Raw genomic sequence first — 138,064 nt, forward strand, 5'->3', positions numbered from 1 at the left:
GAGTGGCATGCTCAGATTTGCTTGTTAGAAGGATCAATCAGCCTGTAGTGTGGAAGATGGAATGAAGAAGGGCAAACTGAAGTCAGAGAGATCAATTTGGAAGCTGTTGCAAGAGACTTTGCAAAGGATGATTAAGACCTGTACTGGGGTGCAGCAGGAGGGATGGAAAGAATTTTTGAGTATTCAAAATATGCATTTTTTAAATTCTACAAACCAATAAGAAAAACACAGGGGCTTATAAAATGGGTGAAATATAGAAATAGGCAATTAACAAAAGAAGAATCCAAATGACCCACTCCCAAATGTATGAAGAGATACCCAATTAGGGGAATGCAAAATGAAACAATGAGAAACCATTTTCACCTTTCAGATTAGCAAAAATAAAAATGGATGACAATATCAAATATTTGAGCAGACATGAGGAAAACAGTGCTCTCATATATTTCTAGTGGGACTGCAAATTAACTCAGTCATTCATGGAAAGCAATTTGGCAGCATACAATAAACTTGATAATGCAAATACCCTATGACCCAGCAATTTCCCTTGTGATTATATAACCCATAGAAATTCTTGCACGTGGGTGAAAAGAAACATGTACAGAGATGTCTGTGACAGTACTGTTTGTAATGGACAGATAAAATGTGATGTATGGACTGCATACATAAATAAAATGTAAATGTGTGCATATTTTTTAAAAAACGTATACAAAATAATCCTCTATATTCTTTATGACGAGCTATACATGTATGTAAAAACTGAAGAATCTGAGGCTTGTGGACTTGAAAAACCACAGGAGTAGGGGAGAAGGGAATTAAACTGGAGTGTCAATAAAAAGAGACTTAGGTACTCCTGTAATGTTTATTATAAAAATAAAGAAAACCAGAAAAGAGAAGTAACTGGTTAAAATTTTAACAGTCAGTTGTGAGTTCAGAATGGTGAATATGTGTTTGTAATATTATTCTTTGTATTTGTCTATATCTTTTACATTTCTACAAAGAATCAAATATGGGTGGATGGGTAGGTGTGAACATGTGTTTTTAAGAGAAAAGAAAGCATACATGTGATATTTAGCAAAACCATTGACTTGGTGACATAACAGGTGGGGGTTGAGGGTGACGGAGGGGAGAGATTAGTAAGACTCCCAGGTTTCTGGTTGGAGTGACAGGTGAGAGAAGATGATGACACCATTCACTGAGATAAGAAATACAGGAGGAGAGAACATCAAATCTGGAGGTCAGGGAGGGAAGATAATTAGTTCTATTTAAGACATGTTGAGTTTGAGAACCCAACAACAAATGTTTGTACTACCAAATCCCTGGTCAGGCAACATAACTTAATAGGCTCCACGCTGCCTGAAAGGGGCAGGTAGGAATAGGGGTGTCAGTGGCAAGGTTCCACAGGAGGGAGACAAAGGAGAAATGAGCAGATGCTAACAGAAATAGTGGAACATATCTGGTGAAGTCTTCATGGAAAGCAATTAATGTAACACTGTGTAATTTTTCATCAAAAACCATTGACCTTTTATTTTATGATAGATAGATAGATAGAGATAGACATATGTGTTTCTTTGGAAAAGTAATATATGCACCGGGTAAAATATAAATTTCACAACTAGGGGAAAACCTCTCTCCAGAGGCAACTGCTGTTATGAGCTTATTTACCTATGCTCAAGTTAGACACTTAAAAGGGCCAATGGCTGAGGTCTATCAAAATATAAAATGTATATGTCCTTTGACCCAGCAATTCCCTTCCCAATGTATCTTAGAGATATGTTTCTATGTTCACAAAGGTGGATGTATAAAGGTATTTGTTGCATCATTATCAGTAACATAAGGCTGAAAGGAAACTAACTAGGCCAGCAGTGGGGGACTAGTTAAGTAAATTATGGCGGATCCATACAGTAGAATACTATGTTGCATTAGGAAGTTATTTGGAAAGCACAGCATCCTTCCAGAGATATTCTTGGCATATACACGCAAATAACCCCTTTTATTTATACAAGCAATAACATAATATATATATACACTGTAGCATACACTGTTCTGCAACTTAATTTTTCACTTAACATATTTTAGAGATTATTCCATACCAGTTTATATTGTTTACAAGTGTTGAGAGTTCAGCTAAATTACTCCATATATTGCTGCCTTGGCATCCATTCTGTGTGGCCAAGCAGCCTGCAGGGGCCTTGAACTGACCTGATTCACATACTTATATTGTCTACCTAGCCCCTGTGGACATAAATGTGAGACCGCTCTTTATAATTCTTGAAGCCAGAAATCTAGAATTTTGTGGGAAATCTCTTGAGTTTTAAATGTTACCCCACATCTTTAAAAAAATAAAAAACCTCTTTGGGAGCTAAAAGAAGGAGATGAAGGATGGCTCCTTCAGGAGGCCATTTTATCATGCCTGGCATAGAGGGTTCAGTATTTTGGTGCTCTGGAAGTTTACAGCTTAAGGACAGTGGTGGTAGAATGACTCCGAAGAGGCAAGTCTGAGCCCGATAAAGAAAGGTTTTATGGGTCATGATAGGTGTGATGAATTCTGGGAAGAGCATTGCAAAGGTGTGAGATCACATGTACTATCCTCAACAGACTCTCTTCTTTCCAGGGTGGTGGGGTTTTATGTGAGGGGCAAGTTGGTAAGGGATATAAGGTTTTTCCACCTCTTTTGTATCATTCTCCCTTCTCTCCCATTTCTCCCTCGCAGTCTCAAGATTACTGAGGACAAGGAGGGATCTGATAGGACCACTTCAGCCGCTCCTCCCCATCTTGAAGCTATTACAGCCCGGGAGGGGTAAAGGAAAGCTTCTTTGGAGAGACAGTCTGCCTCTCTCTACAATCCTCTCCCACTCCTGGAGGGTATGGCCTTAAAAGGGCATAAGGAGGGCTTCCCTGGTGGCGCAGTGGTTGAGAGTCCGCCTGCCGATGCGGGGGACACGGGTTCGTGCCCCGGTCCGGGAAGATCCCACATGCCGTGGAGCGGCTGGGCCCGTGAGCCATGGCCGCTGAGCGTTCGGAGCCTGTGCTCCACAACAGTGAGAGGCCCGCATACCGCAAAAAAAAAAAAAAAAAAAGGGCATAAGGAGAGCCGGAGTTATGTCTCCCCACCAGCAGGAGTGACCAAAGAAAGCCCATCTTTTGCCCCCCAAGCAGCTTCTGCTGTTCATTGCCACCAATACCCAGAAGTGTGAAATATGAATACAAATTACAGCAACAACTTTCAAAAGTTTATGCCACCACCTACAGTAGGGCCACAGGAATACCTTTTACATCACTGCCATATAAAATATATATGTACAACTGAATAAGTAAAAGTCTTGCAAAACACATACTCATACACTGTATGCAGTGCATCAATACTCTCTATCCCATTCTCTCTCTTTCTTTTTTCTTTTAATGTGGTCTGTGACCCATTACACCAATTTCAAAACCTAATGGGTTGTTAACCCAGAGTGAAAAACACCTGATTCCAGGCTGGATTTCCCAAAACCAATATTTCCCAAAGAGTCTTTTATATTTCAGATGTATGGGTAATATCTGTACCTACCACCAATAGAAAACAAGATGTCTCTAGAAGAAACATGGAGACTTTTTTCTAGTTATTATTCAGTGATTTGTTAGTTTTTAGAGTTAGCTTCCATTTGAAAAGATATCCCTTTCCAAGTGATACTGATTTTCCACTTGTGGAAATGATTTTAAGTTTTCTTCTAAAATAAATGTATTTAAGTTTAAAAAGTGATTTACAGAAAAATATTAATTAACTATTAATATAGGAAACATTCAGGTATGTCAAAATTTACAAATATGTTACTCGTGTTCTAAAGTGTGGGAAACTCTATCTTGCACCATTCCATAATGAAATAACAAGAAACTTACTTTCCTTAACATTAGATCTGCTTCTGCACAGTTTTACTAATTACTCCCAGGAAGTTTAGGTTTCATGACATGACATTATGTTATATTACATTTGGCTTTTCCCAAGCAGCCCCTAAGACCCAAGCTAGTGCTTTTTCCAAGCACTTGTTAGGCAGTTTTGAGTTCAGCATCCATTCGCAAAGTGATTTGTGCAGATCTTGAGATGCTGGAGCTCGCCTTCCCTCCTTCAGATCATCACGTGGTCTTTCTCTGTCAGGCTTTCAAGTTAATTATTTCCTGTTTTTCTGAGTCTGTTCCTTATCCCCTTTCCCAGGTCACCCTCTACCCTCCCCTCCACACACACATTCTTGGCCACCATCAAGGCAGCTCTGCAGCAAACCCATCATTGTCTCTCGCCTGCCATGGAGCACCCTCCAACAAGAGCCTTGGGGTTTATTCCAGAGTGCAGCAATCTCAGAGCAAAAGTATGTCATTACTGTTGAATCAAAAGGTAGAGTTCCCTGCTTATTAGTAACATTCTGCGCAATTTACTGACCTTTTGTTCTCTTAGCCCCTGCCTGCTAAGGTACAGCGTGAGCCAATCTCCCTAAATAGTTTTCTCTCTGTGACTGCTGGGATCTCTGGCATCAGCTATACTGTCACTCCTCTCAGGACTCCCACGTTGGGCTTGAGGCTCCCAGCAGATTTGATCTGTCGTGCAAGTAACATTGTTTCTGTGGCTGCCCCATCCCTTCCCATCAAGGCCAGAGTCTGTGCTCCTCCTATTGTCTTTAACAGCTCAGGGTGCTAAACTGAGCTGAGGGGTACCCCATAGAAGCCTCAGGCCTAGAAGCCACTCCATTCCTGTGATCTTTGCTTCCTCATCCCCATGCCCAGAAATCTTCTCCAACTAGCCTTTTATGGTCATCCAGCCTTCATTTCTCTAAATTACTTTTCCAATCCTGGCTGATGTTTTGTCTTAAGTCTCTAATTCAGTCTTGTCTACTTTATTCATCATTTTCTTCCCCCAGCCCCACCCCAGTTTTTCTCTCCCCTGGTCTCCTCACGTGCAAATACCTGGCTCTTTCACATCTTTCACCTAGTGTACAGCTTCCAGGCCATCTATTTCCAGCCCACTACAAAGTAATGTGTAAAAATCCCTTACATTAACCATGTGTGTGCACACAGTGTATGTATGTGTTTGTGTATACACATACACAAACACACACACACACAAATTCAAAGTGAGAGAAGGGATATAAACACATAATAGACTGACCAGCACTATTTTGGGGGGGGGGGGGTCGGGAAGAGCCTTAGAGGCTCCCGGCAGTTCTGGTTGATATGTTGAGTATATTTCACCCCGCAACCCAAATCTGTATCATTCTCAAACACAGTTTAAACAAAGAAGAGCCTTGATGCTTATTGAGGATTTGGATAACTACTTCACTGTTAAGAAGAGATTTTTTAAATTGTGTTTTCATTATGACTCCATATCCATTTATTGATCTAGGGATTTCTTGCCTCACTTAACTCCATAATCTGTTGCTCAGATTAAGAAAATCCAAAAACTACTGTTTGGTATCATGAGTATAGACTTTAAAGCGACACCTTGGAAGCTGGATGATTCAAATACTATAATCCAAGAAAAGCAACTAATTGATTATGCAGAACGTGTTTTTATGCATTACTCTTTTTTATGATCCAAGCATGCAATGAAATGAATCAGATTAAATGTTTTGTAGATGTGCTGTTATAGAAACAGGAGCTTGCTAGTGTAGTAACATCCAACAGAACACAATAAGAGGAGATGGGAAATAATATGTGTGAAAAGCCCTTAATAAACAAACATATAAGGCACTATTCATTCAACACATTTTGAGCATTTATTATATTCTTTTTTTATCTAAGAAACAATGCTAGGTACAGTAACTTCTCAAGTATTAGGAGGAGAAAAATGCCTCTTATTTCAGTATTTCCTTTCTTGCATCCCTGCTACCTAGTATATACCTATGGATATATACTTTGGGGATGAATGAGAGACCTGTACATTCAGTTTACCTTCTATTCTCCACTTTGCCACCCTGTTAGCCACTTTGTTCCTCATTAATTCTTCCTCCTGAAGGCTAACAGGGAAGGGAAGGTGAACTTGAGGCCAGTCAGGCATGCTTAGCTCGCAAAGCAGTTAAATCTGAGTACAATAAACTTTAAAGACCGTCTAAATTCTGTGTCATTTAAGATTTTGTTCCATCCAACTGATTGAACAGGTCTGACAGTTAAGGCTTGAACAAACTTGAGATTGATATTTTGGTTAATAGTTATTATAATATCTGACCTGTCTCTGGAAGATTTTGTAGTAAGTTAAAGTGTTAAGAGTCTGTCTAGGTCTTCCCTGGTGGCGCAGTGGTTGAGAGTCCGCCTGCCGATGCAGGGGACACGGGTTTGTGTCCCGGTCCGGGAAGATCCCACATGCCGCGGAGCGGCTGGGCTCCGTGAGCCATGGCCGCTGAGCCTGCGCGTCCGGAGCCTGTGCTCCACGACGGGAGAGGCCACAACAGTGAGAGGCCCGCATACCGCAAAAAAAAAAAAAAAAAGAGTCTGTCTAAAGAACAAGGGAAGGGAACACTAATTTGCCCAGTACTTATTACATGAGAGACTCTGAGCTGTGCACTTTGCATTGCTTACCATTTTTATGGTTTACAATTGCCCAGAAAAGTAGAATGCCCATTTTATAGATGTGGAAACAAGCTCAGAGATACTCTGACCAGCCTCTCAGTTTGTAGGGAAAATGCTAACAGCCTCCAAAGCACAAGCCCTTTGCAAAGGGGGATTGGAGGCTGCTGGCAGTTTTCACTAACCTATGCTCTCCACACTTAACATGGGTAATTGAAAGCTGAGCCTATGTTCCTTTCAGAAATCTCCCAGGAATCTGGCTGCAGAGGTTTTATGGATAACTCATTTCAGCAACTGAGAAACAAAATGCGTTTGTGGAATAAAACGTCTTTATTTCAATGAGGTTTTTTTTCTTCTTTAAAAGAGAAAAAGGAGCCACCCCCAGCACTTAGCAAGAACCCTCACAGAATGAACAAGTCTTCAGATTGGGCTGAGCAGACTACCGAGGAAATGGTGACAGCATCAGGGCACTTTGGCCTAAGATGTTAAAGAGACGATGTAATGAACAGCTGGGGATTTCTGAGGCACAACTGTGTGACACTGGAAGCCCAACTGTTGGCCATCTTCATTGAGGTCAGCTACCAAGCTCGGGGTTTGACTCGCCCTTCGCCCTCTTCAAGATGGGTGTCGCCAGCTGCCGCAGCGCGCTCTGCTGCCCGCGCCTGCCCGCCCGCCCGACCCCACGCGCCCGCCGAAGCCGAAGCGACCCGGAGGCTGCGGCGCCCCCACCCCACCCCCCGCGCCCCCGTCCCTGTGCACGTGACGAGGGGCAGTTTTCCTTCTCTCCTCCCCCTCACCGAAACCCCGCCTTCTCCTGAGAGGCTGCGGCTTTCTATTGCGCTACAACAGGAATGACCGACGTGCAAGCCAATCAGAACGCGACGCTTCAAGTAAGACCCGCCCCCTGTTGGTCCTCAGGTTCCTTCCCGCTCACACCGGAGTCACTTCCGAAGAGAGAGAACCGCCATGAAGAGAGAAGGGGGTGCCGCCCACCTCTGCTCCGACAGCCTCCCCGAGTCCCAGCAGCAAGACGGCAACCACGCACCCAACTTCTCCAGCCACAGCACATGCCGCCGTCGCCAGCGGCGCCGACATGACAAGGCGCTGCATGCCCGCTAGGCCAGGTTTCCCCTCATCCCCAGCCCCGGGGTCGTCGCCCCCGCGCTGCCATCTGAGACCCGGTAGTACCGCCCCTGCTGCAGCGGGAAAGAGAACAGAGAGTCCTGGGGACAGGTACCGTGCAGAGGGCTTGAGAAGGGGCCGGGTCGCGGGGGCAAGGGTATATGAGGGAGGACTGCGGACGGCCGCTCTTCCAGTTCCCGCCATCCTCCGCGAGCTCAGGCCTCCGCGTCCGGGGCCTGGCAAACCACCGCCCCGCCTCCGCGCGGGGGCTGCTGGGAGCTGGAGTCTTCTTTTCTGTAGTTGGGACGCTGTTCTTGGTCTAGTGACCACAACCTGGATGGCTACGGACCACCCGCCTTAGGTAGAATGTGATTTTTGTCCTTTACTTTAGCTGGACCCGGGGCCCTGGCTGCTAAGTGCATAATTAAGTGGTTTTCTGTACGCTGTCAGTTTTACTGATCCTAGTGGTTGAATAGTATAAGCCTTTTCTGTATTGTGGGTGATATTATGTAAGATGTGATGAGGAAAATCCTTCCACGAATTGCTTTAAAGTCCACTACGCACGATAAGTCTTAATTTAAAAAACATGCAGATTTGGAATGTGATATGTTTTCTCCTTCAGTAACTTTACGCCTCTCCAAGAGGCCAGATTTTTTTGTAAAGATTTTGTGGGAGCTATGTAATGAGATGGGGAGTTTAATCAAATGACATCCTCTGACAATAAAACATGTTTAAATTCTCTACGCACTTGGTACTGTCTTTTTTATTTTAAGTTTGAAAGCTTGTAACGTAAGTTTAACAGTAAATTTATCTTCAGATATTGTTGTACAGGTCCACAACCCCTTATCTTAATTCAGAAAGCTATGAAAATCCAAAGTTTTCAGTAAGTTTGGCACCACATCTAACTTGGCAGCCAAACCTGACCAGAACTAATGGAAGGCTATAGATGGTCTTTATCTCATTAGGTGTGAGTGTTCGTAAGTTTTTTGTTTTTTGTGTGTTTTTTTTTTTTTTCCGTAAGTTTTGCTGGAGAAATACTAATGTGTTTGCTTATAGGGTGCAGTCTCAGACCCCACTGGGGGCTTTACATAATGCATCCAAAAAAAAAAAAATTTAGAATTCTAAAGCACATTTGGCCCCAAAAGTTTCAGATAAGGGTTTGTGTGCTGTTACAAATAATTTTTTAATTAGTTATAATTAGTTTAGTTATAAATAAGTAATGGACCTTTCTGTGCATATGAACTTAGGGGACTGTTCTTTCTTGAAAGTCACATTCCTGGTTATTTTACAGGTTTCTTGTATGTTTTACCCAAAGCCATTTTTCTCTCAGGTGTATTAACCAAAAAGATGTAATACTTTAGGGAAGAGATACAGTGTTACTTTTAGTAATTAACATAAAAACATTCAGTATTGTTTTGAGTTAATTAGCTGCTTTTTAGTCCTTTCTCATGTCTGTCTATTCAACCAGTAACTGAAGGCATCATCCTTCTCCCCTTTGCAGACCTCTAGTATTTCTTCTTTTACCCTCTGATATAATTTATTTTATGAAAAAAATGCATAGATTCCCACTCATTCATTTCATAGCTGCTTAGCTTTTCTACCAGCATCTCAAACAGACATTGTGGACTCTCACTAAACCATTAAGAATGGGCATTGCTATTCTAATGTGGCAAGTAAAGAGTACAAGATGTAGAAGAAGAATAACCTTCAAAGGACTTGGATTGTTCAAGTTTCCTCTGAGCATTCCAAGCTCATAGTGGATAAATATTTAGGGAAATTCATCTACTGCTTATTTTCTTTCAGCTAAAATGAATACATTTTAGCAAAATTTGCCAGAAAGGTGATTTGTTGCTCAACATATAATAACATCCCTCTATGCAGTTGACAACTCTAAACACATGAACAAATCAGAATACAAATTATGGTAATATGGTCCTACTTCACTTTGTGTTCATTGTAGGATGCAGAAATCCTTAAAAATTAAAAGTTTGGTTTTTGTTATTCTTGTTAACTTACTCCTTTTTCTCTGTTTTGTGTTTTTCCCAGGCAACGCATTATTTTCGTAAATATCTTAAGAATTCTTAGTAAAAAATTAAGATTTTGAAACACGATTCATTCCAGTTTTTGCTGTTACTTAGATTAACATTAACTGTATTGTATAAAGAGTATAATATAAGGTTAGAACTTGATCCTTTCTTTCTTTTGCCCAGCACACTCTTCATCTGCCTCTCCAGACCAGCAAAATCACCCATATTTGCCATTCTACCATCTACTCTTGTTATGAGTCTGTTCAGGTTTTACTTAGTTTTTATAATCTCCATTATTCGTTCAGCAAACATCTATTGAGCATTATTTTGTACCTGGCACTGGAGATATGAAGGAATAGGATCAGATCCCCTCAAGTTCTTTTCTTCTCCCACATAGCAACAAGCTTTTCAGTCCTAGGAAATACTCTACCAATTCCTTAGATCCACACTGTAGTCTTATCATTTTAGTACAATAGAGTGTATAAACCTCAATACTGCTTTTATAAATTTACTCCTACAGGAAGTGCTGAATTTAATTTTTAAAATTTTTTATAATCAGTTTAGCAAAGCATTATTGTCATTGTCAGAACTTGATTAAACCAGATAGTGAAATTCAGCCTATAGTCTATAAATCTACTGATATTCTCCACTTAATCTGAATTATTGAAGTTTTAATATTTGCTAATGTGATCCCATATTAGTTATGCTTTTATTTTCAGGAAGCAGTCAATTATAGATTTCTTCAAACCAGCTTCAAAACAAGGTATGTATACTGTTAATGCATTTTTTGTGGGATCTTTTGGGGAGGAAGATGGAGTCAATTTTTAAATCTACTCTAAACTTATTAATTTGATTAAACATGGTGTTCAAAATAGAAAATATAAAGAAGATGCAGTGTTGTTTACAAAGATAAACAAGTTCTAAACATCATGAAGAAACTTTTTGCTGTTATGCTTTCTTAATTGAAAATATTCCAGTTAATAATGTTCATAATGTATACTATTTCGATTCTGTATTAAATTAACTTATTTCATAAGTGGAGCTATAGGGAGCTTACATGATGTAACAAAAGGGAGATTTGTGAAAGTAAGGCTATTAAATCATGTCTTAAATTCCCCCCCCAATAATATGTGTATCATTTAATTATCAATTTGAAAACTTTTGTGATAGTTTAATATTTTAAGTATAATAATTTATAATAAATATACAAGTGTAATAGTTTGTGCTATTTTTAATAACATACAATGTGTATGTGTTTTAATTGGCTATTTAGATAGACATATGTTGGATTCTCCACAAAAATCGAACATCAAATATGGAGAAAGTGGATTGTCCATCAGTGGGACAGAGCAGTTTGAAAGGAAACTATCCTCACCAAAAAGATCTAAACCCAAAAGGGTGCCATCAGAAAAGAGCCCCGTCTTAGAGGCATTCATGAAAGGTGTTAAAGAGCACCATAGAGATCATGGTGTACATGAGTCACGTCAGCCTTGTGTGTCACTGGCCACCAAATGTCCAAAGGCAGTTACAAAATACGTTCCTCCTTCATATCTCTTGTCAAAAGAGACGAAGAAAAAACATCAGTCTCCAGAGGGAAGGAAGTCACATTTCATTCATGAAAATAGCAGGGAGAAGAATGATGGAGATCGAGGCAAAATCAGTGCAGATTCTAAAAAGCAGGCCGCGGTGACAGAAGCTGACATCTTCAAGAACAGCTCCAGAAGTCTTAGCAGCAGGAGCAGCCTGTCCAGGCACCACCCAGGAGAAAGCCCACTGGGAGCTAAGTTCCAGTTGTCTCTAGCTTCTTACTGCAGAGAAAGAGAACTAAAGAGGTTGAGAAGGGAGCAAATGGAGCAGAGAATCAACTCAGAAAATTCTTTCTCAGCAGCAAGCACTCTTTCCTTAAAATCCTCTAGTATAGGAAGAAGATGCAAACCAAGGCAGGAACAGAGTAAACAGAATGATGTCACAGCCGGAAATAGTAATCTTTCAAACCTGGTATGTGCAATAAATGCTGAATTAGCTTGGCTACTATTTTATCATATTTAGATACTAAATCTAAAAATGTTTGATAATTGTTAAACAGTTTGGTACGTTTTGTTAGGGAAATACTGATACACAGTTTGTATAGAAGCTAGTTTCATTAAATTCCCTCCAACTGTCCTTCAAACTTAGTAAAGCATTGTTTTTTGCCCATAATTTTTTTCAGACCAGGAACAAAGATCTTTCTTAATCAGGAAAGTAAGCATTTTTTTTGTAGACAAGTGCAGTCATTTTTAAGTTAGGCTACACTGAAGGGAGATTCTTGAGGGAATGGAAAATCTAAAACAACAGGAAATGGTTTAGAACAGAGGTTCTCAGAACGTTCCTTGGACTAGCAACATCAGCATCACCTAGGAACTTGTTAGAAATGTAGATTCTCAGGCCCCACTCCAAACCCAATGAACCAGAAACTGAAGTAGAGTCCAGCAATCTGCAATTAACAAGCCTTCCAGATTATTCCGCTGCACTTTAAAGTTGAAAATCACTAGTTTAGGTTATATGTCTTAAGTAGTTGAGTATGGGTCTTAGAAAACTTAGAATATGATGAAAACTATCCAGATACATCTTAAGCTCATCAAACTTCTGTTTTGAGAATTAGCATAAAAGCTGTTCCTGTCCCCTGGAAAGTCAAGTTGTTAAGTACATCTGTTTCAGAAAGCTTTTCTACATACAGAGCAACTAAAGGAAGATGAGATATCAAGAAAGTGCTATGTTGATAAGATACTATGAGATTTTAAAATCAGATGGACCAAAAATAAACCAAACTATGACATTCTAAGAGTGAATGGAGTTGTATTTTATACTGCTGGAAAATTATATTTGTAAACTCATGGGTTTGTTTGCAAGGAAGTTGGTGCCTTTACCAGTGAGATTTGCTAATGATCAATAGAAGTTAGTAACATTTGGTCCATTTTCATAACATTTCAGTGTTTGGTGGTGTATCAGTACGTAAACAGAAGTGTTGAAGAGTTGTAGCTATTTGATAGGCAAATATTAGGCTATTTCTTTATTAAAATAATAGTACAGTACAGTGCTCTAATATTAATCTTGAGCTATTAATAAAAATTTCTAAATTTACATTATGAAAACTGACATTTTTACATATGATACAAATGTACTTCATTTTTATGAAAAGACTTAGGAATTTAAAATATTTTATTATAGAAGTTTGGGTTTACCTCCAAATTTGGTGCTTGTTTTATTCAGAGTAGAAATCTGTGTTTAAATATTATGAAGAAAAGTTCACATTCTTGACTGCTCCCAACTCCTAATTATTTTTTTCTCATTTTGCTAATAGGAAAATGGACCTCTCTCAAGAAAAAGATCCTCTTCTGATTCATGGGAACCTGCCTCAGGTAGAATCAAAATTAGATTTCAGAATTTTAAATAAATTTGCATCTTAATGGAACTGTTTTTTACTTAAATTTGTTTAAATATGCAGTTTCCTTCCTAGAGGTAAATTCGGTGTCTCAGATTAGTTAAAAGTTTGGTAATGTTATATTCAGAAGGAATAGTTCTTGAATTCAGTATGTGTAAACAGTGGTTTGTCTTGACTCTTCTCTGCCTTCTTCAAGAGTTCCTAACAATGTGCTTTTCATATTGGTACTCAGTGTTCTACTTCTGAATCCTTGGCTACATTAAGAAGCATAATCTTAAATTCTTGGAATTATGGACTGAGGTCTTGATATTATAGATGCTTTGTTTAAGTTTGAAACTTATCAAGGTCTAAAACTGTTTCTTAATTTTTCAAATACAAAGGTCCCTTTTTAATATCAAATTCAAGGACACCTACATGATATTAATTTGTACTTTCAGTAACTGTTGATTGAGAAAATACATAATAACAAACAGCTACTGTTAACTCAGTAATTCTTAAAGTATTCTTTTTAACTAGAAGATAGAACAGTGTAAAATTCAAACACCGCAGAAATGTATAACATAGAAAATGAAAGGCCCCCAGAAATGCCAACTGTTCAGAATAGTCTGGTGTATCAAATTTCTTTTTCTGCTATAACTGCAGACTTTGAAAAATGGGCTTTACAAATTTCCACAATCAGTAAGATACATTGGACATACTGATAATAGCCAACATTTATTGAGCACTTACTGTGCGCCATGCTTTTAATCATTTGATTCACATCCTTATAAGGTGGTTACTTTTAGAGATGAAAAAGCAGGTACAGAGAGACAGTTCTGACTCATTCTTCTTCAGGTTTCATGTAAAACTCTGTTTTTTATACATTCTAGAGGTATACTGCATTTTGACCAAGTGATCTTGAGTCTTAAAATCCATCTGCAGCCAAGGCTGAAATCATATTTTACTATTGTAGAAGGACCTTCTAGGATAAAAGAATAAATTTGAGGTTTTATGTGTTGTTTTTTAATTTTAAAAAATTTTACAGTATTGTTGGTTTTAGTGATCAAATTTTAGTGGATTTTGACATTATAGTACAAGAACAATAATTTCTCAGCCATGAGCCATGAGATTGCTCCTGTACTGTGTTACATATTTGTAACACTAAATAAATGATCACTTTGCACTGAGGTGAATGGAAAACAAAATATCTTTAGGCTAGCTCTGCTAGTATAAGGGACCACTGGTGGTGGTGTTGCCACCCAGCTGTTCAGCATTTTTTTCTCTGATAATGACTAAGATAAAAATTCTCTTCAGTTCATGGGTTTGCAGATTTCATCAGTGGTGACTAAAGTAGTTTCCCATATACTGTTTCCCACATTCTCGAACACTGCTTGAAAAGGATGCTTTCTACATATTTTCAGAGGCAGGTTTAAGATAATTGCCTTCACTTGTATTTTTATTTCTAATATGTTTGCATGTTTTCATAATCCTCATTAATAATTATGGTGGTGTAATCTTAGTAAACATACATTTATACTTCAGTTGAATATCAACAGAATATAAAGGGCATAAGGGGATTTTTCACTCTAGATAACATGAAGAATGTTTATCTTTATCTGATAGATAAATAATGAATAGATATTAATAATCCAAATATTACGTTTTATTTATATTACTGCTAATTACACTTAACAGTTGTGGTGATATACATAATCACACATTCATTAATCACACACAAGTTCAGGGATTTCAAAAATGTTGGTAGTGTAGGCATTTAGCTCTTTGGTCTTCCAGAGCCCTGTCCTTCGGCTGAATTCTGAGGACCAACTTAATCCCTCCCTAGTTTATTCCATGATTTATTAATAACCAATCCCCTATTGAGCATGTGGAGTTTTCCTTTTTTTCTTTTTACAAATTCAGTCCCTATCTTATCTGAGTATTTTATATATTAATAGATATTTGAAGTGTTGTAAAACAAACATTCAGCCTACAAGTTGTACAAGAAGTATGAAAAGAATCATGAAACGTTTACAGTTACATTACTGCCCTAGAGAGCTTGCAAAAGGAGACCTGTAGTACCAGTTCACTCTCCTCTTAACACTAGATGTTAAAAGCTCTTAATAAGCTGATTTTTCGGGCTCCCCTGGTGGCGCAGTGGTTAAGAATCCGCCTGCCAGTGCAGGGGACACGGGTTCGAGCCCTGGTCTGGGAAGACCCCACATGCTGCAGAGCAACTAAGCCTGCGCGCCACAACTACTGAGCCTGCACTCTAGAGCCCGCGAGCCACAACTACTGAGCCCGCGCACCTAGAGGCTGTGCTCTGCAACAAGAGAAGCCCGTGCATGGCAGTGAAGACTAGCCCCTGCTCGCTGCAACTAGAGAAAAGCCCGCACGCAGCAACAAAGACCCAATGCAGCCAAAAATAAAATAAATTAATTAAACAAAAAAACACCGTCCACTTTAAAAAAATAATAATAAGCTGATTTTTCCTAAACTTTGCCCACAGTTTTTCTTTCCTCCTAGGTAAGTCTTTACTTCTTAAACAAAGCAGGAATTTCCCCTCATTACTAGCTGTGTATAAATTGACTTCTCTAAGGAAATGGAGCAAAACTCAAATTAGCAGCTCTGTAGCTTTTTTGTAACCCCCAAACTTAAGATAATCAATGTAAGTCTTCTCTTTTTCTTAGTTATCTGATTTCTCATCCTGCCCTATAAGGGACCTCTGTCCTTTTTTATAAGACATTTAACCCCAGAAAACTTAGTGGGCATGGAATGATTTCTCAGGTAATAAAAATATCTGTAGAAGAATGTAGATAGGAGCATTTGTTTATTAATTGATTTTTCATTCTTATAAATGGAGTTTTCCAGAGTATATATTGATCAGGTTATGCAAATAATTGCTTAACTCTTGAGGTTTTTTTTTGGTTTTTGTTTTTTAAATCAAGCTGTTAAGAATTTGGGGACATCTGTCCATGTGCAGAAAGAACTTGATTTAGGGAAATTTGATTTTGAGAATACTAGTTATATAAATAGTGAATTTTTAATGAATAATAAATTTTAGGAGTGAATTAATGAAACATCACATTTTTAAACACAGAAATTTAAAAAAACTGGTTAACTCAAATATATGTGCTTCTGGATGGTATACATGCTTCTGGATGGAGCTCCTAACACAGAGACAGGTTGTATTAGTTTCCTAGGGCTGCCATAACAAAGTACCTAAACCTGAGTGGCTTGAAACAACAGAAATTTATTGTCTCATGATTCTGGAAGCTAGAATTCCCAAACTAAGGTTATCAGCAGGACCATGCTCTCTCTTAAAAACTATAGGGGACACTCCTTTTACTTGCCCTTCCAGCTTCCGGTGTTTGTCTACAATCCTTAGCGTTCCTTGACTTGTAGGTGCATCACTCCAGCCACGTGGCATCTTCTTCCTATGTGTCTTCATATTATCTTCCTCCTGCATGTCTTTCTCCATGTCCAAATTTCCTCTTTCTATAAGGACACCAGTTGTATTGGATTAGGACCCACCCTAATGACCTCATTTTAATTTGATTGCCCCTATAAAGACCCTATTTCTAATTCAGGTCACATTCTGAGGTTCTGGGAGTTAACACTTCAACATATCATTTTGGGAGCTACAATTCAACCCATAACACAGCTGAAGACTGGAGGGATATATGGGAAAGAATAAAAAATTTAATAGTAGGGAAAAAGACTTAGGGGAATTTTTTTAATTGAGAAATTAAAATTTTTCTGCCTTCAACTAGTTATTGTGTATGTGTTTTAAGGTACTATAAATTTAGATGTAAAAGTGTTACATTTCTAGAACCAGGTAGGCTTTAGTCTAAGAAAGAGTATATGCACTTTGAGGAAAAGTGCCTTTAGGATCCTTTCCTTGATACAGATATGCAGTTTTTTAGTGTTTTGGGGTGTAACACCTCTAATTCTATTTAGGTGGTAAACTTTTAATAGCTTTTGAATGAAAATGAGCATTTGTCATTAGCTTTGGACTAAATTTCATGGACACTAGCATTTATCAGTTAATAAATAAAATATTAACTCTGTTTCCTCATTCCATATGTGGTTAATAATCTCAGCCTAAACTTTTAGAATTTAAACATTTTGTCAGGGTATTCTAGACACTTACTGAATAAACTTTAATAAGATAGGAAAGTATACTTTTCACTAATCTGGCAAAAATTAAATTTTAGCAGGCTCTAAGCAGAATAAATTCCCTGACAAAAGAAAAAGGAACTCTGTGGACTCAGATCTGAAAAGCACAAGAGAATCTATAATGCCAAAAGCAAAAGAGTCCTTCCTTGAGAAGCGTCCTGATGGACCACATCAGAGAGAAAAATTTATAAAACATATTGCACTGAAGACACCTGGTGGTGTATTGCGCTTGGAAGATATATCCAAGGAACCGAATGAAGAAGCTGATTGCTCCTCTGCAGGCTTGGCACCTTCAAATACTGGGCACCATTCTTCCAGGAATAGTGACCAAATTCGTGTGGCAAGTACCAAAGAGACTAAGATGCAGAAACCCCACTTACCTTTACCTCAGGAAAAGTCTGCAGTTAAAAAAGCTAGCAACCTTCAGAAAAATAAAACTGCTAGCTCTGTGGCATCACAGGAGACAAAACTTCTACCTTTACTTTCCCATGTTCCAAGTGCTGGTTCCTCTCGGGTTCCATTAAATGCTAAAAATTGCACTCTTCCAGTTCCTAAAAAAGATAAAGAGCGTTCCTCATCTAAAGAATGTTCTGGGCATTCTACAGAGTCCTCCAAACACAAGGAACACAAAGCAAAGACTAATAAGGCTGATTCTAACGTATCTACAGGGAAAATTTGTGGGGGATCTTTGCGTTCAGAATATGGCACTCCTACAAAGTCTCCCCCGGCTGCTTTGGAAGTTGTGCCATGTATTCCGAGCCCAACAGCACCTTCAGATAAAGCCCCTTCAGATAAAGAGAGTTCAGGAAATTCCAATGCAGGTAGCAATGCACTGAAAAGAAAACTAAGGGGTGATTTTGATAGTGATGAAGAAAGTTTAGGTTATAACCTAGACAGTGATGAGGAAGAGGAAACATTAAAATCACTGGAAGAAATAATGGCTTTGAACTTCAATCAGACTCCTGCAACTACAGGAAAGCCTCCTGCTCTTTCTAAGGGGCTTAGATCTCAGTCATCAGACTATACAGTAAGTAGTTTTATGATATTTATCTTTACTTGAAGAGAGAAAGATGGATTGACTAGTGAACGAGGGATAGATTGTTAGAACTTACTTTAAAATTCACTGTTTGTTACAACTTATAATTAGACTGAAAGTGGTATAGTTCTTTTTTGGTTAATGGATTTCCCATATCTTCAGCTTTATAACTGTAAATCAGTGGTCTCCAAACTTTTTTTGATCACACACACTTTTATTAGTAAAAAAAATTTTGAGCATGTACCCCAATATATATGTATACCTATAGATTATATACCTGTACTACTATACTACTATGTACTTTCTGAAGCATATGAAGAAAACAGAATTTGAAAGGAAGAAGAAAAAAGTATTTTCCTATATAAGTTATATAGAAGTTACAATAGAGTAAGTTCTACTGGAGTTTCTATAGAAGTTCCATATAAATAGAAGTTCTATTATTTTCTTCCTGCACCCCAATGGATCACCTTGCACACCCCCTGCTTTGGAGACCACTGCTGTAAATGAAGGTAGAGTGTAGAAATGTTGTTAATTGTGGTGTGCAATTTTATTTATAAAGTGCTTCATTCTATCTTGGGAATAAGCTGAATTAAATTCTCATGTGTGTAAAATTTGGTGGGGAAGGTGTTAATGTTTCATGGTAACACCTAAAAATTAGTAGTTTAATTCCACTAAAATAGAATTTAAAAATAAAGACAGGGTAGCTATGGAGCCCTTGGGTGTTAACAGTCAGTTCCTAAGGCTAGCAGGGTTTTTATAAGTAGTGCCTTTCCTAATAGATGGTAAAATCAAATTGCCTGCAGTACAAAATTCTAGATTTAAAGCATGATGGTGAAAATTATCTTTTTAAGAAAGATATCCTCCTGGCCCAGGTTATTGAAATAGAAAATATTTTTTAGTCTTCTGAATAATTTAAAACATCCCAATTCTTCTACTAAGATATGTTATAAAGTATTCCCAAATTTTCTTCTTGTTTTAGGAACATGTTCATAGTGGAACTTACACAAATACTTTAGAGCGTCTAGTGAAGGAGATGGAAGACACACAAAGGTAGGTTGGCATCGTGACTGTCTTGCTAAATTTAACATACTGTTTGTTTGTATGGCTGGCTTTTAATTTACCTTAAAAAAACATGAGAAATTAGCATGTATTTTGTGCTAGTGCTATTATAATAGTTTTGCTGTCAACTATGTTAGAAATAAGGTGTTCTTATTTACAGGCTGAATCAAAAGATCCTGGTTTTTATGGCATACTGCATTAATTAATAGTATGAATTCCTTTCTACTTATCACAGCTGGTATCTGGTAGCTGAAGTTCTTGATCAAAAGCATGGGTAGAAATTTTTTTTGTATTTTTTTTATTGTGACAAAAATATATAACATAAAATTTACCATTTCAATCATTTTTAAATGTATAGTTCACTGGCATTACCATACATTCGCATTGTTGTGCAACCATCATCACCATCCATCTCCAGAACTTTTATTTTCCATCTTCCCTAACTGAAATTTTATACCCATTAAACAATAACTCCCTATTCTCCCCTTCCCTCTAGCCCCTGGCAACTACCACTCTTTCTGTTACTATGAAATTGACTATTCTAGGTACCTCATATAAATGGGATCATACAGTATTTGTCCTTTTATGACTGGCTTATTTCACTTAGCATGATGTCTTCAAGGTTCATCCATGTTGTAGCATGTGTCAGAATTTCCTCTTTGAATTTTTGAATTTATTTTTTTATACAACAGGTTCTTAAGAGTTATCTGTTTTATACATATTAGTGTATATATGTCAATCCCAATCTCCCAGTTCATCCCACCACCACCACTCCCCCCGTCATTTTCCTCCCTTGGTGTCCATATGTTTGTTCTCTACATCTGTGTCTCTATTTCTGCTCTGCAAATGGTTCATCTGTACCATTTTTCTAGGTTCCATGTATATGCGTTAATATACAATATTTGTTTTTCTCTTTCTGACTTCACTCTGTATGACAGTCTCTAGATCCATCCACATCTCTACAAATGACCCAATTTCGTTCCTTTTTAAGGCTGAATAATATTCCACTCTATGTATATACCTCGTTTTATTTATCCATTTATCTATTGATGGACGCATTTGGGTTGCTTCTGTTTTTTGACTACTGTAAATTTTGCTGCTATGAACACGGGTGTACAAATTATCTCTTCAAGTACCCACTTTAAGTTCTTTTGGGTATATACCCAGAAGTGGAATTGCTGGATCATATGGTAATTCTATACATAATTTTTTGAGGAATTGCTGTACTGTTTTCCATAGTGGCTGTACCATTTTATATTCCTACCAGTAGTGCACACAGGTCCAGTTTCTCTACCTCCTCACCAGCACTTGGTTTTTCTGGTTTTTTAGTGATAGCCATCCTAACAGGTATGAAGTGGCATCTTCATACTTGTTAAACATTCGTATGCCGTCCTAGTACAAGTTTTGAAATGAGTATAACCAGAAGTGGTATTTCTACGTCAAATTACTCTTTTGAAGAAGTTGTTTAGAATTATTACTGATAACCCCACCCCCCCCACACACATACAGAAATCAAAAAGTTTGGGCATTATAATAACCCCAATGAAATTTATGTAACTAGTTGCAAACTGCTTTTGCTTATGAAAGGGGAAAAATAATATTCCTTATTAGTTCAAAGACTATCCTTGAAACTAATGCAGAGAAATTCACTGAAAACTCAGTTGGCTTGAAGTTGGTATATATGTGTCTTTAAGTAGCTAAGCATAGGAATTGCAGACAGTAAGTGAGGAGTATTCCCCTTTCTGAATTTAACTGGAGAAATTTGTCTCTACTATAAAATTCTTTTTTTTTTTTTTTTTTTTTTTTAGCTGCACTGTGCGGCATGTGGGATCTTAGTTCCCCAACCAGGGATGGAACCCGTGCCCCCTGCAAGGGAAGCATGGATTCCTAACCACTGGACTGCCAGGGAATTCCCGTCAACTGTAAAATTCTTTAAAAGTTTCATGAATTCATGTGTTTTGTGATGTCAGATCTGAAGTTGCTTATTTAAAATTGAACATTGCACAGACCAAAGGCAGAGGTTCTAGTTCTTTTTTGTTGTTGTTCTTTTGAGGTACGCGGGCCTCTCACTGCTGTGGCCTCGCCCGTTGCGGAGCACAGGCTCCGGACGCGCAGGCTCAGCAGCCATGGCCCACGGGCCCAGCCGCTCCACGGCATGTGGCATCCTCCCGGACCGGGGCACGAACCCGTGTCCCCTGCATCGGCAGGCGGACTCCCAACCACTGCGCCACCAGGGAAGCCCAGAGGTTCTAGTTTGATGTGATGATTAACTCTTTCCTGTAGTGATAGAGCAGTGCCTTTACTGGTCATTTACTGTTGTATTATACTCATCTACTGTGGGGCTGGAGCTGGGAATAAGGACCTTGGTTAAAGTAAGTTAATCTTGGCAAGCAATATAAGCAAGGACTCCAGAGCTAAACTCTCTTTCTTTGAATCCCAGCTCCTTACATTGTGAGCTTGAACAAGTTAGCTTTTCTAATGCCTGTTTCCTCGTGTATGAAATGGGTAATAATCTACCTCATGGAATTGTTGTGAGGGTTAAAAGAGTTAATACATGAAGTCCTTGGTACAGTGTCATAGTAACTGCTTAGTAAGTGTTGGGTGTTGTGATAATCACAGTGACAATGGTGATGACTGCTGCTTCTAGAAAGCCTAGTTAACATTATCAGGTTGTTGGTCTACTGGAAGTCCAATGAGCATTAAAGATTAGAGGGATAATCAAATCAGTGGTGTTTATTCTTTGTGATTTTTCCTCCCCCGATCTCTAAATGATTTGGACATCATTCTTGAAGTCCTAGCCATAAAGAAATATTCAGATCTTTTAATGAGAGTTTTCTTTGGTGCTGCTTTTAGACAGACCCTAGAAATAAAAAAATCTTTAAGCCATTTATTATAACATTCTTTCGATTCTCAGGCTAGATGAACTGCAGAAGCAACTACAGGAAGACATAAGGCAGGGCCGAGGCATTAAATCTCCAATCAGAATTGGCGATCAAGACAGTACAGATGACGAAGATGGCCTCTTAGAAGAGCACAGGTATGTGGGGAATATAGTAAATAACTGTATAATATCTTTGTAAACAGTGGTGTATCATAACTAGACTTATCATGACGATCATTTTACAATGTATAGAAGTACAAAATCAATATGATGTTGTGTAATAGGAACTAACAGTGTTGTAGGTCAGTTATACTTCAAAAAACAAACTCAAAGAAAAAGATCAGATTTGTGGTTACCAGAGGCAGAAGGTTTGGGGCAGGGAGGGATTGAATGAAGGTGGTTAAAATGTACAAACTTCCATTTATAAGATAAATAAGTACTAGGGATGTCATGTACAACATGAGAAATATAATTAACACTGCTTTATGTTGTGTATGAAAGTTGTTGAGAGAGTAAATCCTAAGCGTTCTCGCCACAAGAAAAAGATTTCCTGTTTCTTTAATGTTGTATCAATATGAGATGGTGGATGTTCACTAAACTTGTGATAATCATTTCATGATGTATGTAAGTCAAATCTTTATGCTACATATTTTCAACTTAAACAGTTCTGTATGTCAGTTATACCTCAATAAAACTGGATAAGTAAATAAATAAAATCAGAGGAAAAAAGAGCACAGGTACAGCATTTTTCATGATGTATGCTGTATTAAAAATACATTTTAAAATTTTGTTTTCGTAAAATAAATGAGCCATTGACGGTTATTTACTCTGTGAATAATCTATGATGGGTTTTTAATCCATCTGGGTGGAGTTGAAAGGCAGATTTTAAGGCCAAGTTAGATTTTTTGTCTTTTCTCCTTTTCACACAGACACATTTAGTGGCTTTGGACTATAAATATTCAATACTAGCAAAAAGTGGGAGAGCAGAACATGTGTTCTCATGTTCATCTTCTAATGTGGGATTAATAGTGGTCCTAAGAAAAGGGTTTTTTGCACCCAATCTTCAAATACAAAATTATATGCAGTATAACTGTTCAGTATTCAATAACTTCTTTTTTTCAGAGAATTTCTAAAGAAATTTTCAGTTACAATTGATGCTATTCCTGATCATCATCCAGGCGAAGAAATATTTAATTGCCTTAATTCTGGAAAAATTTTCAATCAGTATACCTTGGATTTAAGAGACTCTGGTTTTATCGGACAAAGTGCTGTAGAAAAGCTTATTCTTAAGTAAGTAGGAAAATAGACATTTAACTTTTTCTTGTATAAAAATTGAAAGGTTTCTGACTGATGTAATCTTCTGAAAGGTTGATTTCTATTCTGACCTATCCAGTTTCCTCATCCTCTTACTTATTACTGTTGCTCTTTGTGTTTTATTATTTAGTTATAGGAAGCCGTGTAAGATAGTCGCTTGGCATATTACATGCCTTTATTAGTTAGGGTTAAGATCAGTATCTAGTAACAGTGACTGTCAAAATAACAAGGCTTAGGGAGGCGCAAGAGGGAGGGAATATCAGGATATATGTATACATATAGCTGATTCACTTTGTTATACAGCAGAAACTAACACAACATTGTAAAGTAATTATTATACTCCAATAAAGATGTTAAAAATAAATAAATAAAATAACAAGGCTTAAACAAGAAGTATATTTCTTTCTGATGTGGAAGAAGTTCAGAGGTAGGAAGTCCAGGGCTGGTGTTTCACCATATAATCTTTCTTCCCCACCATCCTTAGCACCTGGTTGCTTCAGGTGCTACTGGAGCTCCAGCCTTTAAATTCCCAGAAACCCCACACAACATTTCTACTTATGGTTAGTTGGGTAGAACTTAGTCAACATGGCCACACCTAGCCACAAGGAAGGCTGAGAAGTGATTTTCATTTCAGGCAGCCAGTGTGCCCAGCTAAAAACCCCAGGGTTCAGTTACCAAGAGGAAAGACAAGAATAGATGTTGGGATTAACAGTCTCTACCACAGTACCCAAACTGGTCTAATTTCTCTCAGTACGTGATAGCTCAGATCCAGACAGATCACATTAATTGTGGTGCTAAGTTTTATGGAAGTACAAACCCAGTCTGGCAAAACCAGATGATGCTCTGAGACTTGATAGGCTCTTCGACACTGCCAGCTACTGTAGATTTGTCCACCAGATAAATCTGGAGCCAAGCCAACAGATTGGTTCAGCTTTAGGCCACTGATTGAATTTCTAATGAGTAACCCATCCACATTGGGGTAGAGTCCACCTCCACGGACTACGATGGTTTGCTTGCTCATTTCCCTGATTATGTCAGATGTGGTGGTGGTAGAAGTTTCTTGCCATGAAGATAACAGTCATACTGATTTCACTGTATTTTTTCAGATCAGGAAAAACAGATCAGATTTTTTTGACAACACAAGGCTTCCTTACCTCTGCTTATCACTATGTCCAGTGTCCTGTACCTGTGTTAAAGTGGCTGTTTCGGGTAAGAGAAATATTTGGGGGGTATAGTTGCCTCTTTCTATATTTCCCAGTCAAAAATAAACTTTTAAAATATAATCTTATTTGCACATTACTAGAGAAAAAAATCTAGCATATCAAACCCATGATTTTAGTGGGCTAGAATGAAGCAAAAAGAGTCAGTATAAAGAGATTATAAAAGAAATGCTGGGCTTCCTTGGTGGCTCAGTGGTTGAGAGTACGCCTGCCGATGCAGGGGACACAGGTTCGTGCCCCGGTCTGGGGAGATCCCACATGCCACGGAGCGGCTGGGCCCGTAAGCCATGGCTGCTGAGCCTGTGTGTCCAGAGCCTGCGCTCTGCAACAGGAGAGGCCACAACAGTGAGAGGCCCGCGTACTGCAAAAAAAAAAAAAAAAAATGCTGGGGGGCTTCCCTGGTGGCACAGTGGTTGAGAGTCCGCCTGCCGATGCAGGGGACACGGGCTCGTGTCCCGTCCGGGAGGATCCCACATACTGCAGAGCGGTTTGGCCCATGAGCCAGGCCACTGAGCCTGCACGTCCGGAGCCTGTGCTCCGAACGGGAGAGGCCACAACAGTGAGAGGCCTGCGTAACGCAAAAAAAAAAGAAATGCTAATGCAGATAGTGTGCAGGATAGGCAATAATGCTAGTTGTGCCTAAGTCGTTTCATCACACTGGTAAATCACTATTGTAGTTTGCTTAGAAGAAGTCTTCTAATGCTTGTGTACCTGGGGGGATTTTTTTCTACCTTTTCCCCCCTATTTTTGTGGAGGTGCCTACATACATTTTTAGGATTTGACTTGTATACTGATATTTCCCCATTCATAACTGGGTGCAGGGAGTGCAAATCCAATTGAATATTTCTTTTCCCCATTTGTATTTAACTTTTAAATGCACTTAAATAAATAATTTTGTATTATCTACATGGTAACTTTATAAATATCAGTGGTATCAGAGAACTGTAACTACTCTATATATGTGAAGTGAGAAGTGGGAAAAATATATGCAGTTTCTATTCTGGGCTTTAAGGTTACATTTCAAAGAATCTCATATTTGCAAGAGCTATATATTCCAATATAGTTTTTCATTCATTTTTCATATAGCTGCCATGTTTGAGTGCCAACTGTGCCAGGTGCTGGAGAGAACAGCAATTTAAAAAATCAGTGTTTCTGATTTCATGAAACCCACATTCTAGTATAGAGGAGATAGACAATAAACAGGTGTGTGTACGTTTATAGATATGTCAGATGGTAAATGGGAGAAGGGCATTCTAGGCAGAGAGAATAACAGGTGGGACAGACTGTGGGGCAGGAGCATTTGCTTCCAGTTGTTAGGAGCTCACTACTTGGATCCCTGTGATTTTTTTTTTTTTAAACAGTCCTAATTAAATCAAAATTTGCCTCCAAATGGTTTTTTAAGTAGTAGTACTAATTATCTTTTCTATAGCTTCCCACAGTATGCCTCATCTGTCTAACAGTCCTTCAGTTAAACAACTATCATGACCCTCATTACTCCCCACACTAAACTTTCTCGAGTCGCTAAATATCCAGTCCCTTTACTGATCACCTTTCTGAATGACCTTTAGCTTGTCAGTTTCCCTCCTAAAGTGTTCCTCCTTCCCCCCAGTAAATGAATATATGCTCCAGATAAGGTCTTTGCTACCAGCAGTTTCCAGCAAGGCTCTTACGCATCTACCCCCGCCCCCACATATTTGTTTATTGTGATTCAAAACTTCATTTGTTGTCACACCAGGACTTCATTATTCTCTAATTATGTAATATATCTTTTCTTAAACTTACAAGTAGGACTTTGCATTTATCTGTTTTCATCTTGTTGGTGAGGGCCCATCATTATAGCCTTTAAAACCCTAATGATGACATACAAGCATATCTTGATGTAAGCAGCTTTTTATACTCTTTATATTCTTTGAAAAGCAAACTAATAATCATTTGTTAAGTGCTTTTTCTGTGTAAGACACTTTGTCTCATTTCTCCTTTTCAATTCCAACTCCATTTTTCATGATGGAGAGACTTACCAACTTACAAGTTTTTTTTTTTTTATAAAATATATCACAATTCATTTTAATGCTATAATCCTGATAATTTGAAATTTAATTGTAATGTAATTGAAATGTTTGCATCTTAATGATTTTATCATGTGTCTAAACATAGTTGACCAGAAAGACAATGTGAACAGAATATGTGCTGTTTTATAACTTTTTTTTTTAGGTAACAATAAATTATTGAGTATTTTCATCTCAGTATAGACATGTTATCATTCTTTTTAATGGCTTTATATTGTATACTATATTGTAATAGTAATAGTATTCCTTTGTAGTGCTGTACCATGATTTATTTATTTAACCCAATCTCAATTGACAGACATTAGATTGTTTTATATGTATGTATGTATGTCTTCACATATTTATTTAGCTTTACGTACTGTAATGCCCACCTTAAAATTCATCACCCCCCACAAAAAGATTCTTATGCAGAACTTGTCCTGTGTCCAACATGGCTTTGAATGGTGCTGCCCCTAGTGGCAGAGTGTAATGACTCAAACATCATAGCAAAGACATTTTTTCACATAGGTTGACTTGGAAATGACTCAAGTTATATGCCTGATTGAAACCAGAGTTTGGGCTATTCACCCTTATATTTTAGATTTAAATTTATTATAATCATAATCCATGGTTTCACAAGAAAAGAGAAATAGAAATACACCATGTTTTCTCTATAAAACCACTTTAAAATAACTTTCAACATGTTATGATTTTTTAACGTCTTTTAAACTTGAGATTTTGTTCCCAAAAAGTTGTCCTGTAAAATTACATTCATTATATGCTTCTGTATATAAATTCCTGTACGTTAAAAAGGCTGAGTAGGGCTTCCCTGGTGGCACAGTGGTTGAGAGTCTGCCTGCCGATGCAGGGGACACGGGTTCGTGCCCCGGTCTGGGAAGATCCCACATGCCGCAGAGCGGCTGGGCCTGTGAGCCATGGCCGCTGACCCTGCGCGTCTGGAGCCTGTGCTCGGCAACGTGAGAGGCCACAACAGTGAGAGGCCCGCGTACCGCAAAAAAAAAAAAAAGGCTGAGTAGATCAAAGTGTAAGGACAATGATTTTGCATAAATATTACCAAATGACTTTACAGTTTTTACCAAATTACACTCATACTGGACATACTCCCTCTTTCCTAGTACTCTTGTGAACACTGGGTATTATGAAAACTCTTAATCTTTACCAGTCTTGAAGTCAGCTGATGATATCATGTCATTTTTCTTTGCATTTCTTTGATTACTAGTGATACTGAATAGCTCTTAAAAATATACATTGGTCTATTAATTTGTATATTTGTATCTTTTCAAATATTTTTACTAGTTTGTGGTTTGATTTTTGCCTGTGATATGATCAATTTAGTAGCCTTCTCCTTTATGGTCTTTGGGTTTCATGGCATAATATGAACTAGAAAGGTATTTTTGATAGTTTTTAAAGTTATATTTATCTAATTGTAGATGAAAGTTGTAAAAAAGAAAAATCAGCATGTTAGAATGGAAAGGGCTCTGACTTACAAATCAGACCTGGATTTAAATTCCAACTCATGTATTATGTTGGGTGGAGTATGTTCATCTCTCTGAGCCTCTTTGCTCTTTCTTCTCTCTTAATACTCTATCATTTATCTACTTTGGCAGATGATGTCAGTTCATACAGACTGTATTGTGTCTGTGCAGATTTTAAGTACATTAATGGAAATAACAATAAGAAATGGTGAGTAGATAAATTTATTGAGATTAACAGTGTGAATTATTGGTTGCTTTGTACATGAACTCTTTTGTATTACTAAACAATTAGGATATTTGGACATATAGAATAAAAAATTATTTTTGTAATATAAAGTCTTTAATAATGAAATGAAACTCCAATAAAAAATGAGTGCATTTTTCTAGTTGCATTGAGAAAAAGGGTATAAGATCTTGCAAGTGGCATCCCTTACCTAATTTTTACCAAGACATAGCTTACTGTGCTGAATAAGTGGAAATAGTTGCAAGTTTATTTAGCCAATTAACTTTGATGGCTTTTTGGTGAGCAACAGTATTGTACTGATTATGCACTGAGAAGATTGAAAGTATCCACTGCAAAACTATGACACTTGCATTCTTACCTTTGAGATCCCTTATAATGAAACAAGCATTGTGATTTACCTTTTTCACTTGTTTTAAGGCTTGGGACTGTATAGGCACTGAACATGGTAAAATCTTTGTGTTAGCAGTAGTTGGCTTTTTACTGTTGTTATTTTCCAGTCTTCTGAAAATGTTCCTCCTGAGTTACACCCTTTTATCCATCACTTGCAGATATTTTGTTCATAAATGTCATTTCCTTCACATTTATTTGAAAATCTGTAATTCCTATATGATCATTCTAAATACCTATATGGTTAACATATCATTACCAGCTGCCATTTCTATAAAATCATAGTAATAATCCATGTTTCATGTGCAGACTGTCATCTTGCAACTATGGGTTTGTGAACCCAGGATTTGGGATAACATATTTTCTTCTGTTAACTAGATACCTTCAGTGATTCACCAGTTTGGCCTTGGATCCCATCATTGTCTGATATAGCTGCTGTGTTTTTCAATATGGGAATTGATTTTAAATCTTTGTTCCCTCTGGAGAATCTTCAGCCAGACTTTAATGAAGATGATCTAGTGTAAGTGTTCTTTTCATAATTAACTCCAAAAATTGTCTTTTAAACAATTTATATATAAACAGTTAATATTCATTTGATAAATTCAGTATTCATGCTTGATTTTTTTTAAAACTTAAAGTTGAAACGGATCTTGAATTAGATATATTCTTAACATCTAACTTAATCTAAATGCCATCAGCATGTTTAACAGGGAAAAAATGGGGACATTTTTTAAATTAAAAAAAATTTTTTTAAATAAGACTGCCTATTGTTATTTACCATTATTTTGGAGCTACTGGCCAAAACAATTAGACAAGAAAAAAAAAGAGATATAAAGATAGGAAATGAGTTGGTGAAAGATTCATTATTTGCAGAAAAAGTGATTTAATGTATACATAGAAGCCTAGGAATCAACTGAAAAGCTATGGCAAAGCAGTAAGAGAATTTGGTATGGATGCCAGGGTACAATGTTAATAAAGAGAAATTAGTAACCTTAAGGTATATGAATTGTAGCTAGTTAAAAGATACACTTCATTTGCAATAGTAAGAAAAATATATTAAATACCTTGGAATAAACTTAAATAGGTTGTGTGTGTGTGTGTGTGTGTGTGTGTGTGTGTGTGTGTAAACATTACCAAGAGACAAAAAAGAAGACCAGATAGGAAAATTCAGCATCATAAATACATTAGAGCTACCCCTGAGGTAAACTGTGAACTTGATGAGATCCTAATAAGAAATGAAACTAACACAACATTGTAAATCAACTATACTCCAATAAAATTAAAATAAAATAAAGAAATGCCAGTCAGATTTTTGTGGGGACGAGGGGAGTTGGGACTCTACAAGTGATTCTAAAGCCATATAGAAAAAATACCCAGGAAAGTTTTGAGAAAGAAGAGTTATGAGGTGGGACTGACCTTAGCAGATAATAACATGGGACAAATGCAGATATTCATAGCTCCATCAGTGGAACAAAATAAGTCCAGGGCCAACTATACTTTATACGAGGATTTTGACTTTGCGGCAAGTGGGTGCCCCGACCCCTGCATTGTTTAAGGGTCAAGTGTAGGGACTTCCCTCGTGGCACAGTGGTTGAGAATCCACCTGCCAATGCAGGGGACACGGGTTCGATCCCTGGTCTGGGCAGATCCCACATAACACGGAGCAGCCAAGCCCGTGCACCACAACTACTGAGCCTGCACTCCTAGAGCCTGTGAGCCACAACTGCTGAGCCCGCATGTCACAACTACTGAAGCCCACGCACCTAGAGCCCTTGCTCCGCAACAAAAAGAAGCCACCACAGTGAGAAGCCCGTGCACCGCAATGAGGACCCAACACAGCCAAAAATAAATAAATACATATATTCATACATACTAAAAAAAGGGCAAAAAAGGGTCAACTATATAAGAATGGAACTCTGGTCACAGACAAAGGCTTAATTTCAAATTAATAAAAAGATCAATAACCTATTAGAAAAATGGACAAATGGACAAAATGGAAATAGGCAGAAAAAGAAAAATTAAAACAGTTCTTAAACTGTATGAGAATATTCTCATCTTCACTTTTTCAAAAAAAAAAAAACAAATTTTTGTTACTTGGTATATCCAGAACCAAACTCTTCATCTCTCCGTTTCTTTCCACCCCATACAGGATCCCTCCTTGTTGCTCAGATATAACCTGTATCTGAAAATATGTTGGATAGCAAATTTTCACATAAAGACTGTATTCCATCATCCATCCTATTCCATTTAAATAGGAAAAATAATGCTTTCTCAGACCATTCAAAAACCCCAAACATGACCAAAATACTCAAATACCTATATTTAGAAAGTTAAAATACTATTTTATTATTTAACATTTAATGAACTGAATAGTGTGTGGTGAATTTTTATGTTGTATGCAACAGATTTGTTTTCCTTTCTTCACTGTAGTGAACAGGTACTGTAGTGGAAATAGTGAAATAAAGATATATAATTATTTCATTAAGACATAATAAATGCAAATAATATTTAGCAAAATTGTTTTTTTGATTGATTATTTACCAACTGAAGAGTTGCCTCAGTCAGGTTTGGGAGCCGGGATATGGTGGCTGTTAAGTCACCACCATTGCTGTGTAGTGGTAGGCAAAGATGAACACAGGTAAGCAAGAGTAAGCTGGTGAAGGAATCAGCGAAACATAATCAAATACCTGTTTAAACAACATGAGCACGAGAGTGAATTCTGTTGAAATATCACAACTGACTCTTCTCACTAGGACTCACATGCAGCTTATCCATTTTTGCTGGTATATATGTGTATGTTCACAGTAGCAAGTTGCTATCCAAATGGGAGGTTTGGAGTGAAAAATGTTTAAAGGTTGTTAGAGTAAATATTCAGGTGGGGAGAGTAAGATGTTAAAGGATACTAGGACAGTTCTTTTCTTTACCATTATTCTGCAGGAAATACAGACCTAGTCCTAACCTCTTTCTAGTCTGTATTCCATCAGTTGTCACATCCCTGTGTTCCTCTTCCTCTACCTATCTCACAACTATTCTTGCCTTTTCGTTCCCGGTGTCAGTCTAACTCAGATCCTCGTTTCATGCCTAGCCTGGCAAAAATCTCCTTTTCTGTGGGGGCTTTCCACCTCCAAGATATTTATTCCTTTCGTTGTTAGAGGATTCCTTTTATGAGAGCTTTTTTCTCCACTATTAAACCTTTACACCTGTATTTAAGACTCTACAGTTGACTCTGACCTGTTTTCTGTTTTGTTCACCCTGTTGTTCTAACCAAATTGATTCTGTTGCTGTTCCTCCACATTAGCCATTGCTGCATGGGATCTTCCTCATGCTAGTCCCGCACCTCCATCCTCAGTGTCTGCTCACCAAAATTATCTGTCTCACTTGTTGAAGCACTGGTTATAAGAGTAGAATTACCAACATTACATATTGTTTACTATGTGCCAGACATGGTTCTGGGGGCTTAATATAGAGTACTTCATTTAATAGTCACTACAACTACTAGATAGTTTTTTCATTCCCATTTACAGGTGAGTGAGGCACAGAAAGATTAAGTAACTTGCCTGAGGTTGTATAGCTAGGAATGGACACAGGAGTACTGAGCAGATATTTTAAAAAATAAAGTTCTTCCCATGTAGTTATAGGAGTATCTCTAAGACATATTAAGTGAAGAAAGAGAGGTGCACAACAGAGTGTATAGTATGCTACTATTTGTATTAAAGCAGTGGGGAGTGTATTCATATTTATTTATATGTATATGAAATGCCTGTGGGAGGAAGGACTAAAACTAGTAGTGATTGTCTGTGAGGAGGGGAAATGAGTGGCTGAAGGCCTAGACTGGGAGGACAATTCTCTTCAGCACACTGTGCCTTAATTTCTTTCAACTTTTTTTTTAAACCATATGAAAGGGTTATTTATTCAAAAAAAAATAAAACAAGAAAATATTATCTATGTTTTGAAGGCCAAATTCATGTGTCTCCTCTTCCATGAACCTTCACTGATTCCTCAACCAAAATTGGGGTGCTTAGAATTGTTTATATTGCTGTGGAAGTTTTGTTGGGCCACTTATGAGGCCTTTAAATATTATGAGTTCTTTGTAGTCAGAGCCACCTTCTACATAGCTCTCTGACACCAAGAGCAACAGAGAGAACGCCTCATAAAAAGTAGCTGTTTGGCCTTTCTCACCTTCTGAGATGGCCCCCACTCTGTCTGTGGAGTGTGTTTCTCTCTAAATAAATCCATTTCTTACCTTTAAAAAAAAAAAAAGTAGCTGTTCAAGGGAAAACTAATGCATAGAAATAGAAATCAAATTTACCTGGAGTGGAGATAGCCGATTGACTCGGATCTGACATGAAGGGACTTTTGAGGTATTATAGAAATGTTCTGTTTCTTGATTTGGATGGTGGTTACACTAGTATACATATCATCAAAATTTTAAATGTGTGTATTCCTTTTATTGTATGTAAATTATACCTCAGTAAAACTTTTGTTGTTCAGTACTTCTCACAGTTTTGTGCATAATTTCACATTGTTTTTATTCACTCTTCCATAGTTCTGAAACACAGATGACACTGGGGGTGACAGGAAGTGAAGATTCTTCTTGTAAGCCAATATTTTCATCTCTCCCTGAAACCAACATTTTAAATGTGGTCAAGGTAGGAGAAAACTCTTTTTTGTATGTCTTTAGCACAGAGCTGGAACCACTTAGTTTTTTGCTTAATGGTTTTAAAACAAAATCAGGGACTTCCTTGGTGGTCCAGTGGTTAAGACTCCACGCTCCCAATGCAGGGGGCCCAGGTTCGATCTTAGGGAACTGGATCCCCTCAGGACGCATTGAAGATCCCGCACGCAGCAACGAAGATCCCGTGTGCCACAACTAAGACCCAGCACAGCCAAATTAAAAAAAAAAAAAAAAAATTCATTAGTGTTTTACCATGGGATTTCTAGTCTCTGAAATTTCTTAGCAATAATGTTCATATTAAAGGTTGTTTTTGCTGTTTTATTTATTTATTTTTTGTTTTGTTTTTTGGCCGCACTGTGCGGCATGCGGGATCTTAGTTCCCTGCGTGGAGTCTTAACCACTGGACCACTAACCCTAACACAAACCAAGGAAGTCCCTTATTTTTGTTTTAATATTAGGAACGAAAGGGAACTTTGAATCAGAGTTATGTGATTAAAATAGTTCCAGGAATACCTTTACCAAGAAGCTTTTTGCTACTAGTAGTTTTGAAACCAGTAATTTTTTAGAATTAGAATATATGAAGAAAAAAATTGTAACTTACAGTATAACTTAGTGACCAAGAATTAATAACAGTGTTAAAACATTTTTAGTGGCTGAATCAAATCAATGATATTGAACTGTTAAGAAAATTTTGAAAATTAAAAATGGGGAAGAAGATACTTATCAAGTCAACTATTAACATGAGTATTTCTTGCCTTTTTCCTAGACAACTGATGTTTCAATTTCTATATAGTTCTCTTTTGCATTTTTTGTTAAAAAGTTTTTATAATTAAACTCTTCAAGCAAAATATATCTCCTTAAGTTGTTTTGTCTCTGATATGTGTCAAAGTTTCTAGGCTTGTGTACATCTATACATCCGGAAGGTTACCAGGATTGTGAAATAATGTTACTGATTTTAATGTTGTTTAAAATGAGTCTGGAAAAACAACTGAAACAGATTCCTCTAGTAGACTTTCAAAGCCTCCTGATAAACCTGATGAAAAACATCAGAAATTGGAATACAAAGGTAACATTACTTAAAATTTTAATATTGTTTTTGTATAGCATCACAATTTGACTTTCATAGTGCATGCAGAATTGAAAGTTTGTAACCTCAGTTAAGGTGCTCAGCAGATGAAAAATAAACTGAAGAAACGACTGTCTGTGCTAGCACTGTATTTAAATTCATGAAACTGAATCTTTTCTAAAACTGCAGTTAATTCATTCCACAAAAAATGTGTTATGTTTACTGGGGATTTACTGTGGGCCAAGCATTAATGCAGGTGCTAGAGATAAAGCTGTGAAGAAGACAAAGCCCTTGCTCTCCCAGCACTTCTATTCTAGTCAAAGGGTTAGGTTATAAACAATGTAAATGTAGATTATAATATCATGTTAAGTTGTAATAAGTGCTACAAATTACAATAAAGCAGGACAAGGCAGGGATGCTCTACTATTTCATATGAGGCAGTCAAGGAAACCCTTTCTGAAGTGACCTTTGAACAGAGACCTAAATGAAATGATAGAGTGAATCATACATAACAGCAAGAAGTTGAGTTGAATTTCTGCAGCCATTGGTGGTAAACATGTATAGTTTTTGTTAGGTTTTTTTAAATTATATTTTTCAGCCTTTTTTGGTGGAAAATGTCAAACATGCAAAAGTAGAGAGAAGAGTTTAATGAACCCCTAAATACTTATCACCCAACTTCAACAATTATCAAGACATAATCAATCTTATCTCATCTCTTACCCTCATCCCATACTTCCCTTCCCTACTCACGGATTATTTTGAAGCAGTTCTGTTAGACTTTAAATACTGGAATCGTTGATTCCTAAAATTCAAGAAATCCCAAGTCAGGAACATGTATTATCTTGTGCAACTCTCATTATATACCTTTGGAAACTGGTATGTGTACTTAGACTTCATTCTTCGAAGGACTGTTTAAATACAGATAGATATGATGTAGCACAAAACACAAAAGCCAAATGAAATTCTGGTAAATGTATCTATTCAGTCTATTCTAGAGTTTAAGATAAAACTGAATATGTGGGGGCTTCCCTGGTGGTGCAGTGGTTGGGAGTCCGCCTGCCGATGCAGGGGACGCGGGTTCGTGCCCCGATGCGGGAGGATCCCATATGCTGCGGAGCGGCGGGGCCCGTGAGCCATGGCCGCTGGGCCTGCGCGTCCGGAGTCTGTGCTCCGCAACGGGAGAGGCCACAACAGTGAGAGGCCCATGTACCGCAAAAAAAAAAACACTGAATATGTGTACTCCATGCTATTTCTAAAAATGAATGCTCTTTTTATAATCTTCATTAAGAAGGGATGTGGGTGATCTGTTAGATATTTGATTCCACTGACCTATTTGAAAAATCTTGCTCACTGTTTGTTTTCAGGTGCCTGAACTCTGTCTGGCCATAAATGAACTCTCCAGTCATCCCCACAACCTTCTGTGGTTGGTACAGCTGGTCCCTAACTGGACATCACGTGGAAGGTATTGAAAAGTGAGAATTAGGGCTTCCCTGGTGGCGCAGCAGTTGAGAGTCCGCCTGCCGATGCAGGGAACACGGGTTCATGCCCCGGTCTGGGAAGATCCCACATGCCGCGGAGCGGCTGGGCCCGTGAGCCATGGCCGCTGAGCCTGCGCGTCCGGAGCCTTGCTCCGCAACGGGAGAGGCCACAACAGTGAGAGGCCCGCATACTGCAAAAAGCAAAACAAAACAAAACAAAACAAAACAAAAAAAAAAGTGAGAATTAAACACTAAGAAAAATGTATGTTTACATTAATGAAATGCTTTTAGGTCCTTTATTTCCTTTAATCATTCCTTGAATGTTAAATCAGAGTCTTTTATTTCATTTCGTATTCAGTTGTGGGAAAAGGCATTGACAGCCTGATTCTGATACTTAGATCAGTTTGTAATATTCTTGATGTTTAATTTTAGCTTATCTGATAACTTAATATAGATGGCATATACCATGAAAATGAATCAGTTTGCTTTTTTTTTTTTTTTTTGGCTTTAGTAAAAAGAAATCCCAGGGCTTCCCTGGTGGCACAGTGGTTGAGAGTCCACCTGCTGATGCAGGGGACGCAGGTTTGCGCCCTGGTCTGGGAAGATCTCACATGCCGCGGAGCAGCTGGGCCCGTGAGCCATGGCCGCTGAGCCTGCGCGTCCGGAGCCTCCTGTGCTCCGCAAAAAAAAAAAGAAATCCCGGCAGTAAAATAGATTTTCTAACAGTAAATCATCAGGGTCAAAGATAAAGGCTCTTAATGGTTTTCCTGTGCTTCAGGCAACTTTAACTTTGTGTACAAATATTTTACATGAAAATTTTACTGTTCTAGTATAGCTTTTATATTCTTGTATAGCCTTCTTTTGAAACATTAGCTATGTTTCGAATTAGAAGAACTTCTTTTTGCAAACTTCATTTGCTTCTTAAGCAGTATTCATTAAACACATTCTAAATACTTTAAAATTCTAATTCCAGGCAACTGAGACAGTGCCTCAGCCTAGTGATTATTTCAAAGCTTTTGGATGAGAAACATGAAGATATCCCAAATGCGAATAATCTGCAGGTATAAATAACATTTTTGTTTTCTTTTAATAAATGGGAGAGCTAGTGACGTGTAGAGAAAATTGATGGATCCTACGTCAAAAGTACTGAGGTTATAGGCTTCCCTGGTGGCTCAGTGGTTGAGAGTCCACCTGCCGATGCAGGGGACATGGGTTCGTGCCCCAGTCCGGGTAGATCCCACATGCCGCGGAGCGGCTGGGCCCGTGAGCCGTGACCGCTGAACCTGCGCGTCCGGAGCCTGTGCTCCGCAACGGGAGAGGCCACAACAGTGAGAGGCCCGCATATCGCAAAAAAAAAAAAAAAAAAAAAAATAGATCCTAACTCAGGCATAATACTATTCATGTAATCTTTAGCATGGTACTTAACTAATGAGACCCAGTTTCTTTATGTGTGAAATAGAGACAGTATCACACCCTCTACCACATAGGATGGTTGTGGACAATTAGATGAATTAATGTATAAAAAGTACTGGGAAAGGGCTTCCCTGGTGGCACAGTGGTTAAGAATCTGCCTGCCAATGCAAGGGACACAGGTTTGAGCCCTGGTCCGGGAAGATCCCACATGCCACGGAGCAACTAAGCCTGTGCACCACGACTACTGAGTCTGTGCGCCGCAACTACTGAAGCCCGCACACCTAGAGCCCATGCTTTGCAGCAAGAGAAGCCACCGCAATGAGAAGCCCACGCACTGCAACGAAGAGTAGCCCCCGCTTGCTACAATTAGAGAAAGCCTACGCGCAGCAACGAAGACCCAATGCAGCCAAAAATAAATTAAAAAAAAAAAAAAAGTACTGGGAAAATCGTAATGTGCTATATAAATATGACATTATTTAATTAGTTCACCTTGTCAATGTTAGTAATTTTATCACAAGATTAGAAATTGTAGAACTATTAAACATTAATTTCATCTTGTACCTATTTTAATATTAAAGTCTTTAAATTATAGAGCTTAAAATGTGGTTGCCCAGTAGTGAATATATCATGTATGAGTGTGTATATGAGTGTGTATAAACATGTCCTATAGAAACCCCACTCTGAGAAGTCCTGAAGGCTTTTTACAAGCATAATAACACTAATGGGGTTATTCATAGTTGAATCTGAAAACTCAACACAGAACCTGATCTAGATGTGGTGTTCTTGTTTGAACTGCAGTTCAGTACAAGATAATCCGTTAGGTCCTACAGATTAAGAAAAAAAAAATGAATAAGATAGAGACTCTGACCTTGAAAATATAATGTAGTGGTCAAAACAGAATTAAGCAACCATTGTGGTACAGTGTAGCAAGAACTGTGATGGAAGTATGCACAAGGTGCTGTGGGACAGAGAGATTGAAAGGACAGCTGGTTTCTACATTAGTAGAGTTGACGTAGATTTCATTTTAGATTTTTGGGGGGACCACACCTGAGCCACGAGGGTAATTAGCAAATAGCTCTCAGTCCTTTCAGTGATATTTACTGCCATCAAGAGAGAATTCTTGGACTTCCCCGGTGGCATAGTGGTTAAGAATCCGCCTACCAATGCAGGGGACACGGGTTCAGGCCCTGGTCCGGGAAGATCCCACATGCCGCGGAGCAGCTAAGCCCATGCTTCACAACTACTGAAGCCCGCGTGCTTAGAGCCCATGCTCCGCAACAAGAGAAGCCACCTCAATGAGAAGCCCCACGCACTGCAACGAAGAGTTGCCCCGACTCGCCGCAACTAGAGAAAAGCCCGTGTGCAGCGACAAAGACCCAACGCAGCCATAAATAAATAAATAAATAAATAAATTTATTTTTAAAAAGAATTCTTTTCAGAATTCAATAATGCTACTCAGAGGGAGGAAGATTCAACTCTGCTGCCTTTCAAATAATTTCTCAAAGAAAGTCCTCCCTTTGACCTCTATTGTAATGCCATTTGGTCTCCTCAAGTTTTCATCCTCAATTACAAGTACTAAATCTTTAATATCCCTTTTAGGGAATTCCCTGGTGGTCCAGTGGTTAGGGCTTAGCACTTTCACTGCTGGGGCCTGGGTTCAATCCCTGAACGAAGAAATAAGATCCTGCAAGCTGCATGGCACAGCCATAAAAATAAAATAAGATCCCTTTAAAGCAATTGGGGACTTTTTTTTACTCTCATTTTATTGCAGTGAAGTTTAATAGTACAGAAAAGTCACATGACCTTGGTGGGTCATTTGGGGACTTTTAAGTTAAGTGAATATCACTGGACTTTAAGAAGCTAAAGGGGCAAAATTAGAGAAGGCAAAAATTATTCAGTGTCTCCTCTTTCTTTTGATAGATATCAGTCTTGCATCGCTATCTTGTGCAAATGAAGCCTTCAGATTTGTTGAAGAAAATGGTCTTGAAGAAAAGGGCTGAACAACCAAATGGCACTATTGATGATAATCTTCATTTGGAACTTGAAAAGCAGGTATCCACGGCTAGATCATCTCAAAAGATGATCTTAACCATGGACGTTTCTGGGTTTAGAGACTAGATAACATTCTAGCAAACAATTATATAGTGAATGATATTTTTGTTTATTGCTGTCATGAAATTCTTCAGTTGACTTGAGGATTGAGGTAAAAGGATGGTTGTTGGTAATTTAATACTGGGAGTATTTTTTGTAGCCCTTTACTAGGGCAGTCGTGAGGTGGTAAAAGGAATGCACTTGAGTTAGAAATCAGAAACCTGGGATAAATGCTTGGCTTTTCCTTACTAACCAGCTCAGTTAACTTGAGCAAATCCTTAATCCTTCCTAGGCAGCTTTCCTAATGTATAAACTGGGATGACATGTATTCTAGCTAATTCATGGGTGTTGATTTTATTCATTTCTCTACCAGGCATATTACCTGACCTACATTCTTCTTCATTTAGTCGGTGAAGTTAGTTGTTCTCACTCTTTTTCTTCTGGACAACGGGTAGGTATTTTTTAGTGTTTTTTGTTTTTAATAAGTGTCACTATTGATGGAATAAATGAACATTCTTTATATAGGAGAAAACTTAATAAAATAACTTTTATCAAGTTACCTTTGGATTCACTATAGAAATCCGAGTGTACACTGGAAAGAGAGAAGTAATAGTAACCTTGCAGCCATGTCACTGACAAAAATTATTTGTCTACACATGTTAGTTCTGTTTACTGGAGTGGGACTTAACTGTGATAACTTGGCAGTAGTGTAATACATTAATAAGATATCAAGATCACCAAATACCAAATGGGCTAGCTCTTAGCTGGTTTCTTCCCATCTCTGCTCCCACTCCACTTCCTTTTTATTTAGAAATAATGTTTGCCTTCAAAATTAAACTGATGGTAAGTCAGGCTACTTCAGATATGCATTTCTAAATTATCTCACCATGTTAAGATTTTCATTTTGAATTATTTTATTCTTCCTATCCTATCATGTTCCATACTCCTGGGGAAAGTTCTTGTTTAATTCTTCATGTTTCACACCTTAGGTAATCCAACCCCTGTTTAAAACTTCGTATCTCCTTAGGTCTGATCAGAAGGACACAAGACTGGTTCATGTCTTTTTATAAACACTGCTGTACATAGAACTATTGTTTGCTCTCCTGATTGGAACCTAACATAGTCATCTATCTGTTCTTATATATGTTCTTTACATTTTTAAATTATTTTTTTCTGATTAGAAAACAATCAATAATTATTGCTTTAAAATTCAATTATTATAAAACCATATAAGGTAGAAAGTGAAAGACTTTATAATCCAGTGCCCTCCTATAAATTTCTCCATAATTTATGCATATACTAACATTTTTTAATGAGGTCATGTTATTCATATTATTTGCAACTTGTCTTTCTTTTTCCCCCACTGTAAATTACTGGCACGTCTATCTAATAACTGTAGTATTTCAAAACGTTTATTGATGAACATTCCTTTCTGTGTGGTTACACACAGTGCTAACACAAACCTTTGGAAGCATTTCTGTAGGGTAAATTCCTAGAAGTAGAAATGCTAGATCAAAGGTTATAAATTTTTCAAATTTTAATTATTTAAAAATGGTTGTTATCACATTTCCCTCCCAAAAAATGTTCATTTACATTCTCACCTTAGTATATTCAACCTTAGTGTATATATATGAGTGTGACTGTTTTGGACTATACACTTCTAAAACTTAAGGCACTTAATTTTTCGAGGAACTACCACTAAACCTCCTTTTGTTCATAGAGAAAAAAATAGGTTAGCTGTTACTTGAATATTTCATTAGAGAATGTGTTAATGGAAAGACTCTTAAATTTCTAGGCACTACTTCACAGTCTGAATTCTAGGGTTAATTTTCATTAATGTGCCTTAATACATAGCAAAACAACCTTTATTTTTGTGTATATTTTATGCATTAACTAGCAATAAACTATAACAGTCTTATTGTTGTGTCAGTTAGTACTTTTTACTGATATGACTGCTATTATGTTGGATAGTTAATATCAGAAATTGCTAAGGTAGATTTTTTAAAATGATTGTTAGCTGTCCTAGCTACATGATCTTTTCTTTGTTAATTTGTAATGCTTTAGAGTTGTTTTCATCCCTTGCATTTGTTTTACACAGAAACACTTTGTGCACCTCTGTGGGGCTTTAGAAAAGCATGTTAAGTGTGATATTAGGGAAGATGCAAGACTGTTTTATAGAACTAAGGTAAGTGTGTGTTTTTCTTATTGTTAGCTTTTTGTTTGTTTGTTTAACCTTGGTTTCGTTAATACTTGAGTAATACGTATAAGCCTCTCTTTAAGAAGGAACATATAAGATTAGAACTATGACTTTCTCCTTTAATAACAAAGTAACTTCTACTAAGTACCTCTAGCTAGATCGAAAGTAAAGCAGGGGGGGAATCTCAAAGCAAATACATTTTAAGACAAGCTGAATATATGAGTATGGAGTTAGGAAAGCAACTTCGGTATTAATAAAACAATTTGACGATGTTTCCTGAAACATAACAGGATTTTCTGGAAACATTTTCTTCTAAGGATTTTTGTTATTCTAAATCATCTTTTAGCTTTTGTAGTGTAGAGCCGATCCATTCTTGCCATTTGTGTTTGGATAGTCATTGAATGTGAGGTTTCAGCTTTGTAACTTTATATTTTACATTAATTAGCTGTAAAGGTTAGATATTTCAACAATTCCCATTTAGATTTAGTATCTGTATTTAAATAGATTTAAGTTAAATACAAAAATGAGCAACTAATGAAATTGTATCAGATTGCAGATTTTCAAATACATGTAGGGGATAGCTCTTTGCCTTAGAGTGGAAACTGTAGTTTCAGAAGCACATTCTTTTGAACATTAACTAGAGTTACTGGCCCATAGAACTTGGTGGTAGTGGCTACTGCTGACAGACATGCTAAGGAGGACCACCCAAGGTTTTTGTTTCTTAAAGCCAAGAGGCTGGGCATAGACTGGTGCCAGGGCTCCTCTTACTTAGAGCAGAGAATGACACAGAGGTCTGTGGCAGTTGCTTTCAGGGGATGGTCTTGCTGAAATAGATGAATTGCATGCCTCTCCACAAGCCTCTGGTAGAAAAAGGTGGTGCTTGTTTTAGAGAAACTGAATCTGCTGAACTCTAAATGGAGAAAAAAGCAGACCTTGAAATAACTTAAAGCAACTATAAAATTCCTGACCTGTTTAAAACACTTTGTTGGGACTTCCCAGGCAGTCTAGCGGTTAAGACTCTGTGCATCCACTGCGGAGGGCGTGGGTGCGATCCCTGGTCAGGGAACTAAGATCCCACATGCTGTGTGGCACGACCAAATAAATTAATTTAATTAAATAAAACATTTTGTCAAGCAATTATGTCCAGGAACTAACTGAGAATCTCTAATATGGTAGGAGTTTCACACAGAGACTTGCTAAACCTCCAAATACAGGAATAGATCAGGTATTTAAAGAGGATTCATAGGGGCTTCCCTGGTGGCACAGTGGTTGAGAGTCCACCTGCCGATGCAGGGGACACGGGTTCGTGCCCCGGTCCGGGAAGATCCCACATGCCGCGGAGCGGCTAGGCCCGTGAGCCATGGCCACTGAACCTGCGCGTCCGGAGCCTGTGCTCTGCAACGAGAGAGGCCACAACAGTGAGAGAGGCCCGCGTACTGCTAAAAAAAAAAAAAGAAGAGGATTCATAGTGTAGTCTACCTTTGAACAACACAGATTTGAGTACTGATTCTGTCCAAACCATTTCAGCTTCCTGCCCTTGGGTAAGTCATTTATCACTTTCTTTGTTTTTGAGACAGACAGAGCAGTATGATTTTCTGCTGTGCGGGGTCTTGGCACCACTAACCCCCGCGTTGTTCAAGAGTCCACTGTACTTTGCAAAAACCTAGAGAGGCTTAACATTGAATTTTGGATCTTGTAATAGGGTGAAAAGGAACAGATGACAACCCTTTTTTTGTGGCCTTGAGTCTTTCAAATAGAACTTGGAAGGCAGGGAACAGCCAAAGCTTTGGGTCCTGTAACAAAGGCCACTCTTCAGCTTCCCTTTGTGGGTGTTCAAAAGACAGCAAGTTGAAAATATAAGTGTCTTGAAGGCAGGGAGTGTGTTTTTCTGGATGATCGTTAGTAACTAATGGGAAAATGGAGTCCTAAGCATTCAGTATTTTAGATATGGTGATGAAGGAAGGTCTTAGTAATCACTATGACTTGAAAGCCCCTCCAGAAGTTGAGGAGTTTATTCTCTCCTTCTTAACAGAAACCACATTGAGTTGTTGGGTGTGGGTCTGTCACAGCTATCAGGTCTTTTGTATCAAGCATTAAATTGTTTTGCTCTGATCCCTTTTCCCCTTCTTGATATTTTTAAGGTAAAAGACTTGGTTGCCAGGATACATGGAAAATGGCAGGAAATAATCCAGAACTGTCGACCTACTCAGGTGTCGTTTTATTAAACAGTTTCATTTATTCTTTGTAGTTTTGCTAAATGTTATTTCTTCATACTGTTCAAAAAAAATCATGACAGAGCACTTGCTTCTAGGTATCCTAAAATGAACTGAAAACCCCAGTATAATATTTTATGTATGTTTTTAAATTTCTGTTTGCTCTTATATTCATTAATTTATTTCCAAAGTTGTTTGACCCCATTTTAAAATGTTACACTGCATCAAATGGAGGTTATTTCTCGTGGAGTATTTTTCTTAATATCTTTATTAAGATAAAATTCACATATCATTCATTTCACCCAAAGTGTACAGTATTTTTTAGTATATGCAGAGTTGTGCAGTCATCACCACAATCTAACTTTAGAACATTTTTGTCACTCCAAAAAGAGATCACATACCTATTAGCAGTCACTTCTCATTCCCAACCACCTGCACTCCCGTCCCCACTCCACGCCCTAGGCAACCACTAATCCACTTTCTGTCCGTATAGAATTGCCTGTTTTTTATATTTCATACAAATGGAATCATATATGATGTAGTCTATGACTGGCTTCTTTTATGTAACATAATGTTAAGTTAATCCATATTGTAGCATGTTGTATGTCCTTTCTATTGCCAAATAATATTTCATTATGGATATACCACATTTTATATATCTACTTATTAAATGGACATCTGAGTTGTTTCCACTTCCTGGCTGTTATGAGTAATGCTTCCATGAACATTTGTGTATAGGTTTTGGTGTAAATGTATGATTTCAAATGAAAACATTTTGGGCATATACCTGGGAGTGGGATTGTTGGATCATATAGTAATTCTGTGTTAAATGTTTTGAGGAACTGCCAGACTGTTTTCCAAAGTGGCTTCACTGTTTTACATTCCCACCAGAATGTGTGAGGTTTCTGATTTCTCCACGTTCTTGCCAACACTTGTTATTATCTGTCTTTTTGATATAGTCATAGTAGGGGGTTGGACATGGAATGTCATTGTGATTTTAATTTGCATTTCCCTAATAACTAATGATGTTGAGCATCTTTTTATGTGTTTATTGGCCACTCATATAGCTTCTTTGAAGAAATGTCTGTTCAAATCCTTTGCCCATTTTTAAATTTTCTAATTGTAAGAATTTTCCATGTGTTCTAAATATAAGTCCCTCATTAGGTATATAATTTGCAAGTATTTTCTCCCATCCTGTATGTTGTCTTTTATTGTTTTGATGATATTATTTGTAGAACAGAAGTTTTTCGTTATGATGAAGTTCGGTTTTATCTTTTTTTTTCTTTTGTCACTTAGGGTTTTGGTGTTATATCTAAGGAGACTTTCCTTAAGAGGAGCATTGTTTAAACACCTGATATTAAGTTTGCCATCCTGCTTATTTACAAACCAACTAATATGGGATTGTCGAAAATGCTTCTCAAATTTTATTTATTTATTTTTAATTTGGCCATGCCATGTGGCTTGTGAGATCTTAGTTCCCAGACCAGGGATTGAACCTGTGCCTTCAGCAGTGAAAGCACAGAGGCCTAACTGCTGGACTGCCAGGGAATTCCCTGCTTCTCAAATTTTAATGTACATAGACTTCAATAAGGAACTTGTTGAAATACGGATTTTGATTTAATAGATCTGGAGTGTAGCCTGAGATATTCTGCATTCCTAACAGGTTCTCAGACTGATGCCAATGCTGCTGATCCGGGGACCATACTTTCATTAGATAGGGCCTAGAAGTTGCTTATATTTTATATAAAAGTAGCAGGAACACTGAAGATTAGTTAAGAAAAGCAGTCTCACTGTGTTATGACACTTTGACTCTTTTGCTGTTGGTGTTCTTCATAAGATAGAGAAGTCTTTGAGAAATCTTAAGTTAACATTTTGTTGTTCTTGTTTTAGTTTTTAATCTCAGTAGACTTTTTTTTAGGCCTGCCATTTTTGTTCATGTAACATTAAAACAGAAAAGAATTTAATACCAAAACTTTATATTAATCAGCTTAACAGGGACTTCCCTGGTGGTCCAGTGGTTAAGACTCCACACTCCCAATGCAGGGGCTCCGGGTTTGATCCCTGGTCAGGGAACTAGATCCCGCATGCCACAACTAAAAAAGATCCCACATGCCGCAACTAAGACCTGGCACTGCCAAATAAATAAATATTTTAAAAATCAGCTTAACTTTTTACTTAATCTTTTTAAATATGTCGCTCCACATGTGTGTGTTACTGAGGAAAACATCTTGTACTTATTTATACTTTTTAAAAATTTTTAGACTATAAAATGTGAAACTTGAATCTGATTACTGTAAATTTTCAGAGCAATTTATACTATCAAAACTTTATTACTTTCATTATCAAAGCGCATTGTCTGATGATTAGTGGTTTTATAAGGATTAATTCATAATCTGATTTTCCTCTATTCTGTTTTTTTCCCCCTTCCCTTTTCTAGGGGCAGCTTCATGACTTCTGGGTACCAGATTCTTAACAGGAGTTGCAGCAGCAAAATTATGAACCAAGAGAAATTCAATAAGAGTCTTTCCTAAAGGAGTAGAAAGTAGTACAGAACCCAGTGGAAGGCCAAGAAAATGTTCAGCAAATGTGCTACTTGAATATCTAGTATGAAGCTGGTAATGAAGAAATTGCCATTTCTGAAGCAGATACGAAATGCGATCCGCTTAAAAAGGCAACCAGCCTTTTAAAAGAGCAGAATCCCATAACAAGAAGGGAGGGGTGGAAGCAGCTGATAGTTGCATGTCTAACCTTCCCCTGTTAACTCTTGTTAAATTTTAAGCCAGTTATCTTTTTTGTTTGTTTGTTTGGATTGTATTTGCGGCACTTGGATAATCACAGAAAGGATGGAAGAAAGGGTTTGGATGAACTTGAGGAGATGGACATGGAAACCAAGATCAAGTTCCAGTTTGGTTTAATTTTCCATCTTGGTTATTTTACGACTCAAAGGGAACACTTAGAACTGAGTTTACTAATAGAAAGGATAAATCTCTTCTATTACTCCTGCAAACCACTGGCGGGTTTTAATCCATGCATTTTTCTTGGCTATTCAAGATTATAAATCTGTTGGGTTTTTAAAATACATCAAAACAAACAGTTGAGAAACAGAAGTTTGGTATATTGTCAGATCCCCTTAAGGGGAAGAGTTTAAGCTATAAAATAGTGGCTCTGTTTTTATTCCAAAACATACATATGCAGTTTGTTTTGGATTTTCTTTAAGTGCATATATATATATATATATATATGTGTGTGTATATATATATATATATATATATATATTTTTTTTTAATACTGGTTAAATTTTAGAATCTTGGCTAAATCTTAGAATTCTGGCCCTTTGTAGCCATATTACAGAAGTCTATATTGTAAAAGCTTAAAGATCTGGACAAGTTTCCAAAAACCTTACTTTCATGAGTATATAACCTTGGCAGAGACCTGAATGGCATTTATTCTTTGGTACACTACGCACGCGTGTGTATTTGTGTGCACATGTGTGCTTGTATTTTAAATTTGTTGCACTTGAAAACCACAGCTGCTCTAAATTCTTAAACACTGGAAAGCCATCCTTTGGTTTAAATGGTGGAGGGTTAGTAGAAGTGCACATGCTGGTCTTAGCCTAAGGGCCTTTTGAAGCCTTTGGTAGTAATAGCCTCTTACTAGCTAACTGAAAAATTCTTTTGTTGACTGTCCCTTTTAGGAGGGTTTGTTTCTTGAAAGATAATGCCAGCTTTGTTTTCCTTTCTTTCAATATTGACTTGGATGACACTGCTCTCCTGAGCACTCTGCTTCCTCCAATTGTGGGGGAAGGATGATGGAGGGGAAGGGAATTGGGCTTGACGTTTAAATGGGTTTGAGAGGGGAGAAAATAAATTTTGAAAACTAGCTTTCTACCTCTAAATTGAGGCTTAGGAGTAAAAACCATTTTATCTTAAATTTATCATTTAAAATAGTATCAGTAACTTTTGAGCCCATGTCAAGCATTGAGCAGTTAGAGATTTTATAGGGAAGACTAAGTTAATCCAGTTCCCAAGAACCCAGGCTGAATGAGGCTTCAAGAGTCAGACCAACAAAAGTTTTATTCTGTGTTGAGTTTACTGGTAAGAATATTATTATCTTGATACTACCTCTCAAGGGTATTGTTAGAAAATGCCACTTATGGTTAATGAGATAGATACAAAGAGTTATATTGACAGAAGCTTGAAACTCTGGCATCTATCTGCCCAACAATGGGGGCTTTCACTCTCTGTAATTTAATACTTTGTAGATACATTATTTGTGTGTAATTTTATAAGTGTCCATATTTTTCTCATTTTGCATTGTGTAAAGTGTACAATATCTCAAAGTATAAAATACTGCTTATATTGCTTGTAATTACAGTGTGTAAATATTTTCTAATTGTGTACATTGACAGGGGGACAAGTGGGTTATTCAGGTTTTTTTTTTTTGAGTGACCCTTTTGTATTGCAGTTTCAACAGATAACTGCCCATCAAATTTAAAACCACTTTGATACATTTTTATTTAGCAGTTCCAATAAGAAAAGTCTCTATTTTTAATTGTCTTTCTCCATTAGAGAAAAATACTTCATCTGTCCCTTTAAAATCAATGGCCAAACATCAGTTGGGACCCTTGTATTTATGACTTTGGTAGGTGTCTTTAGTCTCCAGGTCATATTCCAGCCAGTATTTGCATTGGGGTTCTCAAAAATTTTTGTGAGTCTCTTTAGCACAATTAGCCCATGGTTTTTCTCCCAAATTAAGTATTATCCTTCTCCCTCTGAGTCCCCATGCTTTGTCTCCCTCCTGCTGCTGTTGCCCAGTGAATGGGATGGTAGTGGGGGAGAATATGTTCATTGCACAGAGAATGTCAGGCCACTTTTTTGGACTTGGCAAACAAAGCTTGCACTGAGTGGTGGTGTGTTTGGCAATATTACTGTGCCAAAAATCACCTTGTCTAATTTTCTGGATATGTATGTCAAACTTATTACCCTTATTGCAAGCTGAAAAATAAGGTACTTGTGTTTATGCTTCTGTGTGTAACTGTTTGCCTTTTCTAAACTGCTTTTCTTGTTATCCTAAAATATAATTCTGTTGGGTATATCAAGTTAAATGAAGAGGCTTTCCATGCACAAAATGCATCTATGTAGCAGTAAAGTAACAGCATTTGTACATTTTCTGTCTATCTCCTGAGGGCAGTGGTGCCTTTGTCACCTTTTAGAAGGCTGGCATTGTGTTTTTGTTTTGAAGTACAAGTAATAGCTTGCTTTGGACTTCACAAAAATCTCCCCAGATGTAGAAGAAAATGGTGTGTTGTCATCCAGGCTCAGTTGGAGCATTTGTATTTTTATTTCTGTCAAAACAAGTATAGTTGGTGGGGACTGGCCAGTAATAATGTGTGGAGTCTTTAAACCAAGAGTAGTTTTCAAATTTAAAAAAACAAAAATTTAAGAGGTGACCCATTAACAAGTGACTGAGTTGGAGAATTAGGGGAGGACTGTTCTGGTTTGTCTCTAAGGAGACAAGTTAGGGTACAGGTGGCTTGGGCATATAGAGCATGATCTGCAGTTATTTCTTATTCATTAACAGTGTTGGTGCACCTCCTTATCTGTGTGTTTGTTTTCCCTGGGCAATCCTATCAGCCAGTTAATCCACCAGCTTTTATGAAGTTTACAAGTAAATGCAGATTTCCTTTTTCTTTCCTCTTTTTTTTTAATTTTATACTATTTACATCTTGTTTTAAGTCCTATGAATGTATGTGTCTGTTATTAAAATGGCTTTTTCTTCATTTTGGACATGTGTTTAGTAATATTTGTTTGGGAGTGGGGATGGTTAAGTATCTGGAATGTCCTGATTCTTCCCCTGCCCCACCTAGGTTGTTTTTTTTTGTTTGTTTTTGTGGGTTTATTTTTGCCGTACGCAGGCCTCTCACTGTTGTGGCCTCTCCCGTTGCGGAGCACAGGCTCCAGACGCGCAGGCTCAGTGGCCATGGCTCACGGGCCCAGCCGCTCCGCGGCATGTGGGATCTTCCCGGACTGGGGCACGAACCCGTGTACCCTGCATCGGCAGGCGGACTCTCAACCACTGTGCCACCAGGGAAGCTCTAGTTTTTTAAACTGATTTCTTCCTTTCTTCCTCTTGCATTGAATTCTCCAGTCAGGTTTTTAGCTTGATGTTTCCTGTTTCTGGAATACATAAAGCCATAGTTGTACATAGTTCACTTTTATATAACCCAATTAATAATTTGCTGCATCTTTTACAGTCAGGAATTTGGTAATCTCATTTTTAGATTACCTCATTCACTATGTCCATTCAACAACTGTTTAGTACCTACTGCATGCTAAGCACTCTTTTTAGGATTTGGTGGTAAACAACACAAACAGAGCTCTCATGAATCTTACTTTCTGAAATCCAGGTGAAAATATTTTCGGTTATTAGGCAAAGGGGACTGGAAAAGAATTCCCTTGACCTGGCTCCCTTGTTCTAGAGCTCAGGGCAAAGAAAGGGGAAGCCATACAGTGCAGAGGCAGAGCTTAGGACCACTTCCAACCTGCCAGGCAGATACAGCTCTGGATATGCCACCTGAGAGGAGACATAGGTTGAGACCTCCTTAGAGGAGAAAGGCTTGCCTCGTAGAGTGTACACAAGTGGGATGACCACCAGGTCACTTTGGCCTTCTTGCCACCTCCTGAGGTATCTGAGGTTGGCACTGAGTTCTGTGAGAACATGAGGAGCTGTGTCCCTTAGCCCACTGGGCCCCTGCAGTTTAATTTCTCTCCTGTCTGGTACCATGGGGCTAGCAGTCTTCCTGCCTTCCCTCTACTGTCCCCCAACCCACTTTCCCACAAGGACTGCAGATTTATTTTTCATAGCCATGTCTCTCCTGGTCTTCCCAGTTTGGACTTCCTTACTCAATCCGTCAACTCTTTTTGAGGATTTTTTTCTGTAGTCTTTTCTGCACTACTTGCTGACTTTTCCCTTCTGTTTCTTACTAGGAACCTTCTCATCTCATCAAATCAAACTCACTTTCCTCTTTCATGCCCCTTCCCTTCTGCCTACTCCCCCAACACTCATCTGTGCACAGACTTGCACACTTCTGCATTTGCTTTGACAATTCCCCTTCAGATTTACCCTGCTTCCCTCTTCTCAGGCTTTTCCAGTCCTGATTTCAAGGCAAGTTGCTTAACCCCTTAGAGCCTGTTTTCCAATCTATAAAATAGGGCTATTAATCCCTCAGGGTGGAATGAGGCTACGATGAAAGAAAGAAGTTGGACACTCTGTAAAAGTTTGTGTACATTTTATTTATTTATCTTGGAATCTTAGTTCCCCAACCAGGGATGAAACCTGTGCCCCCTGCAGTGGAAGTGCAGAGTCCTAACCACTGGACTGCCAGGGAATTCCCTGTGTATACTTTAATATAAACATCTCTCCCCAGCTATCTCCCCTTCCACATATACACACATCCTATTTACAGAGTGCTGGGGTGGTGGAAGTGTGACGTGGGCCCTGCTGTCTAGTGGTCTGCAGTCACACACAACCGCACAAACTACGAGACTGTATATGATGAAGTGCCAAGCTGAGCTTTGGGGAATTCTGAGAAGAGGGATGACACGTCTTTCCCAGGGTCCCTTCAGTTAAATAATAGCTACTTTAATCCTGTTCACTCTCAGGCCAGTGCTCATCTGCCTATTCCCCCACCCCCTGCTCCTCCAGAGCTCAGATTCTTAGGCACATGTGATACTCAGTTACCTATGACCCTGTGGCCCTCATCATTTTGATCTTATTCTTGGGCCCGTATCAATACTGTCACGGATGAGAGAGGGAGGATCAGGCCAGATGATGGCTAGAGCTCAGGTTTGATTCAAACCCTAGAGGTGGTTTTAATAGGTGGTGGGAAGGAAGCATGGCCTGAGTTGAGGGGAAATTGCAAGGCCAGATGGCATGGAAGGACTTCCCTAGCTGAGTTTAAGGGAGTTGGGGAATTGATTCTGAGGAGGCTTCCTAGGTTGTTGCTGGGTACGACGATTAAGCCTAGGCAGAGCAGGATATTTGCCTAGGAGGAGCTCACTGTAAGATCTGGAGTAAGAATGATATTCAAGATGAGCTGGAAGGGAAGGCAGGTGTCTGAGTGACCCAGTCCCCGAGGAGGTGAACCCCAGTTACATCTAAGATTTGGTTGAGTGGACGGGTGCAAATGGTTGTGGCTTATTTAATCAGAAAAACAGCATTTTCTGTGTGCGCTTCTGGTCAAGCTGTTACTTCATCCCTCCAAGCCTGACCCCCTTCACCTCCTCAGACCTCGGCTGGAGACCCTTGAGCTAGGAATCAAGACACTGTTCTGTGGTGAGAGCTGCCCCAACTCTTGGTCTCCACCTACTCTGGCCCTCTGCCCTAGGCAGAGAGCAGAAGGAGGTGGCAGGAGCACAAGAAGTGAGCTCCAGATTAGAGGACTGGCCAGAGGGCCTTCGGAGAGTTAAGCCCCGAGAAAAGACGTGTGCACATCCCCAGGAGCAGTCAAGTCCAAGGGGTTCTAGGGCTGAGGGGTGGGAAGGTAGGATCAGCCCTTCGAGGGCGCACGGGGTGGTGAAGCCACTACCAGGGGGCGTTACCGGGGCCGCGGCCCTAGGGGGCGGGGCACGCCAGACACCCGAGGGCTGTTTGTGAGCCCTGACCTATAGTGTAGGGTGGGAAGCGCCCTTCCCTGCAATTCACCCTGTTGGCCCCGCCTCCCAGGCTCCCGCCCCACCCCCCGGCTCCGCCTCCACCCCGCCCCTCCTCCGGCCGCGGCCCCTTCCTCCAGCCGCTGGTGCTGTGGTGCTGTGGGGCCGCGGAGCCGCGCACCAATGTCTCTATGGCCGGGGATCTGAGCGCAAAGGTGAGAGAGGCGTGGAGTGCGGGCGGCGGCGGTGCCCGGACCGGGGGGGCGGGGGCCAGGCCTTCCCACGTCTGTTAAACCCGCCAAGCTAGGCCAGGCCTTCCTCACCGCCAAGTCCCCTGGTCCCGAGTAAAGGCTCTAGAGGGGCGCGGGCCAGGCCTCGGGCCGCGCTGGGCGCAGACCCGCCACCGCAAAGTCGGGAACTGGCGTGGGGCGGGGGCCCGCGTGGCGAACAGTGTTCCCTGGGATCTGGGTCACGTCTCCCAGCATCTGGCTGCATCGAAGGAGAGCTTGTCCTCGAGCTGCAGCAGTAGAGACTGAGGTTAGACCTGAGGAGAGGAGAGAACCGCGGACTGTCCGGGATGGAGGAGGGAGGGGGTAGCGGGGGAGGGGCTCTCAGGCCTGGAGGGACCGCCATCCTACTGGGCAGAGGGAGATACCACCTACACTAGGCAGGTGGACATCTGGGATGAAGGTCGAGAGCCTGCCCATCCTACACTGATCCTGTTTGCAGGGTGGCTCCCCTCCTCAGTTCCCTCCGCCCTAAGATCTAATAGAGGGAAGGTGGTCAGAGTTCAGGGGGCTGGCCTTGGGAGAGGAACCCAAGCTGTGGAACCGGGGGTGGAGTGTGGGATGTGGACTGGAGACCTTGAAGCCTCGTTGCCACTGGGGGAGGGGGTTGGCAGCTCCGCCCCCCCCTTTAGCCCCATCCTCCCTCCCAACAAGTTAAATGGGGGCTGAGAGCTCCTGCCCAACTCCCATATCTAGAACTGCAGTATACATGGGAGTAGAGGAGGACTAAGTTACACATTCCATTGCATCTTTACTTTGCTAAAACTAGGGGCCTCCTCCTGCCTGGGTTAGGTAGCCCCTCCCTCCCTTACAGAGCAGCCTTGACCCATGCACCCATCCTATTTGAGCATGCGAGGTCAGAAACTTCCCCCATCACTACACACACACACACACACACACACACTCACAAACACATACTTGGATTCTGGCCTTAGAATTGGGACTTTCGGGAAAGGAGGCAGGGTTCTGCTCTGCATCTCACCCCCAGTGGACACTGGCAGCCTCCAAGCCTGCAGTGAAAACTGGACCCCTGTATGTACATATGCTTGTCTCTGCGTAGATGTAACTGTGTGTTTGAGGACTGTGTGCGTACGCATGTAGTTGATCCTTTTGCAAACATGATGGTGCCTGACCCACTATATCTATGGGTTTGTGTGCATGTCCCTACATGTACATGTGTATGTGCAGGACCCTCCTGTGAATAGGTGTACAATCCTTCATAGGGACATGTGTGGGTTTATAACCCTCCTTGTTAACACCATAGGCTGGGTGACTTGCTGAACAAATGGGCATGTAAATACAACTTTACATGTAAGTATGTATAAACATGTGGCAGGCCCTTTAGGTGAACATATGTGTGCACAAACCTCCCTGTGAATGTGTGTGTGCATGACTCTCCTGCAAGTACACGTGCTCACAGCCCTCTGATGAATATGTATGTATGTGTGTACCTATGTGCACGCACATCACCCTCCTCTGGACATATGTGACTCGTTTAAACCTGTGTAAGTGTGCCATGCGCCACACTCTGACCTGGGGTGTGTTCCTCTTGCCCAATTCTAGAGGCTGATCCCTCCTAGCCATAGGGCTCCCCCACACCCCCGCTTCTGCACTAAGCAGACAGGAGGCCCAAAGGTAAACAGGTGTGCCTCCACAGTGAGAGGTGGGGCATGCGCTGTTTGCCTGGGGCCTCTTGCTGCCCCAGCCCCCACACCAGGGGCCCATGCCCCTTCTGTGAGCCCGGCACTCTCCTCAGTCTACTCATACTCCATTCTCTCCTCTCTGGGCTCTGCCCACCACAGTGGTGACCTTTACCTCTTGAAAAAACCCTCCAAGTTCCTGTTCTCCCTCTGGCCAGTTCCCAGTCCCTCCTCTCTCTTCGAGGCCACATAGTTAATATTTGACCTGGAAGGAAAGGAAGAGGCCAGTTGCCCCCCTGGCCTTGTCTGATGAGATTGGGTGGGTCAGGTTTTTCTCCACACCTAGCCCAGCCAAGCCTCAGGAACTTCAGAGATCAGGCCTATTACAGGGACCACATCAGACCTGCCACCTATCCCAACCCCACCCCCAGCTGGTTGGCGTGAGGGAGGGTCCTGGTGTGGGAATAGTCTCCAAGATGTGCCAGGAGAGGTGGCCGAGAGCTCAGGGATCCTATCGTTCACCTTTTACATGTTGCTTATGTCTCAATTAAGTGACCTTGCACACTAGAGACTCCTGTACAGGTATTACAACTGTACAGTGGCGGGGGGTGGAGAGCAGAGGGAGGCAGATACACCCCGAGGTGCCTGTGAGTGCCTGTTTGCAGGTAGGGGCACGTGTGGATGCTTAGCCAGAGGGTATAGTACAGACTCGCATGGGCAGGGCAGAGATGTGCACCCCCTTGTAGAGGAATGCCGAGGAGGAGAAGTATCTAATTAAAGACAAATTCCAAAGGGAGCTTTCAGGTCAGGGAAAAGAAAAAACAAAGGGAAAACAGAACAAAATAAACAAAGGCCCATTAAGCATCTCTGCCCAGGCCTTCCTGCATAAGGCACCCCCGCAGGCGGCAGGGGCAGCTGCTGCCTGAGTTGGGTCTCCCTGTTGGGAAAAGGCACTCTCCCTAGGAACCCGAGCTCCACCAAGATGGAGGCCTAGCCAAGCTTCTGACTCGGTCAGAGGAGGGCTATTACCTTGGGTTTGGGTTGAAGGGAGTCTAGGGTCTTGAAAGTGGACAAGTTCCACCCAACTTCCTGCATCAGAACACCGAGGGGGACAGAATGGCTGAATCCATCCTCTTGTGGGAGTTTCGTAGATGCTGGGCCTCCTCCCTTTGGTACCACCTGAAGTCTGAGGGTAATGCTATCTACTTTCCACAGATGAAAGGGCTTTTTTTCCTGTTTTTTTCCTTCAGAAAACAGACCTCAGAGAACCAGGACCAGCCCTGCTGTTGGGGCAGGGTGACCCCATCAGTGACCTACAACCCCTCTGTGACCCCACAACTCCCTCTCACCATGGCATTTGTATTTGATGCCGACAGGCAGCATGTAATCCATTTCTCCTCTTGACCTCTTACCTGGGATTCCATGGCCACACAACCCTGTGATTCCATGTCTCCCCAATTCCAGGACCCCCCCTGGCCCCATGACTCCTGACCTTCTAAGTCACCTCCCTGGACTTTAACCCCTGTGACTCTTCTTCCCATCATCCCCTTAACTCTGGCCCTGGCTCCCCTTGGGGGTCTTGTTGGTCTGGGCCTCCCCAGGAAGATGTGGGGGAGGCTCTGGCCCCTCCTCCTGAGCTTCCTCACAGCAACTGCAGTCCCTGGACCTTCGCTGCGGAGACCATCCAGAGAACTAGATGCCACCCCGCGGATGACCATCCCCTACGAAGGTTAGACATCCCCAACCTCGAAAGGCAGCAGGAGCCAGGGCTGGGCCTGGGGAGGCAGCCCCAGAGCTGGGCTTATAGCTTCCCCTCTCCCCAGAGCTCTCCGGGACCCAGCACTTCAAGGGCCGAGCCCAGAACTACTCAACGCTGCTGCTGGAGGAGGCCTCAGCAAGGCTGCTGGTGGGAGCCCGAGGCGCCCTGTTCTCTCTCAATGCCCACAACATAGGAGACGGGACTCACAAAGAGGTCAGCCCCTGGAATTTGGACCACCAGAGGGTCTCCAGCTTCATCCAGCTCCTTGGGACCTCAACTTCCTGGAAACCCTGTCAGCCTTCCATAGCCTCCTGGTCAGACAGCACTGCCCTTCCTGGCCCAGGTCTCCCTTACCTCCAATACTCTTCCTGAAACTTACCCCACCCTGGGGTCCTATCACCTTGTCCCACAGGTAGTGGGGAAAGGCAAAGGCATTGGGTTCAATGCATCAGCCAATTCCCTTTACTGCCCCCTCCAGATTCACTGGGAGGCCTCCCCAGAGATGCAAAGCAAATGTCATCAAAAAGGGAAAAACAACCAGGTATGTGGTTCGCCCTCACCCCAGCTCCTTTCCTCTTTCTTTTCAGTGGGGGATGTCAGGGTTGGTGGGGACACAGATGGAGAGGTACGGATCAGCCAGTCTGTTGCAGCAACCACAATAAGCACTGTAAGTGCCACTGGAGTGGCAGGCCCTGGGAGCAGTATTTTTAATCCAAACATCTGGTGACCTACTAGCTTGGTCTGAGACAGCATCTTAATCTCCTCTGGGCTCCCCAATAATAATCATGTTAACAATAAGTAATCTCTAGTAAGTGCTGACTTAGCTATTATCTCATTTAATTCTAAAATAACCCTATGAAATAGTATTATCCTCCATTTTACAGATGAGAAAAATGAGGCTTTGGTCAAGGAATAGCTCAAGTACCCAGTTTTCTGTGGAAGGTGTATTAGTGAAGTGTCAGCCCTTTCTGGCTAAAGAACAGGGTGTCTGCAGGGGTCCTGTGTCTGGCTATGTAACAGATCCATCTGGAGAGCTTTTTACACAGTGGGGGTTTTTTTTTGTTTGGTTTGGTTTTTTTTTTTTTGGTTTTTTTCCTTGGCCATGACCAGGGATCAAACCCACGCCCTCTGTAGTAGAAGCACAGAGTCTTAACCACTGGACCACCAGGGAGATCCCTGGAGAGCTTTTTAAAAATACACATTCCCAAGGCCCACTGGCCTGGGGATTCTGATTCAGTGGGTCTGTGGTGGTGCTGAGGCAGCTGCATTTAAAGAGGCGTCTCCAGGAGATTCCATCAAGGGCTGCCTCTTAGTATAACATGGGTAGAAAATGGGGCTGGTGAGGCAGATGGAACCCAGTTTATGGAGGGCTGTAAACACCCAGCTCGGGGTTTGGATTTTATTCTAGGACAATGGGCACCCTCACCATTTGACACTTTAGAGAGTCTCAAACTTTAATGTGCAGTGAATCACCTGGGTGTATTATAAATGCAGATGCTAACACAGTACGTCTGGGGAAGGGCCTGAGATTCTGCAATTCTAACAAGCTCCCAGATGAAGCTGACACTGCTGGTCCCGAACCACACTTTGCCTTTAGAACATTTCCCAAAGCATGTTCTGAGGAGCATTAATTTTCAAAAGAGATGTTTAATAGTTAGATGAGTTTGGGAAATGCTGTGTGCTCAATCCCACAATGCACAGCAATACCCTTAAGGCTTTGAGGAGTCCTCAGTAAAGGTAGGTTTTACCTGTGGTTTCCTACTTATTTGACCACAGAATTCCCCCTCCCAGCTCCATTTTTTTAATGTAAACATCTTGGGGAAACACTATTATAAGAATATTTATTTGGTCCCAGGCACTAGGTGGCTTAAAATAGAGTGAGTCTGGAGGCACGAAAGGCAGTGAGGAGGCTGGGGGCATCATATGGGTCAGAGGAGGGAGGCCTGAGCAGGCTTGTGGAGAGGAGGGATGGATGCCAAAGTACTGCACCTGGTGAGGGAGTGGGATGAGACAAAGAGGCCTGCATGGACTCAAACCCTGGGTAATAGGCAGGAGGAGAAATCATTAACAAGGCAAAGAAGTCAAGAGGGTGGCAGCTTAGGGCATTTGATGGGCAGAGGAGGCCAGGGTAGCTGCAGTAGGGTGAATTAGGCCACAGGAAGGGGTAGGGCCCTATCATGTAGGGCCGGGAGCATATGGGACCCTATGTTCAGGACTCTGGTGAGTCACTGAAGGGTTTTTAAATACAGCAGTGACATGATCTGGTTTACATTTTTTAAATATGCCTTGGAAAGTGGGTTGCAAGACGGTGCTGACTGGTAGAATCTCTCTGGAAGGAAAATCCAGACAATGGTAACAGCAGTCTCCTTTGAAGGCAACGAGGATAAAAAGGAAACTGTTTACAACATATCCCTTTCTACCTTTTGAATTTTACACTGTGTGCATGTATTCCTCATTCACTGAATAAATAAATGGTTTCTGTAAAGAGTGGCAGAGTTGGGAGAGCTGCCAGGTGGTCGCATAGCTGCCCAGGGAAGAGGTGATGGTGGTAATTTGGACTAGGGTGGTGGTAGTGGAGGGGGAGTAGACCAAGTCATGAAACATGTAGGACAAAGACTTAATCACAGAGAGAGACTGAGTGTGAGGGTGAGGGAATGGGAAGCAGCAAAGATGACGCCTGGTTTCTGGACTGAGTGATGGGATGGACTGATGAAGTCGGAAAGACTGGATGAACAGTTTTAAGAGGGAGGATGCAGGTGAGGGAGGGGAGGGGATGAGCTTGGTTTCTGACAGCATGAGTGTGATGTGTCTGTGGGATATCAGGTGGAGCAATGGCTAGAACTTGGGGGTAGATTTGGTAGTGCCACCCCGAAGCAGGTGTGGGAGCTCCATGACTGGGGGACAGTGCTGAGGAGATGTAAGAGAGAAGCATCTTAGGGTGGTGAGAGCCCTTGGAGCCCCCGAACTGGGGGGTGCAGGGGACTACAGAAGATGCAGGAGAAGCCAGCCAAGTGTGTCAGGCAATCTAAGAGATAGCCAAGGGAAAAGGGGTCATGCCCCTGGGAGACCAAAGGACAGTGAGTTCCAGGGAATAGTCTGTGTTCTGGGCAGTGAGAAAGCCCACCAGGCTCTTGGAAAGAACTATTTGTCCTGTGGGTGGGGGCAAGAGCCAGACCACAAAGCTGGCCTAATGGAAGCAGTCTCTAAGGAGGCCCAGGGCTCACAGCCCTCCCCCACCTATCCCACAGACCGAGTGCTTCAACCACGTGCGTTTCCTGCAGCGCCTCAATGCCACTCACCTCTACGCGTGCGGGACTCACGCCTTCCAGCCTCTCTGTGCAGCCATTGTGAGTATTCCTGTCCCTGCCCTGATTGCTGGTCCCTGACCCTGGACTGGTCTGATCTTCGGCAACAACCCTGGCCTATCCTCAGGATCAATGACCTCTGGCCCTTCCTTCATTCCCCCAGGATGCTGAGGCCTTCACCTTGCCAACCAGCTTTGAGGAGGGGAAGGAGAAGTGTCCTTATGACCCAGCCCGTGGCTTCACAGGCCTCATCATTGGTAAGCATGCCCTCCTCCCCACATCGGCCCCTCATCCACAAGCATGCTGTTTGCGGACACTATCTCATTGCTAGGACTTGCCACCCATGTGTTATGTGTCTTGTTTTGTGTGACATGTCTCATGGCTGGCATGTCCCTGCCTCAGATGGAGGCCTCTACACAGCTACTCGGTATGAATTCAGGAGCATCCCTGACATCCGCCGGAGCCGCCACCCGCACTCCCTGAGGACTGAGGAGGCACCAATGCACTGGCTCAATGGTTAGGAGGACGAGGCACAGGATGATGGGGGGCAGGGGACTATTTCTTCATCTTTACTCCCTTGGGCAGTTGACCATCCCATCCCCATATCCCCAGGTGATCGTGTCTATTCCTGTGTGTTGTTGAGTGAGGGCGGTTGGGGGAGATCCCAGCCTAACTCAGAAGCCACCTGAACTGCCTGACCCACAGATGCTGAGTTTGTGTTCTCTGTCCTGGTGCGGGAGAGCAAGGCCAGTGCAGCGGGTGACGACGACAAGGTTTACTACTTCTTCACAGAGCGTGCTGCTGAGGAGGGCTCTGGAAGCTTTGCTCAGAGCCGCAGCAGCCACCGTGTGGCCCGTGTGGCCCGTGTGTGCAAGGTGAGGAGGACTGAGGGAAGGGCCAGGGTGTAGAGGCTGAACCTCTGATCCTGGCCCCTGACCCCATGCCCCTACCTCCCCAGGGAGACCTGGGAGGGAAGAAGATCCTGCAGAAGAAGTGGACCTCCTTCTTAAAGGCGCGTCTCATCTGCCACATTCCACAGTATGAGACACTACGTGGTGTCTGCAGTCTGGAAGCTGACACCTCGGCCCGCACGCACTTCTATGTGGCCTTCACGCTGACCACACAGTGGTCAGTGCAGGGACAGTGGGGAGGCAAGGAACGGGGACAGCATAGGGGCTGGAGCAGAGTTCAGTGAAGATGAGATAGGATCCACTGGGGGGAGGCTGGCTACAGACAGAGAACTTCAGGCACGTCCAGTGGCCTGCTCACCCTCAGGAGAGGCCCTGTGGGCCTGGAGCAGGGATTGGTCAGGGTAACAGTGGGCTCCAGGCCATGCAAGTGGGCAGGCTCCATTCAGTGTGACTCAGCCCCCTCCCCTATGTCCCATCTCTAGGAAGACCCTGGAGGCCTCAGCCATCTGCCGCTATGACCTGGCCGAGGTGCAGGCTGTCTTCGCAGGCCCCTACATGGAATACCAGGATGGTGTCCGACGCTGGGGCCGCTACGAGGGAGGGGTGCCGGAGCCCCGGCCTGGCTCGGTGAGTGCCCAGGCCTGGGGTCAGTGCTGAGCAGACGGGACCCCTGAGAGGGGCAGGAGGTCTAGCCTTGTGGGGAGGACGGGCAGGTGGCAGAGTCCTGAGGTTCACCACCCCGTCCCCCACCACAGTGCATTACAGATTCATTGCGCAGACGAGGCTACAACTCATCCCAGGACTTGCCATCTCTGGTCCTGGACTTTGTGAAGTTACACCCACTGATGGCTCGGCCCGTGGTACCCACACGCGGACGGCCCCTGCTGCTCAAGCGCAGTGTGCGCTACACACACCTCACGGGGACACCTGTCACCACGCCAGCTGGACCCACCTATGACTTGCTCTTTCTGGGCACAGGTGCTTCTGACCCCTGGCCTGAGCCCTTTGGTGACTGCTGGCCTGAGTCCTTGATCCCTGTTGACCTCTAGCCCCCTGGATGACCCCTGATCACAAAACCCTGATGACCACTGATGTTGATTCTTCAATAAACACTACTGGTCCCCAATGACCACTAGCTCTTGGTGATTGCTGACTCCTGTCACCAACCACAGTGACATTTGACCCTAGTCACTAATGCTTCTAAATCCAATACTTCTTGTCATGACTAGCTTGGAGTTCCCAATGTCCAGAGGGCCCACTGCTACTGGCCGAATCCTTGTCCCTGACCTCATGACTCCAAGCTGCTCCCATTAGGCTATTGCAGGGGGCTGAGAGTAGATTCCACTGTTGGAGTCTGACCTTCTGCCATTCCCATACCAGCTGATGGCTGGATCCACAAGGCAGTGGTCCTGGGCTCTGGGATGCACATTATTGAAGAGACACAGGTGTTCAAGGAACCCCAGTCTGTGGAGAACCTGGTCATCTCTCCGACACAGGTAGCCCCTGACTTGTGACCCTCAATATTCTGGCCTTGCCAGAATAAGTGGAGGGAGTGGGGAGGCTGGGCAGTGGCTGTGTGTGTGTGTCTGTAAGTGGGAGTGGGGTGTTGCCAACCAGCTGTCCTCTCTGGCTCCTAGCATAGCCTCTACGTGGGGGCCCCTAGTGGAGTCATCCAGCTATCACTGTCCAGCTGCTCCCGCTACCGCTCCTGCTACGACTGCATCCTGGCCCGGGACCCCTACTGTGGCTGGGACCCCGGCACCCATACCTGCGTGGTGACCACAACCGGAGCCAACAGGTCCCAGGGTAGCAGGTGGGAGGCCATAGGGGTGTGTGAGGGTCCCCTTTGCCCAGGGGATCGGGCCTGAGGGGTGGAGGAGGGCCTGCCAGCTGCAGGGAGTTGGGACCAGTTGTTGGTAACAGCTTTACTGACCCTTCCACTGGGGAAACTGAAGCCCAGTTCTCCTTGTTCATAAATCCCAATCTTCTATCTCCAGGACAGCACTGATACAAGACATCGAGAGAGGAAACCGAGGCTGTGAGGGCAACAGGGACACAGGTAAGTGACGTCACAGATGTGTGTGCATCTGGCTGCATAGCCTGTCCTCTTTACCATTTGATGCCACTTGTATGTGCATGTATGATTCTGAATGGCTGTGTCTGTGCTTTCAGCGAGAATGACCCAGCACAGAGTAAGTACTCGACAAATATTTGTTGCAAAAAAAAATTGTAAATAAGGAAACAGGTTCAAGATGTGAAGTTTTTTGTCACTTCTGGAGCTTACAGCCAAGTATATGCACAGGCAATCAAATGATCACACAACCAATTAATTACAATTATTTTCTTTGGTTTTTGTTACAAAAGGAATAATTACAACTATGACAAGGGCTTGCCCCAAGGAAGATCAGATGACCGAGCTGATAACTGAAGCAAGAGCAATAATCATAATAATAATCATAGCTAATATGTACTGAGTACTTACCATGCGCCAAGCACTGATCAAACACTTACATGAACAATTTCATTTATTCTCAGAGCATTCCTATGAGAAAGGTGCCATTATTACCATCTCCATGAGGGGCAATCTCTGGGGCACAGAGAGAATAAGTAAACTACCCAAAGTTAAATCAGCTATTAAGCAGTAGGGTCTGAATTTGAACCTGACCCTAAGCAGGCTGCCTGGAGTTTGTGCTTTTGATCACTGTTATGCTCTCTCCCCCAAGTTAACCGGGCAAATAGAGGGCATGGGGAGGGGGATGACACCCAAGTAGAGGGAAGAGCAGGCAGAGCAAGCTTGGTGTTTGAACAACAAGAGAAGAGGCTGGGGAAATGGGCGGGACTGTGTTGAGGCAGCGGAGTGGCATGATCAGCATAGTGTTTTTAAAAGGTCACCCCACTGCTGCATGCAGAATGGATTAGATGGGGGCCAGCAGTTGGGGAAGGAGAGACGTGAACAGGTCTAAGATAGATTCTGGAAGCAGAATCTTAGTGAGGGTTAGATAGAAAGATGAGGGGGAGAGAGAGCCAAGGGAAACTCAGGTTTCTGGGAAATGGCTGGTAGCCATACAGCCATTTGGTGTATGGTGATGACAATTCAAGAAAAATACCTGGTGTAGGCTGGGAGGGAGATTTTGGCCTTAGTTCCTGTGACATGTCCAAGAGATGCCCAGCATGTGGAAGATATTCAAATCTGATCCTCAGAAGAAGAGAACTCTTTGTTGGAGGTAGAGATGAGGAATCATTGGCAGATGTCAGGAATTGAAACCACTGAGAAGGGCCAACGTGAACCTTATGTGGGAGCATGAGCACAGAGAGCTTAGTCAGTTGTCACCGTAATTCCAGATTCTGTGCTTGGTGCTGGGGACCTAACAGTGGACCACCTGGCTTGCCATCTCCAATGCCTTCCCAGGACAGGCAGGCAATGACCACTTCTCCTGTCCCCCACTCCCTCCAGGGCCACCACCACCACTGAAGACCCGTTCTGTGCTCCGGGGTGATGATGTCCTACTGCCCTGTGACCAGCCATCCAACCTGGCCCGGGCCTTGTGGATGGTCAATGGGAGCATGGGCCTGAGTGATGGGCAGGATGGCTACCGCGTGGGTGTGGATGGGCTGCTGGTAACAGACACACAGCCTGAGCACAGTGGCAACTACGGCTGCTATGCTGAAGAGAATGGCCTCCGCACCCTGCTGGCCTCCTACAGCCTCACAGTGCGGCCAGCCACTCCTGCCCCTGCTCCACAGGCCCCTGCAATGCCTGGGGCACAACTGGCGCCTGATATGCGGCTGCTCTATGTGTTAGCCATTGCTACACTTGGTGGCCTCTGCCTTATCCTGGCTTCCTCCCTCTTCTACGTTGCCTGTCTTCGGAGAGGTGGACGAGGACACCGACAGAAATACTCACTGGGTCGGGCCGGCCGGGCAGGGGGCTCTGCTGTGCAGCTGCAGACAGTGTCAGGCCAGTGTTCCGGAGAGGAAGATGGTGATGATGGGGAGGGGGCTGGGGGCCTGGAGGGTGGCTGCCTCCAGATCATCCCCGGGGAGGGGGCCCCAGCCCCACCACCCCCGCCACCCCCACCACCACCGGCTGAGCTGACCAACGGGCTGGTGGCACTGCCCAGCCGGCTGCGCAGGATGAATGGCAATAGCTACGTGCTCCTGAGGCAGAGCAACAATGGAGTGCCGGCAGGGCCCTGCTCCTTCACAGAGGAGCTCAGCCGCATCCTGGAGAAGAGGAAGCACACACAGCTTGTGGAGCACCTGGATGAGAGCTCTGTCTGAGCCCAGCCTCCCAGGACAAATGCTCTTCCAAACCAGCCTGTCTGCCCCAGGCTGGGCCGCTGCCTCCCCAGCACAGACACCCTACCTTCATCCCTACAACTCCAGGCCCTTCTCCCAACTTTTTGATGTCCCTGTAGGGCTGGCCAGAGTCAGGCCCAGCCAAAGCCCCCTTCTCAGTCTCCATGGACCCATCTGTGAGCAGCCCAGGCCAACCGGTGCTCCTCAGAGGTAGGTGCTCCCTCAGGCTCTGCAGACCCAGAGCCAGCTCCTGTTCCCTTTTAACCTAAGCACTTGGGAGGAGAGGATGCCATCCTCCTGCCCCATTCATCTGCTCAAACCCTTCTTTCTCCCAGGCAGGGCTCTGCAGGTCCAGATGGCCTCAATGTCACCACCCTCTGCATGGCCCTATGTGCTGGATGGTCCTGAAAACAGACAAGACCTCTGCCAGCCACCAGAACCACCTGAGCCCTGTGTACATTCACGTGTGCACATGGAAGAATGTCTTATCAGCTGGGCTGCAGGGCCCCCACGCCCACCTCCTGGTGCATTCTTGTTTCATCCCTTCTGGACTTTGGGTACCCTCCCAATTTGCCACATCCCATCCTACCTAGTCCTCTCCTGTAGTCCCAGCCCCGTGTGATGACCTCTTTGGCAAGAGCTTGGGAACAGGCCAGCCTGGGGAGGTAAGACTACTGCATCATTCACTCTTCTTCCTTAATGTGCAGCCCTTGTAAGTCAGCCTCCTTACCCCCTTAGTCACTCTCAAGAGTGACAGAGACAGTTCCAGGCATGGTGTTCCTCATGAACATGTGCTTACATTTCCACTCACGTGCACCTTCTGAGCCTCCCCTTGCTGCGCTGGACCTGTGTCTGTTGGGTTTGATCCATGAACATTTCAGAGGGAGAGCTCTCTCCCATTTAGCTGTCCTCACAGACACTTCCTTAGGATGGGTGACCAACACTGCACTCAATGAGCCAGCCTCCCTTTTGTGGACCAAACATTTGCTACCCCTAGACCAGAGCAGGGGGAGAAGAGATCTGATGTCTCACCTGGCACATGAAGCCCGTTCTTGGAACTATGCAAAGGATAAGAGGCTGGGAGTTTGGATGCTTGGCTCCCACCCCTGTCCTACCTCACCGGGGCACTTTCAGGGTCCAGGGGCCTCTGAAGTCTCCAGGCCCATATGGGACAATCAAAACCTGACTGAGCTCCCCCATTCCCCTTGGGTGAGGGTGACTGTTATTTTTGTAGCTGAGAACGTGGAGTCCCACGGGATTTTTACTGCCCTTCACCCAGCCTCTCCCCCCTCTACCCCACAATGAATGTATTTATTGTAAACCGGCTACCATTCTTTAGGAATGCCCCCGCTCACGACCCAGGGAGGCGGGAGAGGCATGTGACAGGGTGGGGAGGCTGGGTTCAGTTCCTCCCCCCACTGTTGGTTAATAAATACCCTCCTTCCCCACAGCTATGAGTGGTCTGCTTGGTCTAGACTGGTCTTCTCCTGACCACCAGGGGACAGGCTTCTGAGCCTATGGTAAAGGTGCTGCAGGGTTGGCTTTGCTTCCCATAAAGCCATTTGCAGAGGAAATTGGGCTCCTCAGCTTCCATCCTGACTGTCCTGGGCAGGTACAGTCCTTTTTTAAAGGCTCTCACTATTTATTGATCATGGTGATAAGGGGATGACAAACAAAATTACGACAGTTCAAGAATTCATACAACAGTTTCTAGGTTTTTACCTCCTGGCTCTTTTTCTCACCATCTCCCCCCATCCCTCACCTCATTTTTAGCTAAGCCTAGAAGATGCTGCCTATTTATCAGCTGGCCTGAGAATCACTCTCTCCAAGGGTCAAGCCTAGATTAATCACGTGGCCTTTGATACTACACCATCTTGAAGAGTTATTATTCATTTTGCTTCTGGTTTTAAGATAAAAAAATGGCATTATAGTTTAAATATGTGCATATTTTGAAGTAGACTTCAAGTGTGACCTTGACAAGTTTATTAACTTCAGTTTTCTAATCTGCACACAAACATTCACAGATATAAAGGACCTAGCCCAATGCCATGCTCACAGCAGGGCACAAGGTACTAGCTCTCTCTTGATCAATGGCTGCAAAAACAGGACATAAGGGATTCTTCAGAAGCCAGCCTTAAATCCTCTCACTGTGATTTGAGATCTGGATTTAAGAAATGAAGATCCAGTAAAATCTGAAGACTCTCGGGTTTCCGAGATGTCAGCTGGATCAGAATTAGGAGACTCACAGTCTCTGCCCCTCACAGGGTACATCAAAAAGAAACAGGCAGCTCTTCTTTATCCCAAGCAAAAGATTTGGCATCAGCTTCCCCTTTGGTGGGCTCCATCTGTCTCCCGTGAACCAAACCAGAAGGAAGAACCACCTCTACTGGGCCTCTACTGGGGTCAGAGTCCAAACCCTGGAGTAGGTGGAGCAACTCTTCATTGTGTTAGCCGCTAGGCTGGGGCAGGATCCTGGACCTCTCTCGAGGGCGCAGCCCGCCCAGCGTTGTCGGTTTGTTGGTGAAGGGATGCCACTGGCCCTGGATGCTAGGGCTGTCCGTGTGGAAGGGCTTGCGGATGCGGATCACGTCCAAGCCCGACTGGTCCGCCAGCTTCTGCACCAGCGTGGCGATCTCCTCGACCGACTTGCAGTGGATGCTCTCCTCGCGCACAGACCCGTTAACTGGCCGAACGGAGGTGGGGATAAAAGGAAGCGGGTCAGGGGTCACACGAGTGGCAGGAAGCGCGCCGAGTCCCACGACGCCTCCCTCCAGCCCTCGTCCGGCCCCACTTACGGTATTCGGCCACTACTCTGGGCACGCAGCACGGCCGCGGGTTCACGTATATTACGACCCCGGGGTTCCTGCGGGCGAAGTCGGTCACCTCTCGTTCCACGAACTCCCTGAGGGACCGGAGAAGGGTGAGCAAGGTGACTCCTGACCCGGGGCAACCTCGGCATGGAGTCGCACGTCCGCGCCCTTCCCCGGCTCACCTGGCGCCGCGGGACGAGGGCGCGTCACGGCTGAGGCTAAAACTGAGACGCTGCAGCTGCTGCACGTAGCGACCCAGCCCGTTGTGCAGGACACTGGTCAGGAAGCGGCTCGCGCTCCCGCGCGCCGTCATGGCCGCAGCTCCGAAGCCGTGGAGCCCGGCCTCTCAGTGTGGGGGCGGGACTAACCCGAGGCTTCCGCTTCCTGGAACACTGGCGCCGCGGCAGTTTTGTTTCCGAGGTCGTGGCTAGTGGCGCGAGTGACCCATGTTGCAGGCAACAGGGGCAAGAGGAAAGTGGGGCCGAGGTCAGGAGCGGCGGAGCTCCTAGCAGTGGAGCCGAGAAAACCACGCGGCGGAGGCGCGGCGGGCGTCCCTCTGAGCGCGGAGCTCGGCGGGAGCGAAGGAGTGGCGCTCAGGTTGCCTGGTGTCCCCTTGAGGGAAGGAGCGGCGGAGCGGTCCTCTAGTAGGGGGCTCAGAGGAGAGGGACTACGGAAGGGACGCAGGCGGCCGCAGAGATGAGGACGACGAGGAGGGGCAGTGGAGGGGCGGTAGTGGCGAGGAGATGATCGAGAAAAACCGCATCGGCGAGGGGCGGCGCGGAGGGGAGGCGGCGGGGGCAGCAGCTGTGGAGGACTTCAGAGGTAGGGAACCGGCCAAAGGGACACGGACGTGAAAGGGCCGTGTCCTCTGGCATAGATGTGAAGTGGCAATGTAGAGGGGCTGAAGAGGATTCAGAGGGAGAAGAGAGGTGCGTGCAGGATCCCTAGGGTCTGACCTAGTAGTGAAGGCACCCGAACCGGGCACCTAAGGCATTTCAAGCAGTGACTTCCCCCGTTTGACTAGGAATGTGGGTCCTCCTCCGAAGTGGGTACCCCCTCCGTATCCTGCTGCCACTACGTGGGCCGTGGATGGGGTGGAGGGGCCTGCCACGAAGCTTGGCCGTGGGCCCTCCTCGCAGACGGTACAGGAAGGAGGCTCTCGCCGCCTTGGAGGTACCAGTGTTGCCTGTAACAGCAACTGAAATCCGGCAATATTTGCGGGCCCATGGGATCCCCTTCCAGGATGGGCACAGCTGCGTGCGGGCACCTAGTCCCTTTGTGGGTGCCTCGAAGCTCAAGGACGAGACTGGTGCTGCCACTTCCTTCAGCCTCTTCATTGACAAGACCACAGGCCGCTTTCTCTGCATGACCAGCCTAGCTGAGGGGAGCTGGGAAGACTTCCAGGCCAGCGTGGAGGGGCGAGGGGATGGGGCCAGAGAAGGGGTCCTGCTTAGTGAGGCCCCAGAAGCTGAGGACAGTGAGGAGGTCCAGAGGATCTGGGACCGAGCCGTACCTCTCTGGGAGCTGCCTGAACCAAAGGAGGCCCAGCTGGCTCGCGTGATGTTTGGCCTCACCAAAGTGACAGATGACACACTCAAGCGTTTCAGTGTGCGCTACCTGCGGCCTGCTCACAGCCTTGTCTTTCCTTGGTTCTCCCCTGGAGGATTGGGATTACGAGGCCTGAAGCTACTAGGGGCCGAAGGCCAGGGTGACAGAGTGCACTATATGGAGACCACCATCCCCCAGCCTGGTGCCTTCCACAACCTGTTTGGGTTACCCCTGATCAGTCGTCGAGATGTTGAGTTGGTGCTGACGAGTCGTGAGCTGGACAGCCTGGCCTTGAGCCAGTCCACAGGGCTGCCCACCCTTGCCCTACCCCGAGGAACAGCCTGCTTACCCCCTGTCTTGCTTCCTTACCTCGAACAGTTTCGACGCATTGTGCTCTGGCTGGGGGATGACCTTCGGTCCTGGGAAGCTGCCAAGCTGTTCGCCCGAAAACTGAACCCCAAACGATGCTCCTTGGTGCGGCCTGGGGACCAGCAGCCCTCTCCCCTGGAGGCTCTGAACCAAGGCTTAAATCTTTCTCGTATTCTGCGTACTGCCCTGCCTGCCTGGCACAAGTCTATCGTGTCTTTCCGGCAGCTTCGGGAGGAGGTGCTAGGAGAACTGTCAAATGTGGAGCAGGCAGCTGGCGTTCGCTGGAGCCGCTTCCCTGACCTCAATCGTCTCTTGAAGGGACATCGGAAGGGCGAGCTGACAGTCTTCACAGGTGACCCTTTGGGAAATCACTGCTTGGGCGGGTTTGGGGGCAGAGGGTCAGATGACTGAAGCATGTGGGTTTGGGCTACAGTAAATGTTGAAGAGGCGCCTTCCCCTCCCAACTTTGAAGCTCCTTGCCTGTCTTGGTTTCAACGGTAGGGCTTTACTCCTCACCCGGGTCTGTGTTCAACCCCCCATGCAGGGCCGACAGGCAGTGGAAAGACGACATTCATCAGTGAATATGCCCTGGACTTGTGTACCCAGGGAGTGAACACGCTATGGGGTAGCTTTGAGATCAGCAACGTGAGACTAGCCCGGGTCATGCTGACACAGTTCGCTGTGGGGCGACTGGAAGAGCAACTGGACAAATACGACGAGTGGGCCGACCGCTTTGAAGACCTGCCCCTCTATTTCATGACTTTTCATGGGCAACAGAGCATCAGGTGAGATTCCTAGGTGTGGAGCTTTCAAAGAATAGGAGGGTGGGAGAACAGACTCCCAACAGAGTTTTCTGGCTGCCATGGTCTGGAGATTACTTGTAACTGACTCTTGAATTCATTGTCTCTGCCTCTTCCCAGGACTGTGATAGACACAATGCAACATGCAGTCTACGTGTATGACATTTGTCATGTGGTTATCGACAATCTGCAATTCATGATGGGTCATGAGCAGCTGTCCACAGACAGGTGACATCCTCCTCTTGTCTAGCTGTAACCCACTTAGACACACATCTTCTCAGGGAGCTGGCCTCTGGGCAGACACACTGTACTCTTGTTTTCTGACATATGTGCAGGAGCATACCATCCCATATGTATTTCTGTCTTTGTAGAGGTGGGGGGTGTGGTAGTGGGAAGTATGGACAGGGACTTAAGTGTGAGTCCTTAGGTAGAGGGAAGTAGAGTGAGGTTGTGGTGGTTTGTGGGGAGATGTTAACGAATCAGGAGTATGTGTCTGTTCTTGTCCTTCTGTGTCTGGTAACCTCTTTGTTGGGTAGGATTGCAGCTCAAGACTATATCATCGGGGCTTTTCGGAAGTTTGCCACAGACAGTAGCTGCCATGTGACACTGGTCATTCACCCCCGGAAGGAAGATGATGATAAAGAACTACAGACAGCATCCATTTTTGGCTCAGCCAAAGTAAGTGGGCTTTAGAGGAGCTCAAGCTATGGAAAGTAGAGGGGGCAGGTGTGACCAGGGACAGCCCTCATTCAGCCTTAAATCATCTTGACTGTCCATCTGGAACAGGCAGGAGGCAGCTTGCCTCTGGGGCCATGACATGAGGAACACATGTGCTGGAATACAAGGCTGATAATGGTGGGTCCTTTGCCCTGCTTGCCTTCCAGGAACTCACATATTCTATGGGGAAAAGAGGGAGACAGTGAGGGACTTCCCTGGCGGTCCGGTGGTTAAGACTCCGTGCTTCCAATGCAGGGGGCGCGGGTTCGATCCCTGGTTGGGGAACTTAGATCCGATACGCCACGTGGCGCATCCAAAAAAAAAACAGGGAAAAAAGGAGACAGTGATTACAACTCAGTATGATAAGCGCTACGATAGGCAGCACAGGTGTTGGGAGAAAAGAGAAAAGGCATCTGAGTCAGCCTGGGGGGAGACTTCCTAGAAGATGTGTCAACAGAGGTTGGGTTGCGTTTTGTCCAACAACAGGTGTTAAATAAGCAAATAAGTGGGAGGGCCTTCTGGGCAGCGGGACCAGCCAGACCCTGGAGCTTCCAGTGGTACACTGAGTGCCTATTACACGCCAAGCCTGGGCTGGGCACGGGGAATACAGGGCAAGGAACACAAACTATGTGCCACAATGGAACAGACATGGAACTGGGGGAGAGAATAACAGAAATGGAAAGATGGTAGTGCCTTTTTTATTTACAGGGATCAAGAATGGTCTCTCTGATGAAGTGTAACATTTAGACCAGGACCTAAATGATAAGGAACTCGGGTTGAGTGAGCTGTGGAGCCAGAAATGTTAGCAGCAGAGGGAACAGCATGTACACAATCTGGGACAGCAACAGGGTTGTCAGGGAACTAAAAGGCTCAAGTGGCCCCAGCATTCTGGTCAGTAGTTCAAAGAGCTTTGGTGATGGGGGAAGTACTTTTCCCTTCCCCCATTCTTGCTATTCCTCCCTGCACCCTCAACCTTCCTTTGTGGTTCTCTCATACGTCTTCTCACTGCTCCTTCCTCCTTTTGCCCCTTATCCCCCAGGCAAGCCAGGAAGCAGACAATGTTCTGATCCTGCAGGACAGGAGGCTGGTAACTGGGCCAGGGAAACGGTATCTACAGGTGTCCAAGAACCGCTTTGATGGAGACGTAGGTGTCTTCCCACTTGAATTCAACAAGAGCTCTCTCACCTTCTCCATACCACCAAAGAGCAAGGCCCGGCTCAAGAAGATCAAGGATGACAATGGGCTAGTGGCCAAAAAGCCCTCTTCTGGCAAAAAGGGGGCTGTGCCCCAGATCTCTGAGACTCACTCTGACCAGGCCCCCAACCCCAACAAGCCAGACCTCTCCAAGCCTTCAAGGTGAAGGCATTGCAGAGCTGGATGCTGAAATGAGCCTACCAGGACAGGCTGGGGTAGAGACTCTTAGTCCTCTGCTAGGGCTGCCTCTGTCCTGTAGTTGTGACCTATGGGCCCTTCTCAATCTGAGGGGCCTAGCCTAGGGCAGGGTTTCATTGCAAGAGAATTCAATTTAGCAAATATTTGAGAACCTGCTGTGTGCCAGGTTTTGTTCTGCATCCTGCGAATATAGCACTGACAAGACAGATGAGGTCCCTGCTTCCACAGAACCTGTAATGTGGTAGAAGAGACAAGATAAGCAATGAACAAATACATACAAAACATAGTTTTAGATAGTGAAAAATGCTCTAGAGGAAAAAATACAGTAATGTGATAATGCTTACAGGCTAGTTTAGATTAATATCTGAAAAGGTGTCTCTGAGCAGAGGACATTTGAGCTGGGGCCTCTGAAGAACTAGGATTGAGCCATGTGAACATCTGGAGAAAGGAGTCCAGGCAGAGGGAAAAGTAAATACAGAGGCCCTGAGGTGGGAATGAGCAAGTTGAGGTAAAAGCAGTGGGGAAGCTGGAAAGGGGATAGGGGACTTCTTGCCAAAACTCCAGCCCAGGCTTTCAGAGCCAAGGGGCGACATGGTGGATACCAATCTCCTCTGCTCCCCACTCTGGAGCCTGCCCTGAGGTAGTGCTTACTACCATTGGATCTAGGTGCTCAGCCCTTATAATACCAGGGACAGCCACAAAGGTGGAAGCCTGGAAGAGAGCCATGGAGGGGAGCTGTTAGCCCAGGGTGCCTGCCACCTAGACACTCATTCCATGGTATGCTGCCTTGGACTGCTGGAGTGGCTGCAATCATGACGTTGTAGAGCCTTTTCCAGTTTTACTGAAAAAAGTTTCCATTGCCTTTGTTTCTGTGCTTTTTCTTATTTGACCACTGGGTGTCACCCCAGTCTTTAACTGGATTTTCCTCTCACTTTGAATTGGGAGCAGATAGGTCCCCTCCCCCACCCTGCCTGAGCTGCGCACTCCCAAGAAAGCAGGGGTATTAAAGGGTCTTCATGCATGCACACCCTTACATCTCTTTGTGGCCTAGGGAAGACAGGATGGTGCTTCTTTATCTGTCTTCCCTGAGGATCTCCATGTGATCCCTGGCAGAGGTGCGGATCACTGGGCCCCATGCCTAAGGCTTTGCCTGACCAGCTGTACCTCTGTGACATGAGCCACTCACTGACCTCTCTTCGTGGACCCAAGCTCAGCATATTCTTATCTGGCCACCCCCCACCCACCCCATACATTTCCCTCCTCTTGTACCCTCTCAGCTTTTCTCTTATGTTAGTGTGTGTCAGAACTGGGGCTCTTGTTTAAAAATGCAGAACCTATTTTTTTAACATCTTTATTGGAGTATAATTGCTTTACAATGGTGTGTTAGTTTCTGCTGTATGACAGAGTGAATCAGCTATATGTATACATATATCCCCATATCTCCTCCTTCTTGCATTTCCCTCCCACCCTCCCTATCACACCCCTCTACGTGGTCACAAAGCACCGAGCTGATCTCCCTGTGCTATGCGGCTGCTTCCCACTAGCTAGCTATTTTACATTTGGTAGTGTATATGTGTCCATGCCACTCTCACTTTGTCCCAGCTTCCCCTTCCCCTTCCCTGTGTCCTCAGGTCCATTCTCTACATCTGCATCTTTATTCCTGTCCTGCCCCTAGGTTCTTCAGAACCTTTTTTTTTTTTTTTAGATTCCATATATATGTGTTAGCGTACGGTATTTGTTTTTCTTTCTGACTTACTTCACTCTGTATGACAGTCTGTGGGTCCATCCACCTCACTACAAATAACTCAATTTCATTTCTTTTTATGGCTGAAGGACTCCTCATTTTTAAGAAACCCTGCCGGAGATTGTAAGATAACTTAGCCAGAGACCTGTCAGAAATATTGCTAAGGGACTTACCTGGTGGTCCAGTGGCTAAGGCTCTGGTGCTTCCAATGCAGGGGGCCCGGGTTCAATCCCTGGTGAGGGAACTAGATCCCACATGCCGCAATTAAAAAATAAAGATCCCACCTGTTGCAACTAAGACCCCGTGCAGCCAAATATATAAATATTTTAAAAAAGAAAGAAATCTGCTTCTAATGAAAAAAATTTTTTTAAAGAAATATTGCTAAATGGTGACACTTTCCCATCTCACTTCCTCTGATATCCTAAAGTCTGTTTCCCTTTAGATTTGCCTGCAAGCGTGATGAGAATGCAAGATGTTCTAAGGGGGCTGGGGAGAAGCCTTTTGTAAAGGGTGGTGGGGTCAGTGGGGTTCCTGCTTCCTGAAAGCAGGGCTGCTTTATCAAGGTTTCCCTGTCAACCTAAGAGGGGGCTCTGGAACCCTGTGGAATGGTCTGGGGTCTCTCTGGTCTGTGGTGTGTGAGAATTGTGGCTACAATTGTCTCCTGAAACACCCTGGAGCAAAGCTGTTCTCTGGGGGGGAGGGAGGGGGGACCTCTTCCAGGGCCTCCCTTCTTGGGGGTCTCTCCCAGACTGGCTGGAGCCAGGCCTCCTAATCCTGCAGTAATCATTCCCAGCCGCTGGCTGGTCTAGGCCTCATCCAGGGTCTATAACGTTGAACATCAGCCATGCCTTCCAGATGCACACCACCAGGTCAGTCCTACCTATAAGGATGTGGGTTCCATATTCTGGTCTCCCTAGGATGCCTGGTGTGTTCTCAGGAAATCCTTTAGGGATTTCCATTAGGGGACTTTTGTGAGGTCTCTGTGTGAACTGGAGTTAGAGGGATAGATACACACTTGCTTGTCTTGCCCCACCCTCCTAGCAGATACCCCCCACACTGCACAAACCAGAATGGGGGAGAGGGGAAGCTAATGTTCCCCCAGCCCCACCCCCTATACAAACACCTTCCATTCCACACCTGCCTTAAACTCCTCACATCAAAATTAGCCCAAAGTGTGTTCAGGAGTCCCTGGAACCTAGAAAGCAGTAGTTAATCCCTGGGTCCTGTGTAAGATCCCTGAGAGTCACTGTCCCTGTACGTAGCCAGAGTGTATTGAGGCAAATTGCCTGTGCCCAGCTGGACATTAAGAATCTTCCTGAGAGCTGAGGAAGAGCCTGGCCCAGCAGAGTCCAGCTGGATTTGCAGCCTTGTCCTCGATTCATTGTCACACTTGCCTGTGAGGGGCAGCCTTGGTCCTCCATCCCTTTACTGGGAATGGGTTTGAGAAGGGACTAAACTCACAGGACTCCTGCTGCCCAGGTACTCAGGCTGCAAATATGGCCCAGATACCTGTAGACATCACAGGCTGCCTGAGTGCCATGGAGGGTGGGAGCCCTTTGTGCCTCCCTGCAATACAGGTCAACTTCCTGTTTGTGCCTGTGGGTGGAACTTTATGAGCCTGAGAGAAACCTGGCCATACTCCGTAGGGGCCAGAACTGGCAAGCCTGCTCACCTGGGCAGACACCTACTCCAGGGGAGGGGGAGACGCTGGTTCTGCTCGGGCAGCCCCAGCCCCGAGGTGTGTGTGAGGAAGGGCGGGGTCTGTTTTGGTGAAACCCGAGCCTTCTTTGTCTGATTCCCAGGGGTTTCCCCTGTGTCTGGGGGGTGGGCTGAGAGTGGACCAGGGTGGGCTCCCTACAAAGCAGAGGAGGGTGGCAGTAAAGCCCTATAGCCAACTTGGTTAGCGCAGCCAGGTAGCTTAGCTTGGCTGTCGCGCCACTGGCCCCTTCGTAAGTCAAAAGCCAAATCCAGTAAGCTGTGAAGTCAGAGGCCAGAGGAGCAGTCTCGGGCCACCGTCGAGCCACAGCTGGGCTGGGTACTGGGTCGGCTGTTGAGGGGGTGCTGCGCAAACCACTCCCCTGCCGGGGTCGGGGGCGCGGCCTCAGCCGCCCCGCCCCGCTCCACCGAGCCCGGCCGGGCGGGCGCTCGGAGTCCGCAACCGGGAGCAGGCTTGGGAGCTGGCGGGTCCGCGGCAAGGAGGTACCGGCTCTGGAGCAGAAGCCGGGCGGAAGCTGGAACGGCGGTGCAGGTGGCGCTGGGTGAGTGAGTGGTGGGGCCGCGGAGGTGCAGGAACTCTCGCCTGCCGCACACCGCCCCGGAGCGAACTTTCCCGATCTGGGGAAGCTGGGGATTGGGGTTGAGGAGGGGGGTCCCCGGTCCGGGGGCCGCAGGCCAGGAGTCTGAACAGGGAACCTACACGGAAACTCACACTGACGGGCCCACACACGCGCGCACACAGACACACACGCGTACTGGAGACACACGAACACACGTGCATTCCGGGGCGGACGCGCCCAGTGAGTTAACGCTAGTAGTCCGTGGAGCAGCGCCACTGGCCCGCGAGGACCCCCCAGCGGGCAGGGCGCGCTGCTGTCGCGTACTTGATGGGGGTGGGAGGAAAGAGCCGCCCAGTGACCGCGGATGGGGGCGGGCCGGGTGGGACACCTCCGGAGGCTCCTGCTTCCCTGCCGCCCGCAGGTGAAGACTAAGACGTAAACAGGCGCTGAGCACGTGATCGCTTCGCCCACCAGCGGGCTGTCCTCCCCCCACCCCAGCCTCGGGGCGGGAACCTCCCTCCGCGGTACTCAGCAAGTTTGCCAGGTATCTTGCCGGGCTGTATTTCATTCTCCTCCTGGAGGTGATCAGCCCTCCCCCAGGAATGGGAACACAACGCCCCCTGGAGTTGGGGTAGCGCAGGAGGACCAGAGACTGTTGCGCTGGGGTGGGGTTACCTGGGTTCCTCGTCCTCCTTCTCCGGAACATGGTGCCCCCATCCCTGAAAGTATCCCTGAAGGGGGTGCTATTCTGGATGGCAGTGTACAGCAGCCCCCGCCCGGTCCTCCAGCCCAGGGAGCAGCTGCGGGAGCGCCTGTGGGTTCCCTTCCTACTACCACTCTTCCTTGCAGAACTGGGAGCTCCTACCCCCAAAGTAGAAGCAGAAGGCCCACTCATGCAAGAGTGGGAGTCCCCCTTCCCCAGAGGATGCATGAGCGTACACATCACCTCAATACCAGAGTGGGCCTATCTCCCTCTGGTAGAAGGGAGGACGGCCCCCCTCCCCCCAGGGAATGAGGTAGTGGGCAGCGGCCCTCGGCTTCCCTCCCTGCCCCACCCCCCACCTCTACACACTCGCTGAGCCCAGCTGCTGCCGGAGCTTCTGGGCAGGCTGCCAGAAAGGGGAGGAGGCTCCTGGTGTCCCAGGAGGCTGGGATCAGGGTAAGGCCAGCAGAGGGGGTCTCCACGGGGGAGGGGGGGCTCAGTCTGTTCTTGTAAGGCTGAGGGTCTAGGGTGAGCCTGAGGGTGGCTGGGCTATGTTTCCCTTTACAGGGAAAAAGAAAGAAAAACAACCCTTTCCATAGAGCTAAAAATAGAGCTGAGAGCCGGCCAGGGCTGTGGCCTGGAAGGGGGGGAATGCTCCTTCCTGAGGCGGAGGAGCTCCGGCGGGCCTTGGCCCTGGGGGGCGGGGTTAGGGGGCAGGAGGCTGTCCTTGCCCAGGGGTGCGGGCATCAGCTGACCTGACTAGGTCACAGAGACCCCTACGGGCAAGTCTATGTGTTAAAATGTTTGTGAAATACAAAGTGTATGTGTAAGAAGTTGTCTTTGTGACTGTGAATGAGACTGTCAGTGTGAAACATACTTAGGAGACGAAGTGTATTTAAGATTGTGACTGGGTGCGAAGGAACTCGAGCTGTGAAAGCTTGTGCACAACTAGGCGTGTGACACCGAGTGTTTGTGCACAACTAGGCGTGTGACACCGAGTGTTTGTGCACAACTAGGCGTGTGACACCGAGTGTATCTCTGTGAATTGGCCTGAAGATTATGGAAAGAAGGGACATGGAACCTTGTGATGGACGAGACAGACTGTGTGATTGTGGCTGTGTGAGACTGAATGTGGGAAAGATCGTGTGGGTGTTAAGACAGTGTTGTTTGCCAGAGGGTGAGAATATCCCTGACCCTGAGAAGACAGTGGAATGTTGTCGGCTGTGAGGCTCGTGTAGGCTTGGCCTGTAAGTTTGGACCAGCTCACCCCAGTGACTTTTGGGGGTTCAGGGGCTGCCTCTCGATCAATGACTTCTCTCTTAGCAAATGACTCGGAGGGAAGGTTGGGGAGCACAGAGCCGCGCTCGGGGGAGGCCTGGGCTCTAGTGGGAGAGGGCACAGTGCTGGGGAGTCGGGTAGGGACCCCCCAAGGTTGGGGTGACTGGGCTTGTTCTCCGAATAGGCCGCTAGGTGGCGCTGCCTCCGCAAATCCAAGCGTGCCTCTTCCAACCCGCTGCGGGTGGGGCAAGCACCCACCAAACCGCGGCCCCCGACTTGTGCTGGGGCGCAGGGCCCAGCGTGGGGGGCAGCTGACCCTCGGCCTCCCTCTCTGGACTCCGAAGCCGGAGAGTGTGTTGGGGGTGGGGGGGGCGGGGTTGGCATCGACCAGAGGAGCGGAGGGGGAAGGGCGGCCGCCGCGGCGCCTGGCCCTTTGTGCTCGAACAATGATCAGCAGCCGCCGGCCCCGGGGCTCGGGTAGGGGTACAGGGTGACCCACTGCCGCCTAGTCCTGAGCCGACCGAGCCTCCAGACACACAGCCGCGGCGCCTCGGAGGGAGGGAATCTGAGTCCCGCTACGTAGCCCCTGCGTGCGTGCGCCTCGCCGGACACGCGTGACACGGGGTGCCTACGCTTATCCGCGCCCCGGGGGCGGGGTCGCCCCTCGGACCCTCCCCCGCGCTGCACCGCCCACTTGGGCCGGGCGGGGCCTGGGCTGGGCCGGGCCGGGCCGGGGGCTCCCCGGAGGCGGGGCCGGGCCGGACCGGGCCGCTCCGAGTAGCGGCGCGCGGGCTGGAGCCGGTCGGCGCGCCTGTGGAGCGCTGGGGGCGGCCCGGGGCTGAGCATGGAGCAGCGCGGTGGAGGTGAGGGGGGGCCGGGGCTGGGAGGCGACCTGGGGGTGACCCCAACTTATGCACGGCCGAGGTCCCGTGGGGAGGCGGCATTCTACAGCTGCCCCCACTTTATGGAAGCGGCGGGGGTGGGAGGGGGATGGATTCCGGAGGGTGGATTGGGGGCTCCCGGCTTCCGGTCTCGGAATGGCAACTCGTGATCCCAGACTTGATCCCGCTGGATGGTCCTTGGAGTTTGGTGAGGGGGAGACTTTCCCGAACTCTTCTGCCCTCAAAACAGGTCTGTGGGAGCTCGGACCTCGGCCAGACCTCCCTCGGACCCCGGCTGGACCCAGCCCTCAGTAGTCCCCACTGGGCGGGGGGAGTGTGTGCTGTGCCGGAGCGGTTCCTCAAGGATGCTGGGGAGAGCTGGGGGTTCCCTTCCTACAGCCACAAACGCACTTCTCAAAATGGAGCCTCCACTTGCCCCTCCTTCTCTCTCGGGCTTCAAGAGCAGGAGCCGGGCTGGCTGGGCCTGGCTCTCCAGACGCCTGGCGCTGGCTCCCTGGGTGTCTGGCTCTCAGGGCCCAGCTCAGTGTCTCTTCTGGGTTTAGGGGCTCCTGGCTCCGTGGCGCGCAGGGACCCCGGCTCACTGGGTCTGCCTGACCCTGGGGCCTCTCTCAGTCTTTGTCTCTTGTCTTCTGGGTCCCTGTCTGAATCTCTCTGTCTCCTCCCCTCAGTTTCCACTTTCTCTGTGCTCACAGAAGTGGGGAAATGGAGACAGAGATGCCAGCCCCCATGGCCCCCTAAAAAGCCCCTTCCCCACTGTTTCCTCCAGGCCCTGGAGTGGTCTGGGAGAGGGCAGAGGAGGGGGTGTTCCATTGGCTTTGCTCAGGGCTGGCGCTTGTGGGGTGGACTCAGCCCCTGCCCCTGCTCCGTGGACACCAGTCACCCCAACCCCCAGCTCCCAGCTCCTCCTTCCTCAGTCTGGACACCTCCCTGGTTCTCCAGATCTTCTGACTTGAGCGGGGAGGGGGGGTGGGGGCGGACTTAACGGAACACACGCAAGAATGAAGGAGAGCAGATCAAGCAAAGACTCAACGTGTCTCTCCTCTCCCCACAATCCAGTGAGTGACAAAAACCAGGCTCCCACTCACCCAGTTGGCCCTGCGTGCCACCCAGGCTCTCACCCTCTCTCTCACATGCTCCCATGCACACACGGTGCTCTATACACACTTGTGCACCCTCATTTCCTACTCACACACTTGTGTAAGATACATAAACTCATGTATATATGAATGGACATCTAACCAAACATATTCTCTCACATAGTCACAGTCATACACCACAAATTCACTTATGTATGCGTTTGTGACTTTCACATACTTTCTGAGAGAGACACCCTATTTACACACACACTTTTGTAAGATATGCACATATGAGTTCACATACATATGCATGTATATCTGAATGTACTAATGCATCTATCCAAACATATATACTCACACATTCATTCATGATACTTTCAAACACAGTGCTCAGGTTCATGCTCTTGTACACACAGTTTCACACACACAAATAAGTAAGATGCATACACTCCTACTCCTACGCAATTCTCTGTCCACTTCTTGGCTCCCGTTCTGCATGATGACTTCAGCAGATGCCTGAGTCCTGGTCTTCAGCCTCAGGACTGGGGAGGGAGTTCCGGGTGGAGACTTGCTGTCCCCTTCCAGGAAGGAGCAGGGCCTGGGGAGGTGGAGCCCTCTTCCCTGGGCTCCAGGGAAATGAGATCTTGGAGCAGCTGCCAGAGGTGATGGTAGAGCTTCTATCCTCATCCCCTTGGGGTTACTCTGGGGAATGTCCAAAGCTAGAAGGTTTCATAGGGGTTGGCAGTGGGTCTGTGTAGGCTTCTCTAGGCCCGACTGATTGGGTGTGGTGAGGCTAGTTGTCATGGAAACAGGCATGAGCCTGCATCCACCTCTTGGAGGCAGGAGACCCCAGAGGGTACCTGTGGGCTCCCTAAGAGCTCTGAGTTCTTGTTTGACCAGCTCCACCCTTGCCGCCTGTCTGTCTGGGAGAAACTGAGGCCCAGCTGGGGGAGGCTGGGCACTGCCTGGCCTTAGCTCTTTGTTTCCTAATTACCATCTGAGTTGCTGACTGCACCCCTGAGGTTGCCCAGACTGCCTCTAATGAGGCCACCTGTCCCAGGGGACCAAGGACTGGTGCTGGGAGCTGGTAGAGAGGGCTCCCTCCCTAACTTGAGTCCTGGCCTCTGTGGGGCCCCATTCCGTCATCATCCCTGCTTGGTAGATTCAGTCCTCAGCCATGTTTAGACCAGAATTGGGCAGTGGCCTGCGGCCCAGGGATAATTGAGGTTCTTGCCAAGACTCGGAGAGGATGCCTTGCGGGGAGGGTATCGTTGTTTGTTACTGATGTCAGGGGGCTGTTTGACCTGGGACAAAGGACCAGGAGGAACTCGAGACCTTATATAGGGAGGGAGCTCAAGATGGAGAGACTGACACCACTGCCCTGCTCACAGGTTTCCCTGGAGGCCCTTGGCCAGGCCTGAGCCTCTGCTGCCATGGCCATTGTGCAGACGCTGCCAGTGCCACTGGAGCCCGCTCCTGAGGCCGCCACTGCCCCACAAGCTCCAGCCATGGGTAGCGTGAGCAGCCTCATCTCAGGCCGGCCCTGCCCTGGGGGGCCGGCTCCTCCCCGCCATCACGGTCCCCCTGGGCCCACCTTCTTCCGCCAGCAGGATGGGCTGCTGCAGGGTGGCTATGAGGCACAGGAGCCGCTGTGCCCAGCTGTGCCCCCCAGGAAGGCTGTCCCTGGCACCAACTTTACCTACGTCAATGAAGACTTCCGGACAGAGTCACCCCCCAGCCCAAGCAGTGACATCGAAGATGCCCGAGAGCAGCGGGCACGCAATGCCCATCTCCGTGGTCCCCCACCAAAGCTCATCCCTGTCTCCGGAAAGCTGGAGAAGGTGAGGACCAGCCCTTTCTTTGGGGCCTGGGTGGAATCAGGGGTCCCCTGGAGAAGCCAAAATTAGGAGACCTATTTAGAGGGAGGAGTGTGGGCTCCAGATTCACCAGACCTGGGTTCTCATCCCAACTCTGCCTCATTCTGGTTGTATGACCTCAGAGAAGTCATTTAACCTTTCTGAGTCTCAGTTCCTATATCTGTAAAATGGAGGTAATAGGTCAACTCTTACAGGATTGTTGGGAGAATTACATCTAATCATGTGTGTAAAGTGTTTAGCCTAGTGCCTGGCACGTAATATGTACTCGATAAGTGTTAGCTGCTTAGAAATACTGTTTTATACTTAAAACAATGTGTTTGAATTTGAGCAAGGCCCGTAACTCTGCTGAGCCTCCATTTCCTCATCTGTGGACGAGATAGTGATAATATTTTGCTTGTATGGCTGTTGTAATGATCTGAGAGGAACGTTTTAAATTACTTGACATAAAGCTGACACTCAGGAGGCCCTCAGCCAGTGGGAGCAATTGTTATTAGTATATGGGGATTGGGGACCCCGGATGGGAGGGCAGGGAGTATGATAAGGGCTTTGAAAGATTGGGCGGCCTCATCCCCATTGTCAAGTGGCACCTCATTTCAGAACATGGAGAAAATTGTGATCCGCCCAACAGCCTTCAAGCCAGTGCTGCCCAAACCTCGAGGGGCACCATCCCTACCTAGCTTCCTGGGTCCTCGGGCTGCCGGACTGTCAGGAAGCCAAGGCAGCCTAACGCAGCTGTTTGGGGGCCCTGCCTCCTCCTCCTCCTCCTCCTCCTCCTCGGCTGCCGACAAACCCCTGACCCTGAGTGGCTGGGCCAGCAGCTGTCCATCGGGAACTCTATCCGACTCCGGCCGAAACTCACTGTCCAGCTTGCCCACTTACAGCACCGGGGGTGCAGAGCCAGCCACCAGCTCCCCAGGCGGGCACCTGCCTTCCCACGGCCCTGGGCGGGGGGCACTGCCTGGGCCAGCCCGAGGGGCCCCCACTGGGCCCTCCCACTCAGACAGCGGCCGATCTTCCTCCAGCAAGAGCACAGGCTCCCTGGGGGGCCGCATGGCCGGGGGGCTCTTGGGCAGCGGTCCCCGGGCCTCCCCTGACAGCAGCTCTTGTGGGGAACGCTCCCCGCCACCGCCTCCACCCCCTCCACCCCCTTCGGACGAGGCCCTGCTGCATTGTGTCCTGGAAGGAAAGCTCCGAGACCGGGAGGCAGAGCTGCAGCAGCTGCGGGACAGTCTGGACGAGAGCGAGGTGACCATGTGCCGGGTGTGGTCAGTGGCAGTGACGGGGGTGGCATGGCAGGACATCCACAGGTGCTGGGAATACAAGAAGCATTTCTGTCTGTGCTGAGGGGCAGGTGTCGGGCTGTTGCACTGTGACCCCATCCCCACCCCAGCTGTCTGGCTTACACTGTAGAGTGGTTGACACAGCACCACCATTTACTGTCCTTCAGGCTTGAGCAAGTTACTTAGTTGTACTGAGCCTCGGTTTCCTCATCTATAAATGGGGATATTCCTGGCCTCAGGGTTATCATGAAGAGTAAGTAGGGTGAAGGGTGTAAAGTGCTTAGACTAATGCCTGGCACCTGGGAAGTGCTTGCTGTTATTGTTGTTGTTGTGTCGCTTTTCATAAAAGTAGCTGCTACTGTTGGTATTGTAATTATTGTAATTATTGAATGGAATCTACCTTCCCTGAGCCCAGGACGGGAGCCAGGGCAGTCGGTGATTGGGGAGCTGGGGGTGGCCAGGGCTTGAGGTTTGGGGGAGCCACCAGGACCCAGGCCTACCCTCTCGCCCATAGGTGTACGAGGAACGGCAGCGGCACTGGCAGCGCGAGGCCCTGCGAGAGGACGGCATGGCCCAGGCGCAGCGGGCGCAGCGGGCCCAACAGCTGCTGCAGCTTCAGGTGTTCCAGCTGCAGCAGGAGAAGCGGCAGCTGCAGGATGACTTTGCACAGCTGCTGCAGGAACGTGAGCAGCTGGAGCGGCGCTGCGCCACCTTCGAGCGGGAGCAGCGGGAGCTCGGGCCACGGCTGGAGGAGACCAAGTGGGAGGTGGGCCAGACCAGGATGGGCAGGGAGCAGGGCCTTTGGCAGCGGGGTGGGGGTGGGGGTGGGGAGTGGGTAAGCCTTGAAAGGAGGGGCCCAGCCACACCCCCTCACCTGCCACCCCCAGAGGGCCTCCCCTTCCTCACCTTTGTGAGATGAGGCTCCCCCTTTGACCTCCCTTTCTGGGTGCGGGTCTTCTTGGGCCTCCACATTTGGTCTCCTCATTGGTCTGGTCTAAGTGCGCACGTAGCCAGTAACGTTCCTATCCACTGCCTTCCCGCCATAATAAGAATGAGAATGTAGTGCTTGCTGCTCAACAGGCACTATTCTAAGCGTGTAATGTAGAGTGTATCCTCTAATCCTCGTAACAACCCTGTGAAGTGGGTGCTGTTAATATCCTCATTTTATAGGTGAGGAAAGTGAGACCCAGAAAGGCTAGAGCCAGAGATCACACCTACTCAGTGGCTGAGCTGAGGTCTGAACCCAGGCAGTCTGGCTCCAGTGTCTCTGCTTTTCACCAGGATACTGTAGTGCCTCTCAACTGGAAATGTGGGCACTGCCCTCAGTTGCTTCCACTCCTACCAAACCCGCCACCATCCAGTCCCCAGGGCGCTACTGCTTTGTGATGGTTTAAAGACCCCAGCTTTGAAAGCAAAACATCTGGGTCTGTATTCCACCGTAGCCAATTAATAGCTCTCTCATTATCCTCATCAGTAAAATGGGTATAATGATCAAACCACCTCTCCCTAAATGCCCAGCATGATGTCAGGGCCTGACACCCTGGGAGAACACTTCTCACCATCCTTTCTGACTATCTCCCACCCCCAGGTGTGCCAGAAGTCAGGCGAGATCTCGCTCCTGAAGCAGCAACTGAAGGAATCTCAGGCAGAGCTGGTGCAGAAGGGCAGCGAGCTGGTGGCCCTGCGAGTGGCGCTGCGGGAGGCCCGGGCGGCACTGCGGGTCAGTGAGGGCCGGGCACGGGGCCTCCAGGAGGCGGCCCGAACACGGGAGCTGGAGCTGGAGGCCTGTTCCCAGGAGCTGCAGCGGCACCGCCAGGAGGCTGAGCGGCTGCGGGAGAAAGCTGGGCAGTTGGACACCGAGGCGGCCGGCCTCCGGGAACCCCCTGTGCCTCCTGCCACTGCTGACCCGTTCCTCCTGGCAGAGAGTGATGAGGCCAAGGCACAGCGGGCAGCAGCCGGGGTTGGGGGCAGCCTGCGGGCCCAGGTGGAGCGGCTCCGGGCGGAGCTACAGCGGGAGCGGCGGCGAGGCGAGGAACAGCGGGACAGCTTCGAGGAGGAGCGGCTGGCCTGGCAGGCGGAGAAGGAGCAGGTGATCCGCTACCAGAAGCAGCTGCAGCACAACTACATCCAGATGTACCGACGCAACCGGCAGCTGGAGCAGGAGCTGCAGCAGCTCAGCCTGGAGCTGGAGGCCCGGGAACTCGCGGACCTGGGCCTGGCGGAGCCAGCTCCCTGCATCTGCCTGGAGGAGATCACTGCCACCGAAATCTAGGGCCTTGGCATCCAGCTCTGCGGGGAGGTCTACTGAATGCAGATGGTAGCCTCAGATCCACTGAGGGCCCCAAAGTCGGAGGGCCCCAGGGCCACTTGTCCCCTGTGATCCAGGCCTCTGGGCCTCTTTCAAGGACTCAGGGCTGCCCTGTGATTTGGATGAGCAAGATCAGACTCCTTGAAGGTCCCTGTGTTCACTGTCACCCCGAGGCTCCTACTCACTCAGCCTATTTCACTCACCAACTACTGCCATTGCCTCTCTGCCAACCCCGTTCACCCCCAGCATTCCAGCCCACCCAGCCAGGGGGCTGGGAAGAGGAAGGGGCTCCCTCATCTCCACATTCTCCCCATCACACAGCCAGAGCGAGCCAAACAGCGCCAGCTGCTCCAGATGTGCCTGCCCCCACCCTGCCCGTTTTGGGGGACAGGGCTGGGAGCGGGGTCTGATCCCCAGGTTCCAGCTCTGCAGCCTCTCTCCTGGGGTAAGGGGGCTATAGTCAGACCAAAGGAAGAACTCAGAAATGTCTTGTTTATTTGTATTTGTGACCAAGTGGCCCCTCCCCAACACCCAGGTTTATGGCCTTGTTTTCACTTGTATATTTTTCACATTGTAAATTTCTTGTACAAACCCAAAGAAAAAAATTAAAAAAAAAATTTTTGTTTTTAGAAAATGATGAGTGTGCTGGATAAAGATTACGGGAACTTGTTTGACCCCCACGCCCTCTTTTATTTGCTGGCTATTCCCCTAACCCCTCATGGAGGTCTTCCGGGGAGAAAGGGTGATGGGGGAGGGACAAATCCAGCAGAAAATCTGAGTTCCTAGTGGACCACAACATGAAATGGGCTCTTGGGGTTTGAGAAACTAGAAAAGACTCCCATCCTGTCCCTTGCACAGAACACTGCTTGGGGCTGGGGGCTAGATACAGTGACCCCCTTGAGGGCCCTATCTGAGAGTGCCTGTCCCTCACTGGGGGAATCATGAGAAAGTGCACACCAATCCTAAGCCCCAGACCTTGGGTTTCCCAACCCCCTTCCTGTCTTGGGGGGTTAGGGATAGTGAGCTGGTGACAGAGCTGCCCAGTAGCACCTTGTCCTTGACACCAAGTTTATCTGGAATGGGCAGAGCCTTAGTGACAACTGGGGAGGGAGAATGTGGGGGGAGAGGATCTGAGCCACCAGTGCGGAGCTTTGCAGGTAGGCAAGGCAAGCAGGAGTGGCAGGTTCTTGAGGCCTGAAGAGGTTAGTAGGTGAGGTCCAGGGGATGGCAGGAGGATTCTCTGGGGTCAGTGGGAAGAGTTACGGGGTAGCCGGGGAGAGTCTGGGATTAGTATCAGGAGGCTGGAAGACTGGAGAGGGCACTGGGCTGGGGGTCAGCTGGAGAAGCCTGGCATCAGCGGGAGGGGTCTGGGTATGGGTGGGAAGGGCATTAATGGGAGGTTCTGGGAGCCAGTGGGAGGTAGCTGGAGTACCATCAAGGGGTCAGCGGGCAGGGGAATGGTCACCAGGAAGCCGCTGTTCAGTGAGGGCTGATGAGTCAGAGGGTAAGGGCAGTGGGTCGGGCCTGGGGACCCTGACCACAAGCTCCATGGGCTCCCGAGCCTTGTTTCGATAAGCCCGGCGGATGGTGTCTACTGCCCGCTGGTGGGTCACCTGCTCCAGGCTCTCTCCATCCACGGCCACAAGCTCAAAGCCAGCCTGGGATGGGGGTGGGAGAATCACAGACCTCCCTCCTCAGGTCAACCCCACACCACCACCCAACCTCTCACCTCCACCAGCTAGGACACTCCTCCCCATCTGGGCTCTGGGCGGAGGCGATGGACAATGGGACTTTTGTGTTCAGAGCCGGTTGGGGGCAGGGTGGGGTGCAGACAATTGCCTTTTGTCCCTTGGGGCTAGCGGTGTAACAGGATGGGCCACCCTCAGGCGCAGGCTGGCATGAGGGGACAGATTTTTCCCTAGGTCTGCGTATCCTTCAGGCCTAACCCCGCTGCTCCCAAGCCTCCTCCCATGACCTGGTCTAAACATGTCTGGCTGGAAGATGAGCATGTACCAGCCCCGCCCCCTGCCAGAATTCAGCTCTGGGCCTAGGGAGTGGGCCTGGGTGCCCTTCACCCACCTGAAGGGCCCCACTGAGGAAGGCAGCGCCCCCAGGGAAGATCTTTTCTATCTTCACCATGGGCTGCACCTTGGACTCAATGCCCCCAGAAATGCTGATGCCTAGTGAGAGGGAGAAACACTGGGTTACCATGCAGCCACACCCCTAAAGCCCAGAGCTCCCAGGAAAACCCAGCCCTAAATAGAGAGCCCCCAACTTCTCCCAAACCCCCAGATTCTATTACTACTCAATCCTCAACTCACTCTAGACCCCAAACCTCCCAAATATGGACCCTCCCAACTATATCCTAATATCCCGATTCTTTCCCTAGTCCCAGGTCCCCTAGTTATACCCCAAAACCAAGCCCACCAACCTCACCCACACCCAAGAGCCCCCGCCCCCCAGCAGGTGCAGTCCTGCCTGGACTCACCCAAGGACTGCTTCATCTTGGATAGTGTGACGGTCCTCAGCTCCCCACTGGGGACCTTCGTGGCTGCCTCCTCGGCTGTCCCACCAGTTCCGTTCTCAGAGGGCCCTTGACTGCCCCCTGCCTTGGCCACCTGCCCATCCGTAGGTCGTGGCAGAGGAGGCCTGGCCTTCCGAGGTTTGTGGTAGCGCCCGCTGGCTGTGCTGGGAGTGGGGATAGGTGCCGGGGATGGGGAACGCCTGCGTCCGGGGGACTTGCCTCTGCCCCGGCTGCGGCTGCAGCTGCGGCTCTGGCTTGGGCCCTGGCTCCGGCTCTGCCGAGGGCCCTCTAGGGTCAAGGGTTCTGTCAGCAGCCAGTTAGGCCTTGGGGGCCGGGGAGCCACGGGGGGTGGCTGGGGAGGGGGTGTGCAGGCGCTTCTGCGTGAGATGAAGGCATCTACTGGCACATCCTGGAGAGGGGGGATCCCTTTATGAGGGTGGTGGGAGGCAGAGGCACCCAGGGAGACCTGGAGGCCCCCCAGACGCTCCCTCAGCTCCCCATCATCTTCCTCCTCTGAGAAGCCGTTCACAGGAAGTAGGTAGAAGCCTCCACGACTGTCTGGGGAAGAGGGCCAAGGTCAGGCCGCCTTCCCCTCAACAGCCCAGACCACCTTACCAGACCCCAGTCCTTGCCTTTGTTGGTGTAGGGAGACCCAGGCCTGGGTTTGCTCAGGCCCTGTGGCAGCGTGCCCGGGTTCTATTGCAATAGTATTTTAAAACTTTCTATTGTCATAGTTACAGTTTTATTTAAGTAACTATTACAATAGCAAGTAAAAATATGACTCCCACACCAAGCTGGTAATTTCTCAGAGGTTATTGCATAGAATGAGATGATTTAAAAAGTGAGTGGATTTAAAACCCAATTATTAAGGGGCTTCCCTGGTGGCGCAGTGGTTAAGAATCCACCTGCCAATGCAGGTGACACAGGTTCGAACCCTTGTCCGGGAAGATCCCACATGCCTTGGAGCAGCTAAGCCCGTGCGCCACAACTACTGAGCCTGCGCTCTAGAGCCCGTGAGCCACAACTACTGAGCCCGCGAGCCACCAACTACTGAAGCCCGCGCTCCTAGAGCCCGTGCTCCACAACAAGAGAAGCCACAACGATGAGAAGCAATGAAGAGCAACCCCCACTCGCCGCAACTAAAGAAAGCCCACGTGCAGCAACGAAGACCCAATACAGCCAAAAATAAAATTAATTAATTAAAAAAATTTTTTAATTATTAAGTAAATAATAGTACAGATGGTGAGTGGACATGATGAAAATGGTTCTGGCAGACGAGGGATTTCCTTCAGGGAAACACACATACCTCTGGAGCCGCGACAGCCCACATGGGGACAAGGATGGAAGGTTCACTCTCCCTCCCCCAGCCCCCCTAGGGTGTGCCCCCTCCCCGGGCTCTGGGACTCTGACTGACCAGGCACAGGAGTGATGAGGTGACGCTTGGGCGGTGTGTCCTGCCGGGCTGGTCGCAAGGCAGGAGGCCAAACTGGTTGGAGAGGAGAGCAGGTCAGGAACAAGGCTCCCTGATGGGCCCAGCTGAAAGGGCCCAGGCAATCTCTGCCCCTCTCCACTGGGAGGCCACGCCCCCAGCCCCACCTGTGGCTCGGGATCCACAGTCCTGCCCCCTGGCTGCTGACCTGCCTGGCTCTTGAGGGCCTCAAAAGCCTCCAGCTCCACAGGCATCACCATGCTGTCGAAGCGACCCAGGTCTGTGGGGGCCACCACACCCCTGGGGGAGGGCGAGAGACGAGGGGTGGTCAGGGCTCAGTTCTGGAGGTGCCCGGAGGGACTTCAGCCCTGGAGAGGTTAGGGGAGGTATCGGGGATCCCCTTCCTGCCCCCAGGCCCTCACCACCTGATGTCCCTCAGCAGCAGCAGCTTCGCAGGCCTGTCCAGAATGGCCAGCAGGGGCCTCACCAGGTCCTCCACGCCGCCCTCATGCACGTACTGCAGAGAGAGGCACCACAGGTCAGATAGCAGCGGGGACTTCCAGAGCCCGGTGAGGGGGCATGCCTGGGCATGGAGGGACCCCACGTTTTGGAGAGGTTCTCCCCACCCCCGGGCTGTCTTATCTTGGTGACTGGGTGGAAGCCTGCAATAATAATGACAGAGCTGTAACAGCAGTAACAATAGCAGCTTTGGGCCTTTTTCTAGGCCTCGTACACACGGTCCCTCATTTAGCAACCACTCTGAGAGAGACGTCAATTATTCCCATTTCACAGATGAGGGAACTGAGGCTCAGAGAGAAGGACTTTGCCCCAGGCCACACAGATGAGGAAGTGTGAAGAGGGACTGGAACCTGAGAGCTCTGGCTCCTGCCTGCTGTGGTACCGGAAAAGGATATGCAGGGCGTGGACTCTCCTCCCCACCCCACCTCCCGGGCTGAAGGAAGGAATTTGAGCCAAAGTCTAGGCTGTGCGCCTGGCTGTCCCAGCTTGTGTCTGCACAGACCTACAAATTAGGCTTTGTTCAAGGCTGGAATGGGGACTCTGGGGAAGGGGTGGCCCTACAGAAAGCCACTCCAGTCAGTACCCAGGGTGGTGGAGGCCTTTCTGCCTGGCACTGCCCCGATGCCACCAGCCACACCCCACCGACGCAGACAAACTGGCAAACTGTATACTGGGAGCCACCCGACTTGGACAGCACACTGCCCCCTAGTGCTATGAGGGACACACATACTGGTTCCGGGACACACCCAGAGCAACCCGGGCGTGCCCAGACACAGGGAAACAGCACACCCTGGTGGCCAGAGTGAGACATTCATAAGTATCTGGAAATTCAACTGTGTGTGTGGCCCTAAACCACACACAAAATTACAGGGACCCACACTTACAAATATGGACAATACACCCCCTTTTGTCTGGAGAGAGATACACGTAATTGCACAGAACCAGTCACATATGTGCACACACTTCAAGTCCACAAACCTGTGTTCAGCTTCCACTAAGTGCCAGGTCTTGTACTGGGCAGTGGGGACACAATGACAGAGAGCCACATGCTCCAGTAAACTACAGACCACTGGCGACGGGGCAGAGGGAGTCTCAGAGGAGGGTGGGAAGATCAAAGGAGGCTGCATGGAGGAGATGGCCTTTCACTGACTCTTAAGGATAAATGCAGGGAAACAGCATGATAGCTGGCAGGAAAGGGTACTGTGGAATAATGGGTAGATAGAGGTTGAACTGGAACATGGGGTACATGGAGGGCCTCCATATAGGCTGTACAGTTTGTGACTACAGTGTGAGTAGTGCCCCTAGGGTTGTGCAATTCGTAGGCTGTATAAACCAGTGTTATATGTTATACCAAGGGAAGAGGATGTGATGTGGTGACCATGGGAAAGCAGAGGTTAGTGGATTGGGGAATCAAATCAGGGAGGGCCTTGAATGTGAGGATAAGGAACTTGTACTCCATTCTGCCAAAGATATGAGGCTGCAAGGGGGCTTGGGGAGTGTAAAGTGATCAGAGAGGTGGTTTATAATACCTGGTCTGGCGGCTGTGGGGAGATGGCTCAGAGGGGGAGAGAGAAGGGAGGCTTGGGGTTCGGGAACCACACATCCAAGTCACTAGCGGAGCTTTACTAATCATTCCAGCCAGGACTCCACCCCGAGGGTCTGATCTCTTGGTGTGGGTGGGGCTTGGGTCAGGTTGGGTGGTAGGCATTGCTCCCTAGGTGCTCTGGGGCACAGAGAGAGGCCCTCCTGGCCTGGGCAGGGTGGGAGGAGCAGAGGGGTGGAGGAACAGGAGCCTACCAAAGAAACTGATGCAGAGCTCCACCTAGTGGCCAGGACCTAGAGTTGCAGGCTCACAAAGGCTTGGTACGCACAGCCCTACATGGCGCTCAGAGCTGAGCGTGACACTCAACTGAGTTTAGCCCAGAGGTCTTTAGCTGCCCCCCAGATGCACCCCCATATGTAGCTCTGCTGTAAACCAAGCATTGGCAAAAGGATGCATGAATTAGTGTGCCTCAGTCTCCAGGTGACATACACACAGATACAACTGTACAGTTAAGTCAACACAAACTCAGGTACCCCAGAGATGAACAAATGCACATGTCACACAGACATAACACAGCCCCACAGTGACCAAGGTGAGGGAGTCGGGGGAACCACAAACAATTTCCTGAAACTCCTCAGCTTGCCCTGGTATACAGGATCACGCGTACACTGATGCAGATCGAGCACAAGGAACCCATCACAGGAAACCTGCACGTTCTTGAGACAGAGGGACAGGAGAGGGCCTTCCAATCCTCCTGGAGGGCATGGCCTGTGCCTCCTGCAGCCTCCCCAACACCCAGGCTACAAAGACTCCCTCAGATCTACCCTCTACCCCACCGTGGGGCCCTCTGCTTCTGTCTGAAGTTGAACGAAACAGAGAGCAGCAGTGCAGGTGTTGGGGGAGGCTTGGGGTATGTTGGGAGGACAAAAGATTACTGACTTGGGTAACAGGGGAAGGTGCTTGGCATGAGGCCAGACCTGTTGGCTGACCCAGGAGTGGAAGGAGGCATGAGGGGTGGGGAAGCCTGGGTTTAGAAGAGAACAGAGAACAGAGCAGGTGACTGCAGGGACTCAAGTCCCGAACTCATCACCTGTCTGGTCTGGCTCCTTCTCCCCTCAGCTTAAATATCACCTCCTCAGGGAGGCCCTCCCAGACCACGCCATCTAGTTTCTGCCTCTTAGGTTATTTTCTCATGTTCTTTTTCTTCACAGTACTTCACATGATTTGTCAGTATGGGTGCTTAGGTTTTAGTTACTGTCTATCTTCCCTTCCTGGCTGTGAGCTCAGCGTGTGTGTGTGTGTGTGTCTGTGTGTCCATGTGTCTGTGTGTCTGTGTGCACTCACGAGTTACAGGGGTAACTTCTGCTTTTATTTACCACTGGCCTCACAGTGTCAAGCCCAGATACTTGTCAATAGATAGTGGCCTGAATGAAGGGTTGGGAGACTGAGTGACCATGTACTAGGGCTGGGGACGGGCTGGAGGCTCACCCGGGAACAGTGGCGGGTGACAGCCAGCACCTCGTCGTCAGTCAGCAGCCTCCTGGCCAGGTCCTGAATCAGGGGCCTTCGGCTCTCCCAGGCCTGCACCCTCTCATCCACATTGGGCAGCTGGCTGGAGGGGCTCCTGGACCTGGCCGAGAGCAGAGTCCGGCCCCTCTCCCGGTCTGCAGGGCAGGAGCAAAAGGGTATGATGAAGGAGCCAGGAGCCATCCAGAAGAGGAGGCAAGGGGGCTCCCCTCAGTGGGGTCAGACCCCAGAACAGCCTGGCTAAGGGGCCCATGTACCCCCGACGGAATCCCAGTCTAGCCCAGATGCTCCCCACCATGGTCTCCCATACAATCTGCTCATCATTGGAGCTCCAATCCAGGCCCTTCAGCCCCCAACACAGACCCCTATCCCAGGCTGTTCCTTAGTGGAGTCCTAGCCCAGTGCCCCCTGGACCCCCTGAACGTCCCCACTGGAGTTCTAGCAAGGTTACCTCCCTCATCTCTCCAAAAATCTGTCTTTGGGGAGACCCAACTCAAGCTCCCATTCCTCAAAAATGCACCCCAATATCTGTCTGCAACCCTATCTTTCTTAGAAAGTATAGTCCAGTTCTTTTAGCTGCCCCCCAATGTGTACCTTCCTATCTGTCTGATCCCCCATGCTTGACCCCAACTGAGTTTAGCCCAAAGCCCCTAAGCTACTATGCCCAATATGCACCCCATCTGCAGCTCTACTGTAAACCAGGCTTGGTAGAGGGATGCATGCATTACCACGTCTCAGCCTCCAGGTGACAAACTTCTGCACGGATCCCGCTCCCCCTGCTATGAAGAAGAAAGAGGCTCAGTTGCAGCCCTGGTCCCCAATCTGAAAATGGGGTTTGGGGGCTCAGGACTGGCTGGATCACTGGCTGGAATGGAGCGTTCAAGGCTGGAAGGTGGTAGGACCGGGAAGCAAGAGGCCAGGCTATTGAGGAGGGTCTTGAAGGCCATGTTCAGGCCAGGGATTCATTCACAGGCAATGGGGAGTCAGTGAAGGCTTTGGATCAAGAGAGGGTCCAGTCTGCACCCTGCTCATGGAGGTTCATTTGGAAGCAAATGAATGGAGGGAAGAACCCCAAGGGCAAATCACCTACCTTCAAGGGACAGAGAGAAAAAGAGGAGCCTTTGAAGGAGAGGAGTGGCCAGAGAAGTAGGAGGAGAACCAGGAGAGAGCAGGGCCCTGGGGGCTTTGGAAAAAGAGATGGCTTTAGGGAGGGGGCTGGCCTGCCCTGATTTGAAGGGGTTGTCTCTCCCAAGAGACTGTCACCTTGAGACCCCAGGGAGGGGCAAGGCCCAGCCCCTCATCCCCTGGTTGTTTTTGCCTACCCAACATCCACTCTCCCTTCTGGAAACAGCACCCTGATTTTACTTGGGGACCACCCCCCCCACCCCATTCTCAGTCCCTGTACTCCAGGGTGGACACATGACTCAGGCTGGCCAATGAAAGCACCTCTCTCTCTCCCAGATGACAAGTGATGTGTTGGGCGCCTGATCCCAGCTGGGCCAATGAGAGCCTTAAGCTGGAACTATTTAAGGAGAAGCTCTTTCCCCTGGGTTGCTAAGCGACAGTGGCCTTCTTACCTCCAAGTGGCAAAGCCAGCAAGATAATGAAGCCAACCCAGGGGAAAGAGGAACCAGAAGATGAAGGGGGCAGATGTCTGGGAAGATTGTTTAAACGTTTAGACCCAGCTTCCACCCGTAGCTGAGCCAAGAAGCGCTTTTTAAAGCTAGCTTGAGTTGAGTTTCTGTTACAGGCAACCCCTATAGTCTCAGCTCATCCATTTTTGGTCCAGTCTCTGAATCTCACCAGAGACAGATGAGACACCCTCTGTAAGTGTCCTTAGGAAGCCCCTGACGTGAGTGAAGCCTGTCTAGGCCTTCCTGCCTGGCCCTTGATCTACAAATGGCCTTGCTCAAGATGGTTCTAGAATTGGGTAAAGCCTGTGGAGCTCTGGCCAGGGGAGGTGAAGCCAAATGCTCTAGGAAAGGAGTGCCCTGCCTCCCCTCAGTGCCAAGAGCACGGGGATCTGACCCAAGGCTTTCTCGTCTATGCTGTGACTCTCATCAGTTTTCCCTTCTGTAAAATGGGAAGATAAGGCAGTATAACAAGGACCATTATATTTTCTGAGCACCTTCTGTGTGGCAGACCATGTGCTAAGTGATTAACATACACTAATTCACTTATTCCTCATTATTCCCAAAGAAATAGGTATTATTACTCTCATTTTACTCATGACGCTCGCAAGGTGAAGTGGTGGCTCACAGCTAGGACGAAGCAGTGTGGGATTTAAGCTCAGACCTGCTGGAGGCCGGAGTGGACTTTTCCTCTGTCCTGCTTGGCTGACCTGCCCAGTACTTACCTTTCTCCAGGTCCGGGTGGGGGCGGGACTTGGCTGTGCTCCCACTGTCCAGCGTCCAGGCCTCTCTGCGCCCGTCCCCTGCCAGCCGCCCCTGCCGCCCTCCCTTGAAGAAGAGGTTCATCAGGGTCTTGGAGCGCTGCAGGGCCCCCTTCTCCCCAGGAGACCCCGACTTCTCCTTCCTCCGCTGTTTCTTCTCCTCTGCAGACACGAGGGAGCACCCGGGGGGCTGGAGGGGTGGGCAGAAGGGAAGGACGAGGGGCAGGGGTGTGGGGAGGGGCAGAGAAAAGGGAGAGTAGGGGGCAGACGGGATCTGCAGCCATGTGGGGAGGTGGGGATGGGCACGGGGCTGGGGTTCCTCTTTCAGCTTTCTACCCCTCCCCCACCCACAGCTACAGCTATGTGAGGAGTGTGTGCGTGTGTCTGTCTGTCTGTAGACAGGGCTGGGAACTCCAGGATGGAGGGGCTGGGTTAGGGCTGGTTTGGGGCCCAGGGATGACAAGCTGGGGCTGGGGCTGAGGGTAGGTTTGGGGTCCAGGACTAGTTTGAAATGGAGCCCAGAGCAGGGTCTGAGTGTATTCTGCAGCTGGCGCTGGGGCAAAGCCTGGCGCAAAGGAAGCTTTGGGGCCCAGGGCAGGGTGCGGGACAGGTTTTGGAGCAGGGGCTTTGGAGAGAGCAGCAGCCACCCATCCCCCACATACCCCACAAGGTCAGGTGGCTCTGGGAGCGGGTGATGGGGGGCCGGGGTTGGCTGAGGGCCAGGAGCAGAGCAGTTTTGGGGGACTCAGAGAGCGCAGAGTCAAGGCGGGGGGCAGGCGGGGGGCCGTCGGAGCGGATGGCCGTGTCCCTGAGGATGACTGTGGGCCGCACGCTACACCAGGTCTCCACGTGGCCCCCCGCGTCTGGCTCCGTCTGCATGGCCGTGTCTGCCCGCCCCCGGCCTGGCCCCCAGCTGCCCGGTTCCTCAGGCCCCAGGCAGACATCCATGTGGTCCGAGGGCAGGGAGCTCCAGCCATCGGCCGAGCTGTAGGGGGCACTGGAGGCGAACGAGGAGGCGCTGGAGCTGCTCTCCGAGGCGGGGGACAGCTGCTGCAGCACCCCGTTGCTCACTGCGGGCAGTGGGGAGGGCAAGGGCGTCTCAGTGATCCGGCTGGGTGGCTTTGGGGCCCTGCCGGGGCTGCAGGCCACCCGTGGGCTTGGCGGCAGCAAGGTTGTAAGCATGGGGTCTAGGGAACCAGCTGCTCAGCCGTCCTGCCACTGACTGGTTGAGAGATCTTAAGCAAGTCACTTCTTCTTCAACCACCCCCTGCAACTCCAGACCCCAGGAGAGCCTGTAAAGGAACGGCAGCTTCTCGGAGGAGAGCCCATAAATGGCTCTGGGCGTGTGAAAGTCCTGAGGAGATCTTGGTGCCCCTGCCCACTTATTCTTCAGAGATTTCAGCCCCAATTTAGGGCCTCAGCCCCTTCCTTCCAACCTTGGAGGCTTGGCTACTTACATCGATCCAGCCAACAGTATTCAGAAACCATCTCCTTGTAGGCAGGGTACCGGCCAGTCTCCTGGGGAGGGCATGGTGAGCACAGGAGGGCACAGGGGAGTGGGTGAGGAGGGAGGGTAAGAATGGAGGAGCGATGGGACAGGAGTCAACTTTTCAACCTGATTACTCTCCTCCGAGCTCATCATGTTCTAGCCACACCAGCCACTTTGTTTCTGAACGTGCCAGGTTCCTCTATACCTTAGGGCCTTTGCACTTGCTGTCTCTTCTGCCTGGCTTCTCTTCCTTTAGCTCGTCTTATGGCCAGCTCTTCAGGTGTCACCTCCTCAGAGCTGAAAGGTCCTGACCCCCCTGGCTAAAAGAGCCTTCCCAAATTACCCCATCCCACCTCTCCGTTAATTTCCCTACAGCAGCTGTCACAGGCCGCATGCACCTAGTTTGTCTGTTTCCCTCCAGTAGCAGAGACCTGGTCTATCTTGTTCACTGTTGTGATCCAGTACCTGGCATAGTGGCTGCCGTGTAGCAGGTACTCAAAAATATTGAATGAAGGAATGGGGGCAGAGTGGGAGAGAGGAGGAGTGTTTGGGATAATCTGAGAGGAAGGAAAGAGAGAAACGGGATGTGGGAGAGGTGGGAAATAGAGGCGGTGGCGGGGGGGATGGCAGGGGAGGCACTGAATGGTGAGAGGGAAGAAGCCTCACAAGGGAGACGACGGGGGCAGGGGCCAGGGTTGGGCGCTAGGGGAGAGTGAGACATCACCTCCTCCGGGAGCCAGGGTGAGAAGGACTTGATCCTTAGGCAAGTGTGAGACCCACATGAATAATGAATCCAGGCGTATCCCCTGAAACACAATCTCTGGCTCCAGCCCAGACCTCCCTGCCCTGTGCCCTGAGGATGCCCACTACCCAGGTCCTGCCCAAAGCCACAGCTACCACCCCCCTTTCTGGGCAGGACTCCTTTCTGGGTGGAGGCCCCTAGACCTCCACCACTCATACAAAGGGACCCTGGCCTACGCATCTGGTGGGGAGCTGGACAGAAACCAGGCCCTCCTACTGATCAACTGAGTAATTGACTGTGATTCCTGAGTTATGTTACCTCTCTGAGCCTCAGTTTCTTCTTCTGTGAAATAGGTATGAGGACAATGCCTGCCCTACCTCTCACGAGGCTGTGGAAAGTCATACTGCACAGCGATGGGCAACACTAAGTGCTAGAGTGGCCTGGGAAGTCCTTCCTAGTCTGGCCTCTCCCTGTCTCCCACAGCCCTGCCCACCTTGATGGTCAACATGATGTGTGTTTGGCCCTTCAGCACCTCCACGGCTTGGCTGTGGCTGATGTCGTCGAACCTGACACCATTGGCCGCCAGGACCTGGTCCCCCACCTTGATGCCGTTCTCCTCGGCCAGTCCACCATGGTCCACTCTGGGGTCAGAAAGGAGGCATTCTGATAGGCCACCTGGCTGCTCTCCCTCACCCTCTTCCAGACTCTTCACTTGCATACAGGGATACACCAGTCAAACCCCTCGACCCTCCTCCTGGTGACCCCCGACCCCCTCTCCAGATCCCATCCCTGACCTAGGTCATTGGCCAGGACTCACTTGCTGACCCATCCCCAGGTTCCAGCCCAACCCCGTTCCACACCCTGCCCCGGCCCTCACTTGGACACATAGATGCCCAGGCCAAACTCCTTGCCCCCGCGGATGTTGAAGCCCAGGCAGAAGTCGTCAGAGGTTGTGTAGAGATGGACGATGCGCCGTGCGCCGTCCTCTGAGCCACTGTCAGAGGGCGTTGAGCTGCACTTTTCCACCACCAGCCGCCGATTGACCACATCCACCCTGGACAACAGCACGGGGCCCTCAGCCTGGGCCCTCAGCCACCACCGGCCACCCCCTCACCTCCCAGCAGCCAAGACAATTGCATAGGAAAGGCAGGGCTGCCTCTGGGGGACTCCCAGACCTGAGATCTTCACTGGGACATAGATTTCATCGAGCCAGGGAAACCACGCAAATCTCTCTTTATTGAGCAGCTCTAACTGCCAGGCCCCATTTCAAATCCTCCCCGGGCCCCGAGGGAGAGGCCCTGTACTGGCCCCTGGCTCACAGCCGCAGCATGGAGGGGCAGGGCCACTGGGGTCTGAGACAGCAGAGTGTTGAGAGGAGGGCTTGGGGAAAGAAATGGCCTTTTCTCATTTCAAGGTCAGGCTGTCGGATCCCTGTGTTTCCAGTGCCAGGGGATGGGAAGAACGGAAGCCATACTAGCCAGGCCCCCGGCTGAGCCCTGTGCCATTGGCCTCTCCCTCCACGGCTTTGGGTGGTGGTGCTGGGGTGGGTGGGGTGGGACCAGGCCTGCTCACCATGTGGTCTTCTCCTTGGAGAACTTGATGCCTGGTACGCGGCCCATGCGCCTCACCATCATGTGCAGGCGGCTGCTGCCCGTCAGCACCTTCACGGCACTGCCCATCGTGGTGCTCTCCAGGCTCAGCCCATTCACCTCGGTGATCTTATCACCCACGCACAGACCAGCCCGCTCTGCACCAGGGGAGGCATGGCTGGCATGGGCCACTTGGGAGAAGTCCCCCAGGTTGAGGCTGAGCCTCTCCCATCAGACTAGGCTCCCTGGGGTAAAACCTCTTTGATGAGATTGGGATCCCCAGGTAGGGTCTGAGTACCTGCCATCAGACAGGGACCTACCTGTTCATTAGCCCCTTCCATCTCCCCATTGGATCAGGCCCTCCAAAGCTGAGGGCCCTCTCCTCTTATTCTTGACAACAGCATCTCCACACCCCACCAAAGTGGGGGTCACGTCCGAAGCCAGGACCTGGGCCCCACTCACCTGCACTGCTCCCCTTCTCCACTTTGCTGACGAAGATGCCCAGGCCGTGCTCAGAGCCGCCCCGCACACTGAACCCCAGCCTCCCAGCTGGACTCTTCTCCACTCGAACTGCATGGATGATGTCACTTTCATCGCTGTTGGCTGTTGGCGTAGGGACACAGGCATGACTCCCCTGCCCATTCTGGGCAGAGAGGGACCCTGGCCTCCCCAGCTTGGGGCCTGTGAAGGCTGGGTTGCTGGGCACCGGCACCCAGGGCCCTAAATGAGGGGGTAGGTAGCTAATTTCTGAGTCCTCTCTGGGTGATTTTGAGACCATGGGCCAGGGAGGGTGTGGGAGCAGGCAGGACAGGACTCTATGGTAGAAGACACGGTCCTCCTTTCCTCATAATGCAGGGTCTGTGTGTGTGTGTGTGTGTGTGTGTGTGTGTGTGTGTGTGTGTGTGTATCTAATCCTTACTAAGCTACCCATGACCACAGGCCTGGGATAGGCCAAATTCTGAAAAATCCTGCCACTCTGAGAGTCAGATGGATGGGAAAGATGTTCAAGATTCCATTCTACGAGGCACAGTTGAGGGAGTCTGGGCTCTCCAGCTTGCAGTAGAGATGAGTATGGTAAGTCTATATTCAGATAGTTGAAGAGGTCTTCTATAAAAGGCATTAGATGTTTTTGTCTGTGTAATCCATAAGGCAGAACCAAGCCCACGCAGTGGAGTTATATGGAGGAAGATTTAATCAGGGAAAACTTTCTAAAACCTTCAGTTGGCAGACAATGGAATGAATTTTCCAAGGAAAGGTAGTGAGTTTCCCATCACTGGAGGCATACAAGCTGATACCTAGTAAGTCCCTGTCTGGGATGTTGTGGAAGGATCCCTGAGGCCCCTTGTATCTCATAGACTCTGTGATCCTGGAGGTGAGGGCTCTAGGAGCTAACTGACTACATGAGGAAAGAAACTCAAACCACCATGCCTCAGTATGTGCCCAGAGCACAGAAGTGGTCCTCTCCATCAGCGATGGGGAAAGTCAGAGGAGGGGGTCCTTAGGGACTGGAGCTGTCAGGGAAGGTTTCTTGGAGGATGGGATTTGGATGGGTGGAGGGGAAGGGAAAGGCACTGATGAAGGGATGGAGTGAGCAAAGGCTCAGAGGTGGCCTTTTGGTTAGAGAAAAGTGAGGGGACTGGAGGGGTAAGTTGGGTCCCAGTTGGGAAGGTCAGAGTTCTTCTTGGGGAAGGCTTACTCAGAGGTGTTTGAGAGGAGAAATATCACACACACACACACACACACACACACACACGCACACACACACTTCTATTCGATCTAAGAGAAATCAGGTTACAGTACATGAGCAGGGAAGCTCAGGAAGTAATCCCCAAGGGCAGCCTGTAGGTGGGGACAGTGCAGGACAGAGGTGTGGGAGATGCTGGGGCTTCCTAGCTGATTCTATCTGCACAGGTCCCAGGACTTTCTCAGCCCAGACAAGGAGGCTTTTGCTCTCCCGCCCTCCAACCCTCTTTCTCCTCAGTCTCTCCTCGGGGGGCCTCCCTAGGGCCCTGGGCCAGGGGGATGTCAAATCTGGGGTTTTGAGCCTAGGAGCTTGGGGCCTCTGAGGAGGGAAGATCCTCTACCTCTACTGCCCTAGCCTGGGGCCACCAGGCATCCCTCCAGGCACTCGGCAGCCCCTCACTATCTCCGCCCCTCCTGCCTCCTTTAGTCCATTCTCTACACAGTGGCCAGAGTCAACTTTCATACTAGATCATGCCTTTCCCCTGATTAAAAACCTCAGTGCCTCCCCCTGCTTCTAGAAGGAGCTCCACATTCCTTCCATGCCCAATAACGCCCTCCCTGGGCTTTCCTCTGCCCACCTCTCTACACTCACCTCTGGCCACCCTCCCCAGCCTCATGACCTTTAGCCACAGTGACTGCCTTCCTGTTCCTCTCACCGGCCAGTCCTTTCAGTGTTCCCTCTGCCTGCGATGCCCTTGCCCAGACCTTCATAAAGCCACCTCCTATTTCCACTTCCTCCTGGCTCAAACACCACTTTCTCAGAGAAGCCTTCCTGGACAACCCTACCTAAGAAAGTCCCTTCCCCCTCCTCCCAGGTAGTCTCTGTTCGAATGGTTCTCAAAGCGAGCTCTCCAGACCAGCAGCATAGCAGCACCTGGAAAGTTATTAAAAATGTGAACTTGGGGGTTTTACCACAGACCCACTGAATCAGATTCTCCGGGTGTAGGGCCCAGTAGCCTATCTAACAAGGCCCCCAGGCAATTCGGATGTATTCTGAAGTTTGAGAAACACTGCTCTATCATATCATCCAAATTAGTACCTTCAAGATTCTTACCATCCTTTCTCATCATTTGCTTATTTGTATATTATTTATCCTTGCTCTCTTTTCACTGGACTGTAAGCTCAGTCATGGTAGGGACTTAGTAATTCTTTCCACCAATGTATCCCCAGTTTTGTGCACTGTGCTTGATATTTGCTAAGTCTTCTTTTAATCAATGAAATAATAAGTGGAATAATGAATAAATGAATGAATTAGGAGAGTGAGGAGAAAGGGCTGGTTGGGATTAAAGATAATACCATTTCTCTGGGACCCACTGAGTTTGAGGAGTTGGTGGGAACTCCTGGGTGATATGGGTGGTAGTGTTCCCCTTCCCACTGTGTCTCCCTTATCAGTTAACTTTAGGCCTCTGGAAAGTTCTAAATATTGATAATAACGTGGGGGAGGGGCTCCAGGCTGTGGTGAGTTGGGAGATGTTTGTGCTCAGGCAGAGGGGATGATTCTGAGCTCATAGGCCCCCAACCCAGAGAAGCCAGCTGGCTGGAGCAATGCCCCGGTCCTTCCATTGCTAGGGGATGCATCTCTCCTGGCTGCACTAGGGCACTGGGGTGAGGCAGAGGGAGAGAGCACTCATGGAACTTCTGGAAGAGGGACAGTGTGCATAGGCCTCGCATCACAGTTGGGCATGGAGTATGTGGGCGTGTGAGGGGGAGGTATGACGTAGTTCTTCCAATACGATGGGACTTGCAAGGGCCGTGCTACAGTACCTCCTCTCTCCCCCTCTGTGTTTCCTAGCTTATCTGGCGACTTCTGCTCCATGTCCAGAACGACATGCCGCCCTGCTGCTCACCTGAAGTTGAGGCCGGGCTTGGTGGACGATGGGGGTGAGCGTGATGGGCCACTGGTGCAGGAAAGCCTGCTCCCTGAGCAACATGCTCCTCCCCTGCCCTGGTGCCCTGGGTAGGGGACAGAGGGACCCAGCTGAGTCAGCGGGAAGGAGCAGGCTGAAAAGTCCAGTCTGGGATCCAGCCAGGGGAGCCCTGCTGGCTGAGAGAGAAGAGCGGAGCTGGAGATACTTATCTGGTCCCACCCACGGAAAGCCCAGGCCCAGGGGGCCCCACTCCCCTGCTGGTATTCAAGGTCCTGCCTTGGTCACCGGCTCTTTGTCGCCTCACATCTGTCACTGCAGCCAGGCTGTCTCCTAAGTGCCCACCCATCATATTCCATGCTTTCCGTTTCAACCTTGTCTGTGATATCTCCACCCCACCACCAGCTGCTGTCATTGCTCTGTCTCTAAGTCCTGCTACACTGGAAATTTCTGGAAGGTGAAGATTGAGCCTTATTTCTCTGTAGGTTCCCACAGGACATAACGAGAGCTGGTATACAATAGGTGTGCAATGAAACGTTAAGCAACTACATAAGATTAGGTGTCCCCCTCCCTCAGGGCCCAGACCTGGGGCTCCCTCCCTATCCTCAACCCTCCTTTTCTCCCCACTCTTTGCAACATCTTCCACTTTACCTCTGTCTCCGTCCTCTGCACCTGAAGCCTTTAATTCTTTCTGTCCAGCTGGACATTCACTCCTCACAGCCCAGCACAGAGCTGGGCTCACAATGAACTGGTTGATGAAGAGTGTCCCTCTCCATCCTGCCCACCCCCCAAAGTCATACATGAATGGGTCTAGAGAAAGGAAGAGTCCATAGAAGTGAGGGGCCAATTCAATACTCTGCCTTGCTTCCTTGGGGGCTGGCCATATCACACCCCCCTTCTCTATCTTCATGCCAGACCTCCCACCTCTGACCTCTCCACAATCCTGGAACACTAAAGGATCGGCTTAAAGGTGAGAAAAGGGTAGATGAGGAAGAGTCTATGGGTTACCAGAGGCTCTCTCTCCCTGCATCCCTGATTCCCATTTCTTGAGTTCCCCCACCCACACTGGCTCTGCCCTCTCCTACCTAGTGCCTGCTGTCCCCTACCCCCCACCCGCAGTTCCCGGCCCGGTGGCTGGGCTCTGCTCCCACCTTCGATGGGGGAGTTGATGAGGATGACACGGCCCATGGGCGATGAGGCTCGGATTCCACGGAGGGGCCCATTCAGCAGCCGCCGTTGCTTTCTCAGCAGGTATCGGGTTGCAGAGCCTGACTCGCTGCCCAGGTGGCCTCGGGAGGAGAGGGAGCTCAGAGAGCCAGAGCTTAGGTCTCTGAGGCCCACTGGGTCGAAGCCCACTGGGAAGCCATGCGCCATGGTGGCTAGACGAGGGTGGTGCACTACAGGTCCAGAGGGAACCTGCTAGCCCTTGAGAGGAGGGCCCCACGTGCCCCAGGCTCCATGAGCCTTCTGTGCTGACTGGGATCTCAGGGACCTGGAGTCCCTGATCTCTGCTGCCTCTCAGGAGTGTGTGCTCCAGGCCTGCACAGGGAGAGCAGAGATTGGGGAAGGGGTGTGAATGCTGCCTCCGCTGCCCCCCAGAACTTCCACCCCACCCCCTGCTTGGAGCATCCTGCCTCCCATGCCTTAGGCCTCTCACCTCTCCCACCCCCTGGCCAGAGAACTGCCCAGTTCAGCCACCATTGTGGACTTCTGGAGCCATTTATACAACAAGGTGGGTGAGAACCTCTCTTTCACCCCTAGTTCCTGCTCTCAGCTGAGTCATCTACTCCGGTAGGTCCCCAGTCCTCAGTAGAGGTTGAGATAGTGGAGATGGGATTATTGGCGGCCCTAGGGCTGCAAGCAGTGTGAGAGAAATTTGGGCCAGTACAGTTCGCTGAACCACCCCTCCTGTGTATGTGGGTAGGGGGCCAGCCCCAGGGACTTGCGCCTCGAGGGGCTTCAGAACCTGGGACAGCTGCAGCCAAGGGCCCCAGAGATCCCCAGGCCCCAGGCTGCGGTCCCCTCTGTCCCCCCTTCCCTCCCGTCCAAAGAGGGGCGTGAACCTCTCCCAGCCTTGGGGGAAGGACCTGCTGGCGAGAGCCCCCCAACATCCCGCGCAAAACCTGGGCCAAATCCCTCAGAGCAGCTCGTGGACCCAGAACGCAGCACCCTACCCCCGGCTCGGTCCTCCCGGCCTCCCTCACCTGCTCGCGCGTGCTGCAGCCGCCAGCCTCGCCCGCCCGCGGGCGCGGGCGACAGCAGCAGCAGCAGCAGCAGGGGGATCCCCGCCCAAGCCTCGCCGAGGCTGAAGGAATAGGGCCGCCCAGCGCAGCCCCGGGCTCCCATTGGCTGGGAGGGCCGCCAATCACTCCCTCCAGCCACCTCCCTTGGGTGCCCCGGTCGGCCGTTTGTAATCTGGGCTGGGGCCTCTGGGTTCTACTCGCTCCAGTTCGAGTTCTGGTGCCCCACCCCGCACCGCGAACTTAGGCCTTTGGTCTCCGCTCGCCCGGCTCCCGCTACCGGTTCAGCGCAGGGGAGCCCAGAACCACGTCTTCTCCAGGCCAAACCAGCTACCAGGGCTCATGGAATTGCTACCCCTCCGCGGTCACCCTTGAGGCCTCAGCGAGGGAATGCCACCTGGGCAGAGTGGGGCGTGAGCGCGGGCTGGCACCTGGGTGTGCAGCACGCATGCTCTGTATGGTGACTGGGTGAGTTGGGAGTGTGTGTGTGTGTGTGTGTGTGTTTGAGCGCTGCCCTCATATGCATCTTCCTATGTCAGAAAGTGTCTCTCTGGCCACCCAGTTCTGGAAAGGACGCAAGGCAGGGAAGCTGGTTCCAGGACACTAGAAGGAGGAAGACTCTTTCTGATCCACTTTCTTGATGCAGACAGAGGTACCTTGAGCTTTCTGCCCCTTCACATCCGGGGCAGGGACTGCGGCCAGGGTCTGTGATGCAGGGGTAGGGATTGGGGCATAAGGAAACTGGGGACTCAGTGGAGCTAGAGGTTATAGAGGGGAGTATAGAGGGGACTAGGGAGGAGGAAAGGGCTGGGGACACCGAAGAGGCACAGGCACGAGCAGAACCGGACTGTGAAGGGGTGAGAATGCCAAGGTGCTGCGAGAGGACCTTGAGGGAACCGGGGTAGGAGACCAGGGGTCCAAGTAGGCAGAGGCCACTGCCAAGGCAGCCATTAAGTAAACAAGCCGGGCGGTAACCCGAGTCTCTCTGGGCGTACCGTCAGAGGATGCCCCTCCACGCCGCCCGCCTTCGCCCCGGGCACCTAGACCCCCGGTTGCAGAGGCCGGGTGCCTCCCGAGGCCAGCCAGGGGACTGCAAGCAAATGGGGCAGCTCCTACCCTCCTCTCTCGCGTTGGGGACGTGACCAGAACTGATCCCTGAGGTCGGATTGGCTCTGGGAGACAGCGTAGGGCCGGGTCTCAGTGGCCCGGGCTGGGGGCGTCGCCCTTAAATGACACCCATCGCCCCCAGGCTCTGCCAATCCCTGGCCTCGCCGGGCGGATGCGCCAAGGGAGTCCCCGCCCCTCAGGCTGGCGAGCGTCACGCGTGACGTTACCCGTGATGGGTGTGAGGGCGGGGGCGTCGCGCGGAGAGGAAGGCGGGACTGAGAGCTGCAGAGGACGGGAGCCCAGGAGCCTAGGAAATCGTGAGTGCTCATTGTGCTGGGCGGGGTTCGGGGGTCAGGGGAGAGGGGCTTGAGGGCTGGGAGTCAGAGAGGAAAGTTGCCTCCGTCCTGCGAGATTCAGCATCTTCGGCTCTAAAGCACGAGGGGAGGTTGGTTGGGGAGGGAATGTCGGGGTGAGACTCTGTATGGTCACACATTCAAGTGTCTGCAACTGATGGATATGAGCTGTGTGTGTGTGTGTGTGTGTGTGTGTGTGTGTGTGTGTGTGTGTGTGTGTAAGTAACGGTCTTTGTATGCAGGGCATGTCCACCCTGTTTGCAGGTCTGTGTAGGGCGTGTATGCTGGTGTCTTTGTGTGTGGGTATGTGAATGTAAGTGTGTGAGAGGGGAGGGTGTGTCTGCCTGTGAGGGAGGAAGTGTGGTTGGAGAGAATTAGTCATTCTGTAGGATATTGCCCAACATGGCCAGATGAATGCTTCAGGCTTTCTACTCTGTGCCGAGTGGAGGGTTCACTCACTGAATCCTGCTCCTTTAGAGGTAGGTAGCTCAGGGAGAGGTGGATGTGTGTTCCTGCCAGCCCTGCCCAGCTAGGGAACAAGGAGAGCCTTGGGCCATTCAGTGTGGGCTGAGGAAGATGGGTCTGGAGAGGGGACTGTGCATGCCCACGAGCACACCTGGCTGGCATCAGAGTCCCCTGTTTGAGATCTGGAATAGGTAAGCCCTGGAGTTGCCAGTGAACCCTTGCTGTCCTCCAGTCAGGGCCTGGGGAGTGAGATGGCTTATGCCATCTTCCCAAACAGCCTTGGGGGTTTGTATGTAGGTCTCAAGGCAACTGGGGCCTAAAGCTGACATGAACGTGGATGTGTAATGCATGTAATCTGCATTTCTGTGCATACAGAGCACAAGAGTAGCTGCATGGGATTAGTTGCTGCTCATGCGTCAGCCACACACATGTAAATCCTCACTCATGAAAATCTGTACCAGGCCAGAGTGCAAGGACATCTGTTTTCCTGGCCATGTTCTCTAGTGGCCCAGGGGGGCTGGAACATTGCCTAGAACACAGCTCCTCCCCACATCCTTGCTTACCTATCTAGAGTCATCCTGAGCTCTAGAAGGATTGGCAGGGACCAGGGCAGCACCACCAAAGTCTCCCCCATGTGGACCCCTTGGACCCCTCCTTGGAGTCCTCTGACTTTGGTCCCTGCCCTGCAGAAAATGGGTGAGTTGCCCTTAGATATCAATATCCAGGAACCTCGCTGGGACCAGAGCACTTTCCTGGGCAGAGCCCGGCACTTCTTCACTGTGACTGACCCCCGAAATCTGCTGTTGTCCGGGGCACAGCTAGAAGCTTCCCAGAACATCGTACAGAGCTACAGGTGACCCCCAACCCCATTTAACACAGGGGCTCATTCCCTGCTGTTAATACAGTACCTTTTGCACCTGTCTCCCCTAACTTGAGCGTGACCCTGTTCCACTCCTCCACCGCCTCACTCCCTTGCCCTCTCGGTTGGAATCACAGACAACTAGGGCACAGAACTTTAACTTAAAGGATTTCAGGGTGTTTGGGTTGAGGAGGTGGTGTCGATATTTGTGGGTAGGGGGCTGCTCTGTGTTTCACAAACCCTGTACAAGGACCTGTCCCACTGCTGGGCCATCCTCTGCAAGGACAGAGGGGCTCAGCTGAGTCCCAAGGAAGTAGGAGGGCAGCCTCCTTGTCTCCAGGAGGAAAAACTCATGCAACACCCCAGCCAATGAGCCATTGACTCATTGGAAACCACCATTACCCAGCATTGACCTAGCATTTGGGCAGAAACAGAAGGGCACCCCTCTTTGTGTGGCTAGAAGGGAAATAGAAATAGGAGCCCTCCTTCTGGCAAGACATGATTCTTCCCCAGAGACATGTATTTCCTTTGTTTTGAGATTGGGAGCCAAAGTGCCTGGTCCTCTGCCCAGACTTCCCCTGAGCTGGGTGGGCAGGGCTTGGGAGGGCAGATCTACCCCCTAGAATTGCCTGTCTCCTCCTTGCCAACCTCTGCAGGGCCGGCGTGGTGACGCCAGGGCTCACCGAGGACCAGCTCTGGAGGGCCAAGTATGTGTACGACTCTGCCTTCCATCCGGACACAGGGGAGAAGGTGGTCCTGATTGGCCGCATGTCAGCCCAGGTGCCCATGAACATGACCATCACCGGCTGCATGCTCACCTTCTACAGGCAGGTCCTATTCTGTGTGTCTCCTCCCTGGGTGCTCTGTTCAAGGTACAGTGTAACTTGATGACTAGGCACTTCCTCTCTGGGCCAGTTTGGGCAGAAAATAGTAGGTGGGTGAGAGCTTGCGTTAGAATCCCTTCCATTCCTCAGAGTTCAGCCCCTGGGGTCCTCCCACCCCAGAGACAATGGGTGTGTTTGTGTAAGGAGGGTCATGCAGGGGTCACCAGAGCACGTTCTAGGGGCATCAACAGGGCCCCTCCTGAGGGTTTGGGGTTAACCTTTGGGGTTTTATTATCAGTGTCCAAGGATGTGGGACACTGTGGAAGTAAGTGTCTTTGTTCCCTCAGGAAGACCCCAACCGTGGTGTTCTGGCAGTGGGTGAATCAGTCCTTCAATGCCATCGTTAACTACTCCAACCGCAGTGGCGACGCTCCCATCACTGGGGGGTGAGAGCTTGTTCCCAGGGACCCTTCTCCCAGCCCTCCATTGCTCTCTCCTGTTCCCCTGGGCCTATGCAGCCAGTGGCTCAGCGGCCTCCTCTCAGCCTGCCCCCCACTCACTTTCCTGGCCTGACTGAGGGCCTGAGGTCTTCTTGTGTATGCTTTGGGGGACCCAGTCCTCTTCAAGGGTAGGGATTGGGGCTTCCAGACAAGTCTGCACTGGAGCAGGGGAGACGTTTCTCTGCACTGAGGCCACCCTCCCATGCCTCACGTCCCTGAAGCAAAGAGTCACATGCTGGACTGTTTACCTCCCATCTTGTGTCCTGGCTCTTCCGTCTACAGGCAGCTGGGAACGGCTTACGTGAGTGCTACCACCGGGGCTGTGGCCACGGCCCTGGGACTCAAATCCCTCACTAAGGTAAATCCCCCCCATTCCACTGCCCCCCCTCAGTTCACGCTTTATCTGCCTCCTTTTTCCCTACCACTCCTCCACCCCAACCTACAGGCTCCCCATCTCTCTCCTCAGAGTTCCTTACCACCCCATGGCCCTTAGGGTCACTAAATCAGCGGTCCCCAACCTTTTTGGCACCAGGGACCGGTTTCGTGGGAGACAGTTTTTCCACGAACGGGGGTGGGGAGATGGGTCAGGCGGTAATGCGAGCGATGGGGAGCGGCAGATGAAGCCTCGCTCACTCGCCCGCCTGCCACTCACCTTCTGCTGTGCGGCCCAGTTCCTAACAGGTACCGGTCTGCGGCCCTGGGGTTGGGGACCCCTGCACTAAATGACATCTTTCCTCCCCCAGCATTTGCCCCCGCTGGTTGGCAGATTCGTGCCCTTTGCAGCTGTGGCAGCTGCCAACTGCATCAACATCCCCCTGATGAGGCAGAGGTGAGAGGCCCCAGCTCCTGGCGTGTGCACGCCCAGGGTGCACGTAGGCACACCAGCCAGCCACACGAGCTGCTGGGCCTAGTCTCAGTCTGGTGCTGGGATCCTGGGGTGGGAGAACCAGCCTTTGAATCTAGGCTGTCTGAGGGGACTAGCTGCCCGTGAGAGCATTTGGGGCCTGTGATCTGACCCCCACCCCCTTCCCTTCTCAGAGAGCTGCAGGTGGGCATCCCAGTGACCGATGAACAGGGTCAGAGGCTTGGCCACTCGGTGGCCGCAGCCAAGCAAGGAATCTTCCAGGTGGTGACGTCAAGAATCTGCATGGCGATTCCTGCCATGGGTGAGGCAGGGGCGGCTCTAAGAGAAGGGGGTGCCATTATTCGGGGGGTTTGAGGACTCTGGGGGGAGTGGGAGGAGCTGCAAAGGGGGATCGCCCCTTCCTTAGGGTCCTGACTTTCACTCTACTAACTCCCTCCCTCCTTGCCCTGCTCTCCCCTCAGCCATTCCCCCAGTGATCATGGACACCCTGGAGAAGAAAGACTTCCTAAAGGTACATCACTCTCACCTCTCCCGTCCTAGAAATAGTGGTGACTGGGGGCAGAAGTGACCGGTCCCCAACTTCCTCTCCAACCTGACTTGAGTCTAAGACTTGCTACCTGTTTGCCCCACCCCTGTGCTACCCCTTCCACCTTCATTAATTCATTCAGCAAGAATAAATTGAGCTGGAATGAAGGAACACTGAGGGTGCAGGAGGAGAAGGGAAGGGAAGGAAAAAAAAGGTTTCTGTCCTGAAGGAAGCCGGTGTCACTCCAGAGACCTCTGACACACATAGGGCTGGACTATCACAGACACGCTTGATATTGTGCTCGTGCAGTCAGCTACAAAAAACATTGAGACACACACACAGGCTCACCTGCATGCGAACAGGACGGAGAAGCAAGGCACAGGGATACAAGCTCTGGCTCATTTGTTGAATCATTTATTCGCAAATATTTATTGAGTGCCAGCCATGTACATGGAGCAACAGATCGGCGGCCTCTAAGGCTGGAGCAAATCAAGAAGGGTGTGCAGAGCAGGAGATGTGTTTGGAAAGGGACAGATTCACGCAGTGGGATGGGAGGGAGGGAGTGGAGGGTTAGAGGAGGCTTCCTGAAGAAAGTGGCTCCTGAAGGAAGTGTGGGAAGCGATTCAGAGAGGGGAAGATGGGCGGTGGGACGCTAGGGAGGGTGTCAGCAAATGGGCCTGGCTGGAGTGGAGGGTGGTGAGTCCCTGTTATGGGACTGGGGGAAAGAAAAGGGCCACATATCAGAGGCTCAAAGGCAGCGCTGATGGGATGGAGCCGCGGTGGGTGAATGTGTAGGGGTGAGGGGGGCCAGGGGACACACACCATTACATTCTCTCTCTCTCCCCACAGCGCCGCCCCTGGCTGGGGGCGCCCCTGCAGGTGGGACTGGTGGGCTTCTGGTAAGTGTGCAGGGAGTTAGCTAGAATGTGTGGGAGTATCCTTTCTGTGGTGGATGTGGGGGGGTCTTATTGCTTTTAAGATAAGATAATTAAGATAATTTAATACATTAAATACATCATTCATTCATCCATTCAGCTGGTAGGGGTCTTGGACACCTGTAGGGCATACTGTGTGTGTTAGGAGTGATCTCTGTTCTTGAAGGTCAAGAATCTAGTCGAAGGGGTTCTACATCCACCACGGAAACCATGGAAATATACCTTTTGGTACCAGCCCAGAGTTTCATGCACATTTAATTCCTGATTCTGTCACTGGCTGTGGCGCTCTGGGTCACTGCTCTGGAGGCTCTTTCCTCGGCCAGAACCTAATGTCATCGTTGGCTTTCATCAGTCTCCACCCCTAGGGCCTGTCTCCAGAGATGGGGTGGGGTGCTGGGAGGGAACACTCTTAGATCAGAGCTTCACAAACCTTTCCAACACTCTTCTCCCTCAGCCTGGTATTTGCCACCCCCCTGTGCTGTGCCCTGTTCCCCCAGAGAAGGTAAGTGTTGCCCCCAGGCTTGGCTGGGGGCTTCAGACAGGTCTCCACATCTCTGGGAGCAGCTGATTTAGGTTCCTTCAGTGTGTTCCCGGAGGAGGCCTGGCAGGCATTCAGCTTATTCTGGGGGTGGGGGAGTGACAGTGATCTGGGCCTCTGGCAGTCGAAGGAGAAGATTCAGCAACCTGGGAGGAAGAGGGGTGGTGATCGGGGGGCACCCAGCTGAGGGGGTGGGCTCAAGGGACATTCAGCCTGCCTGCGCTGTTCTGTTGCAGCTCCATCCACGTGAGCAGGCTGGAGCCGGAGCTGAGAGCTCAGATCCATGAGCAAAACCCCAGTATCGAAGCGGTTTACTACAACAAGGGGCTTTGAGGGGGCGTCAGCCCCTGGCCTCCTCTCTCACCTCCTTGGGCTGCTGCTTTAGTGGAGCCTTGCCGTCCCTGCCACTTTTCCATCTGCCTGGTACTGGGCGGGGGCCTGGTGTGGGAGCAGCCGTTGAGACCAGCAATCCATTAGGCTGGGAGAGGTGCCCCCGTAGCCTTTTTCTCTCCTCTGATTTCAAAGAGCAGGATCACATGATCCCTTCTGCACTAGTGTGTCTACACATGTACATATGTGATACATGTGTGTACAGGTTGTCCTGGGATGTCCTCATGTCTGGCTTCCCTTCTTGGCCTCCTGTCACCTGCCAGCCGGCCAGGCTATGGGACTTTCTCGCCTAAACAGTTCCACCAGCCGAGTCGTTCCTGATGGAACCTTGCCCCTTCTGGACACAGGAGGAGACCCAGGATCTCAGGACAGAGACTGAGGGACACTAGCAGGCTAAACTGGGCTGAATCCTTCAGATTTCTGCTTCCTGGCTTCCGAAGCTGACTCAGGAACTGGGCTGGCAGAGGATGACATGGCAAGATAAGGGAGGCAGGGGGCTTATCGCATTCCCTACATCCTGGAAGGGGTCATCTCCTCTCCTCTTCTCTGCTAGAACAAAGGAGTGTCAGTGTCCTGTACTGCTCTTGCCATCTCCCCATCTCCCCCACACTGTAGCACGGGCATCTTCAGGCACAATCTTAGGAGTTCTTGGGCCGCAAGACATCATAACCTTAAGTCTAAAGTTACAATCCCAACCCCCTCCCCTAACCAAAAAGCCACAAAGGCAGAGCAAGCATTCCTGTTTAAGAGCCCCCACTGCACCCTCTTACGGAGGGACACAGCGTGGGAACGGTGCTTAAACCCCACAGGTGTCTGAGTGGCTGTAACTAGGACACCTCAAGGGCAACTAGGCCCTGAGCATATGATCTCAAGACAGGGGATTTTGTGTTCCACTGATATTGCTGGACGTTCAGCAGGATCTTGATCTTAGTTCCTTCTCTTGAGGCTTTTTGGCCCTGCTCCCCCACATCCCCACCTCCAAGAGGAGGAAGGGCCCGGCAGTCAACGGCTGGTCCATAGGGGAGGTGGACTTGGGGATGGAATATGTGCTGGTGAATTCATGGAGTGCAGAGCTGGACCATGACTCCAACTCCTGTGACCTCTGGCTGAAGTGGGGTGAAAGCCCCAGTGCGATCCTCTAAGAGCACTTTCTTGCTCCCCCAAACAACCGCCACCAGTAATAAAAGCTATGGTGCCACTGTTACTCAATAAACCGAAAACCTGTGTACTTCTTGATCTTCATTCAATTCTATGTCCTGAGTGTCCAGGAAGAGCTTGCTGCCTGCGGCCTTCCATTCTCTCCCTACAAAGTTCAGTTCTTAGTCTCTTCCCTCCCCTTCTGTAGGGAGCCTCAGCCCCCAGCAGAGGGAGCTCTGAGTATAGAAAAATCAGTCCTCCATCAGCACCCTGAGTACTAAAGTAGGAGGGATGTGGGTAGATTGCCTCCACCTTCTATTCCCTCAGGAGATGGAGTGCTGGCTTCATTTCCTTCTTTTCTGGCCGGGGGCGGTGGCGGGGGATGCAGGTTTGCTGATCACACACCTACAAACCAACTCAGGCTCTGGGCTTCTTGGTTCCCTTCAGGCATTTGGCATGGGGTGGTGGCCTCTGGGAGAGGAAGGCTAGAGGGCTAAGGACTGCCTGGCTCCATCAGAGAAGTTGTTAGGGCGCCAGCACACCTCTACACCCCTACACACTCTCATTGATGCAACACTGGAACAAGCCTGGTCGGGACCATTTGCTAGTTAACACCCCTTCCCCCGACCCCAGGGCCCTCTACTCCCTCCCTGCTTATGACCCCCGCCTTTTTTTTTCCAGGAAAAATAAGGCCCAAAGTCCTGTTCATGCCTATGTAAAACTGGTGAGAGCTACTATTAAACAGTGTATAGTTGTCTTTTTTTTTTTTTTTGGCCCTGCGGATTGTGGGATCTTAGTTCCCTGACCAGGGATTGAACCCGCACCCTCTGCCCTCAGCAGTGAAAGTTCAGAGTCCTAACCACTGGACCACCAGGGAATTCCCCCAATAGTTGCCTCTCTTACCCCAAGTCTCGGCTTAGGAAGATTCAAAAGAATAAACGTGAATGAATCTATAACAAAATCCATTCCCTATTCCCTGCAGGAAATACCCCTCATCTCCCTTTTTTTTCAGCCTAAAGCTCTCACACTAGGTGGTCAGGAGAAATCTTTAGAGCTGAATGGTCCCACAACAGCCTCAAGTGACCTGTTACCCTGGCCTGCGCTTACTCGATCCTCTTAGGAAGTAGGAGTTTACTTGATGGGCAGTGGGGGTGACACCAGCTACTGCTCATTGAGTCCTTCCCTGTTGTGCCAGGCAGGCTTACTGAAGCCAAGTACTTTAAGTTCATTGTCTCCTTCGATCTCCACAACCACCCCTGTGAGGCCGGACATGTTATGTCCATTCATAGCAAAGACAGAGGCTTATTAAAGACATTAAGGAAGTTGCCCACAGCTATACCCTTGAAAAGAGGCCTTGCACTTTTACTGGAAAATCTAGGTAAAAGAAACCCACTTGGGGAGTGAGGTGCTGGAATCTCTGTAAAACAAAATCATTAAGAACATTTAATAACAATTATCTGTGCTCTGCAGATAATACTAAACCATGTCAGAGAGAAGGCTGGTCAGGGCACCAGTGGGCCAGTTAGAAGGAAGGCTTTCCTGCCATCTTTCATTCCTAGTTCCATACCAGCTTCTCAAAGAAAAAACGGTTGGTTTAAGCTAATTTCACAGGTTCTCTAGGGGCAAATCCTAGCCAGGCATGTTTTCCAGACTGCCTCCACATGCTTGGAATTTTCCTCGGAAGTCAGCATTTGGGTAGAGATAGCACTTTTCTCACAGTTAAATAATCGGCCCCATTCTTGGGCCTCCTCTCTTCCTCCCAGTGCTCAGACTCCAGGAACCCTCTCTGGGAACCTGCATCTGCATCCTTGGCCTTCCTCCCCAGCCTTCTTCCTCTCTCCTGGCCTATGTTCGAAGGGAAAAAATGGCTTGGACCTGGAGGCCTGGCTTACCCTGGCCATAGGGAGGGGACCAGGTGGCCATATCCTGCTCTTTTCCTTGGTCGCTGGGGCTAATGGCCGGCATCTTAAGGACAGGTGGTTTGGGCCAGCTTTAGCTCAGGCCCTGTGGACTCATGCCAGTCAGACTACCCTAGTTCCACCCTGGCTGGTGTCCAAAGAGCCAAAACCAAGTCCCATTTCCTCCCCGTCAAGCTTGTCAGTCTCAAGCCAGCCCCGCCCCTGGGCCTGTTAGTCATAGGTGAGCCACGCCCCTCGTGGGGGACACAGCCAGTCAGAAGCAGAGTCCCGCCCCTGCTTGGCTCCTGTCAGTCAAAATTCGGCCGGCTCCGCCTCCTTCCCGTTTCCCGGGCAGTGACTTCAGCGCCGCAGGCCGGGGATAGGATTCACCTCGCCTACCTGATCCTGGAACCTACGTCAAAGATCCGCTTCCTTGATGACCTCGGTACCGAACCGTTAAATCCGCCAAATCCCCTCCCTACTTTCCAGTTTCGAAATCCAAGAGCATCCCAGGGCCCGCCCTTTGACTTCCCGCCTAGAAATCCGCGAGGTTAGTGAGGAATCACGCGAGGCCCCTCCTGGGTCCCAAGCCCCGATTTTTTCCAGTGGCCTGCGAGGCTGTTGGTCCTGCCTCTTGCGCCTGCCGTGGCCTCTCCGTCTCTCCACCCTTGTATCCCACAGTTCACTGAACTCTGCTAAGTGTGGCTCTGTGCCTGGCGCTGAGTAGAAATGGGCTGTTGGGTGAAGAGGGCCTTCCCATCTGCAGGGACACAGCCCCGTGCAGGGCAGGCATTAAGGCACCTCTCTCGGTCCCCTCTTCCTCAGTCTCCCCGCACGTTGCAGTGATCTCAGGTCCTGATGCCGGGCAACCTTTTGCTAGGAATTGTGGAGGAACCTCGAACCAGCTGGATCAGTGTCCAAAAGACAGCTTCTGGGGCTGCTCCCTTCTCTCTTCTTTTATACACATCTTTTTCCTGACTGGCAGTCCCAGCCCAGCAACAGCAGCCTCAGCTTCAGGCCACAGCCTCCTCCAGCTTCCTCCTTCCAGTCTTCTCAGACCAGCGACATTTGGCAACTGAATAACGACCAGGAGAATGGGGGAGGAACTCGGAATAATTTAGGCTACTTACACAACTCTGTCCTCCTCCCATCCCCATACCTCCAGTAGGAAAATAACCCTGTGCCTGTAGCAAGCAATACACAGCTCCTTCAGGGTAAAGTGTTTTCTTATGCAACAAGAGTTTGCTATTTTAATCTATAAATCAACCACCCATGCTATTTTCTGACTGAAGACCTCCCCTCCCCTATCACCAGCAAATCCTCAATTGACAACTTTTGTTTCCCAGAAGGAGCACCACTGGTTTGGGTTATAATTGAAGTTATTTGTAGAAAGCAACAGAGAATGATTGTGGCTAGCTTCGGTAAATGGAGGGATGTATTGGAAGGATTCTGCCATAGCTCTCAGAATCAGACATGGAGCTAACCAACCAGGCCTTGGAAAGGGCAAGAAGCTGGGCAGTTGTGGAGGCCTCAGCAATGGGAGTATATGGACACTGCCATGAAGGTAACAGCTTCAGCCAGCTTCAGTCTCTCCGTTCAAGTTTGAAAAATTGGTACAGCTTAGATCAGTTGTCTACCCCTAGGAGGTGGCCAGAGGTCAGGGTCAAGTTGCAAGGACACTACACATCATCACTTCAGGTCCACCTCTGTGGTTGGGGCTGTTCTCAAAGAAGGGCAGTTGTGAGCTGGAACGTAAGTTTTGTTTTGTTTTTTATAATTACTGCTCTTTATTTATTTATTTATTTATTAACATCCTTATTGGAGTATAATTGCTTTACAATGGTGTGTTAGTTTCTGCTGTATAACAAAGTGAATCAGCTATATGTATACATGTATCCCCATATCCCCTCCCTCTTGCGTCTCCCTCCCTCCCTCCCACCCTCCCTATCCCACCCCTTTAGGTGGTCAAAAGGACCGAGCTGATCTCCCTGTGCTATGCGGCTGCTTCCCACTAGCTATCGGTTTTACATTTGGTAGTGTGTATATGTCCATGCCACTCGCTCACTTTGGCTGGGACTTAACTTGATTGGTATTTGCTACAACACGTATTCCTATTGATCCTATACAAATGATTTTCTCCAGCTTAAATGAAAAACCTGAGAGCAGGCAGCATTTTAGTGCCCGAACCACAGTAGGTACACAATACATGTTTCCTGAATAAATGAATGTGGAATCCAGAAGTGCCCTAAACCCCACTCATATGTTGGTCCTAGGTTACTAACCACTAACCGAGTGGTTCTCAATCTGTTCTACTCCTCAACAAACCTAAAAGATATGACATATTCACAACAGAAACAATGGCTCACAGCTTCAGTGATTTTCAGCCTCGAGGATGGGGAGCATGTCCTCCCAAGGAGGCATGTCAGAATCTTGGGGGTAATGTGGCTTGAAAAGTCCCCTAGGCAAAATGAAGCTTGTCCCTAGAGATGTCCCTACATATGATAGCCAGCAAGAGAAGGAGCTCAGCCCTCCCTCTTCTGTGTCTCCCTAGGAGTCCTAAATGCAGGGAGGTGAGGGAGAAAGTATCTAACATGTAATCAGAGCCACTGTCTCCAACTGTGCTGTCTGCTTCCTTGCACATGCCAATGCCTTTTCCTTTTGGCAGTTCCCGGGGGTACTGACCTGCCCTCCACCTCTGCCACTTCTTGGGGAGGGCACCGAGCAGCCATCATTTAAGGCATGCTGGAAAGGAGACACCTTCACCTCATTCTTGTCCAGTTCCTATATAGTAGTCCCACGCAGAGTTGCTGGTCTCTGGTGATATAGTTTCATTGTCATGACCTCCTTTCCAGGGCACCAAGGTACAGTGGGGTGGAAGGTGGTGCTGGGTAACAGTGATGTAAGACTAACACCTCAACCCCCAGGCTGTCAGACTCCCCTCCTTATATCTGACCTCTGAGTTGTGGATAAGATTCAAGTTCTTTTCCTGTGGCCAAATCAGATGACCTCTGTTCAGCCGTCCCATCCTTTCCAAGACCACTAAGGAGGCTTGTTGCTTAAAGAAAACAGGTAGATTCCCTAAGTCTGTGGTTTCCAAACTGTATACTGAGACACAATGAACTCATAGGACTGCCAGACATTTAAAGTTTTTGAGGGAAATCCAGCAATACTCGACATTTGCTAGACACTGCACAAACTACTAGCTTGAGGTAGTTCACAGTTTCAAAATTAGTTTGTGCTACATCACTTTCAATGATGTCTTTGCAAAACTGGGTTTTTGATGGTTGCTGTGACAAACAGCAAGAATTACACAAAAGTCAGTGTGGAACAGGAACTGGTGGCAGTATCCAAGCTGATTCCAAGTTTTGAGAAGTTATGCAGAGCCCAACAGACACACATTCCATTCATTAGTAATCGAACTTAAGAATAATGTAAAAAATATTCTTTTTTTCTTCCAATTTATGTGTGTTCGTTTTTCAAATGGCTATGAAGGAGTTAGGATGTAAATATTTATTAAATTGTTTGGACCTAAGTACTTTTTTTTTTTTTTTTTGGCCGTGTTGGGTCTTCGTTGCTGCGCACGGGCTTTCTCTAGTTGCGGCGAGTGGGGGCTGCTCTTTGTTGTGGTGTGAGGGCTTCTCATTGCCGTGGCTTCCCTTGCTGCGGAGCACGGGCTCTAGGCGCACGGGCTTCAGTAGTTGTGGCACGTGGGCTCAGTAGTTGTGGCTCACAGGCTCTAGAGCACAGGCTCAGTAGTTGTGGCACATGGGTTTAGTTGCTCCGCGGCATGTGGGATCTTCCCGGACCAGGGCTCGAACCCATGTCCCCTGCATTGGCAGGCAGATTCTCAACCACTGAGCCACCAGGGAAGCCCTAGACCTAAGTATTTAAAGGGAATTGTTAAGATATTTCTTTTGGCCTAGGGTACTGTGAAAAAATCACTGAAAAACTAAGGGCTCCATGAATGTAGAAAATTTGGGAACCCCTGCCCTAAATGAATGAAGGAATGAGGGAATATCACTGGGTTGCATTTGGGTCTCAGACCTGGCCCCTCTGTAAGCTCAGCAAGTACTGTGCCTCTGTAGGAAACTTTCTCTTATTAAATTCTTAATAATTGCTTCTGGGGAGTCCTAATCTTGTTTCAGTGATACAGGTGTTCACAAGGTGATCAGAGGGTGGTAGAGCATCCCTAGGGACTGGGGATGGTGGTGGTAACTTGGAAGTCAGAGCCGTGTTGACCTGGTCAGCTCAGAAGATCAGAAGCGAAGGAGAGAATAGAGGCTGAGGACAGTGGGGCGCCGCCTTGACGGCTCTGCTCTGCACCTTCAGCTGGGTTGCACCAGGTAGCCCAGTCTCCTTGGTAAAATCTCCAGAGACCTGCCCCACACTACGCCCCCTGGAGGCCACACTGGGTCTGCTGGACAAATAGACGCACTATCTCTCGGCCCCCGGAAATCTGGGGCCTTTGATCCGCCCCCATCCCCGGGGAGGGAGGGGGTGGGTGCCGCTGGGCCCCCATGCAGGTCTATGCTTCTCTCTACTTCCCCGCCCGCATCCTCAGGTGACTGGTGGGCGCCTTCCCGGCGCGAAGACTGCAGAACTGGCGGGTCCCTAGCGCCCCGGCTCATATATTAAAGATGCGGAGGCGCCGGGACTGCGGTGCCACAAACATGAAGACAAATTTTTAATCCCGAGCAAAAAGATGCCGGGAGATGGTGGGCACGGGAGAAAAATGAATTAGGTTTTTATTATGTGTTTTATTATGCTGTAATTGAACAGGATTAGGTGAGAATACAATATATTTCTGATGCGGCTGGAGCGGGGAGCGGGCGGGAAAGAGGCTGACAGCGAGCGAGAGACGGCGAATCCCGCAGAGAAGCCGGGGCTCCACGGCGCGGCGGGCCCCAGGGGAGGGCTGAGGAGCGGCTGCGTGGGCGATCCCCTCCCAACCCTGCTTCCCCGGGCAGTTTGGACCTGGATGGGGGTGGGGGTGAGGAGGGCTGCCTTGGGAGGATTGGGTTAGCGGCAGGTCCCGCTAGCATATGCCGGAGGAGGGGACGCGCTTGAGAGTTGGAGGACTGGGAGCTCACAGACCCGCCCCAGAAGGGAAGGTGAGTCACAGAGGGGGAAGGGCGCAAATATGAAAAGACGAGGCGCTCTGGAGCCATGGGGTCATGGATGCCCGCGAATTCACACTTGCTCCTAACATCTACCCCCTGCACACGTCGGGCACAGGCCTCGTAGGTCAGCAAACATCGGAGCGCCCACTGTGCGCCCGGCCCTTGCTTACGGCAGGGAGACTCGGGCTTTCAGACCCTCCACCTCCCCGTGTATCCCACCCAACTCCTGACACCTCTGAAAAGATCCCTAACTACGCAGGTCTAACCCAGCACCTTCCCCCCAGCCCTGCGCCCCCAGGAGGCCTCTTCAGATAAAGAGCGCCCAGGTGAGCCCCGGAGCTGGGATTTCGGACGGGAATGGGCGACCCGTCCTCTCACCCCCGGAACCGCCTCCCTCCCCAAGCTCCCTCTCGGTCCGCCGCAGCCCCGGCAGCTTCATTAAGGGCCGCCGCCGGCTCCGCGTCTCACCTGCTGCAGCAACCCCTTGCGCTCCGCCAGGCACCCGCTCCTGGCGGTGATGAAGAGGCCCATTAGCCGCTTCTACCTTTAGGGCGGACTGGGCCGCTCTCCCCACCTCCCAATTAGGACATTAGAAACCGTCAACCAAGATTAATAGTTGCCCAGCTCCGGGGCAGGGAGATGAGCCCAGATACGGCTGCAGCACCGCTCGCTCCGCGCCAGGCCAACCTTGCGCGGGCCGGGCGCACCACTCGCCGCCGCCATCCCTCTTGCCACCTCCTTTTCCGCCCCCAGGCGTCCCTGAGGCTACCGGATGAGTCCCACAGTGGTGTCGGGAGTGTCAGAGACCGGAATTCTAGGCCCTGCTCTGTCTCCGACCTGGGCTTGTTATGAGGCTAGGCGAGTAGGGGAGGCAGGTGCACCCTCTTCAGGGGTCTCCCCCACCTCCCCCAGGGTTTGATTGAAGGATTTCTGACCTTAAATGATGGACTGACCTTCGCTTTCTCGGAGAGGCTTCCTTGACCGCCTCTCCCCCAAGTCAATTCCTTTTCTTATTCTTGCTCATTTCCCCGTGTCATATTTTTCAGTATATGTACCATATGTGTGCTTTCACCTTTATCTGTGTGATTACATTATTGTCTGTCTCCCCCACTGGACTGGGGGCTCCAGGGGGAAGGGACCATCGCTTTGCTCACCATGGGCTCTGGAGCACCTTCAGTAATTGTGTGTTGAATGGATGAGTGGGCAACAGGCTTGTTCCCTGTGTTTTTTGATTGAAATATCTGTTTCCTGTGTAAACTCCCCCACCACCTTCTTAAGCACCCTCACAGCACCTGCACTCTTTCTTCTAATTCGTATTATAATTGTAACTTATTTCTGTAATTATCAGTTTGATGTTTTCTCTCCCTTGAGGTCATAGCTCCTGGAGGGCAGGCAGGAGCTGGGCACACAGCTGCCTGCCAGCTGGGAGCTCAGCACTTAGTTGGTCAGATTATGGTGCCTGAGGACTCAAGAGCTTTAAAGCTCTTCCAACTCCATTCTTTTGAGGATTCCGTGGCCTAGAGTGGCAAAGTGACTTGCCTGAAGTCACACAACCAACTAGAAGCAGAGCCAGGATGAAAACAACTCTTCTCTCCAACACACTGTGATTTTTCTCCAAAGCTCACATCATCTGGGATCCTGAGGAAGACCCTTCTGAATTCTGAGGTTTCTAAGCGTTGAGGAATGTGTGGGGTGGTCCCAGGTGTCTCTTCCTTGGCGATGGTGGTCACCCAGAACTAAGCCTTTCCCCCTCCCTCCAGGGGTTTGGGCGCCACATGCACCCTACGCTCTGTGTCAACAGGGGCAAATTCTTTCCATTAAGTCTCGACTCTAGTTTCTCTTCCTTGGATGTAAAACTAGGGGATTCTCATCTCTCCAGGCCTGGAGAGTTGTGAACTGTCTCTGATCTTCCTCTCCCATCCCCACACCTACTCCTCACCCCTCAGCTCCAGGGGGGAAATGACTTGGGAGCAGAAAATGGAGGCAACTACAGAGGAAGTACTAAGACGAGAGAGTGGGGGCCTGAGTTCTTCCTCCACCTCGTCACACCCCTCGTATCACCTCTCTAGAACACACATACGCTAGGGGGGAAGGGCGGGACTGGGTTTGGGGATGGAGACCAGATCGATACTTCACTAGGTTTTGAAGACCGCAGGCTTTCACCTTGCAGATAATGGGGTGGGCGGCGGTAAACCCTCACCGACAGAAAGGGCTCCCCCGGCCTTAATGAGATAATCAATACTTGTTCTCGGCTTAATTTCCATCTAATTGCTCTTTAACGACGCCGGATAATGGGCCGCCTCCTGTGAGGAGAGAGCTGGCTGGGAATCCGACCCGCCTCGGACTCCTGCCCCTCCTCCCGCAGGCGAGGTGCCCTCGCGCAGGTGGTATGGGGCGCACCCCGCTCCCCCGGCGGGGCTGGAGCTCCCTCCGCCGGCCACCTAGCCCGGCGCTGCCATCTGCCTGCGGCGTTCTCGGCCCTCGCAGAGGGCGCTCCGCGCCTTGGATGCGGGACCCCACCCAAACCGCCGGGGTCAGGGCTCCGGGCCACCCATCTGACTGGGCCGCGGAACCGCTCGGTGCCCTCGCCCCCGGACGGCGCCTCATCCTCCCTGCTACCCGCCGGGCCAGGCACGTTGCGGCCCAGCCCCCAGGCCGAGCTGAGGCGCCTCTAGAGGCGACCTTTCCTCCTTTCCCTTCCTACCTCCACGCATTGCACGTGGCCGTGGTCCGGAGGCCTTGGGTAAATTGCTGTGTGTCTGCATCTAAGGAGGGCTCCGATGCTATTTTTCCCTGTGAGGTAGCTGGCTGCCTCCTGCAGAGGAGCCTTGCTGGTCACCACAGACCGACCACTCAAGCAAGGAGGGGAGAGGGACAAGAATGAGGAAGGCTGGGGCGGGACCCCTAGGCCCTTATGGCTCAGGGGCTCACGCTGCCCTCCAGCTCAGAGAGCCACCACATTTCCAGTCACCATCCCTTCCACCCTAGACACCTATAGCCAGGAAGATTCCTGCCAACTCTAGCAGTTCAGGTATCAGCTGTAACACCTGTCGCCTCCCACCCGCCTGTCTCAGCACCAGGAGGCGCTGGAGGTTCTCCCCAAGGCCTCTAACGGGGGACTGACCTGCCTCCCCCCTGCCACCTCCCCAGAAGCCCCAGCTCATCTCTGTTGTCTTCTCTTGATGCCAGCCCTGAAGCACTTTGGCCTCAGATGACCAGATGCTGCGACCAACGAGGTTCCCCACCACCTCCCCACCTCCTGATCTGCTGTCTGGGCGCACACTCACCTGTATTTCTGCAGCTTGGCTCCTGAATATAGGGTGTTTAAATTATAAAACACCAGCTGCAGTTCTGGCTCCAGCTGCACTGGAGTTAGGCTGACAAAGATACAGCGATATCGTCAGGATAACGAACGTGATGGTTAGAATCGGGCCTTGGATGTTGGCAGCCCCAGGTTCAAGTCTTGGCTCTGTTGTTTACTGGTCAGTGTGACAGTGGGCAAATTTACCTACAGGTCCAAACCTTAGTTTTCTCATTTAAAAATTAAGGTTAATAATAATACCTTTGTAAGTTTGAAATAAGCTGATGTATGTAAATTGCTTGCCACAGTGCCTGGCACACTGGAACAATTTGATAAGGGTTAGCTATTGTTTTTGTATGTTAGAGCTGAAGTAACCATCTAGTTCAAGGATCATAAACTCAAAGGCCACATGGGCCAGCAAGAATCTTTCTTATGAATTTATTTATTTATTTATTTTTGGCTGTGTTGGGTCTTTGTTGCTGTGCGCTGTGCACGGGCTTTCTCTAGTTGCGGCGAGCCGGGCTACTCTTTGTTGCAGTGTGTGGGCTTCTCATTGGGTGGCTTCTCTTGTTGTGGAGCACGGGCTCTAGGTGCGCAGGCCTCAGTAGTTGTGGCAGGTGGGCTCAGTAGTTGTGGCAGGTGGGCTCAGTAGTTGTGGCTTGTGGGCTCTAGAGCACAGGCTCAGTAATTGTGGAGCACAGGCTTTGTTGCTCTGTGGCATGTGGGACCTTCCTGGACCAGGGCTTGAACCCATGTCCCCTGCATTGGCAGGCAGATTCTTAACCACTGTGCCACCAGGGAAGCTCGGCCAGCAGGATTCTTATGTGAGGGAAGTAAGCCTGGTTGGGACTGTGGAGAGCTGGAGAGGGCCAGCCTTGCCTGAAACAGCAGCCAATGCTCATCTTCAATGGTTGCAGGGTGGACTAGATTCCCTGGGTTTTCTTTTTTCCCAAAAAATCTGGCAGCACTAGGAGCTTAGATATTAGCTCCAACTTTTCTCACTTCCTTATCTCAGCACTAGAAGCAGCTGGCCTTAGGCCTCTCTGAACATCCTGGCCTAATGACTCCGGCCCCTAAATTCTGGATTTTTATATAAAATTTCTCATTATTTAAATATTGGCAATTAAGAAAAAAGAACCCACTGTGCCAAATACAACATGTTTGAAGGCTGAATTCATCTTCGTTTCTCAGAACAAACTGAGGTTCAGATGGGTCACAGCTGCTGGCAAAGCTGACTGGAAGCCTGGATTCTATGTTAAAATAAGAACTTCTCGGAGGCCCTTCCTAGACTGTGGGGCATTTTAAGCTGCCTCCCACTGCAGCTACTGCCTGCTTTGCAGACAGTACCCAGCAGCTGGGCCAGTGTTAGCACTTGACAGTTCCCAACGCACAAGACTGATATACGGCAGCCTTCGCTCTTGTGATAAATCCAAATTCTTTAAAAATGTTGTAGGGCTTCCCTGGTGGTGCAGTGGTTGAGAATCTGCCTGTCAATGCAGGGGACACGGGTTCGAGCCCTGGTCTGGGAAGATCCCACGTGCCGCGGAGCAACTAGGCCCGTGCGCCACAACTACTGAGCCTGTGCATCTGGAGCTTGTGCTCCGCAACAAGAGAGGCTGCAACAGTGAGAGGCCCGCGCACCACGATGAAGAGTGGCCCCCGCTCGCCGCAACTAGAGAAAAGCCCACGCACAGAAACAAAGATTCAACACAGACATAACTAACTAACTAACTAACTAACTAAATAAATAAAACAATGTTGTAGAGGGCAGTGTGACAGCAGGTCAAGTCCCAGGACCCCAAAGATTTCAGTCCCTTAACTTAAAGCGCCATATTTCTACACGATTCTTGAGCTCAACTTCCGTGTGATTCTACTCAACAAATTTCCCACTGGGGTGTCCCCCAGTCAGGGAACAGAACCAGCAGGAGGCTTGCCAGGCAGAGTTCACCTGATCGTCATCTTTTGGTACCTCTCTCCCTGTATCTTACTCCTGGGGAGAATGGTGGAAAATACACGAAGGAGTTGGGGATTTGTGAGGCTGTGCATATCGACATGTAAGGTTTCTGGACTTTTTTTTTTTTTTAAGGTTTATGGACTCAATAACATGCTCAAAGGTTTATGCTGAGCCTCATGTTTCTTCTTTCAAGCCCATGTTCTTTCTAACACGTTTGTTCTGATAGCACCGAATTGCCCATACTGAACAGAGGTGGCAGTTGTTCTCTGCTCAGCATTATACTTACCATATTCTGATGCTCTCCTGGAGTCCAGGATCCTATGTGTGATTTGGTTGCCTAAACACCAAGTAGTTCCTGGCTTGCTGTTAAGTTCTCTCTATTTTCCATCAGCCCTTGGGAAAGCATCCTACCATTTTTTCCTTGGAATTCTAGCATGCATTTCCCAACTTCTTCCTTGGCTTCAAGGAAACAGCCAGCTCAGGAGAGTCTTGGATATTAACCTATTGCCCAACTCCCCACAGAAGCCAACGCTAAACTGTGTTATGTCTTAAGAGCAAAGGTTGAAAGTGGAATGTAAGCAAGGATACTGTCACTAACAAATGTAGTTTGGGGTCCAAGAACTTTTCCTCGTCCATATGGTCTTGATGGGGCTCTCAGACAGATGGCCTCCTCCCTCTACAGAGGTTATCTTAATTTTGATTCCCCAGAAAGCAGAACCTAAGACAGGGATTGTTTGGGAGTTTATCCCAGAAAACACAGTGAAGGAGAGGGGAAGTGACAGAAGGGAGGAAAAGTAAATAAAAGGTGCATCAGTAAGGAGGAGCCCTTCTGCAAGCCTGAAGAGAATACAGCACAGAATTATTCCACTGAAAGGAAAGGAAGCAGGGGTATTTATCCTCCAACTCCTGGGCCTCGCTGGCTATGGCTTGCTCCTGAATTAACTCTGTGGCATTTTTAGACTGCCCTGCTAGCTGAGCTCACTCTAGGGGCCAGAGGACTCCCTCAGGTAGAGAGACCCATGAGATTGTACAGGAACTGTCTGCAAGTAACCTTTGCGGGGCGGGGCATCGACTACACCTGCTGCAGGGGAGACGAGCTCCAGGCTGGTCAGGCCTCAGCCACGTGATTAATTCCTGTTGAGCACATCACCCCAGCAGAGTCAATAACATATTTCCCTGCAATTTGATGTACTGATGCTTTTTCTGGGAGCCATAAGTATAACGTAGGCTGGAGCTGCTTATGGCCTTCTTCCTTGGCTGCTTAGAAGAAAACATCAGGAAATTCATCAGTTTGGATATATTGGTGTGACTTTCAGGATAAAGGTCTGTGCCAGAGATAGAAGTTTGGTAATCATCTGGACATTATATAAAATAATGGTGGAAGGAATGAGGAGTCACTGTAGAGGTGTCAGCAGGAAGGTATCTCACTGGCCTCACACAAAATTGTCAAGTAAAAAGTCAGGTGGGACTGAAGAGCCTTCTGCTTTGGAGAACACCACTTGTCATCACCAAATCTTCCCTTCCAGGTGTGCCATAACAACAAGTAGACTTCAACCAGTGAACCTGGGACTCTCCCCATGCCCACAGCTGCCCCAACAGGTAGATGTAGAGTGAAAAGTGTGAGAGTATTAGCTATCCTGACAACTAGCCTCCCTTCCCTTCAGTGACTCTGGGTAATAATTGAAAAGGCAACTTATATATTAAATGACATTTTATCTAGTATTGCAGATTCTACTGGCTTTTCCCTTGGCATGAGCTTTAGCTTCTCATACGCCAGAAGACTCATTAACTCACCTCATGGTTACATAAACCTATGTATGTGATAAATTTTCAATTATAAACACACACACACACACACACGAATACATGTAAAAACAGGTGAAATCTGAATTAATGCCCATAGTTTAATTAATAGTATTGTAGCAATGCCAATGTCCTGCTTCTGATAATTATACTATAATTATACTATATTACCATAGTAATTATACTATGGTTAAATAAAATATTATCATTGGGTCAGGGTGAGTGAAGGGTACATGGGAACCTTCTGTGCTATTTTTGTAATTTCTATACAAGTCTAAAAATTATTTCAAAATAAAGCTTTTTGAAAATCCAGGGGAGGAAATCCTTGTGGGATGGGTCATGTTAGAATCTTAGGCTCTAAAATATTTATTTAATGGCTAAAACTAAAAAGACTGACAATACCAAGTGTTGGCAAGGATGTGGCATAATGGGGAAAAAATTTGGAAAAATGGTTTGGTAGTAACTACTGTTGAATGCATGCATATCATGAGAAGCAGCAATTCCATTCCTAGGTGTATCCTAACTTATATAAAAGTCAAAACCAGGTAAAATGAAAATATAGAGCTTAGAAGTGGTTATCCAGGGGGAAAAGGAGGGATTAATCATGATGGGGGCTTCTGGGGGTGTTAACAATGTTGTATTTCTTGACCTGGATGATGATCACACGAGTGTTTATTTTGTAATAATTAATCAAACTCTATATCTACTTTGTGCACTTTTCTGCTTGTCTGTTATATTTCAAAATTTTAAAAAAAGGTTAAAAACAAAGAGAACAGAAATATAGAAAGAGTCAATGATTTTACATCACTTCTAAGTTTATCAATACAAAATGTGGCCACATTGTTAGGTCAGATGGAGCTATGATTTCCATCTCAAAGGTGGATGGGAGACTTCCCTGGTGGCGCAGTGGTTAAGAATCTGCCTGCCAATGCAGGGGACACAGGTTCGAGCCCTGGTCTGGGAAGATCCCACATGCCACAGAGCAACTAAGCCTGTGCGTCACAACTACTGAGCCTGTGCTCTACAGTCCACGAGCCACAGCTACCAAAGCCCATATGCCTATAGCCTGTGCTCTGCAACAAGAGAAGCCACCACAGTCTAGAAGCCTGTGCACAGCAATGAAGAGCAGCCCCCGCTCACCGCAACTAGAGAAAGCCCGCGCGCAGCAACGAAGAAGACCTGATGCAGCCATAAATTAATTAATTATTTATTTTTTTAAAAAGATGGATGGGAAACTGGGATCCTGGGGGAAGGAGTTGCCTCCTGTGACATAAGAAAAGTAAGCTGCGGTGCTTTGTGACAGCCTGGAGGGGTGGGATAGGGAGGGTGGGAGGGAGGGAGACGCAAGAGGGAAGACATATGGGAACATATGTTTATGTATGACTGATTCACTTTGTTATAAAGCAGAAAGTAACACACCATTGTAAAGCAATTATACCCCAATAAAGATGTTAAAAAAAAAAAGAAAAGAAAAGTAAGCTGAAGAAAATTTTCACCTGATTTCTTTCTGCATGTCACAAAGCTCATTCAGCTTGCCTTAATGTTTTGGTATTCCAGAGAGCTAGTCTGCTGGATGTTCCAGCTTTCATTTTGTAATGCTTTTTGTTGCTGAATTATAATGCTTATCTTCCCACCTGGTTAGCCCAACATTCTACATTTATCTCAACATCCTAATTTACCTATAAAAGTAGCCTCTACTTTTTTATTATGAAAAATAATTTTACAAAATAAAGGATTGTGAGCATTATACTCAACCATTTGCCTTGTTCCACTCTCTTAGGGTGTTTGTTGATGATATATATAATATTTACACAGCTGTGATCAGTATTCATATACTTCTCCTCTTCACTTAACTCTATTTTCCAACATGTATTTTTCATTTTGACCGAGTTCACCAGTTTGTCGTAGTAGGTAGCTACAAGGTATTCCGTCTTAATTATTTATGTTGAGACTTTTTTGACTTAACTGATTCTAATGTTCACTGGAAGCACAATTTCTCTGTATCCATTTCTAACGGGTCAATCTGGACCATCTATTTCACTTCTGCTTTTTCCAAAGTTGCAACCCTATAATTTTCACTCGTTGTGTCAAAATAGGGTTCAAGAAGTGACAGGTTAGAATGTGTGGGTCCTCCCAAGTAATTTCTTACCAAACTGATCCTTTATGCTGTGTTTCATCTTAGGTTGTTCATTTGTCTAGGACCCATTTCATTCTGTCATTATATTTAACAATTATCTCATGGGTCAGTGGCTGAAAGAAAGTAAATGTATGATAACCGTGAACTGCAGGCTATGGCTCACAGTGGAAAGCAAACTATATTCTATACCCCATTCCTTCTTCAGTACAAGCATCTATAGGAAAGAGTAAGGAGAGGAAAGAGGCAGGATTATCTGTTCTTCAACAAATTTTAACTTCACCCTCCTCACCTGAATCTAGTCTCCCTCATGCCGATGCAAAGGATGCTGCCACCTGGCTTCTTTCCTTGCAGTAGTCTCATCATCTGAATTAAGAGAATCCTTTTCCTGTGGCCCAACAATTTTGCATGATCCGGTCAAACTGAGTCAACATTTTCAAAGTGTAAGTATGCAAATTTATTAAATTTATTTATTTATTTACTATTTACGATGCGAATAGATGTTACTGAATGTGTTTTGGAGCCTTAGTGGATAAAGTGTCAGATGATGGGGATCTGGGAAAGTAAACTTTCAAATTGTGTCTTATGCAAAAAATTCCCTTCTAAACGTATTTTTACAATATGTTGAGTTTTCCTGAAACAAATCTTTACTTAATAAAAGAAGATGTCCTGTAGAGTCAACAACTTTGGTGCCTACTGTATGCATGGTCCTGTTCTCGTCACCAATCGCAAGACCACCAGAGGGCGCTCGTTCCCTGTCTATCCAGCCTTCGTCAGCGACTCCGAAAATCCACGTTAAACTTGACTTTCACACTCAGGAAAAGTCTTTCACATTTAATCCACAAATATTTACCGACAATTTATTGGGCTGCCAGGAGAGGGGCTAGGTTCACAAGATACAGTGGTGAGTTAGTCACAATTCCTAATACCAGACGTAAAGAGCACAGCAGAGACTGAAAGTAAACAACCGGCTACAACAAGGTGGGTAAGTGAAGAGTTTCTAGATCTGTGGAGTTTGTTATTTAAATATTGGCTCCTGGTTTTAGAAGCCGGTACCAATTCATTAAGAGATCCCGGATTGCTTCCGCTCTGTAACCCGGACATCGATCTCAGCCCTCATGGTACTTTGTAAACCAGAGCCAGAGACCTGTCCTTGAGTGGCTCCATTAGTCAGCTCCGCAATTTCAAGTCCCCCATCCCCCTTTTTTTTCAGGGCTTCCCGCAGTTCTCTTACAGTTCACTTCTGCCCCAGGTCGACACTCTCAGTTGCCCCCCAGAGCCAAGGACAAGGAATTACCCACAACTATCAGCCTTACCGGGCTCCACCCATTCTTTTTACGGTTTAAAACCCGCGGGCTTTTCCTGTTCTGAATTCCTAGACTTCCTTCCTGTTTTGATTCTCGCGACAGTTACGAGATATCGCGTGAAGTTTGCGTCCCTTCACTCTTCTGCGTTTTAGAGACTAGGGTGACTGTGTATCTGGCTACGGCCACCTCAGTAGAGCCCTTCGAGGGAACCCCTAAATGAAGGGGCTTGGCTGCGTTCAGGTCAGGAGAGAGAGTCTCTGACCGCTTCCGAGAGCTCGACTCCCCGGCACCCAGTGCGCATGCGGAGCCAGTCCTCCTGGGCGGTCCAGAAGCCGAGGCCCAGCCGCTGGCTTCGCGGTTGATGGAGAGGCCGGTGTCCACCCCGGGCCAGGTCCTTCCGGAGGGAGCCTGACTGAATAACGTCCCCTCCCTGGCTGCAAAGCTCAGTCTCCGCCCCCTACAAACTGGACTGCAGCGCGGTTTCTGTAAGCCGCTGGGGGCAGGCCGGGGCGGGGCCTGGCAGACCCCCGGTACGGAGGTCGGGCCTCCAGGAATGTTCTCCTCCCCGCCCCCAGCCCGAAGTGCCTCGGTGGCGCCGGTGGCGGCTGCGAGACCGAATGCCTCTGGCCCTGCCGGCCTAGCAACCATAACCTGTAATTCTGACCCGGAGCGCTGCCCACTGGGGAGGCGCCCCGCCCACCTCTCCCAGCGGCCGCCGGTCGGCTGGGACCTCTATAATCACCCGGCTCCTCCTCGGGTTGGAGCACCTGCCGGATGTGGGGAGGGAGGAGGAGGCCAGATGTGAGGAGGCAGAAGTAAACGCCGAGTCTCTGGTCCGCGACTTGGTGGGGAAGTGGGGTGGACAAGCCTGCAATCGCTCCTGGGCTGCGGGGAGACGATGTTGGTTGGCTTTGCCCTGCAGGAGCGCCCGACTTGGCACAATAATTCCTACCTCCTTGTCATTTTTGCAGCTGCTCTAGCGGATTGGACTGTAAAGTCAGATGGGACAGGGCCTAGCCTTTCAACCAACTCTAACTTCCCAGCTACCCCACACCCTCCCATCCCCTACTCCGAACCCGCACTCCACCCCATCTCTAGTCCTTTCCCAGCTTGGGTGTCCGGTTACTACTGTGAGTTTGGACCAGGCTAGGGGGAAGTGGCCCAGGAGGGTCCCGTACGGCTGCATAAAATTGGCAGCTTCAGAACTAGGGGAGGGGGTGGGGTATGCAACGTCGAGGGGCGGGGAGAGGGGGCGGAGGAGCTGCTCTCTGAGTGCAAGTCCGTGGACTCTGTCAGAGATTCTCAAGTCGGAGCAGAGGTGGCTGGCGGGCCCACCCGATTCCTTTCCACTGCCTGCTTTTTCGGACAGGAGTCACGGCTGCTCTGAGGGGCATAGTCCCGGACACCAGGTGAGCGCTCTGGGCCCCAGGGCATCACCCCACCCCCACCCTAACATACACAACCTCCCCCGCTCCACCCCCTTTCCACCCTTATTAACAACTCCTTCCTCCTGGGACCAGCCATTCCCACCCACCTCTAGGGCAGGAAGCTTCGAAGTTGGATGGTTTGTGGTGGTGGTGGTAGTAGAGGTGGTGCGCGTGTGTGCTTGAGCTTTATCACTCCCTCCTCTCACCTCTCCCCAACCCCCAAGAACAGCCCAATCAATTACCACCCAGCGTAACTGGATGACCCCTCCTATGACCCTTCGACACTTGACTCCAGGGTAGCAGGGGAGGGGGCAGTGCTAGGGTCCAAGTTGGTACGAGTAACAAGGAGGTTGCTTCTGACCTCCTGACCTGGTTTCCATCCCCGGCAGGGTGCCACGCACGCGCTGAAGCCCCTAGTGCTCTCGAGGCTTCCAGCTAATCATGCCCCAGCCGCCCGCAGCTGCCTTGCCGCTGCCCGTGCTGCTGCTGCTGCTGCTACTCCTGGTGGTGCGGACGCCGTCCCCGGCTGGCGCGCGGCCATCCCTAGGCCCCGATTACCTGCGGCGCGGCTGGCTACGGCTGCTGGCGGAGGGCGAGGGCTGCGCTCCCTGCCGGCCAGAAGAGTGCGCCTCGCCGCGGGGCTGCCTGGCCGGCCGGGTGCGCGACGCGTGCGGCTGCTGCTGGGAATGCGCCAATCTCGAGGGCCAGCTCTGCGACCTGGACCCCAGTGCCCACTTCTACGGGCGTTGCGGCGAGCAGCTTGAGTGCCAGTTGGACGCTGGTGGCGACCTGAGCCGCGGAGAGGTGCCCGAGCCGCTGTGTGCCTGCCGCTCGCAGCGCCCTCTCTGCGGTTCCGACGGCCGCACCTACGCTCAGATCTGCCGCCTGCAGGAGGCGGCCCGCGCTCGGCCGGACGCCAACCTCACCGTGGCGCACCCCGGGCCCTGCGAATCGGGTACGCACGGCCCACGACCCCCACCCCCGCCACTTGGGTTTCCAAAAGGCGTTGCTCCCCGGTCCGCGACGGCATTGGTCTCTGGCCAGCGGAGCGAAAAAGTTAACGCCAGGGAGGCCTCGAGTCCATTATAAGAGTTTGCTCTCGGGGCCGGTCCGCAGAAGCCACCGCCTGAAGGTGCGGGTCCGGAGCTTTGTCAATAAGCAGCGTGCGCTGGGGCGCGTGAAAGCTCCAGACGTGGCTGGCAGAGACCAACCCTCTGAGAGAGCAGGCACATAGCCAACGCTTGGCCTCAAAATTGAGAGAGTGAAGAGAGACTCTCAGACTTTGCCCAGACCACTAGAATTCAGGCAGGGAAACTTGGGTTCCTGTGAGATGCAATCCGGTTTCGTTTGGGCGGCTCCGTAGAGCCAGTGCTTAGTTAACCTAGTCTCCGGGCCTCTGCCTGCGCTCCCCTTTCCTCTGCGTTTAGGGCTTAGTGGAGCAGGGGGACTCTTCTAGTTCCTCCTCCCCCATCCCAGCGGGCTGAGGGCTATTCAAGCCTCAAGTTTTCTTTGGCAGCTCTAGTAACCTTCACTTCCTGAGCCCCTTTGAGGGGTCTGGCTTGGCTGGGGCTGCTGGGAAAGTAAACGCGCTGCTGGAGGGTCCCCCCACGACCCCAGGCTTTCTGCCTGCTGCCCAGATTGATTTCAGTGTCCTTGCCTTTGCCACGTGGACTGCCCCGCCACCAGGGTGGGGTGGGGGAAGGGCTGATCTTCGGGACTTTGGCAGCAGGACCTGGTTAGAGAACGGGGAGGGTGTGGGGGAGGGAGGTGTTGCTTACAAGTCCAGCAGGGTAGGGGCCTAGAGGGTGGAATGAGGACAGGGGAGCAATCAGGGACAGAGTGTGGTTGCCAAGCTGAGGTGTGGGTCTCTGTGCTTGTTTGCGCATTTTGTCTGCCTGTGCATTTCCATCGCTGTGTTCCCACCCTTGTGTGTACCTGCAGCTACATTTGTGTATGTGTCATGTCATGTTTATGGATGTGTATTTACTTCAGCATATATGTATTCCCTCACAAACACATTCAAAATGGTTTGTATATGGGGTCCTTGCTGGGCTGGATGTGCCATCCTGTTCTTAGGCCTCCTATCTCCACCCCCAGAGCCCCAGATTGTGTCGCATCCATATGACATTTGGAACGTGACGGGGCAGGATGTGATCTTTGGCTGTGAAGTGTTTGCCTACCCCATGGCTTCCATCGAGTGGAGAAAGGACGGCTTGGACATTCAGCTGCCAGGGGATGACCCCCACATCTCTGTGCAGGTAGGGACAGGGAGCAGAGGCCTCCCCGGGGCAGCCCACGGTCCCTCTAGAACGATGCTGCTGACTCCTCCTGGCTCCAGTTTAGGGGTGGACCCCAGAGGTTTGAGGTGACGGGCTGGCTGCAGATCCAGGCTGTGCGTCCTAGCGATGAGGGCATCTACCGCTGCCTGGCCCGCAATGCCCTCGGCCAGGTTGAGGCCCCAGCTAGCCTGACAGTGCTCACACTGGGTAAGGGAGAGCCCTGAGCTCTGGGGGCTGGGGGAAGGTGGTGGATTCATGCCTTTGAATGTGTGTCCATGTGTGTATATGCATGTGGGTACACACACAAGCATGGCTTTCTCACAGACTGGGATACATGGGCACTGACAGCCCTCTTTCCTGTTCTCTCTCCTTTGTCCCCATGTGTTTGCAGACCAGCTGAACTCCACAGGCATCCCCCAGCTGTCATTCCTGCACCTGTTTCCTGAGAAGGAGGCTGAGAGTGAAGAGGCCGAGGATTACTACTAGGTCCAGAGCCGTGGCCCATGGGGGTGGGTGAGTGGGGATAGTTTTCAACCCTGCTCTTGAAAAGATCTAGAAAGGGGGAGCAGGGCCCCTTCACAGATTGCTTTAATGCCCTTAGTAGGGGAGATGTGATGGTGGTGGGAGAGACAAAAGTTGGAGGGTAAGGAGAGAGGCAGCGACTAGGGGAGGTGGGATGCAGAGGGGCCCATGCAGGAGGTGCTCTGGCCAGGACAGTCTCTTGTGTGGACCAACCAGGCATTAGGCAATAGCTGCCTGCTGGTCTCTAGGCTGAGTGGGGGGGGGGGTAGGGGTGGGGAGGAGTGGAGCTGACACAAAGGGGTGCAGACAACAGGATCCTTTACTTCTTTCCAGCAGCCCTCCCTCCAGCTCTGCTCAGCCAGTCTTCTGAGTGCCCTTCTGCACAGCTCCTGCTGTTATTTTCCTAGTCCCCAGTCTTTGCCTAACCTCAGTCTACCCTTTCTTGAAACTCACCTTCTAGAAAATTTCCCTCTCTCTAAGTCCCAATTGCACATACTAACTGCAATCCTCTTTGCTGTTTGCCATCTGCTGTCCAGGAAGGCACGATGGAGCGTGGTTTAGCTCAGTGCAGTAAGATGGGCATTTGGGCATGTCTGATTTTCCTGTCGTTCTGGGAACTCCATGAGGGCAGTACCATATATTATACCACTTTGTACTGGACGATGCCTAGCACAAGACTAGGCACAGTAGGCACGCAATAAAGATTTATGAACAAACTGAGACAGATGGTTCATGCAGATTTGCACACAGAGACCGCATTTCTCTGGGAGGCCTCCCAGGGTAGTAGGACTCTGGCTTCCAGAAGCTGTAGGTCCTGCTCTTTAAGCACATGCCTGCCAGATGTAGAGGAAGCTTGAGCTGGGGCCTCCCCCCACCCCAGGCAGGAAGGTTGGAGCCATCTGGTTGGGAGGGAGGGTATCCCCCCAGTCGGCACGCCATTGGGGCTGGTCTAGAGATAGATTGCCTGCCTCTCTGTCCCCTCCCCAGGCAGAATGGGAAACCAGATCTATGTGGGTAGGACCCAGTATGAAAGCATAAACTGGATGGAGGAGGGGAGAAGTTTGGTCACATGTATGGGCCACACCCTAGGATTTCCCTACGAAGCCGCCCATTTCCCAGCCGAACCCAGACAAAATCATGGTAAGCTTTTTTCTCGTCTGCCCCAACTGTGACTTGTCTTCTCTGGCTGGAGGTGCCTCACAGAGCCGTACTCTTTTGCTCCCGAAATCTCTCTCCACACTCCCCTTACCTCGCCCAGGGACACTGGTGAGGCGAACTGTTTATTGACTGACTAAAGGAGAAAATGAAAGCTTAAGTTGGCGAGGCCAAGACCCCCGTGTGTGGGTGTCGAAGGCCTCCTACGCGCCTGGGTTCCACCCGAAGCCTGGCGCCACACAACGGGAGAGGTCGCAGTTGACTCGGTGTCTGAGCTTGTCCTCTGGGGCCCAACGCAGGGAGCCCGGCCTCTTGGGAGGGGCGTGGCCCGGACCCCAACCCAAGGGCTTGGCTGCCCCTCCCGCAGAACCTCAGGACTCGTCCAGAGGCTAAGTCAGAGGACAGCTCTCGTTGCCGAGTCCTGGCTGGAGTCCGGCGTTTCCAGGAGCAGCACTCAACAGCTCGAGCGGGTTGGATACTTGGGGCGAATTCTAAGTTGACCGCGAAAGTAGGGATAGGGATGTGAGCAGTATGGTGGGGGCAGGAGGGGCAGGCCGTTCAGCGTCCGGCCCAGAAGGAGGTCTGCTCCGCGCTGAAGGAGGGGACTGGGGTCTGGGTCCCCCAGCAGCCAGGGAATCCGCCACTGACTTGTTCTTCGCCGGCGACTCCCGGCCAGCTGGGCTCGAAGGCGCCCCCTGGTGGGCCCATCGATCCTACCGCGCCCACTTGCAGAGCAGAGGCTCCGCACGATCCTAGAGGGTCACACGCATCTCCCAGAACCCGTACTCCTCCATCACTTTTGCAGATATTACAGGATGTTCAGGTGCAGCCTCCTTATAGCCTCAGTTTCCCCCTCCGCGGTGCTACAGGTTCAGGCCCCACAGCCTTGAATAGGAGGAACCCCTGCTGCGCATACCCCCCCCCACCTGCTCCAGCGGACCGGCTTTAATAACGTCGCTGGAAAGTGACACGCGATTTATTATTAAAGAATTGCTGGGACGGGAAAGGTTTAATAAACGCGCTGCAATGCCGAGGATTATTCTCCGCAAATAAATGAGAA

At 48.6% G+C, this 138,064-nt stretch overlaps 8 protein-coding genes across 21 annotated transcripts; 6 read left to right on the top strand and 2 right to left on the bottom strand.

The window, feature by feature from the left end:
* The first annotated feature begins 7,463 nt into the window (after nt 1-7,463).
* On the top strand, nt 7,464-49,850 carry SLF2 (SMC5-SMC6 complex localization factor 2). 2 transcript variants are annotated; one of them, XM_033425799.2, is made up of 20 exons: nt 7,464-7,764; nt 10,400-10,443; nt 10,954-11,678; nt 13,021-13,078; nt 17,295-18,283; nt 19,272-19,342; nt 22,266-22,388; nt 23,355-23,522; nt 24,653-24,755; nt 28,440-28,515; nt 29,317-29,458; nt 33,485-33,587; nt 34,503-34,679; nt 36,044-36,141; nt 37,131-37,218; nt 39,491-39,622; nt 40,035-40,112; nt 41,760-41,846; nt 44,000-44,068; nt 46,509-49,850. In XM_033425799.2, exons 1-20 carry the CDS (start codon nt 7,625-7,627, stop codon nt 46,542-46,544), a joined length of 3,507 nt encoding a protein of 1,168 aa, XP_033281690.1. In that variant the 5' UTR covers nt 7,464-7,624; the 3' UTR covers nt 46,545-49,850. The 2 variants fall into 2 exon arrangements, with proteins under 2 accessions (XP_033281690.1, XP_033281691.1); XM_033425800.2 differs by having other exon boundaries at nt 7,477-7,764; nt 17,298-18,283.
* A 2,979-nt stretch (nt 49,851-52,829) lies between these two features.
* On the top strand, nt 52,830-66,373 carry SEMA4G (semaphorin 4G). Of its 5 annotated transcripts, none has more exons than XR_004482638.2 (16): nt 52,830-52,937; nt 55,900-56,378; nt 56,473-56,621; nt 56,887-56,949; nt 59,657-59,755; nt 59,877-59,970; nt 60,116-60,229; nt 60,419-60,588; nt 60,672-60,841; nt 61,107-61,251; nt 61,380-61,602; nt 62,005-62,120; nt 62,262-62,437; nt 62,622-62,683; nt 64,079-65,133; nt 65,259-66,373. XR_004482638.2 is itself a non-coding variant. In XM_004268464.4 (15 exons), exons 2-15 carry the CDS (start codon nt 56,255-56,257, stop codon nt 64,903-64,905), a joined length of 2,532 nt encoding a protein of 843 aa, XP_004268512.1. In that variant the 5' UTR covers nt 52,830-52,937; nt 55,900-56,254; the 3' UTR covers nt 64,906-66,373. The 5 variants fall into 5 exon arrangements, 1 of the variants encoding a protein (XP_004268512.1); XR_004482640.2 differs by having other exon boundaries at nt 65,263-66,373; XR_004482641.2 differs by having other exon boundaries at nt 62,262-62,422.
* A 518-nt stretch (nt 66,374-66,891) lies between these two features.
* Nucleotides 66,892-68,102, bottom strand: MRPL43 (mitochondrial ribosomal protein L43). Its single transcript, XM_004268465.4, is given in 4 exon segments — nt 66,892-67,407; nt 67,410-67,606; nt 67,719-67,825; nt 67,916-68,102. Coding segments are annotated over 4 exon segments (465 nt in total). The 5' UTR covers nt 68,047-68,102; the 3' UTR covers nt 66,892-67,377.
* Nucleotides 68,103-68,144: 42 nt separating this feature from the next.
* TWNK (twinkle mtDNA helicase) lies at nt 68,145-73,905 on the top strand. Of its 2 annotated transcripts, XR_004482642.2 has the most exons (6): nt 68,160-70,002; nt 70,195-70,435; nt 70,571-70,678; nt 70,987-71,128; nt 71,876-72,058; nt 72,207-72,329. XR_004482642.2 is itself a non-coding variant. In XM_004268466.4 (5 exons), exons 1-5 carry the CDS (start codon nt 68,760-68,762, stop codon nt 72,525-72,527), a joined length of 2,055 nt encoding a protein of 684 aa, XP_004268514.1. In that variant the 5' UTR covers nt 68,145-68,759; the 3' UTR covers nt 72,528-73,905. The 2 variants fall into 2 exon arrangements, 1 of the variants encoding a protein (XP_004268514.1); XM_004268466.4 differs by lacking the exon at nt 71,876-72,058 and having other exon boundaries at nt 68,145-70,002; nt 72,207-73,905.
* Nucleotides 73,906-76,407: 2,502 nt separating this feature from the next.
* Nucleotides 76,408-86,637, top strand: LZTS2 (leucine zipper tumor suppressor 2). 4 transcript variants are annotated; one of them, XM_033425804.2, is made up of 5 exons: nt 76,408-76,561; nt 81,930-82,379; nt 83,013-83,660; nt 84,210-84,461; nt 85,284-86,637. In XM_033425804.2, exons 2-5 carry the CDS (start codon nt 81,972-81,974, stop codon nt 85,965-85,967), a joined length of 1,992 nt encoding a protein of 663 aa, XP_033281695.1. In that variant the 5' UTR covers nt 76,408-76,561; nt 81,930-81,971; the 3' UTR covers nt 85,968-86,637. The 4 variants fall into 4 exon arrangements, with proteins under 4 accessions (XP_033281695.1, XP_049552861.1, XP_033281696.2 ...); XM_033425805.2 differs by lacking the exon at nt 76,408-76,561 and adding an exon at nt 78,966-79,423 and having other exon boundaries at nt 82,149-82,379; nt 82,997-83,660; XM_012532543.3 differs by lacking the exon at nt 76,408-76,561 and adding an exon at nt 78,967-79,423.
* On the bottom strand, nt 86,479-105,749 carry PDZD7 (PDZ domain containing 7). Of its 3 annotated transcripts, none has more exons than XM_049696900.1 (18): nt 105,570-105,749; nt 104,517-104,904; nt 100,220-100,360; nt 99,741-99,915; nt 99,046-99,222; nt 98,662-98,809; nt 97,395-97,455; nt 96,600-97,007; nt 95,902-96,099; nt 94,636-94,728; nt 94,274-94,324; nt 93,507-93,682; nt 90,382-90,473; nt 90,165-90,256; nt 89,942-90,013; nt 88,492-89,085; nt 88,083-88,183; nt 86,479-87,661 (listed from the first exon to the last, which is right to left on the bottom strand). In XM_049696900.1, exons 2-18 carry the CDS (start codon nt 104,737-104,739, stop codon nt 87,446-87,448), a joined length of 3,018 nt encoding a protein of 1,005 aa, XP_049552857.1. In that variant the 5' UTR covers nt 104,740-104,904; nt 105,570-105,749; the 3' UTR covers nt 86,479-87,445. The 3 variants fall into 3 exon arrangements, with proteins under 3 accessions (XP_049552857.1, XP_049552858.1, XP_049552859.1); XM_049696901.1 differs by lacking the exon at nt 105,570-105,749 and adding an exon at nt 103,348-103,453 and having other exon boundaries at nt 104,517-104,733; XM_049696902.1 differs by lacking the exons at nt 86,479-87,661; nt 88,083-88,183 and having other exon boundaries at nt 88,905-89,081.
* A 38-nt stretch (nt 105,750-105,787) lies between these two features.
* SFXN3 (sideroflexin 3) lies at nt 105,788-114,195 on the top strand. Of its 3 annotated transcripts, XM_049696908.1 has the most exons (13): nt 105,788-106,073; nt 106,168-106,257; nt 106,855-107,029; nt 108,220-108,383; nt 109,046-109,220; nt 109,565-109,659; nt 109,996-110,071; nt 110,457-110,542; nt 110,752-110,879; nt 111,040-111,089; nt 111,954-112,003; nt 112,494-112,541; nt 112,814-114,195. In XM_049696908.1, exons 4-13 carry the CDS (start codon nt 108,223-108,225, stop codon nt 112,908-112,910), a joined length of 966 nt encoding a protein of 321 aa, XP_049552865.1. In that variant the 5' UTR covers nt 105,788-106,073; nt 106,168-106,257; nt 106,855-107,029; nt 108,220-108,222; the 3' UTR covers nt 112,911-114,195. The 3 variants fall into 3 exon arrangements, with proteins under 3 accessions (XP_049552865.1, XP_049552864.1, XP_049552863.1); XM_049696907.1 differs by lacking the exon at nt 106,168-106,257; XM_049696906.1 differs by having other exon boundaries at nt 106,067-106,257.
* A 17,523-nt stretch (nt 114,196-131,718) lies between these two features.
* On the top strand, nt 131,719-136,569 carry KAZALD1 (Kazal type serine peptidase inhibitor domain 1). Its single transcript, XM_004268471.3, has 5 exons — nt 131,719-133,030; nt 133,438-134,003; nt 135,146-135,306; nt 135,387-135,534; nt 135,719-136,569. Exons 2-5 carry the CDS (start codon nt 133,490-133,492, stop codon nt 135,811-135,813), a joined length of 918 nt encoding a protein of 305 aa, XP_004268519.1. The 5' UTR covers nt 131,719-133,030; nt 133,438-133,489; the 3' UTR covers nt 135,814-136,569.
* The last annotated feature ends 1,495 nt before the right edge of the window (nt 136,570-138,064 follow it).

Source organism: Orcinus orca, chromosome 14, assembly GCF_937001465.1.
Source record: "Orcinus orca chromosome 14, mOrcOrc1.1, whole genome shotgun sequence".
NCBI lineage: Eukaryota > Metazoa > Chordata > Mammalia > Artiodactyla > Delphinidae > Orcinus > Orcinus orca.

Coding starts and splice junctions, on each gene's coding strand:
- TWNK (XM_004268466.4), top strand. CDS start 68,760: ATGTGGGTCCTCCTCCGAAGTGGGTACCCCCTCCGTATCCTGCTGCCA. Junction 70,679..70,986: donor GAGCAGCTGTCCACAGACAG/GTGACATCCTCC, acceptor TTTGTTGGGTAG/GATTGCAGCTCAAGACTATA. Junction 71,129..72,206: donor CCATTTTTGGCTCAGCCAAA/GTAAGTGGGCTT, acceptor CTTATCCCCCAG/GCAAGCCAGGAAGCAGACAA.
- LZTS2 (XM_033425804.2), top strand. CDS start 81,972: ATGGCCATTGTGCAGACGCTGCCAGTGCCACTGGAGCCCGCTCCTGAG. Junction 82,380..83,012: donor TCTCCGGAAAGCTGGAGAAG/GTGAGGACCAGC, acceptor ACCTCATTTCAG/AACATGGAGAAAATTGTGAT. Junction 83,661..84,209: donor ACAGTCTGGACGAGAGCGAG/GTGACCATGTGC, acceptor TCTCGCCCATAG/GTGTACGAGGAACGGCAGCG.
- SFXN3 (XM_049696908.1), top strand. CDS start 108,223: ATGGGTGAGTTGCCCTTAGATATCAATATCCAGGAACCTCGCTGGGAC. Junction 109,660..109,995: donor GACGCTCCCATCACTGGGGG/GTGAGAGCTTGT, acceptor TTCCGTCTACAG/GCAGCTGGGAACGGCTTACG. Junction 110,880..111,039: donor CATGGCGATTCCTGCCATGG/GTGAGGCAGGGG, acceptor CTCTCCCCTCAG/CCATTCCCCCAGTGATCATG.
- PDZD7 (XM_049696900.1), bottom strand. CDS start 104,739: ATGGCGCATGGCTTCCCAGTGGGCTTCGACCCAGTGGGCCTCAGAGAC. Junction 99,916..100,219: donor GGAGAAGGGGAGCAGTGCAG/GTGAGTGGGGCC, acceptor CCCCTGGTGCAG/AGCGGGCTGGTCTGTGCGTG. Junction 89,086..89,941: donor CCTCATCACTCCTGTGCCTG/GTCAGTCAGAGT, acceptor CCTCTTCCCCAG/ACAGTCGTGGAGGCTTCTAC.
- SLF2 (XM_033425799.2), top strand. CDS start 7,625: ATGACAAGGCGCTGCATGCCCGCTAGGCCAGGTTTCCCCTCATCCCCA. Junction 18,284..19,271: donor CTCAGTCATCAGACTATACA/GTAAGTAGTTTT, acceptor TTCTTGTTTTAG/GAACATGTTCATAGTGGAAC. Junction 44,069..46,508: donor AGAACTGTCGACCTACTCAG/GTGTCGTTTTAT, acceptor TCCCTTTTCTAG/GGGCAGCTTCATGACTTCTG.
- SEMA4G (XM_004268464.4), top strand. CDS start 56,255: ATGTGGGGGAGGCTCTGGCCCCTCCTCCTGAGCTTCCTCACAGCAACT. Junction 56,379..56,472: donor GATGACCATCCCCTACGAAG/GTTAGACATCCC, acceptor CCCTCTCCCCAG/AGCTCTCCGGGACCCAGCAC. Junction 60,230..60,418: donor ACCAATGCACTGGCTCAATG/GTTAGGAGGACG, acceptor CCTGACCCACAG/ATGCTGAGTTTGTGTTCTCT.
- KAZALD1 (XM_004268471.3), top strand. CDS start 133,490: ATGCCCCAGCCGCCCGCAGCTGCCTTGCCGCTGCCCGTGCTGCTGCTG. Junction 135,307..135,386: donor ACCCCCACATCTCTGTGCAG/GTAGGGACAGGG, acceptor TCCTGGCTCCAG/TTTAGGGGTGGACCCCAGAG. Junction 135,535..135,718: donor CCTGACAGTGCTCACACTGG/GTAAGGGAGAGC, acceptor ATGTGTTTGCAG/ACCAGCTGAACTCCACAGGC.